Raw genomic sequence first — 144,179 nt, 5'->3', positions numbered from 1 at the left:
TCTATTTGCTAGTAATTTGTTGAGAATCTGTGCATCCATATTCGTCAGGCATATTGGCCTGTAGTTCTCCTTTTTTTTTTTTTTTTTTTTTTTTTGTTGGTCTCTGTCTGCTTTGGGAGTCAAAGTAATGCTGGCTTCATAGAATGAGTCTGGAAGTGTTCCTTCCCTTTCTATTTTTTGGAACAGCTTGAGAAGGATAGGTATTATCTCTGCTTTAAATGTCTGGTAGAATTCCCCAGGGAAGCCATTTGGTCCTGGACTCTTATTTGTTGGGAGATTTTTGATAACTGATTCAAATCCTTCACTAGTTATGTGTCTGTTCAAATTTTCTATTTCTTCCCATTTGAGTTTTGGAAGTGTGTGGGTGCTTAGGAATTTTTCCATTTCTTCCAGGTTGTCCAGTTTGTTGGCATATAATTTTTCATAGTATTCCCTGATAATCGCTTGCGTTTCTGAGGGACTGGTTGTAGTAATTCCGTTTTCATTCATGATTTTATCTGTGTGGGTCATCTCCCTTTCTTTTGGAGAAGTCTGGCTAGAGGTTTATCAATTTTGTTTATTTTTTCAAAAAACAACTCTTGGTTTCATTGTTCTGCTCTACTATTTTTTGTTAGATTCTATAGTGTTTATCTCCTCTGATCTTTATTATTTCTCTTCTTCTGCTAGGTTTGGGGTGTCTTTGCTGTTCTGCTTCTAGTTCCTTTGGGTGTGCTGTTAGATTTTGTATTTGGGGTGTTTCTTGTCTCTTGAGATAGGCCTGGATTGCAATGTATTTCCTCTCAGGACTGCCTAGGCACATCCCAAAGCATTTGGATTGTTGTCTTCATTTTCAGTTGTTTCCATATATTTTTTAATTTCTTCTCTAATTGCCTGGTTGACCCACTCATTCGTTAGTAGGGTGTTCTTTAACCTCCATGCTTTTGAAGGTTTTGCAGACTTTTCCTGTGGTTGATTTCAAGTTTCATTGCATTGTGAATTGAAAGTGTGCATGGTATGATCTCAATTCTCTTATACTTATGAAGGTCTGTTTTGTGACCCAGTATGTGATCTATCTTGGAGAATGTTCCATGTGCACTCAAGAAGAAAGTATATTCTGTTGCTTTGGGATGCAGAGTTCTAAATATATCTGTCAAGTCCATCTGATACAATGTATCATTCAGGCCCTTGCTTCTTATTGATCCTGTGTCTAGATGATCTATCCATTGCTGTAAGTAGGGTATTAAAGTCCCCTGCAATACCACATTCTTATCAATAAGGTTGCTTATGTTTGTGATTAATCTTTTTATATATTTGCCCCCCCCCGGTATTCAGTGCATAGACATTTATAATTGTTAGCTCTTCCTGATGAACAGATCCTTTAATTATTATATAATGCCCTTCTTCATCTCTTGTTACAACCTTTAATTTAAAGTCTAGTTTGTCTGATATAAGTATGGTTACTCCAGCTTTTGACTTCCAGTAGTATGATAGATACTTCTCCATCCCCTCACTTTCAATCTGAAGGTGTCCTCAGGTCTAAAATGAGTCTCGTGTAGACAGCAGATAGATGGATCTTGTGTTTTTTTCTTTTTTTCATCCATTCTGATACTCTATGTCTTTTGGTTGGTGCATTTAGTCCATATACATTCAGTGTTATTATAGAAAGGTATGGGTTTAGAGTCATTGTGATGTCTGTAGGTTTCATGCTTGTAGTGATGTCTCTGGTACTTTGTGGTCCTTGCAACGTTTCGCTCACAGAGTCCCCCTTAGGATCTCTTGTAGGACTGGTTTAGTGGTGATGAATTCCTTCAGTTTTTGTTTGTTTGGGAATACCTTTATCTCTCCTTCTATTCTGAATGACAGACTTGCTGGGTAAAGGATTCTTGACTGCATATTTTTTCTGTTCACCATATTGAAGATTTCCTGCCATTCCCTTCTGGCCTGCCACGTTTCAGTAGATAGGTCTGCTAGTACCCTTATGTGTCTACCTTGTATGTTAGGGCTTGTTTATCCCTAGCTGGTTTCAGAATTTTCTCTTTATCCTTGTACTTTGCCAGTTTCACTATGATATGTCGTGCAGAAGATCGATTCAAGTTATGCCTGAAGGGAGTTCTCTGTGCCTCTTGGATTTCAATGCCTTTTTCGTTCCCCAGATCAGGGAAGTTCTCAGCTATGATTTATCCAAGTACACCTTCAGCCCCTTTCTGTCTCTTCTTCTTCTGGAATTCTTATCATATAGATATTGTTCCATTTGATTGCATCACTTAGTTCTCTAATTCTCCCCTCATACTCCTGATTTTTTTTATCTCTCTTTTTCTCAGCTTCCTCTTTTTCCACAATTTTGTCTTCTAATTCACCTATTCTCCCCTCTGCCTCTTGAATCCATGCTGTGGCGGCCTCCATTTTATTTTGCACCTCATTTGTAGAATTTTTTAATTCCTCATGACTATTTTTTAGTCCCTTGATCTCTGTAGCAATAGATTCTCTGCTGTCCTCTATGCTTTTTTCAAGCCCAGTGATTGATTGTATGACTATCATTCTAAATTCTTGTCCAGTTATGTTGCTTAAATCGGTTTTGATCAATCCGTTTGCTATCTCTACTTCCTAGAGTTTCTTTTGAGGAGAATTCTTCCATTTCATCATTTTGGCTAGTTTTCTGTTCCGTATGCATTTTAAAAGCTTGTGTGCTCTGCACCTGCGAGCACTGCTATATTAAAGGAGAGTAATACACTGTCCAGGGCCTGGCCCTTCAGAAGGTGTTTTTTCAGATTGTTACTTGCTCTGTGTTGTTGTGACTTTGATTATTTTATTACCTAACTCGTAATGGTATTTTGTACCCTCCTCCAGGTGTCCTTTGATTTGTTGCTGGAGTATCCATGTAAAGGAAAACAGATAGATAAATATGAGGAAAAAACACGCAAACATACAAACAAATAACACAAACATACAAATAAACAAAACCAAAAAACTAAGGAGTAAGTACCCAAAAACCCCAAAACACCGACTACAAGTAAAGATGAGGGTGGAAGCAGTGCTGATGGAAGAGCACATACAAAGAGAGAAATGACAGGAGTGGGGGAGAGGGAGAGAAAAAAATAAGCATTGAGTAGGCAGAGAGACTAACAGGCTGAATCCAGAGACAGAGAAGGAAAAATAAAGAAGGATGCAGGGAAACGAAACAAAGATAAAGTTACCCAGATAGAGAAACTATATGGCTTGATTATTCCAGAGAGAAAGAAAAGAGTGTAAAGAAGGGGGTGTAGAACATGTATCAAGACAATGGATTAAATTGTCTGTTTAGACAGACCAGTAACCAGAGTAACCAGCCTAGGGGAGGAAAGAGATAAGGAGGAGAAATGGGGGGTGTGGGGAGAGAATATATCTATTTATCCAGAATTGACCTAGAGTTAATCTAGGCAATGCTGCAGCGTTTGTCAGGAGGAGCTTTCTGCAGAGTCTGTGCTGCTTAGGTGGAAGGGGTGTGTTTTGGTGTAATCTGGACCCACCTCCATTATGGTTCCTGGGAGTGATCCTTCAGGCCCGCCTTGGTGGCGGGGTTGGGGCAGGTCGGGGTGGGATAATGGTGATCCCCCATTCTCTTTTCCTCGGAGCTGGACCCAGTGGACTCCTTTTGAGTTGTCCTCACTGTGCTGTGGGCGCAGACAGGGCAGCCCTTCAGGCTTCACCAACTCCACTGACCCTGCGCTTGGGTAGGATTCAAAGTTCCACTCTGCACTCTGGCACTGGGGAAGTGCCTCTCAGTGTGCCAATATGTGGTCCCAGATGGCTTTGTGCCCTGTATTTCAGGGAGGACCACCTTCTCCTACTTCGGACTGAGAGCTGCCGCCCTCACTGTGAGCCTCAGGGATGGTGGACACAGGCAGGCTTTGTCTTTTCCCATAGAACTCCAGCGAGACGGCCACCTTTTCTTCCTGCAGACTTTCCCCTCGGCCCAGCCACTGTTCCCGGGGGTGGTGGATGCAGGCAGGCTTTGTACTATCACGCAGCCCTCCAGGGAGGGAACCACTATTTCCAACTTTGGACTGAAGCCCTGTTCTACCACTGCACCCAGGCCCCTGGCTCCCCTCCTCCCCAGGTGCACAAACAGGGAGCCAGCCACAGTCTGAATAAAGCCCTGCAGTTAGAGATCGGATCCCTCTCAGTCTCGGTCCGAGGTCTTTCTCTTGTCCACATACAGTTCTACACTTCCCTAGCTGCTCTTTCTCTTTCCTTTGTCTGTCTGCAGAATGGGGCCCCTCCCCTCCATGGCTGCATGGCCTTTTTTTTTAATCTCCCCCACTTGGCAGTTACCCACTTATCTTTTTTCCCGCTTTCCCATTTTCTTCCTAGTAGATTCAGTCTCTTTTTGTCCCAGGCTCTGGTGTTCAAAGTCCTTTAGCTTCTGCACTTCTTTGTTTGAGAGCCACGGGAAGTATGGATATCCCTACTTCTCCACCATGTTGGCCCCTCTGCAGCGAAGTAGGAATTGAGGGGGGCTTTCTTAAGTTGATAAACACATCTATAAAGTATCTACAGCTAGCATCATTTTTAATGTCTTATAATTTAATGTTAATGGTAAAAGACTGAGTGCTTTTCTGTTAAGATTGGGAACAAGTCAATGATATCTAGTTCCACTAGTCTTTACAACATACTACTGAAAGTTCTAGTGACTGCAATAAGACAAAAAAAAAAAAAAAAAAGGAAAGAAAACTCATACAGACTGGAAAGCAATAAATAAAACTGTCCTTATTTGAAAATGACATGATTGTCTACATAGAAAATCCCAAGAATCTATAAAAATCCTACAAGAACTAATAAGTGAGCTTGGAAAGTCACAGGCTACAACATACAGAATCGATCTCATTTCTGTATATTAAAAACATGAAAACCAAAAATAAAATCAGAATGCCATTTGGATTTCATCACTCCCAAGAAAGTGAAATACCTATGCATAACTTAACAGAATACATACAGGATCTGTATGCTAAAAATTTCAAAATGCTGATAAACGAAATCAAAGAAGACCCATATGAATGAAAAGACATACTGTCTTAGTGAATGGGATAACAACATAGTGAGGATGAAAACATGCTTCAAGCTTTTCTATAGGTTTAATGCAATTTCTATCAAAATCACAGCAATGTATTTGTGGACATAGATAAACTTATTCTAAAATGTATATGTAAAGATAAGGCCTGGAATAAGTAAAACAATTTTTGAAAAGAAAATAATGTTTTAGAATGACTTTCCCCAATATTTAGGCCCATCCTACATCCACAATAATCATGAAGGCATGGTATTGGCAATGAAATTGACACAATGAAATTGACATTGGCAATGAAATTCCACATCAATGGAACAGAATAGGGAATCCGGAAATAAAACCACATAAATATGTCAAGCTTTCTTCACAAATGTATAAAATAATTCAATTGAACATACATAAACTAAAAGCAAAAACAAACAAAATTAAAAAAAAAAAACACCTTTACTGCAGTATTTTACCTTACACAAATATTTTACATTTCACATTCACAGAATTAAATATGAAACTTTAAGCTTTTAGAAAAAAACATAGGAGAAAATCACCAAATAAATACTAGACAAAAGTTCCTTTACTGGAAACCAAAGCACAATCCATAAAAGGGAAAAAAAAAAAGGTAAATTGGACCTAATGAAAGTTCAGAATGACTGCTCTATGAAAGACCTTGTGAAGAAGATGAAATTACAAATCATAGATCTAGAAAAAAATATTTGCAATCCAAATATCTAAAATGATTTGTATGTGTGTGTGCTTGTGTGTGTATGTATAATAAAATAATAATAATAATAATCCCATTGGAAAATGGGAAAAAGATATGAACAGGCATTTTACCAAAGGGTATATAAAGGTTGCAAATAAGCACATGAAAAGACATTTAACATTGCTAACCATTAGGGAAAGGCAAATTAAAACCAAAATGAGATATCACTGCAATACTTATCAGAATGACTAAAATGAAAAATAGCTATAATATCAAATGCTAATGAAGATGCAGAGAAAATGAATCACTCATGCATTTCTGGTGGGAATGTAAAATGATATAACCACTCCATAAAATAAGTTTGAAGTTTTTCATAATAAAAACCAACAATATGCACTTACCAATATAGCCCAGCAATTGCATTTTTTTGGTGTTTATCCCAGAAGAATGAGAACTATTCATAGCATCTTTATTCATAATAGAAAAAAGAAAGAAGGAAAGAAAGAAAAAGAAACAACCTAAATGTATTTCAATGAGTGTATAGTTAAATAAACTCTGCAATATCCATACTTTGGAATGCTACTTAGCAATAAGAAGGAGGAAGCAACTGATATGTGTACTACTTGGATGGACATCATGGGAATTATTCTGTGTGAAAGAAATTATCTTAAAGATTATATACTACATAAATATGTTTATGTAATGTTCTGTATATGACACAATTATAGATATGGAAAATAGATGAATGATTGCCAGGGGTCACAGATGGGGGTCGGGGACATTAAGGAGGGGAAAATTATCAAAGGCCTTGATATGAAGTATCCTTGTGTGATGCATGTAAAGTATACTGGAAGTAAAGTAAAGACACTAAAGTAAAGTATCTTGATTGTTTAAATGTCAATACCTTGGTATGAAGCTGTATCATAATTTTGCCAAATATAACCATGATAGGAAGTTGGAGACAGAATACAGGCTGTTTCCATATTATTTTTATAATAGCACATAAATTTAGAAGAATATAAAAATAAACTTAATTAAAAATAGTGATTATATGGGATGCCTGGGTGGCTCAGTCGGTTAAGCGCCCGACTTCAGCTCAGGTTATGATCTCACAGTCTGTGAGTTCGAGCCCCGCGTTGGGCTCTGTGCTGACAGCTTAGAGCCTGGAGCCTGCTTCGGATTCTTTGTCTCCCTCTCTCTCTGCCCCTCCCCTGCTCATGCTCTGTCTCTCTCTGTCTCAAAAATAAATAAAGACATTTAAAAAATTTTTAAAAAATAGTGATTATAACTGTATTCTATATGTTCAAAAGTTTAGTAGGGACATGAAAGATATAAAAAAAAGACCCAATATCTGAAACGAGAAATGCACTGGATGGGATGAATGACAAATTAGAAAGTACACAAGAAAAGGTTAGCACACTTGAAGCCACTATGATAGAATCTATCTAAAATTAAATAATGAAAAGAAAAAGGGCCCGAAGTGTTATAAAGAATATTGGAGAGCAGAAACATCCAACTCTTGATTTCAGCTCAGGTCATGATTTCAAGGTTGGTGAGTTTGAACCCCCACATCAGGCTCTTGCTGACAGTGTGGAACCTGCTTGGGATTCTCTCTCTCTCCCGCTTGCTCTCTCTCTGTCTCTCTCTCTCTCTTTCTCTCTCTCTCTCAAAATAAACAAATGTTAAGAGTATTATAGAGGGCAAAAAGATGAGAGAAGGCAAAAATAAATAAAATAAAGATAGAGTGACCACAGATTTTCCAAGGTTGAGGAAAACTATAATCCTAAATATTCAAGAACCTCAACAAACCTCCAATAAAAGAAGCATGGAGACAACCACACCATAATCAAATTGATCAAAATCAGTAATAAAAAAATATTAAAAGAAGTCAGAAGATAAAAATGTACAGAAGTACAGCATAATGATGTCAATAGATTTTTTGTTGGAAATAATGCAAGTGAGAAGACAGTGGATCAACATTATTAAAGCCACTGAAAGAAAAAAAAACAATAACTATCAATCTAGGATTTATATCCTCTGAAGATATCTTTCACAATCAAAGGCAAAATAAATAATTTTTTAGACATACAAGATTTGAAAGAATGCATTGCCAGCAGAACTGTAATAAAAGAAATGTTGAATGTAGCCCTCAGCAGAAAAATATTACCACAGATGGATATATGGGTCTATAAAAAAGGAATGAAAGCACCAGAAATTATAACTACATGGGTAAATATATAAGATCTTTTTTATTATTTAAATAATTTTAATAGAAATTGAATTTAAACAAAAAAGCAATGATTTATATTGGCATTTATTAAAATATGCATAAATAAAATGTATGAAAATAATAGCATAAAATCTAGAAGTGAAAAAATAGGAGGTAAGATTCTTATATGATATGTGAAGTGGTATAATATCACTTGATATTAAGCTTTGATAATTAGATATACTGTTAATCCTAAAGTAACCACTAAAGTAACACAACACAGAATTAAGACTAATAAGGAAACGAAGGAGATAAAATGAAATCATGAAACATACTCAGTTAATCCAAATGAATGTAGAAAAAGAAAAGATGAGCCAAGAACTAGTGGTAAAAATGGAAAAGAAATAGCAAAATGATAAGCAAAATCATAACAATAATCAAATTAAATGTAAATAGCTTAAATATCTCAATTAAATTGATAGAGCATGATAGATTTTTTAAAAAAAAGAATTAACTATACACTGCCTACAAGAAATTTCCTTTCAACATAAAGGTAAAAATAATTTCAAAAGTAAATTATTTCCTAAATATGACACCAAAAGAAAAAATAACTGAACTTCATCAAAATAAAAATTTTGTTCTTCAAAAACACAGTTAAGTGAATGAAAAGATAAGCCACAGGGGCTGGGAGAAAATATTTGCAAAGTGTATATTTGATAAAGGATGATGGCTATCTAAAATATCTAAAGAACTCTTAAAACTCAAAGTAGCAAAACAAATAAAGCAATTAAAATAATTGATTAGATATTTGGATAGATCCTTCACTAAAGAACATATATAGATGGTCAAATAAGCACATGAAAAATGTTCGATATCATTTCTTGTTAAGGAAATTCAAAGTAAAACTATGCACTTATTAGAATGGGTAAAATTTTTAAAAGATCAATCATATCAACTGTTGATGGGAATGTGGAGGAACTGGAGGTCTCCTGTAGTACTGGTAGGAATGCAAAATGGTACTACCAGTTAGAGAAACAGTTTGTAAGGTTTTAGAAAGTTAGTTATACAGTTGCAATGATCCAGGCATTTTATTCCTAGATATTTAGCCAAAAGTAAAGGAAATACATGTCTTTGCAAACATACACATATATTCATTGCAGCTTTATTCATAATAACAAAAAGTGGAAGACAACCCAAATATTTTTCAACAGGTGGAATAGATAAAAAATATTGTATATCCATATAATAGAATACTACTGAGCAATAAAAGGGAATTAACTATGGATATACACAACATGGATGAATCTCAAAATAAGCTGAGTCAAAGGCAGACCAAAAAGGTTTATACTTCAGTAAAATTCTGTAGAATCATAAAGTCATAGACCTCTTTGTGGACTCAATGCCTCAAGAAAGATTAGAAGGAGGGGATTCAGTAAGACAATTGTAGTTATTAAAGGTAACCTGTCGACATAAAAGTGGAAAGTTTAGATTGTGGCAACTACTTATTTGGGTTGATTGAGGTTGTTTCAAAATTTTGTCAATCAATCTTTTTGTCACCCTTTTCTTGATTTTAACACATTTCATCATCATTTCTCATTTGCCCCTCAGCCCAATATACATCACTTTCCTCTAAAAATATGTTAACTGGAAGTGCTCTCTTTCATCACAAGAACATTCATTAAATGTGAATATTTACATTTTATTTATTTTTCTTCAGGTCTTCCTCTCCTTGTGACCAGTATAAGATGTCATTTGATTTGCTTGCTATATCTGTGTTGGTTTTGAGTTACTATGGCTAATTTGTCACTTGTCTGAATATAATTACGGATAGATCCCTAGCCACATCTTCACACTTAACTTTAAAATAAACTGAGATTGGAGCACCTGGGTGGCTCAGTTGATTAAGTGTCTGATTTTGGCTCAGGTCATGATCCCGCAGTCTGTATGTTCAAGCCCTGCGTCGGGGTCTGTGCTGTCAGCTCACAGCCTGGAGGCTGCTTCAGATTCTGTATCTCCCTCTCTCTCTACCCCACCCCTGCTTGCACTCTGTCTCTCAAAAAAAAAAATAAACATTATTATTTTTTTTTAATAAACTGAGATATTGCCCCTTTTTGCTTTGAGAAAAAAATATGGCCATAGTCCCTTCAGCTCTGCAGATAGATGTTGCAACCATCCAGGCTTCATGAATGTGCAGCATGTTGAAGCAGAAGAGAATGAGTTTTGGAACGGGGCTCATTTCTGGCTCTGGTGGTGATTTACTGGGCCACCCTGAGCAAGCTACGAGACTATCTTAGCTGGTTTTCTCTTCTGCAAAATAGGGAAAATAATAAGGTTTGCCTTGCAGAATGTTATAAAGATTAAAGGTAATATATGTAAATGGCTATAGCTCATAATAAATAAGTGATATCACTATTAGTTTTTTGTGACTGCATTCTGGAAAAAAGTGGGAAAGGGAACTTTAATGAAAAGGAGACTCTATACCATATCCAACTCCATTTCAACTCTTTTCTTTACCAGCTTAGAATTTCTGTGACACTCTATAACCCCTATCTTAGCGCTGCTAGCACTACCAACTCATCATTAACACAGATGCATCAGTCTCTGGGATTGCTGACTTGATTGAGGCAATCTTTTCCCAGCCTTTACACCTCAGGGGCTATGTTGTAATATAATGCTGGAGTGTGTTCCCCCTCTACCTGATCCTTATCTGATGTCAGCCCTCCTGGTGGGTCTCCATTTTGGAGAATGTGATGTGCCTGTCTCTTTGTTGGGCAGGATGAGTTATTTAGTAAAGGTGGCAAACCCTATGTCAAGTGCCAGACACCAAGATGATAGTGTCTGGCACTGTCTGGCAAGTCTGATAGGTGACTTGAAGGCCTATCCTGGAGCTTTTCTGGTGGCATCTGATGATGTAAGATCCTTTCTGATTCATCCTGTGATTACTGACATGACTCAACTAGAGAAAGAAACCACCATCAAAATATGACATGAAAACTGAGGACTGCTTGCCCAATGAATAGAAATTGAGGCCACACACATTACTTGTCTACTGTGCTAAGTACTTCCTGAAAAGATGAATACACAGTTACTTCCTGAAGAGGCTCACAGTTCAAGGATTCCTCAAATAAATAAGTTCAAAGGGATATTCCAAATGCAATAATCAAGATATGCACAGGGTATTCTCAGGTTTCTAGAAAAGGGAATAAGGAAAGAGACTTTTTACCTCAGCCCAGAATTTTGGGAAAACCATGCTAGAGTTGATGATGCTGGGCTGCTTCAGAGCAGTTAGGAGGTAGTCAGGCCAAAGGATACACTGGATGTCAGAGTGGATAGTATGAGCTGTTACGTACTAGCCAGCATGCCTTGTATAATTATTAAATGGGTTGCAAAATGCATGAGCTGCCAGGATATAACAATGGGGTCCTAACTGGGTTGGAGATCTAGGGATGATCTTACAGAGAGTTGGGAGTATGCAGGACAGATGGGATTATCTATACATAGAGTTAAGCCAGGAAGCATTCCTGTAGAAGGCAGAGTACAAGTGAAGGTTTTGAGTTGGAAAAGAAGGTGGGTTTTCAGGAACTTAAAGCAGATACAGTCATAGAGATTCGTTGTGAAGGAATTGTGAAAGGGTTCCAAACAGGCAAAATATGTTCAAATTTTGTTTGTGAGCTACAGTGACATGGTGTAGAAAGTTGATATAGCTTTCAGGCTGAAAACTGGAATGGTCTTGAAGTAGTCTAGGTAAAAATGGCAGGGGTCTGTGCTTAAGAAGTATGGAAAGGAAGGAATCAATTGGATTAAATAAGGGAAGAGAAAACTTATAGGAATTAGCTGTTTGAAACTAGGTTTTCAACTTATATGAATGAGTAGATGCCACTAATTAAAATAGTTAACTCAGGAGAGCAAGCAGGCTTAGGAAGAATGATGGTTTCATTTTTTGATTAGGTTGTGTTTTACCTGTATCTAGGGCATCCAAATATGTGCCTTCTAGAGCCTATTGGGAAAAGGGAATAGGAGGCTTAGCTCTGGGAAGAGGTTGGTGTCAGCTTGTTCTGAGTGTTAATACACTCAAGTATCCTAGGGTGGTGAATGTGTTATCCAACCACAGTATAGGGACCACAATTTATCCAGACAACATCCATCTTTAAAGCACATAGAGGGATGAGGTCTCTAAGAAGAGGTGGAGAAGGGTTGAAGGGAGATCATAGAAACTGAAGAAGAGCAGATAGTGTGGAGTGTGTAGCCAGCAGTTAAACACCTCCAAGGGGACCAAAGACGCAAGCATGGAAATGCAACCTGTGGACTTAGGGTGGTGGAGCTCCCCAGTCTGTATTGAGGAGTGGAGGAGGCCAGAGCAAACCTGCACAGGTGTGAGGAGTTAGGTGAGGAAGGCACTAAGTAAGGCCACTTGGCCAGCACACTAGATGAAGGAACACAGGCCCTAACTGCCATCATTAACTGTGAAGCATGTTCCTTTCCCTCCTACCTTAGTAAACAGGATATTAGCTGAGTGGTGAAGCCACACAGATACACCTTTAACTCCAGATTACTCTTATTCACAGTTGGGCCTGCTACCCCTTTACTCCTATTTTACATCCTCCCTGGGGTGAAGAACTAGGACTGCTGATGCCCTACATTCTCAGGCACTTTGATTTCTACCATCCCACCAGGGAAGTGACTTGCAAGGAAGAAGGCACCCACAGTGCCCCTGCCCTTAGACCTGTTCACAGCCCCAGCATTTTCCCTGATGCCTTTGCGATGAAAGGTCTTTTCACCCAGAGAGGCTATCTTTCCTCTTGGCTGTGCTCTGGGCTTCTTCCCTACAGTCTGTGCATGCTCCTTTCCAGGCCTGGCTCCCCTTTCCTGAGCACTTCTAGTTCCTGGAGTCCTCCTCCAGGCCCTGGGTTTGCTGTGTGAGGGGCTGCGTGGGGTATCCTCAAGGACATCAAAATTAGCCAGGAGATGTTCTGATCAAAAGGAGGCCAGACAGGCTTTGATTCAGGAGTTGGGTCAGACTAACTGGCCCTCAATAACTTTCATGTGGACGTGCTCTGCACCCTGCAGTTTCTCCGCAGACTTGTTTAGGATGAAGGATTTGTTTTCACTGCAGACAGGGGACATGGTGAACTATCAGAAGATCTCTACAGAGTTGTTGAGTGACTATTATTATGAGAACAGCTGCTCAGAGAATAGTGCTTTTTGCCCCGGGAGCCTTACTTCTTCACCGGTATAACAACTAAACTAGCAGATGATAACAGTAACTTCATGCTTGGATCTTTTCAAACCATATATAGATGGCAGAAGTAAGCATCAACCCACCTCTTTAATTACTTCAGCTATGAAAATAAGAAAACCTTCCAAAGCAATTTATAAGATACTTTTTTTAAAAAACTGAGTATGTGCCTAAATATATATTTATTTTATTTATATTATTATAATATATTATCTTAAACATATAAATATATAATACATAAACCTATTGTATAATAAATATATAATGTATATTAAATATTTATATATAAACATATACTTACATATGTATTTGTTATGTATTTATATATACATATATATTTTACATATATTGAATAATAAATAAATTTTAATAGGGCAAAGCAGCCCCTATTTCCAGGCTCCATAGGGAGATATATTAGTTAGTTAGTGTCACAATTATGCTGCCTCACAACCTGCCTAAAATACAGTGCCTAAAAACCACAATCATTTTTTCAACTTCACATGTCTACAGGTTGGCTGAGGGCTGAGTAATCTAGACTGCATTCAAGTGGACTTAGTTCCAAGCTGCAAATTGGGTTCAGATTTAAACCATGTATCTTTCATCCTCTGGGCAATACCCTTCGCTGGGGCATGTGAAGACAGGAGTGCAAGAGACTAAGCCCCAGCATGCAAGTACATTTCAAGTTTTTGCTTAAGCCAATCCCCTCAAGCACAATGGCCAACAAGCCATGGCGAAGTCTGTCATCAGTTGGCAGGTGAGCATCCCTGGTGAAAGTCTCTGCAGAGTCATATGACAAAGGATATAGTTGCAGGAAAGAGTGAAAATCGGCAACAACAGCTCAATCTACCAGAGGATATCATTTTGCTTATTATTTAAGCCAGTGGAGACAGTCTTTAATGTGGCTTACAGCTGAAAGCATCCATATAGAGGTAGATGTTTCAAGTTTCCTAACTTACAGGTGAGAAAACACAACGTGCAATCTAATCCCAGAGCCTGTGCTCTTGTAGCTGTGCTGAGTAAATACAAGATTATCATTTCTAGGACAGTTGCTAAGAGTTCTTTAGGATTATGTATTAAGTACATTTGCATAGATTTCCTCCCCAAATTGACTTCTTGAATATCATATTGGACAATAAAGGAAAAGACATAATTTAAGGAAGAGAGGAAATGGAGAAGAGAAAGTAGCAGTGAGTGTAAAAGAAACACACACATACATTGGGTAATGATGTAAGACAGTGTATGAGCCACACAAAATTGGTGGTTCAGGTATTACTGTGGGATTAAGAGGTCAATAAAACAATCATTTTTTTTTTTCCTATCAGAACCAGTTCAGAAAGAAGTAAAGTCAACTGAGTGGAAATCAAAATATGAGGTTTATTACTGGTGAGATCTGGAGTGGAGAATATGTCTTTGATAGGCAGGGACTCATGAATTCCTCACAGTACTTCCAGTCACAGCAGCACTGGGAAGCTGTAGGCTTCAGAAGCTAGCTTCAAAGGAGAGAGAGCAAGGGGCCCTGTTCAGAGCACCCACATTTATTCTGCTCTGATTGACAGATGAGTTACTCTAGTTCCAATGAGAGGAATGATAGCCTAGCATCAGTCTCTTCCCACCCTGGAGAAGCTCTGGCTGATATCAGTCCCAAGGGAGAAAATTCTCAGCTAGAATTAAATGAAGAACTAAGTCAACCAGAGAAAGGCAAATACCATATGATTTCACTCATATGTAGAATTTAAGAAACAAAACAAAGGAACATAGGGAAAAGGGATGTGGGAGAGGGGGAGGGAGGAGGGAGAGAGAGAAAGAGAGGGAGAGATCAGGAAACAGACTCTTAACTATAGAAAACAAACTGATGGTTACCAGAGCGGAGGTGGGGAGGGAAGGAATGGGTGAAAGAGGTGATGGGGATTAAGGAGTGAACTTGTCATGATGAGCACCAGGTGTTGTATGGAAGCGTTGAATCACAGTATTATATGCCTGAAACTAATATTATACTGTGTTAACTGGAATTTAAATAAAAGCTTTAAAAAGATTTAAAAAACTAACTAAAGAGTCAACTTAAATATGAATATGTCTTAAAAGAAATAAGAACCAATTTGAATGTGATAAACAATAGAGGTGATTTTAGGAAGTCTTGTAATAATGATAGTATTTTAAGAAAACTGAGCAGGAATATAACATGAATGTATTACCTGGCTTGAAATGTAGGTAAAGGCTTTGTATATACCTCATTTTGAACCATGACAATAATCAAATATGCCAGAAATATACCATCCGGCTCTGAAGTTTTGAATTGGGGATTCCAGCTTCTCTGTGTTCTGCACTCTTTCATTCTTCTCTCTCTTCAGATCCCACTGTATCTTCAGGCCTGACCTCTTCGTCCTTCCAGGTTCAGCCCATCCCTCAACAATGTTCCCTTTAGCCCCTTTCACAAGTCTCAGAGCTTCCTTCTCTCTTCTGTTTAAAAGGGCTCCAGGGCATGGGGTTGGGGTTGGACGTATGTGGCTCCTCCTTTTAATTGCTTAGGATTAAGCAAATTCATTAACCCAGGCCTCAGTTTTCTTGCCTGAGAGTTGACATGACAGCACTGTGAGCCTTGGGAAGTGGCTGAGATGATGAGTGCTTCAGAAATGTGTGGGCTTGGTAGTGTTATCATTCCAAGTGTATCGTTGTTGGGCTGTTGAAAGTACTCGAAAAGAGCTAAAGAAACCTGCTGACTGGCTCCACTATAAATGTACAGTTTCGGTCTCTGTTGTATCCTACAAATGGCCCAGCATTTTGTTTTGGTTTTGTGTCCAATTTTCTTTACACACAGAATTGGACTGTTTTATCTGGCTAATAAAACCTCCCCCTTATAGAAATTTGGAAATTAGAAAACATTGTTAAAAAAACATGATCCCGCCCCCTAAAGATAGCTTTACTCCACTATTTCCACATGTTGGGATATTTTTAAAGTGTATTAGACATCTCTGTCTAGCTGAAATCCATCCATAATCACAACTTTGTGTCTTTCTTTCTCCTATGGACTCAGCAAATTTTCCTTTGTCCCTATCAGCTTTGTTTCCCTATTGCGGCTGTTGGGGAACCTGACTTGTCTCTTTAAACTACCTCAATTCATGCTATTTATCTTTCCAAATGGCCATACAGAAGATGCAGAGAGGGAAGCCAACAGCTCTGCTACCTCTTTTTCCCCAGACTCCTATGTGGTCTTCTGCTCTTCTGCTCTATTTCCATGGCTGCTCTCTGCTTATTTTCTCCAAGACTCAGCTCTTCTCACTGCCCTCTCCCCAACATCACTAGCTCTGGTCTCACTCAGGTATCCCCCATCAATAACCTTTATTCTAAATCCTCCCTCCCCCTTTGTCTCCACCCTCCAGCCACTGTTCTTCCTTTTCCCACCAGACAGGCACTGTGGCCTCTCTCCCTCAACCTGCCAACGTGCCCTTGGACTTCTGCCTAATGGTTTTTCAGAAACTGATTTCATATAAGTTGCTCACATCCTCTGAACTCCTTGCACCCATTGCCTATTTCCAAACTGCCTTTCCTCCAGTTCTCAGCTGCTACATAAACTCTTGACTACCTGTGAGTTCCAATTTCTGGTTTTCATGCTACTTGCTCACTCCTCCTCCTCAGTATTTTTTAATTGATTGATCACCTCTGCCTCTTTCTTAGGGATCATAAGGTTCCTACTCCACACCCACTTCTTGGTTATGTCATCCATTTAAAAATCTTCACCTATTTTAATCTTTAAGCTTTAGACTCTTCCTTTCACATCACACTTATGGCTCCTCACTGCCTTGCCCCACTGCACTTCCAAATTTCTATGAACATCTTTACAGTGAACTATTATTCAGTCTCAAAAGAGAAGGAAATTCTGATACTTGCTACAACATGGATGAACCTGGAGGACATAATGCTGAGTAAAATAAGCCAATCACAAAAGGACAAATAATGTATGATTCCACTTATATGAGGTACCTAGAGTAGTCAAGTTCATAGAGACAGAAAGTAGAATGGTGGCTGCCAGGGTTTGGAAGGAGGGAGGAATGAAGAATTAGTGTTTAATGGGTACAGAGTTTCAGTCCTGCAAGATGAAAGGAGTTCTGGAAATGGATGGTGGTGATGGTTGCACAGCAGTGTGGATATACTTAATACCACTGAAGTGTACACTTAGAAACTGTTAATCTGGAAATGTTTTCCAGCTTTATTGAGACATATTGATATACAGTATTGTGTAAGTTTAATATGTACAATGTGATGATTTGATACACATATATATTGTGAAAATAAGCTGGTAATTTTTTTGTGTGTTATATGTCTTTTATGTGTTATGTGTTTTTACCACAATTAAAAAAAATATTTTTCTCCTTTTCTGATTTATCTACTTCCTGACATAGCCACCCTTAGTCTCATTTTGGATAAGTGGTTTCTCAGGGTTCCCTAACTAGAACCATGAAAGGCAGCTGTATTCCTGGGTTTCTTTGCACAGCCCTGGTGCTGACCAAACATGCACAGTTTTGGGATCCTGCCTTTCCTTGCAGCCTCTGCTCCCGGCTTGGTCTGGGTTTCATCTCTTGAGAATGGCTGCCTCTTTAGTTTACCCTATAGATTGCATTCCCGAATTCAAATTATACTCTTCTGTAGAATGCCCAGCCTTTGTACTGCACTTCTCTTTACCAGGAATGAGTGACCTTTTTTCCTTTCTTTGACAAACAAATTTATACATACATGATCTGCACACAAAAACAGACTCAAAGTGAGTTTCAGTGTAACAGATACATTTATAAAACAGAGAAGTTAAAGTGGGACTAACAGTCCTGATCTTAGATTCAGTAAAAATTTTTTAGATGTGACATCGAAAGTCCAAATGATAAAAAAAAAAGACAAAATATATTAATCATTTGGATTTTGTCAAAATTTAAAATTTTAGCTCTTCAAAATCTTGCTAACTCTTCAAAATATTGTTAAGAGAATGGAAAACAATCCACAGCCATGGAGACAATATTTGCAAAGCATATAACTGACATAGGACTTATATTTAGACCACATAAAGAACTCTTGAAACATAATAAGAAAAACACAAAGATTGGCAAAGATTCTTAACAGATATTTCTCTCAAAAATGTTAAATGAATGACAAAAAAGCAAAATAAAAGGGAAAGACAAATTAAAACCAAAATGAGATACCATTTCATAAGTACTAGGATGACCATAGTAACAAAGAAAATAGCAAGTCTTTTCAAGGATGTGGAAAACTCAGAACGCTCATATTGCTGGGGTGACTTTAAACTGATACAATTACTTTGGAAAAACAATTGGACAGTTTCTTAGGGTAGTTACCATATGACCCAGCAATTCCACTCCTAGGTATATATCTAACAGAAGTGAAAATGTTTGCCCACAAAAGACGTGTATATGAATAACAGCATTATTCATAATTTTCAAAAAGTGAGTACTCAAGTACCCAAATGTTCACTAATTGATAAATGCATGAACAAACTGGTTTAGATTCATACTATGTAATAAATATTTGGTACTGGAAAGAAATGAAGCCCTAACATATGCTCCAACATAAATGTGTATCAAGAATATCATGTTAAGTGAAGGAAGCCAGGTACAAAATGATACTCACTATATGGTTCCATTTATATGAAATGTCTGGGAGAGTCAAATCTATACAGCAGAAAGTAGATTAGTGGTTGCTTAGGGTTATAATAGTGTAATGGAGAGTCACTACAAATAGACACATAGTTTATTTTTGGAATGATGGATATGCTCTACATTTAAACTGTGGTGAACTCTGAAAATTTAATAAAAATTATTTAATTGCACCCTTAAAACAGGTGAATTTCTTGGTATATAAATTATATCTCACTATTAAAAATAGATCTCATTATTTGATAGGGTAATATTGAAGTGTGGAAATAAATTTTAAATGTCTTCTTAATTAAAATATCAGGCATGAATATATATATATATATATATATATATATATATATCAGGCATATAAAGGAAAGTTTAATTTCTGTTAACAAGTAATTATGTCTAGGTACACACACACACACACACACACACACACCCCAGACCAGAACAACTTAAAGCCTATGTATCAGAACAGGAACAAGGGTGACTTTTAATTGGAGATATTAGAGGTGTTTTTAATTTTCTCTTTATATCTTATTGTCTAATTTTAGTACAGATCTATAAATTAAAATTTTCATTGAGACTCTGTCACATACTGATGAGATAGAATTACTCTAGCTATCAGCCTGCCTCTTACTTAGTGCTTCCTTTCCTCACCATGTACACACCATCATGGGGACATTGTTGTCTCATTGCCTAAATTTCTTCCAAACATATTCATGTCTTTCTTTTTCAGGGGAACAGACATTTCATCTATTTAAAAATGTGAATTTTTTTTTCTTTTTTTACCAATATAACATTATATAAGTTTAAGTTGTATAACGTGATTATTTGATAAATGTGTATATTGGAAAATGTTTGCTATAGTAAGGTTAGTTAACACATCCTTCACCTCACATAATCACAGTTTTGTTGTTTATTGTTGTTATGGTGAGAACGTTAAAGTTCTACTCTCATAACTTTCAAGTATATACTACAATATCATTAACTATTAATTATCCTCATCATGCTACACTTCTTTTTTTTTAATGTTTTTATTTATTTTTGAGACAGAGAGAGACAGAGCATGAGTCGGGGAGGGGCAGAGAGAGAGGGAGACACAGAATCCGAAGCAGGCTCCAGGCTCTGAGCTGTCAGCACAGAACCTGACCCGGGGCTTGAACCCAAAGACTGTGAGATCGTGACCTGAGCTGAAGTCGGACGCTTAACCGACTGAGCCACCCTGGCGCCCCGATCATGCTACACTTCTGATGCCCAGAACTTATTCATCTTATAAGTGGAAATTTGTACTTTGTCCAACATCTCCCCATTTTCTCTACCCTTCAACCACACCACCAATCTACTCTCTATGAGTTCAGCTTTTCTAGATTCCATATATAAGTGGAAAATAGAGTATTTGTTTTTCTCTGTCTTGGCATAATGCATTATATGCTCTCAAAGTCCATTCATGTGGCCTGAAATGGCAGAATATCTTTCTTTTTATAGATTAGTAATATTCCAGTATGTGTGTGTGTGTATGTGTGTGTATCATACATATATATGTGATATGAGATTGAGATATATATATATATATATATATATGCATTTTCTTTATTCACTCATCTTTTTTTATTTTTTTTACGTTTATTTATTATTGAAAAACAGAGAGAGACATAGCATGAGCATGGAAGGGGCAGAGAGAAGGGGAGACACAGAATCTGAAGCAGGATCCAGGATCTGAGCTGTCAGCATAGAGCCCGAGGACGCGGGGTTCAAACTCACAAATCGCGAGACCATGACCTGAGCAGAAGTCGGACACTTAACTCACTGAGCCACCCAGGCGCCCCCATTCATCTTTTGATGACAACAACTTAAGTTGTTTCTATGTCTTGGCTATTATAAATAATGCTTCAATGAACATAATGTCATCCTCTCTGGATGTATTTTCAGAAGTGGAACTGCTGGATCATATGGTTTTATTTTTAATTTTTGGAGGAACCCCCTTTCATTTTCAGTGGCTGTACCAATTTACATTCCCACTAACAGAACATGAAGGTTCCCTTTTCTGCACATCGTCACCAGCATTCTTTATCTTTTTTTTTTTTTTTTTTTTTTGTATAATAGCTATTAACAGAATTCATGACTTTCTGTTGCCATCACCACCACCCATCATGGCTGTGGCAGTATGTTAGTTTGCTAGGGTTGCCATTATAAAGTACCACAGACCAGGTGGCTTAAACAACAGAAGTTTATTTTCTCACAGTTCTGGAGTCTAGAAGTTCAAGATTAAGATGTCAGTAGGGTTGGGTCCCTCTGAGGGCTGTGAGAGAGTCTGTTCCAGGCCTTTCTCTTAGTTTGTGGTAGTTTACTGGTCATCTTTGGGTTTCCTGGTTTGTAGATGCATGACCCCAATTTCTGCCTTCATGTGCACAGCTGTGCTCCCTGTGTGGTATCTATGCCCAAATTTCCCCCCCTTTTTAAGGACCTACTCATATTGAATACTGACAATATCTTATTTCACTTTGAATTCCCTCTTCTGTGGATTGGCAATGCATATAGATGGTCATCAGTAATGTTTATTAGATAAATACATGAAAAAGTAACAAAGGCTTAAAAAGGTCACCCATAGGGCTAATCCCAGGTAAAAACCTGTGGAGTTAATCTCCACAACACACACACACACACACACACACACACACACGGCCATCCTTAAACCTAGGGGATTTATTTTGAGTTGCATATTGGTTCTGTCATGTACTCATGCTCAGAGGGAATGCAAATGCTAATGACATTGACCTCAGTGTACGGTGAGGGAGTCTGAAGACACCACAAGAAGAAAGTTGCTCCTACCTACAGATGAAGATTGCATTTTGTTTTTTTGTTTTTTTTAAATTTTTTTAATGTTTATTTTTGAGACAGAGAGAGACAGAGTGCGAGTGGGGGAGGGGCAGAGAGAGAGGGAGACACAGAATCTGAAACAGGCTCCAGGCTCTGAGCTGTCAGCACAGAGCCCAATGCGGGGCTGGAAGCCACGAACCGTGAGATCATGACCTGAGCCGAAGAAGTCGGATGCTTAACCGACTGAGCCACCCAGGTGCCTGAAGACTGCATTTTGGCTAATGCCCATGGCTGTTATTTTTAGTTTGCTCTAATAAGTGACTGTCCCTGAAGATTTCAGTTTACTTAGTGGATGTGCTCCAAATGGATTGTCCATTTCTGATTGCTCCTTGTCCTTTGCATTGTTTGCTTTTCTGTTTTCCCTGTGGCTATATTTTAGCAATCATATATTGCTTTTCTCCCAAAACCCAGAATGGATGCATGGAGTTTTCATGAAGCAAGTAGATAGCAAGTACTTGGTAAACTTTTATATATGGCCTTCAGAGAATTGTGAAATCTTAGTAAAGTTGGTAGTCATCAGGGACAACCTCCTTATTTAGGTGAGGATCTGACTGAGTCTACAGTGGAGGAGAGTCCAAGAAGTTTCCATGGTGGATGTGTCACTTTAGTGTTCTTTGCAGAAAGATGAGATGGAGTAGGAAAATCTTATAAGATGGTGAAAATATGAAGAGCCAACTGTGGAGAGGACCAGTGCAATACAGAGGGAATCAGACAATCTGGCCATATTGGTACAGTTGGGAAATCAACTGCAAATCTAGTGTGGACCAGCCAAAGTTTATAGCTCATGTGTTGTGCAGGAAGAACACTTAGCTGCTTGAGAAGAGCAGGGTTTTGGCTCAAGCAATGATGATCCCAGTATCAGGTTTATTTTCAGTTGCAGGAGATGTCACCCTTTCAAGATCCACCTGTTGGAGCCCTAGAAACACAGACTGAGGGATACAAGGAAGTGAGGGCATGAAGGCCTGGAGTCTCGGGTCCTGGCCAGGACCAGAGCATGCATGGAACTTCTCAGGAAAGGAGAGTCTGCGGCTAGGCTGCAGATACATTCCTCTGTGCTGCCACAGATGCAAACACAGAGTGAGGTAGGTTTGACCACAAGGACTGGAGACTATTTTAACAAGTGGGCAAGAGGACCTAGCTTGAAGCAGGGAGAAATGGTACACTGCTCTGCCTAGAGGTGATGATGAGGGTGGGGGGAAGAAAGAAAGGAAAAGATGGACCTTTAAAAGACTTTGATGGGAGAAAAGATGGGGCTTGAACAGAGGGTCTAAATAAAAGTGTTACACATCTTGTAGAGTGAACCCATAACAAGTATTCCTCTTATAAGCTTAGTTAGGCAAATGTAATAAATAAATGAATAGAAAGAGTTGAATGACTGAATGAATACAAAGACTGAATGACTAAGTCCATGAATAAATGAATTGAATTAATAAGTACCTGGCCATTGACTAACTGATAATCTTTTTTGCAGCAACCCACAATATTTAAAAATTATATATTGATACAACTATCTATTACCGCCTTAATGTGTGTGTATGCACATATATATGCAAATACATATATTCAGAGAGATAGGTAAATAGATATAGATATAGGATATCAGCTAGACTCTATTTAGAGTGAGCACAATAATTCAAAGTGTTCTTTATGTTTCTCATTCCTTTACAGTCTTTCTCAGCTTTCTCGGCTGCACAGCTAGGATTCAGCCTCTGTGCTGCTTATAGATAAATTCTTTAGCTGAATAATCATGGCTTATAGACACATTTTCCTTCCCATGATTTTTGAATTGCCTATTTGTGTGTATTTATATTTACATACATACCCACACATATATTAGTGTGTTTTTGTGGGTGCATGTGCATGTGTGCATTCCTTGTTCTTTATTCTTAGTGCTACTTCATTACTTCAGAACACCACAACTGTGTATGTATCTTGCTGTCACCTCTCCTTTGTCATCCAGGGAAGCCCAGCTGCACCTGGCACTGGCCCAGCCATAAACTGGTAGATAGACTGGTGTGACTGGGAAATCATCATCCACCCCTTGACATGTCAAGTGTGACTTACCTGTGTTAATTAAACTGACCAGAGCAGATGTAAGCTCCCTCTCAGGTCCAGGGAGTTAATCATGGATAGCTGAGGGGCAAAGTACAATGCTGGGAACCTTAATTCTGACCCTGAGTTTGTATTCCATAGGACATGCTGACCCTGTATTCCAGTGTTCTGTTCCCTGGCATAATCTTTGAATCTCAGCTACACCAGTCAATCCACTATTCTCCTTCCTTACTCTCTCACCTTCATCCAGCCTGTCCCAGAGAGAGGGCATCCCTGAGAAGTAAGGTGCCTGGAGCAGCTCTGTCAAGCTGTTCTACAGAACCTCCTAACATTTGCCTCAGGTCTGAAAAGTCAACATGTTCCGTCATCATGGAACAGTGATGAAGTTCCAGACATTATTTCTCTGGCTCGTGTCCTGCACTGTTGTCGAATCACTACAGATCATCACAGGTTGTCATGCATAAAAGTAAATTTGATAATGGCTATAAAGGCTGTAAGTAAGTCTAAAGATCATTGCAGGTTTTGTCACTCACAGTAACGTTTCATTTAACCTCACACAAATGGCCTTTTTAGGATGTGGGGTTACATTTTCAGTAGGCTCATAGCAGTAGACAACAAAAAATATTGCAGCTTTTGTGACATCCCACCCTATACGTTTTAAGTGCCAACAGTTTCACAGTGTTAAAGGTGAATATAAAGCAAGTGAATCATGACTGATTAAATTACCAGCTGTTAATTATATTGCTGGTTATAAATTATAAGCTCTAATTCTAATTAACACAGCAGTTAATTAATTGACAACTTTGGTTGTGTTAAAACTGAGTCTGGCATGCACAATTCCAAATTCATGGGAAGGGAAAAAAAATGTGTCTACAAGCTGTGTAATCAGTGGCACTGTGACTAAATCCTAGCTGTGCAGATTCTGAGACAGCCTGCAAGAGATAGAGAAACACAAAGGACACTTGAAATTATTATTGTTCTCATACTAAAAATAGTCTCTAGCTGCTATCCAACATGAGGCAAGTCACATATGGAAAACCTGTATTTTAATATCCAACATTACTCACAAAATCAGGAAAATGTACAATTAACTTGATAGTTGATGTTCTAAACAGCGCCTTGGTGAATAGAGACATTTTGCTACTTTAAATCACCATCTGGATGCTCTGTAAAAGTTTGTTTTCAATGGCTAGAGCTCTCTTGGCTGGTCCACAGCGCTGCTTGATGACTCTTTTGAACTCATTTGCATATGAATAGTGTCAGATACTATGTTGAAGTTTACCAGGACCACAACTGCCAGCTGAGGGAGTGTGCTTGCTTTCTTACAACAATGCTCTGTTTTTCAATAATTGAATAGTTCTTGCTTATTTACCAACTTCCAAAGCAAAATATGGGCATTTTAACAATCAAAATCATCCTTTGCCGACTTCTGTTGGCACCATATATTTCACCTTCTCTTCATGAATCCTAAATCTTCCCTGTGTATTCATGATTTGCAGGCATAAGTACTGAAAGGGAATAATTAGAAACATCTGTTTACATTTACCAAAAGCAGATATTAGAAGAATTAAAATAAGCACAACCAGCACACAATGGCTTAAAGAAATAGATTATACGAGAATGTCTGAATATTACGAAAATGCTGGATTTCTGTGTAAATACACTATATGAATACACCACTGTATGAATACACTGTATAATATAAAAAGACCCTTTATGAAATGATATAAACAGCAAGCAAAGTTAACATGTACTAAGTATTCTGAAATATTCATTTCTTTTCTTCATTTACTGAACAGCTCATCAGTGTGATGTTGAAGGTAACAATGTCTATTGGGTTGATGGCCACAGTTATTTATAGCATCAGAACCTGGAAGAAGGCAGGGCATCCATGTTCTGAGACAGTTCTCGGACACCTGTGCTGAAGCACCACCAGAAAGCTGTGATCCTAGAGCCCTGACCCATGTCTTCATATTGTCATGTTAGCTACTGACAGAGAGTTGGTGGTTTTTGTTGAGACTGCTGGAAGCGGTTTGCAGCAGGATGTATTGGCATCCACTAGAATCTCAGAAGCAAGTGGGAAGATTGTGTTCTTGCAACTCACCCAGCACAGACTCAACTCTCCATGGCAGCACAGGGTGGGAGCCGTCCATATGCCTGCATTTCAGTACACATGTGCATGCTTTCTAAATTTAGACTGTTGATGTTAGGAAACAGAGTTTACTGATTTTAATGAAGTGAAAGGATTCTGTGTAATTATAAGTCAAAATAGTGATCAGAATATGAACTCATGGTGTAAAGACTAATTACATACAAAAATAAGAATCACAAATGGAACTTTTAAAATTACCAGTGCTGGGCCTTGCCTCCTACAATTCTGATCCAAGGCAGTTAGGTTGAGCCCTGGAATTAAACTAGGAATAAGGAAAGAGAAAGAGTAAAGATGACAAGGTACTACCGATAAAGCTGTCAAAAGAATCGTTGGATAAGGAATCAGTGCTCAAAGGAAATCAGTGCTCAATCTGCTGGTTTGCAGATAAAAACAGGGAGTCATTAGCTAAAGCTTTTGTTAAATATCTTAGGGATGGATGAGGTCACCACAGAAGAGAGGAAGACGCAAGGAGCGAACAGGGACATATCTGAGGCAGTCGAACATTGAAATATACATGGCCCAGGGAAGTACAGGAGCCCTGAGCTGAATAGCCAATTGCAGCCATTCTATAAGCTCCCCAAGTATTGAGTCAGATGAGGACAAAAGATGTGCCCTTTGGAGGTCATTGGGCATCCTTTCTGGGATCAGGCTGGAGATTGGAAGCAAGCCTCAAGAGGATTGATGATGGGATGGGGGCTCTGTGGTCAGCAATTTGGTTGACTTGAAATTCTAAAGAAATCTCAGTATAAAACCATTAGAAATGGTGAACATGGGGCACCTGGGTGGCTCAATCGGTTAAGTGTTTGACTCTTGGTTTTTTGCTCAGGTCATGGTCTCGTAGTTCGTGGGTTGGAGCTCTGCCTCATGCTCTGTGCTGGCATCGCAGAGCCTGTTTGGGATTCTCTCTCTCTCCCCCCACCCCCTTCTCATGCTCTCTCTCTCTCTCAAAATAAATAAACTTAGGGGTGCCTGGTGGCTCAGCAGGTTAAGTGTCTGACTTTGGCTCAGGTCATGATCTCACAGTTCATTAGTTCAATCCCTGCATCAGGCTCTGTGCTGATAGGTTGGAGCTTGGAGCCAGTTTCAAATTCTGTGTCTCCCTCTTTCTCTCTGCCCCTCCCCCACTCATGCTCTGTCTCTCTCTCTCTCTCTCTCTCTCAAGAATAAATATGAAAAAAAAATAAAAAATAAAAGTAAATAAACTTAAAAAATTTAGAAAACAAAATCATATTTAAAAAAAAAATAAAATCGGGACGCCTGGGTGGCTCAGTCGGTTAAGCGTCCGACTTCGGCTCAGGTCATGATCTCACGGTCTGTGAGTTCGAGCCTAGCGTCGGGCTCTGTGCTGACAGCTCAGAGCCTGGAGCCCGTTTCAGATTCTGTGTCTCCCTCTCTCTCTGCCCCTCCCTCCCCTGTTCATGCTCTGTCTCTCTCTGTCTCAAAAATAAATAAACATTTAAAAAAATTAAAAAAAAATAAAATCATGTTAAAAAAATAAATGGTGAACAAATCAAAATAAACATAATTGGAAGGTATCACTGTATCACTTAATTAAAAGGAAAATAAGAGAAAACACCAGAAACCACAAAAATAGCCAGATTTGGAAAGAAAGCTGAGGAAGAAAGTGTTGGAAACTGTTCTTAGAACCCTGGAAGCCCTGGAGTCATTTTCTGTATGTGACCGGTTGGGTTGGTGTTAATGACCAGGCAGCAGAGGGTTAAAATTGAGTCTTCATAGAGCTGGCACACTCAAGGGCCACACACTCATTGAAAGAATATCGTAAGAAAAATTTCCCCAAAGGGAATTCCATCAAAGGGAGATAATAAAGAAATGTGTCTGTCTCATCTGGGCTTTAAGTGACATGAGAGATACCTTCCCTGAGAATTTGTATCACATGGCTATACTAATCTGGATTTAGGGTTTGCCTTTAAACTGCCAAGAAATTTTCACTGCAAGTGATCCAAGGTTATCAACCAATGTGGAATGCCAGGTGAAAGCACATCCACAACTTTTATGAAGGGACATGTTGGCAATCCAGGTCACATAGAAGTTCTGCTCACTTGTTCAGCAAATGTTTATGAAGCCTCTATCATATGCCAAGCACTGTCCTGGCACTGTGCTGGGAATACACCAGTGAGCAAAACCGACAAAGTTTCTGTACTCAGGCAGCTTACATTCTAGCATGGAAGAAAGAAAATAAACATAATAAAAAATAAATAAATAGATCACTAGAATATGAGCAGGGTTAATAGGACGGAAGATTGCAGGGGATGAAGGTTGCCATTATTAGGAACAGCTTATTCAAAAGGTGAATTTGAGTAAAGACTAAGGTAAGGAAGTCAGACTAGGTGAGGAAGGTTATTTGGAGAAACAGAGATCCAGGCAGAAGACATAGTTAATATAAAAGGACTAAGATAGGAGAATGTCTGTATTGTTTGAGGAACAACAAAGAGGGTATTGGTGCTGAAATGAAGTTAGCATAGGAGAAGAGGCCAGAGCATGTCCACCTGGGCTCTATTTTCAGTGGACTAAGGTGCCATTGTATATTTCTAAACACAGGAGCAAATGATCTGACATAAATTGTTAAAAATCATTCTGGATGCTGTGTTGGGAAGAAGACCATGGGAGAATAGAGGTTTAAGAAACCAGTTAGGAGGCTTTGATAGTGTGGAGGGGAGAAAGATGGTTTTTGACCAGGCTGGTAGCTATAGCAGTGATAAGTGGCTGAACCATAGTCCCCTTTTAATGTGGAGTCAACAGATAGATTGATGTAGAATGTGAGGGAAGAGATGAACAGAAGATGAATGGAGATTCTGATTTGAGTAACTGCAAGGATGGGATACCTTCAAGTGAATTGGGAAGACTATAAGTGGTTCTGTTCTTAGGGTAAAATCAGCAGTTCTATCTGGATGTGTAGATTTTGATTTATAAATCAGGCTGGAGATAAAATTTGGGAATACTAAGCATACAGATGGAATGTAAAACCATGAACTTAGCAGAGATCACTAAGGAAGTGAGTGCAGATAGAGAAAAAAAGTGATGGAGGTTTGGTTGATTGGGTAGATGGTGGTTCAGAATAAGGAGCCTTGGGGCACCCTGGCATTAAGAAGAAAAGAAAGAATTGGAGTAAGAGACAAAGAAGATGGGCCAGTTGAGCGAAGGAAAAGCAAAAGACAGTGTGTCAAGGACAGTGATTGGTCTGGGATTTCACCCACAGTTTCATGGATGCTGGAAGAAGGTATGAATCTCATGGGTGAGACAAAGAATAGTTTACTACTCTTATCTAAGGCCAACTACATAATTTGTGGGATCCAGTGCAAAATGAGAGTAAAAAGCAGGAAAATGTCATTACTCTCCTATCTGAAAGTTAGCACTTGTGTTTTTCCTTCCTTACGCACTGTGCTTGATTGAGTGTATGAAAATCTACATCACAGTTTCTTTTTGGCTACCTATACCTTGATTATAATGTCCGAGAAGATAGGATTACTTCATGTAATTACATTCAGTAATGTTCATCCAAATATTTATGCTGAAATTAATAACAATTCAGAAAAAGAATGATTATCAAGCCAATATTTTCTTAGTTATAGAGTATAATATTTTTAATATTGTTGATTTATCTAATAACAATAACCTAACAAGTTCTGGGTAGAAACCAGAAATAGACATGATCTCATAAATGAATGGGCTTGCTGTCTAAAAATAGCATATCTTCTTAGAATCTGAAAGTACTTTAAAATATGTATCATCACTAATCTACATGATTTGTCTCTGAGGAGACGAATTCCATTGTTAAATCCTGATATAGAGGCCCATATATAAAAGCAAAGGGCATTGAACTCTCATAGCATAAGTATCTGGGAGGGGTTTTTCATTTAAAATGGGAATATTCTTCCTTTATTTTATGACAAATAAACACCTTTCTTTCTGTTGTAGCATATTTTTCCTTGTTTTCTGTCTTGAAGGGATTCAAACAGAAGTGATTTTAAGTGATACTCAGTTCAGCAAATCTAATAATATGAACTCTAGAAACCATGCAACCCAAAAGATGACCATCACTATTTAAAGACACACAATCTTTAACCTCATAGTCATCTGCAGGCACCATGCTCAAGCAAGGGAAGAGCACAGCCTTGATAAATGCCACAGAGTCAGAATATGGACAAATCACTCACAAGTCTCCAGATGTAACATTCTTCCAGTTGTTTGAATATCCCTCAAATATAGAGATGTTAAGAGTTCTTTGCACAAGCAATATGTCTGTTTCTCATATCTAATGCTTGGAGCATCTTTGGACGAGTGACATATTTAAGAGACATCACATCCCCTTTTGGGAGCCTATTAATTAAAGATCGTTGCTGGAAAATAAAGATATGTATCTGATTATATATACATAATAATAATTGTATATATAATAACTTTATATAAATGTATAACACATGTATAACATGTATAACATGTATACATGTATAACATGTATAACACATGTTGCAGACTATAATTTGTAAACAGTCTGGTGTCTTAGTGAGTATTATTCAGATAAATACTTTTTAGAATAAAGGAGAATATGCAGTGACTCTCCAGTTTATAAGCACATTCCAAAATTTCATTTATATGGCGTTTGTGCTGAGTGGAACATCTGTTCCCATACAGAGTGTGAGACATCTGATCATATTATATATTCTTCTATTTAACCTCCTATGTATCTGAGATCTGTTGTTGGACTCAGTCTTCTCTAGACATGAGTAAGTGTTCTTCTGGAATGCAATTTGAGAGTTCAGGAGCTTATTGCTAATCATGGGGACATCAGTGGAAACACTCCCAACCCTCTGTACTGTTGTTGCCAACTCATGGACCAGTTCTAGATATGGAAGGCATTTAGGAAATAGGATTAACATAACCCAGTAACTGAGTAAATGTTGGATGTAGGATGAGAAAGAAGGAAGAGATTGGTATACAGCCTCTGGTTTTGGTTTAGTTGAGAATGAGTGAGTGGGTACAGAATGGTGGTATGAAATGAGAATAGATTTGGGATAGAAAGATAAGGTAAGAAAGAAAGATGAGTTAATTTTGGAAATATTGGCTTGGGTGTCTGTGGGGCATTTGGAAAGTTTCAAAAGGCAGCTGGATCCATCCATGCAAATCTCAGGAAAATACAATGGGTCAGAGAAACTGATGGAGGAACCTAGGAATGGGAAAGAACAGTGGAGATACTTCTTTCTTCTGGTGCCTTGGTGCCCAGTTTGGGAGAATAAGTAACGTCCCCTAGGGGTAAAAAAAGTATATAGAGCCATCAATTTAAAATTAAAGGGGGCTATGGAGAGAACACTTAGTGAAAATATTTTGCATACAGATGGGTCAATTGACTATAAAATAGAGTTTTTCCCATTTTGAAATGGGAAGGGATGTTGAGAATTCTATATTAAAGTATTAGGCTGAGTCTTTTTTACCTGCACCTCTAAATAATAAAGCACATTTTCCTTGGCAGTTTGGCATGCACTTGCATGGAATAATGGGCTAAGGGTCCAACTGTTAAAAAGGATCATTTTTCATCATGTGCTGGGGAGGTTTCATTGAGGAATGACTAGCCCTACTCTAGGATGAGGGAAGAGAATGTAGAATTTTCCAAATGCCTATTATGAGTCAAGCATTGTTAGCTCAATTAATTGCTAGAGCACTTTTGTAAAATGACCATTTTTAGTTTCTTTTTTCCACAAGAGATTTCTGAGACTCAGAGTGATTAGGTAACTTTCCCAGGTAAAGTACCAGGCAAAGAAGGTGACCCAGTGTGTCAGTGGCATCCTGCTCCACCACCTCCTGCAAATCACCCCCTGCCAGAGTCTCATTTAGCCTAGGCATTCTCTTACATCTTCCTGGTTCTCATTGGCTTATGTTGAATTCTTGATTTCTTTGAATACTATCTTTTTTTTTTGTCCTTTGAATGTAGGTCAGTATAATCATTTTCCTTTTCTAACTTAATAGATTCAAAAAAATACCTATGATATCTATTCATATGGAAAGAAAAACATATGTCTAGAGTAATTTATATCCTATGTAAGTTTTTCAGATGGCTATAGAGGCTCGGGAACTTGTAACTATTTTCATCAGCCATTTTACATTTCATACAGAGATGACTGGTTAATCTTTTGAATACATTTAACATTTAGATGGATGAATAAAAAATACAAACTATGAACCTTTGGGCAGGTATAACAATTATAAGAAGACCAGACCATTCTCATAGGCACACCAGCTTCCTTCCCTGCCATCCCCAGACTTAGTAGATATCCCTTAAATATACACTTCTTTTGCATTATTGTAAATTTCTTGACTCTTGATGGGTGCTTTTCACTATGCTAAGCCTTTAAGAGTGTGTGGCAGGCAGTTTTTCCAGACAGAGTAAGTGGGCTTAAGTGAAATGATTCACATACATTTGCCCAGCCAGCAGGAGGCTGACTTGAGACTTGGGCATGTTTGATTCCAAAGCTCCTTCTCTTAATCACTTCCATTTTCTTTGGTTCAATTTTATGTCTACCTCCTAAATTGTGAGCTACTTACAGTTACAAATTATGTCTTTCTTGTCTCTGGGTCCCTAGCACTCTGCATGGTTCCTGGCTTGCAGAGATACTCAGTGAATGCTTAAAGGGGATCAGGAAGAAGAGAGGGTAAAAGAGAGATAAGGGTCATACTTTCTTAGGAAAGATCACATATGGATTCAACAAATGGGGACTGAAGTCTGTTGTCGGAGGAGAGAGGTATGTAATGTTGGATACTCATTTTTAGGTCATTAAAAAAATGGATTAGAATTTTCTAAATATATCTTGTTAATAGAAGTGCCAAGAGTCCCCCAACCTGATCTCAGAAGGAAGTTGCCACCACCTAGGTCTTATGTAAACTTTCAGAACAATTTTCCTTAACCTGAGAACAACTTACCTGTAAGGTTTTGTATCATAAACTTGCTGAACCAGATGCAAATGCAGGTGTCCTGTGGCTTTCACAGCTGCAGCTAGATATTTAAATGTAGTTTAGAGATTGCATTTCTTTCTCAGGGTTAGCAAATTTTGTCTTCATTTCCTGTGCTGAGGAAATCTTGTCAATTTCTTAATTGCAGAATAATGAGCAGTATTTCCACTTTTGAATATGTATTCTTGTTTTTAATGTGATAAATGTGGAGAGATTTCCTCAAGCAGAAGGAAATTTGCAATTTATTTGAGTTGCTTGAGTGCCCAAAAGATGGGCTGAGGTTTTATTTTGTTATTTTTGTTGTTGTTGCTGCTGCTATTTGTATATTCTCAGGAGATTTTTCAAAGGATTGCCACCTATGTGTAAATGCTTGGCAGGTGAATGACTCATACTTAAGAATGCCTATTCCCTGCCCCTAGCCACTGGGGATTCTGGAGCTATGAGTACCAGCAATCCTTTCCTAGCAGCCTCAGACTGCGTATCTCCTCCTGCCCACTCCCCTCCCCACTGCTATCTCAGCCCACTGGCTCCAAACCATAGGACCCTGGGCTGGGCTGGTGTCTTACCCAGGAACTCTGGCTTCTGACTTTTGCATGAAGTGGATTTTTGTAATCTGGGGTAAAACCTGACAACTGTGTCATATTTTTTCAAGGACAGAAATTATACAAATTCTAAATGTGTTAAAAATTTGAAAACTTCACTTACTATTTTATTTGTTCTCACTTTGTGAGGCAATAGGAATGCACCTCAGTGGACTTTAGTATGCTGACTGAATTGATACACAAACACATGCACACATCCACACACAAACACACAGTTAGAGAAGAGAGAGGGACCATGACTTCATTAGATTATCAGAGGGCTTAATGATTCCCCCCACAAAAGACCCAAGGAATAAACAATCTCTTAATTGAATTATTTTGTTTGTAAGATTCTTTTAAAGAAAGACTGTTTTGAATACAATTCTTCAATATTTCTTCATGCTGATCTAAAGTTTGTTATAGGCCTTTTATAGGACACATAAAAATTCAAGACATAGAATCTTATCTAATGATTTTGATGAGTTACCATAGTTCAAACCAACTATAATTAAATAATTCACATTTATACATTATATCCCAGAGAATTCTGAGTCCTAGGGGACTAGAGAATTCTGGATGAGGAAACCCCTGGGTTTTCCTCCTTATTGCTTGATGTCTCTCCACTGAATCCCATATCCCAGGGCTACAGTCCCCACTGGAATCTATCACAGTATAAATCAGAGAGCTGGATGTTTTCCTTGTATGGACAACCATCTCAGATATAGATGAACCTGGAAGGTTAGAGGCCCAGAAGGTCTCAGCAGGGGTCCTGGGTCCAGGTCCCCCCACCCCCCACCACACACACATCTCAGTCCATTTGTGACTAGATATGGGACACAACTGAGTCTCCACTAGTGAAGAAGTGGCTAAGCTAACCTGGGAGGCCAAGGACTGTTGCTCTACAAGGGCTTCCAGCTACCTTCCCTGGCAAGGATTTGGGGCTGGACTACTGAGGGAATGGAGAAGCAGAGGTGGTAGGAGGTGCTGGCAGCTGAAGGGGCTAAGGTCCAGGAAATCAGTGCCTTTCCTTACAGCCTCCCAACTAAACATTCCAGGGTTGTAACTGCATCTAAACCAGAAACCCAATGTTCTCAGAGTACCCAGGGCTGTTGAATGGCCTGCTAACACAATAAATGGTGTTACTATCCATGCACACACACCCAATGTGTCCATAAATTACTTTATAGGAGGAATGTTTTATAAATGTTTTAAGTACTACAAGTCTCAACCACCACCCAAAGCACAGTCTTCTAAAATAAAGTGATACCATATTATATCCAGAAGGAACTTTGTGAGCCTAGGTCTGAAGAATTTGGGACAGGGCTAGGAGTGAAGGTTATCCCTCTCAATCCATGAAGGCCTCACAGATGAAGGGATTCTGTGTCTTCTCAACACAGGCCTCTGTCATGTGGCTCACTCCATTGGCAGCTATTTCCATAAATCTTGATCTCTCTTGGCCATTACCCCTCCTCCTTCTGCCAGCATGCTCTGTCTAAATGTGCTGATATGGCTGGTTGTGCCATAGCCAAGGGTCAGTGCCAGGAAACAGACTGTCTCTTCCTACTGTGTGCTAATCTATTTAAGCCCACCCTCCCAGGGTGAGATTTCTAGAGGCTGTTCCCATTGCACTGCATGGTGAAGGAACTTACTTGATGGTCCCCTGTGTCCCACCCCTCCTGGATACCCACTATTCTCGTGAGCCTGTTTCTCCTAGACTCCTGCTTCTCCCCGTGTCCCACCCCTTTTTGCACCTTGTTCCTCTGCATTCCTTGCTGAGCCTGGCTGCTCCCTGCTGCCCTTTCTTCCCAGAAGTCCACTATTCCATTGAGCCTCTGTCCTCCAGACTCTTGATTTTCCTCACCCTGGGCCCACCTCTCACTCTGACCTGCTCTGACCCCCATACCTTCTAATGCCAGCTTCTCCCCACAGTCCACTCCTCCCTAATCCCCTCCCCTCCTCACACCCACTCCTCCCTAATGTCTCTCTACAGGAGGTTTAGTTTCCCCTGCAAACGGCAGAGGTGGGAAAGGAAGAGACCATTACAATTTTCTCTCACCCTAGCAGAAGCTTTTGGTGTCTGAGATTTCTTGTCAGTGTGACTGGAGACGCCTCCCTGTGCCCAAGTGGATCATGTGCTCAGAGCAGGAAAGATGAAAGCCAAGGACACAGTGAGCTCTGCAGAGGCCCAGGACATTGGCATCCGCCACTGGTATCAGACTCACCAGTTCCTACTCCCCATGAACCTTGGAGCCCCTGAAAGCCCTGCACTTGAGAAATGCCATTTCAAGGCCTCTGCCCTGTTCTCTTTGATCTCCCTCAAACCCCACCCCCCCAGGCTGCCCCACATTTGGTGGTGACCACTCCAGGAAGAAGGTGAGGAGGGCTTATGAAGACCCTGGGGACCTCTGAATGTGGAAAACATAAACTTGTCTGGGATTCCCTAAAGAAAAGAAACTTTCACAAGGCATTTGCCTACATAGCAGCTGTACTAAATATTTGCAATGATGGGGGCTTTAGTGGTGCCACAATTCTTACTCCTCTCAAAAGCTGAATTATCTTACATGCCTTGATTCTCTAGTAACCAAGATATCTTTGCAGACTATCCTCCCACCAAGCTCATTTCAGTGTATTATGCAGAACTATTTAGCTTCTGTCCTTAGGAGCTTTGTTTTGAGGTTGAGAGTCACACCCTCCAGGGAGGGAGCCCCAAATTCAAATCCCACTTCCCCAAGTTACTCCTATTTATTGGGGCATGGGGGAAAGGAAGCAAATTACTTGAGGTTTCTAAAACATTTTTCTTCATTGATGGGGGATGATAGTGAGAATACTGATAATCCCTGTTTTACATTTAAATGACTCTAGCATAAGGCCTAGCACATACCAAGAGATCAGAGCATGTTAATTGCTGCTAACATTATCATGCATGGTGCTCACCACTGCACAGAACAGGAGTCAGTACTGTGGCCCACTTAACACTAAAATCTCCCATTAACTGCCCCAACTGCACAAGAGAGCAAAGGGAGGATTGGACTTGTCTGCTGTCACCTTTCCTTTGTCTGCCAGTCTTTACAGGAGAAAGAAGTGGGATACTGACTAGTGTCCCCACTGGTGTAATGATGTCATTGCTTTAGAAAGCACAGCTGATACAGCAGGTTTGAATTTAAATACTAGTTTTCTCCCTGTACGACATAAGCTCTCCCCAACTCTAATCCATTCAACTCACCTCAGCAAACACCCAAGACCAAAATTGAGAGGTGCTGCTGCTTGTGTGGAGAACAGCACAAGACCCAGAGTCCAAGTTTGATGACAACTGAGTTCCCAGGGCAAAATGACACATTCCCTACAACCTCACAGCAACCCATATGAATGCAAGTTGGAAGGAAACTCAGAGAAGTGCTAGACTTCATGACTCAGGCGTAGGATGTAGGCTTAGAAACCAAAGAGAGAAGCAAGTGAAATGCTTCTATTTCAATAAGAATGTAATTTGGAGCATTACATTCAAATTGAAAATCCTTTAGCTGCTACTGCTGATTTCCAACTTATCATGCCACCAAAACTTTGCATGTTTTAAAGATGCACCACCTACATTAACCATCGTTTCTGCTAATGCAGGGTATGTGATTGCACTCTTTGTGGGTCCATTCACATCAAGCCTAATATCTGTGAAATTTTAGGATTTCCTTAACCTGTACCCCCTTTCCACCTGTTCTCCCTATCACCTACCAGCAAGTACTCTCCACCCATTTGATCACACCTGATTTTCCTGATCCACGATTTTGTGTTTAAAATAGATTGTATTATTATTTAGGTATGGCAGACACAACAGATCAGGAGGCAGCTGACATTGAAAAGATAGTTTGTTAAACACAGACCCCAAGAGAAGGGGACACACAATCCATTGCAGGGGATGTGATAAGGCACACAGGGAAGCACCAGGGTCAGTCACAGGAAAGAAGGGCAGCTGTGGGCAAGAGCCTTTATGGTGGTTTCCATGGGAAGGAGTGGGCATGGGGGAGGCTGGATAAACAGGCTTAGGATTGGCTAGTTTCAGTAATTAAAGTGGGCCCTATGGTCTAGACTGTCTGTAGTTGCCTGGTACTTGGATATAGATGATGTATTGGCCTTGAGTGTGAAAGCCCAATACAGAAAGCACTTGGGATGTGAGCTCTGGCACTTGGGGTGTGAGCTCTGGATTGGTTGGTTTGAATTTGGAGTTTAGAGCTTAATGGGATTGTTTGTTATGTATAGGAATTAGCTAGCCCTTGGAGGAGGGAGAGAAGTCTCTCCAAGGTCAACCAGGGTCCAGATGTTAAAGCATGGGAAAACATAAAATAAAAGACAAGATTAATACACTTGGTTGCGTCAGTTGCTACTTGAAACCTTCAATGACTTTCATTGGCTATGGAGCTGACATTCAAGTTTTTCCACCTTCTTGGTCACTGCCACAGAATCCAGCCTTGCTGACCACTTTGTCTTTTTCCCCTCTTGAACTCTAAGTTCCAGCAAAACTGAACTCTTCAAAGATTCTCATCAATGCAATAAAAGCAGCATCCTCATATGATTTTTTTCATGCTCCCTATCTAGTATCTGGCTAACCAAGGTCTTTCTTTAATGCTACCTGCTCTGTGAGGATGGGAGGTGGGCTGGGGGAGAGTTCACACAGGTAATGTCAGGCACAGAGCTCTGCCCATAAGTGCCTGTGGGGGGGGGGGAGGGAAACTCCTCTCTGTGTCTTCTCATCTACTCAAATAGTATCTCTCCTTCAAGCTGCAGATGAAACCTCTATAAAGACTCCTCAGGCCATTTGAATTTTCTTGATTCCCCCCTCCTCTGATTTTTTATGGCCCTTATAGTTTAAAACTTATTCTATTTATAGTTATTTAGAATGCATTGGGTTTTGTCACCTCCTTGCCTGTGAGCACCTGGAGAAAAACATCCAGGTGTGTTCTTTGACATTTCAGAGGCTTCTATGTTCTAACACTCTTGAGGTCAGTGATAAATAGGCATTGTTAGATTAGCAAGCACTGAGAACTGCCCTGTGAGTCAGTAAAATGAGTATTGCATAGGATGTCATAAGACCTGTGTCTAGGATAGATTCTTCAATTGATTTGCAATCCCCTCTCTCACTGTGCACAAAGCCAGGATGTTTTCAGATACCTGTAAGTGTGTGAATTCGGAAGTTCCTATATGTAACAGTGTTTTTGCCTTCCCTGGTTGGAGAGTTTAGATACTTATATAGTGGGGTTTTCAGTTTGGATTCTTATATAGTGGGGTTCAGGATGTCCCATGAATATTACCAAATTTTCAGACTTGACTGTTGTAGACTTGAATATTGATTGCCAAAAAGAATAGAAATTTAAAAATAGAATTTTCATGCTCAGCTTGATTTCTTTCTTTCTTACTACATTAATGACTTTGCAAAAGAAACCCCAAAACAAACAAACAAACAAACAAACCAAAACAGTAGGATCATCTGCCTAGATATGTGCTTATTTTGTTGGCAAGCCTGTGAGGGTATATACCATGGTCCATTTCTCTTCTCCTACATCCAGTGTTAGCTATAGGCTCCCATTTTTCCCAGACAAATGTATCATCATCTCAAGGTGATGATATGGCCTAGTTAGTATAGAAATGGTGTTCTGGAAGAAAAAGAGAATAAGGCATAGAGACCTCCCACAGGTCATTGGGTCGCCAAAGTATGTTTACAGAGTTTGTGTTTACAGCTTTCCCAGAGGATAGGAGAGGAAAGAGGCTTATGTCGCAGAGAGAATTTGTAAATAGAGGTCCTCTGCCATAGGTGGTGAAGACACATGTGTGTCTGGTGGGAGATGGAGGACATAGGAGAGGGCTCAGGGTACTGCCAGCAACCTGATATTATGATGACTTTTTAAAAATTATTTTTTGTCCCTTATGTCTGTGTGGCTATTGCTTAAATACCAATTTGTCTAGTCTGGTTCTTGTCTAAATAAAACAGAGGATTTTTTTTCTAAAACAGAGGATTTATTAGCATGATTTATACCTATTAAACCTAGTATTTATTTGCATTTACAAGAAAGCAACCAAGCTTCCAACCCTGCCTGAAAATAATACCCACTTCTTCTGGATTCCAACCTGAATTTGACCAGTCATGGAGGAAATACGCCTGTGGCTGAGCACAAACTAACTTTTTCCTTTTCTTTCCCCCCCCCAGGATTACACCTTAACCATGTATTTTCAACAATATTGGAGAGATAAAAGGCTTGCCTATTCTGGGATCCCTCTCAACCTCACGCTTGACAATCGAGTGGCTGACCAGCTATGGGTGCCTGACACATATTTCTTAAATGACAAAAAGTCATTTGTGCATGGAGTGACAGTGAAAAACCGCATGATCCGCCTTCACCCTGATGGGACGGTGCTGTACGGGCTCAGGTCTGTCTGCCTTTTCAGGGCTAATTTCGCAGTTGCATGATACATTGACATTGAATTTCTCACTTGAGATGATTATAGGAAGTGAGGCCATGTCCTCAGATTAATTAGGAGACATCCACGGAACACTGAGATTTGCGAGCGCGCGCGCGCGCACACACACACACACACACACACACACACACATCTTATAAGATTTGGTGTATTACTGTTACTATAAATAGTCATCACACAAGGGAAAAACCATCTCCTTGGACTGATTTTAAATAATTGCATTGCCGTATCTGAGAGCACAGATTCTCTGAGGACGGATTTCCTATATTATAGCCACAAAGGCTGTAATGAATATTGCTCTGGCACTGCAGAGGCTTTCAATAAAGTTGTCCCAAAGCTGTTTGCTGAGGTGAAAAAACTGTCTAGTTTTGCCATTATATGGGATAGTCTCCTCAGAGCTTTATGAGGTAGTGTCACCAATATTTATGGGAATGACTAAATGCAAGGCTTCCTGATGAGAATCATCTCACCAGGTCTCATAATGAAATCACTTGAATCAGGAAACCAGACTGCTGCCTGGAACCCTGAAGAGGCTCTGGGCTTTCCTGGTTGCCCTGGAAACCACCAGACCTTCCCATAATGCTCCACCACTGTTGGTGGCTAATTATTATGAATATCAACCTTGCTAAATGGTGACCTTAAAAATCTTTTGTCTCTTGTGCTGATTTTGTAATGATTTTTATTTTGTTTTGTTTTAGAGTAATTGTGTGTGGGTGTGGATGCGTGCACATGTGTCTTTCCTGATCTCCTGGTCTAAAAGTGCTTTTGAGATCTTCTAGGAGTTACCACAGTTTTGAGAGGATGATGGTGGATATCTTGAACAAAATATGTATCATAAAATATTGTGAGACCATAGGCCTTTTACTAAGATTCCAATAGATCTTAGTGAAATCATAGCAACAGTTAAATTTAAATCATAGCAACATTTAAATCCACACCACTGACTTTTCATGCTTCAAATTAGGGAAGGGTTTATTTAACATTGCCTTAAGTAGAAAATGTTGAGTGACTTTCTCAAAACAGCAATATATAGAACAGGAGTCAGATTTTAGTGAAAATCAGACTTTTTTTTAACTTTAAGGAGGAAAAAAAGTGGTACATGTCAACCAACCTATGGTATTGCTATAATAATTGATGTTTCAGGTTGATGTTTCTCTGGGGCATTTTAAGCCTCTTTCATTTTTGCCTGGAAATTAAAAAAATGGATGCAAAACTCCAGAGGTTCTGAGAAGTACATCAGTTTTACGAAAGGTTACCCAGAAACCATGTGAGCATAAAATGAAGAGTCATGTCCCGCATTTACCTGCCCCACCTCCCGCCAAAATGCATAGAAAAACTATATGTGTGTGTGGTGGGGGGAAGAGCAAAAAGAAGCAATACCAATAAAAATTAAGCCTAGGCTTGCCTTTTTAAACAAAATTTGCTATTTGGGTTCTCTCCATTTTTATTTTTGTGTTCTTTATTTTCTTACCAGAGGTAGAAAATTTAGTATGCCTCCTTTGAAACTTTAACTGTTAGGAGAATGCCTATCTGGCTGCTATAACAAAATACCATAAGCTGGATGGCTTATAAACAACAGGTATTTATTTCTCACATTTCTGGACACTGGATCCAAGATCAAGGTGCCAGTGGCTGGGGAAGGCCCACTTCCTTATTGATAGTAGGCACATTCCCACTGTGTCCTCACCTGGTGAAAAAGGGAAAGGAGCTCTGTGGGATCTCTTTTATAAGAACACTAACCCCATTCATGAAGGATCCACCCTCATGACCTCAGCCCCCACTTCCTAATACCACCACCTTTGGGGATAGGATTTCAACATATGAATTTTGGGGGGACTTAAGCATTCAGATCATAGCAGACAGAATGATATGATATGAATGAAAGAACTGTAATAAATTTTCAAGCTCCATTTGAAAGTGCTGGATTTAACAACACAAAACACAAGAATAAGAAAAGCCAAGAGAATAAAACTATATCTTTAGCTAATACCCTGCCTGTATAAATATAAATATATATATTTATAGTATATTAATATTTATATATTATTTAATATAATAATATTAATATATATAAAGTAATTATATAATAAGCCCATGGAAAGTTTTCAATAATAAACTTGGTACAATAACTTTAACTACTCTCCAGTCAAATTACATCCATTATACATCTCAAGCAACCTCTTAAATCAGTAAATGGATTTCTAAATAAATAGCTGTTTTTATTCAAATGCAGTCTCAATATACTCCTTAGATCTTTATTTAGAACCTCATATTTTTGAAACAATTCTTTAGATCTTTATGGACCTGGACAAGCTGTCAGAAAGAAAATCTCTAAACAACAGACTGCCACATTCTGCATATGCTTAACAGCTACACTGTGCCATCTGATTCCTTTTGAAATTGACTAATCCAGAAATTTCTGCCTTTCGATTTAAAAATCACAAATAGCTATAGAAATTAATTTGAATTTGAAGTTGAAGTTTGACTTGAATTTTTGGACAAAAAGCACATTAGTATTTCAAAATAATGTTATTGAATTCACGTATATACATATTCCATGTTATTCTTTGTAAACTGAAGTAACATTTTTATATATTCTATTTCACACACACACACACACACACACACACTCACACTATAAGTATTGTGTTTTGGGTTAAAAACACTGTGAGTGTTTACATTGATAGGAAACCCTCTATCCTCCTCTTGGTCCCAAGTCCTACATTCTCTTTGCTGTCTTTCTACTTTTGTGATCACTGAATCATGTTGGTGACATGGCAAACCCAGGATGTGCCAGTGTATAAAACCCCAATGACACATTATATCTTTTTGGTACTATGTACCATGGCATGAGCCTGAGTGAGGTCTGGTGCAGCTGAGGACTTTAGTGAGTTAAATTCCCATTAAGGGTTATGGGGCACTAGGATTATTATTTATCTCCTGCTTAAAAGCAGGTGCTGCTGATGAAGGTCCAGCCCAATAGGGATCGCATCCTTACTGGCTATATCCCTGAGATACTAATTGTCCTGGCTATATCCCTGAGACATTAAAGTTGAATTTATCTCCCCACTGGAGACTGGGATTGGCCTATACCCAGCTATACCACAGTAGCTTACGCTGGTAGGTCAGTCACCATTTAACTCCTCTAGGCTCCTATTGCTATTCATATTCAGCCATTGCAGTACAGGATCAATAAGAGCTTTTGCTTTATCGAGCGTAGATGAAGATCTCTGGCTGTGGATGAGCTGTCCATGACATGGGCTTGTACGTCATCTCAGTCTTATTCTGGGAAATCATTAATCCATTACTCTGATGACTCTACAAAAGTGGTCGATGACTGCTCACACAGATACTTGAGAGTGATCATATTCTTGTAATGACAAAAGGTCATTATAAATCATGAGCTATTTTTTCAATGACTCTTACAGCCCCTTGAATTTGAAACTTGGGCTATCACTAGCTTGAGCTTGTTGGTTTGAGCTCATCTGAATAAAACAATGAACTGAGCTTTGTGAACATGTCTCAGTCACCATGTGATGCGACACAATGCTCTTGATAGGGCATTCATACCATCCTAAAATAAAACTGGGGCTCTTTGAAATTTCCTTTGTGCAGCCGAACCTTTTCAGGAACTAGGAAGATCTTGGCTAAGATGCTTATAGATCTTGGTCCTGTTCCTGTCACAGTTTTTGTGTTTTCTTTGGTGCTGGGCTCAAGATTTTTGCTGCCTGTAAGAAGGCAGAGTCATTATCCCTCTACAATATTCCCATCTTTCTTTTCCAGTCAACTGATCATCTGATATCATTGAATATCTCACCCTGCACCAGTGAGTAAACTTTGTAACATGATCTTTTCTTCAGGCCATGCATTTTGTCTTTGGAACATTTTTCTTATGTTAGGAACTGGTAATAGGTTCACAAAATAGTAATTGATTTGCTTCAAAAAGCATCTGAGAATCTAAGGCTGAGTCATCTTCATCAAAAAAGCATAGCAATATTCTACATGAAAATCTTATTGCAAAGTATATTGGAAAATACATTGTAACATTCCCACTTGCTATTAAAAATACTTAAAATTGTTAAAGTTGCCATTTTTATAATTAAGAGGTTTAATGCAATGCCAAGATGAAGCTACAACTTATTTCACAAGATTCAAATTAAGTCACCTAATTGGTTTGGCTGCCATCTTATTCCGAAACTGTATTTCCTATGGTGGTTCTGATCAGAAATCTTTTTCCCCCAGAAAACACCTAAGCTTACAGAACTAATTAGACTGATGTGATTTGAGCATAGGTGTGCTTAATTCCCAAACTCCCATTTTGTCTCTGGTTCCCAGTTACTTTTATGTAAGTAAATAACATATTGATGAATTACTTTCTAAAAAGGATTATGCCATTTTTTTTACTCTTATCAGCAATAAATTACATATTTAGGGTTGTGACATATGCTTCAGACTTTATCATTTGGCTACTGTAAATAACCTATTTACTTCATTCCTCAAACCTGTTTAAAATCACTTGTTCCATTTTAAATTCAAGCTCATAAAATTGTATCCTTCTTACGCTCCTGTTTTTAAGGACACTTTCACACCTTCACTTCAACCACTCCCACCACTCTCATTTGATGACATTACCTCATACTTTAATTAAAAACACAGAAACCTCGGGGTGCCTGGGTGGCTCATTCAGTTAAGTGTCTGACTTCAGCTCAGGTCATGATCTTATGGTTCATGAATTTTAGCCCCACATCGGGCTCTCTGCTGTAAGTGCAGAGCCCACTACTCATCCACTGTCTCCCTTTCTGTCCCTCCTTCTTCCACCAACCCTCTCAAAAATAAATAAAATAAAAACAAACAAAAAACCATGAAACCTCTTCATCTTCTGATTTGCAAAAAGACCATCTGACATGGCTGTTACTCTTTGACTCTTGCACTCACTCTTTATCATGCTTCTAGTATGCAGACCTTCCTTCTACTCTTCATAAATATCAAAGATGAGGATGTTCCTGTCTTAAGGCCTTTGCACATGCTCTTTGCTGGATGTAATACTTCACTTGTAGATACTCGTGTTTTAGCATCATAGAGTACTTACATAATTGAAGACACTTCAACTGTCACCTCCACAAGGAGGATCCTATTCTGATTGTGTATTCCCTTGTTTTATTTGTATTATAGCACTTAGTCAGATCTAACATTATCTTGTCAATATCTTATTTATTGACTTTTGTAATTACCCATGATGGTGGGGAACATGAGAATATAAATTCTCTGAGAAAAGAACTGTCTCTGTCTTATTTATTGTTCCATCCCAAAAATCTACTATTGTCTTGGGTGGAAAAAAAAATATTGTATGAGAATTAAATTTAAATTCTAATTCTTCTTTCTGTAGTACTTTTATTTTTATATTTTCCATTTAGATTCTTAATCCATCAGAATTTACCTTGGTGTATATAAGGCAGCTTTTCAAATTTTTTCTTCTCAAACAGTCAGCTATTTGTTTCTATACTTACCAGTTTATCTTTCCACATGAACAATCATTTGTTTTAGCAAATTCTAAAAAATACAGTTTGAAATGTTGGCTGGAATTATGCTCGATAAACATTGAACAAATGCTATACTATATTCAATCTTTCCTACATAACTGTGACTTTTCTGCATTCATTCATGTCTTCATTCATGACTTGTAGCAGTTTTATCATTTTCTTCAGACAGCCGTCTCATATATTGGTAAGGATATTCCTGTTTTTTATGTGTGATACTGTTAGGAGTGGGATCATTTTTGTGTTATTTTTAAACTGTCTTCTACTGATATGTGGGAAAGCTATAACCTATTTGTTTATAGCTCTTTGTTTAGGCATTTATCCAATATCATATCCATCCAGGCTTACAGTTTAGTTAGTAATCTTCAGAATTTTAGTCTAATAATCATAATGCTTATAATGATGGGTTTTTTGTGTTCATTTTCATTAGTTTTACTCTTATTTCTATTTCCTGTTTTATTGCATTGATTTCTGCTTTCAGAAAACGAAACACAGTAGGGATAATAATGTACAGTATTTCCTAGTTCTTTATTAAAAGAAGAGTGCTTCTTGCATCCCACTATGAGACATGATTTGCATTTTCAGTTTACGGTAATTATGACTCATTCTTTTACTTCCATTAAAACAATATATTTATGGGAGCATCTGGATGGCTCAGTTGGTTGGGCATCCAACTTCGGCTCAGGTCATGATCTCACGGGTCATGAGTTCGAGCCCCACGTTGGGCTCTGTACTGACAACTCAGAGCCTGGAGCATGCTTCAGATTCTGTGTCTCTGTCTCTCTAGCCCCCTCCTCCACTTGAGCTCTGACTCTCTCTTTCAAAAAAATATAAATACACTATAAATTAGTTTCTGGGAACTATCTCATGAGTTGAATAACACAGATAACACAAAATTATGGAGTTTATATTCAACAACTAATTATAAATCAGATAACTGACCCTAGATTACTTTTTCTTTACATATCAGAAGTAAAAGTAGATTTATTAATTAACTCTCTGTTTGCTCATTTTCCTAACTTAACCTGTAATTGAGATGTAATAATTCCCTACCTTGATTCATCCTTGAATTCCTTATATAAATCCTATTTTATCATGGTGGGCAATACTCTTTAAAAACCATTACATTTGTTTTGTCCATGGCTAATTTACAATTTTTTTAAAATTCATATATAATTGACATACAATGTTCTCTTAGTTTCAGCTATGCAACATATTGATTCAACAATTCTATATATTACTCAAACCTACCATGATATGTGTAGTCATCATCTTCACCATGCAATATTATATGATTGGCTATACTCCCTGTGCTGTACTTTCATTCTGTGACTTATTTATTTTATGACTAGAGGTTTGTACTTCTTGATTCTCTTTATGTATTTCACCCATCCCCCCACCCTCTCCCTTCTGGCAGCCACCAGTTTCTTCTCTGTATTTAAGAGTCTGTTATTTATTGTTTGCTTGCTTGTTTGGTTGTATTCTACATAGAAATGAAAGCTTACAGTATTTGTCTTTTTCTGTCTGACTTACTTCTCTTAGCAAAATACCCTGTAATTTCATCCATATTGTTGCAAATCGCAAGAATTCATTTCTTTTTATGGCTGAGTAATATTCTATTGTATGTGTATGTATCACATTTTCTTTATCTAGTCATCTGTCAATGAATGCAGGTTGCTTCCATATCTTGGGTGTTGTAAATAATGCTGTAATAAATATAGGGGTGCATATATCTTTCTGAATAAGGGTCTTCATTTGGGATGTCAGGTAAATGTCCATAGTGTAATTACTGAAATATATGGGATTTCTATTTTTATTTTTTTGAGTAACCTCCATACTGTTTTCCATAGTGGTTGCACTAATTTATGTTCCTACAAATAGTGCTTGGGGGTCCCTTTTCTCCACATCCTTGCCAACGGTTGTTATTTCTTATCTTTTTTTAATACTTGCCATTGCCTGGTGCGAGGTGATAGCTCATTGTGGTTTTGATGATTGATGGATGATGGATTGATGTTTTTCTTGATAATTAACGATGTTTAACTTTTTTTTTTTTTTGTATTTCTATTGGCTATCTGTATGTCTTTGGAAAAATGTCTATTCAGGTTCTCTACAAATGTTTTAATCAGATTTTTTTTTCTGATGTTGTGTTCTTCACATAGTTTCAATATTAATCCCTTATCAGATATATCATTTGCAAATATCCTTTCTAACTCACTAGGTTGTCTTTCTGTTTTGTTGCTGGTTTCCTTTGCTGTGCAAAAGCTTTATATTTTGGTGTAGTCCCATTAGTTTATTTTTGTTTTTCTTTCCCTCCCCTGAGGAGAGATATCAATAAATATGTTGTTATAATTGTTCTTTTATAATTGCTTAAACAAACAGTTTATTGTTTTTAGGCATACCTTGTGATCTAGTCATAATGAAATTTTGTTTGTTACCCACTATCCCCTTATACACTGTTCATTGGGGTATGAAATTTCTTCACCATGGGTAAAAATTTTGGCAGATATCATGGTTTTCTGCCAATGTTTTAGTATTAGTTCTTTTCCATCATTATATTACACAACAATTCTGAAGTCAGTGTTTAATACTAAATTCAGATTTAGCATTATTATTTTCCCTTTCCACAGCCCAGCCTTATTACAGACTAGAAGCCTGTAATGGCAAAGGAAGGGTAGTTGACTTTTCAGCCTTTCTGATTCTATTTCTCTTCTATAACCCACCCCCACCCCACAACCGAGGTTGATAATAATGTGACTCCTCCCATTGTGAAAATTTAGGAGTTGGAGGGAAAATAAGAAAAGTTTTACTTGAACTAGTACCATTTTCTTGTGACTTCATACTCTTTGGACTTAGAAGATACTGAAAATTGACACTTCTCAGAGTTTCCCACCATGAGGCACCTTTCTCCAGCTGGTCCCTTGACCAGCACTGAGGGTTAGGGGAGTAGGAGGGTAGGATATGTTTTTATTTCATGAAATCTCTTGGAACTCTTTTCTCAGCTCTAGGAATCCATCTTTCATGGTCAGCTTCTCTCTCTCTGCCATCTTGGCATGCCTCTTGTAGAGAATCCAAGATGACTTTGGATCTTCCTATTTTTACACATAGCTCATGTGTGATCCACAGGAAATATGCCTGCATTGCTATTATGATGATCCATTCCCCATTCAGTTTCCTCTATTCTGCTGCCTCAAAACTACTCAATTTGTCCCAAGTGTGAAACAGGCACCATTGCTCCTGGAGTCCCAACTGAAGGTGTTAATCTCCTAGAAGGATGCCTGGAAACTGTCTCAAGAAATCTATTCCCAGATTAATTCTTTCTCTCTTATTACTGTGACTCTTATTAAGATCTATGTCTTAGCTGAAACTTCTAAGAACCATGAGCCAATTCACTGAAATTCCTTAGTAAATTGTCCAATGGTGAGGTGGTAATGTGGGGCACTTTCACACATTTGTGATATATACCATATAGGTTCTGTTAAATATATCAATGGATTATATCTGTCTTTGTATTTCATGGTATGTTTTGACATTATATGAATCAAGAAGATTTCTTTTAATATTTTCTGTAATAGATTATAGTATACAAGTAAATATTCCTAAAAGATTAGTATTCCTGTAAGTACTCTAAAAAATTAGTTATAAATATGCACATCATATGAAATGTTTTCTATAGATGCATGGTATGTTGAATAGGTTCTTGAATGACATTTTTCTACCCTGGCACACATGGCTTCAATTTCCGCTATACTTTTATGTCTCTCTAGGTTTTCTTCTTGCATCAATCTTGAAAATTCATGTTTTTCAGGAAAATTCTGTCTATTTTAAAGATGTTTTTATTGAGTGACAGCAAAATAGCAGACTAAGAAACTTCAAGCTCTTGTTTCTTTATAGAAATATCAAAAATAGGCAGAAGCTGTCTGAAACAACTTTGTAGGAGCTCTGAAAAATATTCTAAAGTTTGCAGAAACCAACCAAATGCCAAATAAAGGAAAAAACAACTATTTTAAAAAGAGTTTGAAAGTTTTGTGATATTTTTACCTGCCATTTCCCATCCCCTCCCTGATGCAAGGGCAGGTAGGAGCCCAGTTGCCAGTTTCCTCCCTTACACTGGTGGCACAGAAGAGACCTTGTTTGTAAATTATGTTGTACATATGTTCTAAACTGTCTGGAGGATACCTGAAGGACTGAAACAAGATGCTCATATCTATTTTGCATAACTCAAAATGCAGGCAGGAAAAAAAGTCAGGTTATGGTCATAAAGGCTATAATATGTCTATAACTCATGGATGTCTAGGTCAAGAGACTCGGGGTAGAAATATAAAATAGATCATGTAAGGCTCAAAGAAGAAACTGAAGTAAGACTCTGAGAAATCATGTTATTCAAAAGCAGTTAGGGGTGCCTGGTGGCTCAGTTGGTTAAGTATCCAACTTCGGCTAAGGTCGTTATCTCATGGTTCATGAGTTTGAGCCCCGCATTGGGCTCTGTGCTGACAGCTCAGAGCCTGAAACCTGCTTCAGATTCTGTGTTTCCCTCTCTCTCTACCACTCCCCTGTTCACATTCTGTCTCTCTCTCTATTAAAAATAAACAAACATTAAAAAAAACACTTAGGTATACAGAATTAAGAAAGTTATGCATATACGCAGGCAAAACATATCCTCAGAAAAAGTCCTGAGAAGACCTTAAGTTTTTACCCTGGCTGATCCCTAAACTCAGAGCCATCCTAGCTATGTGGTGAAGAATGTGCCAGGACAGAGCCAGTCTACAAAGACAGAAGAGGTGGCTGTTCTCTCTTTTTATTTATTTGTTTGCTTGAGTTTTTGTTTGTTTATTTTAGCTCCTCTCATTCAAAAACATCTTTGTTGAAACATTAGCTGAACATGAACTAATAGAACAAAGATTTTGCTGATTATACTGACAAGGGAAAGTCTTTTTAAAACATGATTAGAAATACTTCAAAATAAGTGGATAAAGCCTTCTTAAAAATGAACAATAGAAAGAAGAAAAACTTGATTGTCAGGGTTGTAACATTATAATAGTCAAATGCCCAATTTTCAAGAAAAAAATATTGCAAGACATACAAAGAAAAAATAAAACATGACTCATTCAAAGGAAAAAAAATAAATTGACAAAACCATTCTTGAATATACAAAAACATTGGATTTACTAGATGAAAACTAAATTGTCTGCCTTAACTATGCTCAAAGAGCTGAAGGGAAACATGAACAAAGAAACTGAAAGAAATTGAGAAAACGATGTATGAATAAAATGAACAGAATGCAATAAAGAGATAGAAGTTATAAAAGGAACCAAACAAATCCTGAAGCTGAATGACACAGCAATTGAAGTATTCACTAGAGGGAATTTCAGCCAGATTTCAGTAACCAGAAGAAACAATAAGCAAATTTGAAGACAGAACAATTAAAATCAAGTAGGATAACAGAAAGAAAAATGATCAAAGAAAAATGAATGAAGCCTAAGGGACTTGTAAGAAACCATCAGGTCCACCAAGAGATGGGAGTGAGAAAGGTGTTCAAAAATTATTTGAAGAAATATTGGCTAAAAAATTCCTGAAGTTGATGAAAAATATGAATCTATAAATCTAAAAGGCTCAAAAAGCTCCAAGTAGGACAAAACCAAAGAGACCAACACAAAGACACATACAATTGAACATGAAAAGTCACATATACAGGGAGAATCTTTAAATCATCAAGACTGAAGTGACTCATCCTATATAGGGGAGCCTCAAAAAAGATTATGGGCCATTTTTTTCCATCAGAAGCCTTGGAGGCTAGAAGGCAGGGGAATGATTAAATATTTGAATTGTTGAAAGATAAAACTTATGAATAGCAAATTCTAAATCTGACAAAACTGTCCTTCAGGAGTAGGGATTAATAAATTCCCAGGTAAACAAAAGCTGAGGGATTTTTATTACCACTAGACCTGTGCCTCAAAAAGGCTACTTTCATTTCAGTTTGAAATGAAAGGATGCTAGACAGTAACTTGAAGGTATATATAGATTTTTTAAAAATCTCCAGTAAAAGTAAATGAAATGAGTATTACTTTAATTTTTTTGTAACTGCATTTTTTCTGTTATTGAAAAGACACAAGCTTAAAAATAATTATAAAGCTTTGTCATTAGCTACATAAGGTATGAAGATGCAACTTGTAACATCAATAACATAGGGTAGTGCAAAGCAAATTGAGTAGAGAATTTATATGTGGTTAAAGTAAAGCTTATGTTAATTAATATTAGATTATTATGTCAGGATGTCCTATATAATCTCCAGGGTAACCAAAATGAAATTGTCTATAGAATATATGTAAAGGAGGAGTGCCTGTGTGGCTCAGTCAGTTAAGTGCATCTGACTCTTGATTTCAGCTCAGGTCATGATCTCACAGTTCATGAGATTAAGCACTGTGTCTGGCTCTGCACTGACAGCATGGAGCCTGCTTGGGATTCTCTCTCACTTTCTCTCTCTCTGTACACCCCCTGATCATGGGTGCTTTCTCTCTCAAAATAAATAAATAAATAAACTTAAAAATAAAGAATATACATAAAGGAAATGAGAAGAGAATCAAAATATCTCACAAAAAAGTCAGCTAAACAGAAAAGAAAAAGATAGGGTAAATGAAGGAACAAAAGGCTATAGGACATACAGAAAACAGCAAAAAGAAAGAAGCCTTTCCTTATTCATGACCACTTTAAATATAAATAGATTTGGTGTGCCTGGATGGCTCAGTTGGTTAAGCACCCAACTCTTGATTTCGACTCAGGTCATGATCCCAGGATCATGAGATCATGCCTTGCATTGGGCTCTGTGCTGGATATGGAACCTGCTTAAGACTCTCTTGCTCTCTCTCTCTCTCTCTCTCTCTCTATATATATATATATATATTTATTTCTCTCTCTTTCTCTCCCCCTCCCTCACTCTCTCTACAATAAATAAATAAATAAATAGATCATACATGATAGATAGATAGATAGATAGATGATAGATAAATAGATAAAGAATACAAATAGATTAAACTCTTCACACAAGAGCTAAAGATTGGAAAAATGGATAAAAAACAAAACAGGATCCATCTATATGCTATTTATGAAATACTTTAGTTCTAAAGACATAATAAATTTAAAGTGAAAGGATATAAAAATGTATATTCTATACATATAGTAATGAAAAGAGAGCTGAGGTGACTATACTAATATGAGATTAAATAGACTTTAGGTCAAAGACTACACTAAGACAAAAAAAATACTGTATATTGATGATAAAAGTCAATTGTCCAAGATTTGATGGTTATAAACATATATACATGAGACATCAGAATTTCAAATATACACAGAATTGAAATGAGAATTATAAAGTTCTACAATAATAAAAAAAAATATGAGATGCTGGGAAGCAATGTTAAGAGGGAAATTTATACCTGTAGACATATACATTGAAAAGAAGAATCGAATTATCCTAGTTTCCTATCGTAGGGGACTAAAAAAAGAAAAGTAAATAAAAATGAAAGCTAGCACAAAGAAGCAAATAATAAAGAGTAGAGTAGAGATAGAAAAAATATAGAGTACTAATGCTATGTAGAAAAATCAATGAAATGAAAATTTGGTCCTTTGAAAAGATCAACTAAGTGGACAAATCTTTAGTTAGACCAAGAAAAAATAAAGAAGACTCAAATAACAAAAATCAGGAATGAAAAGGAGAACATTAGTACCAATTTTACAAAATATAAAGATTTTCAAGTGAATACTATGAAAAATTATATGCCAATAAATGAGATAACCTGGATGAAATGGACGAATTTATAGAAACATGCAAAACTGATATATAAACAAAGAAAATATGAACAGACTTACAATTACTGTAGCAATTGAATCAGTAACTTAAAACAAAACAAAACAAAACAGAAACAAACCAGCCTTGGACCAAATGGCTTCACTGGTGCATTTTACCAAATATGCAAAGAAGAATTACCCCCAGTTAAATCAAGTGAAGAATTAACCCACAAAAAGTCAAACTCTTCCCAAAAACTGATGAGGACAAAATGCTTCCTTATTCATTCTATGAAGCCAACATTACCCTGACACCAAAGCCAGAAAAAACACTATAAGAAAACCACAGATCAATAACCCTTATTAATATTAATGCAGAAATCCCCCCCAAAATTACTAGCAAGCTGGATTCAGCAACACATGCCTTGATAAAGTGGTACTTATTCCTGGAATGCAAGTATGGGTCAACATAGGAAAATAACATTAAAAAAAATGAAAAGAAAAAAAAAACATATTTCAATTGATGCAGAAAAGTATTTAACAAAATTGAACACCCTTTTATGATAAAAATGTGCAAAGAAGTAGAAATTGATGGCAACTCCCTCACATGATAAGGAACATACATTAAAAACTTCCAATTAAATTCCTATTCATTTGTGAAAAGCTGAAATCTTTTCCCTTAATATCAGTAACAAGGATGTTTACTTATGCTATATCTGTTTTAATTGGAAAAGGGGTAAATTTGTCTTCAGAAAATATGATTTTATGTAGAAACCTAGAGATTTCATGCAACACCTCCCCCTAACCTGTTCTTCTAAAAAATGAATTCAACAAGACTACACATTTCAAAATCAACATATAAAAAACCAGTTGCAGAGAGACCTGGGAAGATGGCAGTGTAGGAGGACACTGGGCTCACCTCGTCCTGCTGATTGCTTAGATCCCACCCACATCTGCTTAATAACCCAGAAAACTGCCAAAAGACTACCACAAAGGACTCTCCAGAGCCAAGCTTAGATAAGAGGCCCACAGAAGAGGGTAGGAAGGGTGGAGAGGTGGTGCACGCTACATGGACTGGCAGGAGGGAGCCAGGGTGGTTGAGGCATAGCCCACCTGGCAAGGCAGAGCCCCTGAAAGTCTGGCTTGCAAAAGCAGAGGCGCTGAACTCTGTGAGTTCTGACAACCAGCGGGACTTAATATCTGGAATTTTAAAAGTCAACAGCTCTGCTCTTGGAGAGCGTGGAGGCTAAGAGGATGCCAGGAGGGAGAGTTGTTGAGCCCCAGAAAACAGAGCTCAGCTTGGCTGGGGAACAAGGCATGGCAAGCGCCATCTCTCTCTCCCATTCCCCAGCCGAAATTCCAAAGGGAACCAGTTCCAGTCACAAAACTTGCTTGCACCAAGCAAATGCCCACAACAGTGCTTCTGTGGATCCATCCCTCGGACAGGCCTGCCTCCCTCCCGGTGCTGCAGGGCCCCTCCTTCAGGGGACCACCAACTGCAAAGCTAGCTAAGCCTTCCTCTCCCACCCCTGTGCACCTTGGGGATCCACCCCGTCTAATACACCCTTGGCCAGATCCCATCGAGACAGCACCACAAGCCTGGCAGTGTGCAAGCAGCCGAGACAGGGGCCACACCACTCCGCAGTGAGTCCTGCCCCTGGGACAGAGGAAGATAAGGTACACACCAGTCTTACTGTGTCCCCAGCAGTGGGCTGGGGGCAGACATTGGGTCTGAATATGGCCCCACCCACTGACACAAGTTTCTCCTGACAGAGCAGGGGAAGTGCCCTGAGTTTAGGGCTACTAAGGGAATACCCAAAATGATGAAATGGAAGAATTCTCCTCAAAAGAAACTCCAGGAAGTAGCAACAGCTAATGAATTGATCAAAAACTATTTAAGCAATATAATGGAATAAGAATTTAGAATAATAGTCATACAGTTAATTGCTGGGCTTGAAAAAAGCATACAGGACAGCAGAGAATCTATTGCTACAGAGATCAAGGGACTAAAAAATAGTCATGAGGAACTATAAACTGCTATAAATGAGGTACAAAATAAAATAGAGCCAGACATAGGACGGATTGAAGAGGCAAAGGAGAGAATAAGTGAATCAGAAGATAAAATTATGGAAAAAGAGGAAGCTGAGAAGAGAGATGAAAAATCCAGGAGTATGAGAGGAGAATTAGAGAACTAAGTGATGCAATCAAACAGAACAATATCCAAACCATAGGAATTCCAGAAGAAGAAGAGAGAGAGAAAAGAGCTGTAGGGGTACTTGAACAAATCATAGCTGAGAACTTCCCTGAGCTGGGGAACGAAAAAGGCATTGAAATCCAAGAGACACAGAGAACTCCCTTCAGAGGTAACTTGAATCGATCTTCTGCATGACATATCATAGTGAAACTGGCAAAAGAGAAAATTCTGAAAGCAGCTAGGGATAAACAGACTCTTAACTTACAAAGGTAAGCTCATAAGAGTAGGGACAGACCTATCTACTGAAACTTGGCAGGCAAGAAAGGAATGGCAGGAAATCTTCAATGTGATGAACAGAAAAAAATATGCAGCCGAGAATCCTTTATCCAGCAAGTCTGTCATTCAGAATAGAAGGAGAGATAAAGATTTTCCCTAACAAACAAAAATGGAAAGAATTCATCACCACTAAACCAGCCCTACAAGAGATCCTAAGGGGGACTCTGTGAGTGAAATGTTGCAAGGACCACAAAGTACCAAAAACATCACTACATGCATGAAACCTACAGACATCACAATGACTTTAAACCCATATCTTTCAATAATAACACTTAATGTAAATGGACTAAATGTTCCAATAAAAAGACATAGGGTATCATACTGGATAAAAAAAAACAAGACCCATCTATTTGCTGTCTACAAGAGACTCATTTTAGACCTGAGGACACCTTCAGATTTAATGTGAGAGAATGGAGAACTATCTATCATGCTACTGGAAGTCAAAAGAAAGCTGGAGTAGCCATACTTATATCAGACAAACTGACTTTAAATTAAAGGCTGTAACAAGAGATGAAGAAAAGCATTATGTAATAATTACAGGGTCCATCCATCAGGAAGAGCTAACAATTATAAATGTCTATGTGCCGAATATGGGAGCCCCCAAATATATAAAAACAATTAATCACAAACATAAGCAACCTTATTGATTAGAATGTGGTAATTGCAGGGGACTTTAATACCCCACTTACAACAATGGATAGATCATCTAGACACAGCATCAATAAAGAAATAAGGGCCCTGAATGATACATTGTATCAGATGGAATTGACAGATATATTTAGAACTCTGCATCTCAAAGCAACAAAATATACTTTCTTCCTGAGTGCACATGGAACATTCTCCAAGATAGATTACACACTGGGTCACAAAACAGCCCTTCATAAGTATAAAAGAATTGAGATCATACCATGCACACTTTCAGACCACAAGGCTATGAAACTTGAAATCAACAACAGGAAAAGTCTGGAAAACTTCCAAAAGCATGGAGGCTAAAGAACACCCTACTAAAGAATGAATGGGTCAACCAGGCAATTAGAGAAGAAATTAAAAAGTATATGGAAACAAACGAAAGTGAAAATACAACAATCCAAACGCTTTGGGATGCAGCTAAGGCAGTCCTGAGAGGAAAATACATTGCAATCCAGGCCAATCTCAAGAAACAGGAAAAACCCCAAATACAAAATCTAGCAGGACACCTAAAGGAACTAGAAGCAGAACAGCCCAGACACCCCAAACCCAGCAGAAGAAGAGAAATAATAAAGTCAGAGCAGAAATAAGCAATATAGAATCTAAAAAAACCTGTAGAGCAGATCAATGTAACCAAGAGTTGGTTTTTTGAAAAAATAAACAAAAAAACCTTAGTCAGTCTTCTCAAAAAGAAAAGGGAGATGACCCAAATAGATAAAATCATGAATTAAAATGGAATCATTACAACCAATCCCTCAGAAATACAAGCAATTATCAAGGAATACTATGAAAAATTATATGCCAACAAACTGGACAACCTGGAAGAAATGGACAAATTCCTAAACACCCACACACTCCAAAACTCAAACAGCAATAAATAGAAAACCTGAACAGACCCACAACTAGCGAAGATATTGAATCAGTTATCAAAAATCTCCCAACAAATAAGAGTCCAGGACCAGATGGCTTCCCAGGGGAATTCTACCAGACATTTAAAGCAGAGATAATACCTATCCTTCTCAAGCCCTTCCAAAAAAATAGAAAGGGAAGGAACACTTCCAGACTCATTCTATGAAGCCAGCATTAATTTGACTCCCAAAGCAGACGGAGACCAGCAAAAAAAAAAAAAAAAAAAAAAAAAAAAAAAGGAGAAATACAGGCCAATATCCCTGATGAATATGGATGCACAAATTCTCAGCAAGATACTAGCAAATCTAATTCAACAGAATATAAAAAGAATTATTCACCAAGATCAAGTGGGATTCATTCCTGAGCTGCAGAGCTGGTTCAACATTTGCAAATCAATCAATGTGACACATCACATTAATTAAAAGAAAAGATAAATCCATATGATCCTGTCAATTCATGCAGAAAAAGTATTTGACAAAATTCAGCATCCTTTCTTAATAAAAATCCTCGAGAGAGTCGGGATAGTAGGAACATGGATAAACATCATAAAAGCCATTTATGAAAAGCCCACAGCTAATCTCATCCTCAATGGGGGAAAATTGAGAGCTTTCCCCCTGAGATCAGGAACACGACAGGGATGTCCACTCTCACACTGTCGTTTAGCATAGTGTTGGAAGTTCTAACATCAGCAATCAGACAACAAAAGGAAATCAAATGCATCAAAGTTGGGAAAAATGAAGCAAGCTTTCACTTTTTTGCAAATGGCATGATATTATGCATGGAAAACCCAATAGATTCCACCAAAAGTCTGCTAGAACTGATACCTGAATTCAGCAAATTTTCAGGATACAAAATTAATGTAAAGAAATCAGTTGCATTCTTATACACCAATAGTGAAGCAACAGAAAGATAAATAAATAAACTGATCCCATTCACAGTTGCACCAGGAATCATAAAATACCTAGGAATAAATCTAACCAAAGATGTAAAAGATGTTTATGCTAAAACTATAGAAAGCTTATGAAGGAAATTGAAGAAGATACAAAGAAATGGAAAAACATTTCGTGCTCATGGATTGGAAGGGTAGATATTGTTAAAATGTCAATACTCCCCAACGCTATCTACACATTCAATGCAATCCCAATCAAAATTACACCAGCATTCTTCTTGAAGCTAGAACAAGCAATCCTGAAATTTGTATGGAACCACAAAAGACGATGAATAGCCATTGTAATATTGAAGAAGAAGATCAAAGCAGGAGGCATCACAATCCCAGACTTCAGCCTCATTACAAAGCTGTAATGATCAAGACAGCATGGTATTGGCACAAAAAGACACAGAAACCAATGGAACAGAATACAGACCCCAGAATTGGACCCACAAATGTATGCCCAACTAATCTTTGACAAAACAGGAAATACTATCCAATGGAAAAAAGACAGTCTCTTTAACAAATGGTGCTGGGAGAACTGGACAGCAATATGGAGAAGAATGAAACTAGACCGCTTTCTTATACCATTCTCAAAAATAAACTCAAAATGGATGAAGGACCTGAATGTGAGATAGGAAACCATCAAAACCCTAGAGGAGAAAGCAGGAAAAACCCTCTCTGACCTCAGCCACAGCAATTTCTTACTTGACACATCTCCAAACGCAAGGGGATTAAAAGCAAAAATGAACTATTGGGACCTCATGAAGATGAAAAGCTTCTTCACTACAAAGGAAACAATCAACAAAACTAAAAGGCAAATGACTGAATGGGAAAAGATATTTGCAAATGACATATTGGACAAAGGTCTAGTACACAAAGTCTATAAAGAACTCACCAAACTCCACACCCGAAAACAAGTAATCCAGTGAAGAAATGAGCAGAAAACATGAATGGACACTTCTCTAAAGAAGACATCTAGATGGCCAACAGGCACATGAAAAGATGCTCAATGTCGCTCCTCATCAGGGAAATACAAATCAAAACCACACTCAGATATCACCTCATGCCAGTCAGAGTGGCTACATTCCAGCCACTCTGGAAAACAATGTGGAGGTTCCTCAAAAAATTAAAAATAGATCTACCCTATGACCCACCAATAGCACTGCTAGCAATTTCCCCAAGGGACACAGGAGTGCTGATGCATAGGGGCACTTGTACCCCAATGTTTATAGCAGCATTTTCAACAATAGCCAAATTATTGACAGAGTCTAAATGTCCATCAAATGATGAATGGATAAAGAAATGGTGGTTTATATACAATGGAATACTACTTGGCAGTGAGAAAGAATGAAATATGGCCTTTTGTAGCAACATGGATGGAACTGGAAAGTGTTATGCTAAGTGAAATAAGTCACACAGAGAAAGACAAATACCATATGTTTTCACTCTTATGTGTATCCTGAGAAACTTACCAGAAGACCATGGGGAAGGGAAAGGAGAAAAAAAAAGTTACAGAGAAGGAAGGAGGCAGACCATAAGAGAGCTTAAAAACTGAGAATAAACTGAGGGTTGATGGGGGGGTGGGAGTGGAGGGGAAAGTGAGTGATGGGCATTGAGCAGGGCACCTGTTGGGATGAGCACTGGGTGTTGTATGGAAACCAAGTTGACAATAAATTTCACATAAAAATAGTAAATAAATACCAGTTGCATTTCTATATGTTAAAAATGAGCAATCGAAACACGAAATTAAGAAAACAATTCCATTTAAATTAGCATCTGAAAGAATGAAATACTTAGGGATAAATTTAATGATGGAGGCAAAAGACTCATACACTAAAACTATAAAACATTGCTGAAGGAATTTAAAGAAGACATAATTAAATGGAAGATATCTTGTATTCATTGATTGGAAGACTTGGTATTGTTAAGATGAAAATACAACCTAAAGTGATCTACAGATTAAGTGCAATCCCCATCAAAATCCCAATTCCTTTTTTCTGTAACATGGAAAACCCCATTCTAAAATTCATGCAGAATTATGGAACCCCAGATATCCAAAACAATCTTGAGAAAGAAGATCAGAAATGGACGTCTCGCATTTACTGATTCAAAACTTACTACAAAGCCCTGGTAATCAAAACAGTGTAATACTGGCATAATAATATATACACTGGCCAGTAGAATAAAATACAGTTCAAAATAAACTTTTACGTATATGATCAAATGATTTTTGACATGGGTGGCAAGAGAATTCAATGGATAAAAGACAGGATACTTAATAAATAGTGCTGGAAAAGCTAAATATCCACATGTAAGAGTGAAGTTGCATGCTTATACCAGAGACAAAAATGAGCTCAGAATGGATCATAGATGTAAATGTGAGAGATAAAGGAAAAGGAAAAGATGGGAAAAGCTTCATGACATTAGATTTGGCAATGATTTCTTGGATACGGCATCGAAGTGCAGGCAACAAGAACAACAACACAATATAAATTGGACTATAGCAGAGAATTCTGTGCATCAAAGAACACAGTCAACAGGCTGAGAAGACAACCAGTGGAATGGGAGAAAATATTTGCAAACTGTATATCTGATATGGGTACTTAATATTCAGATTATGTACAGAACTCCTGCAAGTCAACAACAACAAAAAAAAATCAAGCAGTTTAAAAATAGCCAAAGGACTTGAACACACTATTTATCCAAAGAAGATATACAAATGGCCACTTAGCATGTGAAAAGATACCTAACATTACTAGTCACGAAGGGAATGGATATCAAAACCACATTGAGATACCATTTCACACCCATTAGGATGGCTATTACTTAAAAAAAGAAAAAGAAAAGAAGTGTTGGCAAACTTACAGAGTAATTGGAATCCTTATGCATTGTTGGTGGAATATAAAACAGTTCAGACTCTGTGGAAAGCAATGTGACTATTTTTTTGAAAAATTAAACATAGAATTATTATACAGTCCAGTAATTCCAATTCTAGGTATATACCAAAAGAAACAAAAGCAGTGACTCAAACAGATAGTTGTACACCAACATTCACAGCAGCATTATTCACAATAGCTAAAAGTTTGAAACAAACCAAATGTGCATTAACATATGAATAAACAAAATGCAGTATATCATACAATTGAATATTATTTAGCTTTAAAAAGATGTGAAATGCTGATATATGCTACAACAAAGATGAACTTTGAAAACATCGTAAATTAACTAAGCCTGGCACAAAAGGACAAATATTAAATAATTCTACTTATGAGAGATACCTAGACTAAGTAAATTTATAGAGAAAGTAGAATAGAGGTTACCAGGTCCCAAGGGAAGGGGAGAATAGGGAGTTAGTGTTTGATGGGTACAGAGTTTTCTGTTTGAGATGATGAAAAACTTCTGGAGATGGATGGTGGTAATGGTTGCACAGCAATATGAATGTACTTTCCAGTAAACTGTCACTTAAAAATGGTGCAAATGGCAATGGAATACTACGTGGCAATGAGAAAAAATGAAATATGGCCTTTTGTAGCAACATGGATGGAACTGGAGAGTGTGATGCTAAGTGAAATAAGCCATACAGAGAAAGACAGATACCATATGGTTTCACTCTTATGTGGATCCTGAGAAACATAACAGAAACCCATGGGGGAGGGGAAGGAAAGAAAAGAAAAAAAAAAAAAAAAAGAGGTTAGAGTGGGAGAGAGCCAAAGCATAAGAGACTGTTAAAAACTGAGAACAAACTGAGGGTTGATGGGGGGTGGGAGGGAGGGCAGGGTGGGTGATGGGTATTGAGGAGGGCACCTTTTGAGATGAGCACTGGGTGTTGTATGGAAACCAATTTGACAGTAAATTTCATATATTAAAAAATAAAAAAAAATAAAAAAAAATGGTGCAAATGGTAAGTTTTACATATATTTTAAAAATAATTCTTTATTGTTTCATGTTTAATTCTACTAACTGTTGACTTGTATGCTATTTGTTTTTGCTCTGTTTGTATAATAAAGCTGTTTCATACCCATTTTCTGTCCTTTACCTATCATCTTCTTTTTTCAAAGCTTTGTCTTCTTCCTCTGCCCTTAGGAAGGTTCTACAAGTTTGCCTTCTCCCTTCCATTTTATTGTCCCCAGACCAGCAGCAGCACCATCATCTAGGAAATTCAGAACTGCAGACCTTCTGTTCAGAATCTGCATTTTAACAAAACCCCTCTGTGATTTGTATGCCCATTAAAGTTTTAGAAGTCATCTACATCATTAAATTATTTTCAGCTATGTCAAGCCTACTGTCTCTGTCTTCAGTATAAATATCAATTCAGTGCCTATGGCTGGGAATCCTAACCTTCTTTTCTTAGCTTTACAGAATCTATCTATGCCTTTATCTCAGGCTCTTCTTTCCCTGCCTCCCTGTTTTTGTTCTAAAGAGAGCACATATGCATTCATGCCTTTTGACTACTAGACATACATCTTCCAAATATTCCAAGTTTCATTTTCAATGCTTCCACACTTTTCATATAACACCTCTTTGTTTTATTCACGGTTATGCTTATGTAGGCTATATCCTAGACACAAATTGATTTTCTAGTGAGACTATGGATATGGTGACCCTCATGTCCTTCAGCCTCATTCTCACCTTGGAAGCCTTAACCTCTTAGGGTATAAATCTGAAAAATTGGTTAATGTGCTCCATTTGTTATGCCTAATTGCATTCATTCAGAGTAGGACCTCCCTTCCGACTGCTGGGTTAACTGACTAAGCCTTGAAGTCAGGTGTAATGTATGGTAATTTGAATAGAGTCTAGAATGATATCTTGTACTCTAGCATGCATGGTTTCCAAGCCCTGTGGATATCTGCCTTTAGCACCAATGACTTTTCTTTGAGCTCATGGGCTATATGTATTTGTCTGTGTTCCCCAACCACTTTCAACCAGAGAGTTGTATCTTTTAAAGCTATATAGAAAGACAGAGGGAAAGAGGGACTGGATGTTTAGGTTATGGGGCAAGGCCAGACCACTCATTCTGTCTGGCTAATGCTATTCTTCTAGCCCTTTCCAGGGGAACTCACTGTAGTCATGAAGATGTTCTAAAATCTGTACTGTCTGATATAGTAGTCTCCAGGCATATGTGACTGCTGAGCACTTCAAATGTGACTAGTGCATCAGAGGAACTGAATTTTCAACTTTTATTTAATTTTAATTAATTTAAAGTTTAAATGTAAAATAATCACATGTATTAGTGCCTACCATTTTTGAACAACATACTTCTAGATGTGAAGCTCTGCCAAGTGACATAACCACATCCAGATAATTAGGGAGTACTTTCCTGGTTCTTTCAAATTGGTTCCTCCCTTCCTCTTCAGAGGGTTGAGCTTGTAGTATTCTCCTCAAGAACTTCCTCAATCATCCATTTTGACAGTTCTGTTCTTGGCAGATGATTAAGGATCTGGCATAGACTTTTCTGTTCATTTTGGTTTTCAATTCAGCACTATTACCAGTTTTGGCCTTCGTGTTGCTTTATCACCATATGGTTTGAAAATCAAGAAGAGATACATAAGGACCTGTCTCATTTTCCTGATATGATTACTCATTTCAACAAAATTGATATTTTTAAAATGATAGTGGTTTTATACTGAAACATAGAGATAAATAATCCTGTTTTAGAAAAATGCTGTCTACTAAGGGCTTTGCTATCCTATCTCACTCTTGAGAAGTATCAGGTTGTGATTTCCATTTTGTATAAGAGAATTTATGCTTTTCTATGTATGTTATTATCTTGGTTGATTGTTATATCTCTTATCTATTGCTACAATGCTGCTGTGTAACAAACAGCTAGAAAGTCTCAATGCCAGATGATAATAAGTGCTCATTGCCTGTGTGTCTGTGTGATTAATGAACATCTCTGCTCATCCTGGCTGGCTTATTCACAGACCTGGGGGTGGGTGGTCTCTACAAGGGATTAATGGGCACCTCCATACTTCTCCACTTGGCCATTCTCCATCTAAGACCAGTGGACTCATTTGGGCATGGTTTTCTCACAACAAAGGCAGAATCACAAAAGGAGACTGGAAACAGAGTGCCTCTTGGGAGCTAAGCTTGAGACTGGCACATTGTCACTTCCACATATTCTGGCAGACAAAGTGAGTCACAATTTGGCCCTCATTCAGGAGGTGGGCAGACAGCTTCTTTTTAGTGAGGAGAATTTCAAATGACATGGCTAAGAGCATGGATATTTGGAAGCAAGGAAAGAATGGGACTGCCAACATCAATTTAACCCAAAAACTTTCCCAGCAACATGCTAAGGAGTCTGCATAGCAAAGGCTTTTGGGCAGTGCTATGTACTTTATTAAATTTTTTGTAAAACAAAAATTGGAATAACTTAAATGTTGGTTTATTCCTTGTGTTTTCTCCACATTGAATAGTAAGCACTTGCTTTAGAATAATACATAGTCAGTTTGAGTTATTTGACTTAGGCCCTTAACCCTAGCATCTGAGTTCCTATTCCTGGAAAAATGCCTGATGAACTTGGTATATGGAGAACCAGGAAGAAGAAGACTATGAGTTACCATAGAGCTGTTGTAAATGGCTAAATGGCTACCTGTAAAGCACTAGTCCAGATGGGCTGCTATCCCATGACCATAGACACAGCAATTGCCCAGAGTTCACAGGCATTTAGGCATCCCAAGTGCAAGCCAGAGGTTACACAGGAGGTGATTCTAACTTGCTCCTAGGTCCTGTTAGTTTAACAAGATTGTGATCAGAGAGCCAGGATTCCACTGATGGCTTCATTTTGCTGTGATCATCACTTCAGTGGAGGCCATAAAACTCATGCACATCAACATTGGCCTGCTAAGAATTCATTCTACAGCAGAAAGATTCACAGATACCACTTGGCTATTAACACAGGGGGTGTCCCCCAGGCATCTTGACAAATGAGCCCATGGAGCTCTCAGTGAGTCAGTAATTGTGCAGGGCCAGGGCTCTTGCTTGGAGTGCTTGAGAGACGGCAGGTTGCCTCTTACACTTAGATTTGGGGGATTAAATCCAAGAAAGGTTAAGATATTTCTTTCTCTTTCCACTTCTTAAGTTCCATGCTGTGTGCTTATGCCTGGTCCCCATATCTTCAAAGTCATTTTTTTGTTCAATGAGTATTTATGGGACACCTACTGTGTGCATGCAAGGAACTATTTTAGGCATTGAGGAGATGGTCACCAACAGGAGAGACAAGGCCCTGCTCTCAGACTCGCCTGAGGAAGTAAAAGCGACCTGCAAATCAACGAATAGATGGGTGCTCCAATTGTAATGAAAACATTAAAATGGGAGTAATGAGAGGAGAGGTAGCTGGGGCTGAGGTACTTTAGTTCTGGTAGGGCTCTGAGAATGCCAGTCAAGGACATTTTCATCTCTGTCCTGTCTGGTATATACCATGAACCTAAAAGATTAGTACAAGTTGATAAAGAGATTGTGTGCATTACCTAAATGATTCACTATATGTAACGATCCCAGACTCTGCCTATAGTCCACCTTTCCCAGCAGCATTGGCAAGGAGGGCTTTTGTACCTTGGCTGACAAGTGAATATTTCAAGTAAATGTTTGTGGTATTTAGTGTCATGATCAACAAACAAAAACATTTCCACAGCAGCTTCTCCACGTGGTCTGCGGAGAATTCTGCATTTGTGCAATGACATGAAGAGTTTGCATCTGCCCTTATTATTTTCAATTGGTGAAAATTTAAAAATGGAAGTGCTGACACCAAAGTACAGCTCATAATCTTAATGTAATTGAGACAAAGTGAAAACCTTGCAACATGCTAAAAGCCATGGGTCTCTTGACTCAGGCTTCCTCACTCAGCTGTGCAGGCAAACGACACACAGGGATAGTTTATAGATGGTGTTCAAAGATGACACTTATCACATAATAGAATTTTAAATTTACTGGGGATAATGCTCCTCATATAAACTTTGAGTTTATTCCTTGGATTTTCATACTCTTGACTATGAAACACATCTTTAGGAATATATCACTTATAAAAGCAGGACTACCTACTAAATTCTACCCTATTCCACAATGGGTTAAATATCACTATTGTTACTGCACGTCTAGCATGTAGAATATTTACTATCTTCCTTTACATATTGTATTTACAACTTGCCATATATATGATAAGAATATTACATGTATATATATGATCTCTCTCTGTGTATATATTATATATGTATACTTTCTGTGTATATATTTTAGATATGTATATGTGTATTTATATATATAATTACAAATTTCTCTACCTCCTTTGATCTTCAACAAGAACCACACACCATGAGTAGCCTTTTAAAATGTTGAATATACAGTATGTCATACTTTAGGGCAGAAGAGATGTTAAAGAGGTAGTATAGGATTCTGTCTGCTTGGATCTGAATTCTGTATCTGTCTTCCAGCAGCATTGTTAATGTGGTCAAGTTATTTAATGTTTCCTAGCCTTGGTTTGTTTATCTTTCAAATGAAAATGGTAATAACACCTTCATAATATGGTTATTAATTAAATGCATGAGTGTTCAAGGGCTGAGCATAGAGATGGGTACAAAGTAAACTCTCGACCAATGTTACATAAAGTACAGATACGACAGCATGCTGTTCTGAGCCCCGAGATAATAAATCAAAATCCTTTTCTGTAGCATTTCCTAGTCTTCTATCCATCACTTCTCAACTTCTCCATCTTTTTTTTTTTTAATTTCTGTTTTCAGCACGCTCGAAGTGTGACTATTTGTAAAGAAAGTACATATTGAATGGTAGACACTTTTTCTGTCACTTGGCTACCATCTTTCTCTCTCTCTCTTTTTTTTTTATCAAAAGCATAAATTGCAGCCTTAGACACTCTAAGCACTGTTCTCTCTCAATTAGAAAACAAAAAAGAAACAATGACATTTCCAAAAGAGTATCTACTGAAGAGTAATAATGCAAAACTCCTTAGCCAGTCATGTTTCTCACTGACCCTACCACTATTCCTTAGAAATGGTAGTGGAATTCTCAGATTACAGAGGGTTGTGGAAATGGAGCTAGATATTGGTTAAATTCTCCTCTCAGGACAAATAAAGTTTATTGAGGAAAATATGAAAAGTTGTGGGTAGAGGTTGGGGGTTATGCAAATGGAATTCAGTAACTGTGGCTTTCCTGCCTTTGTTCTATTCTCATTAATTAGGCTTGAGGCCTCAGTTCTGAGTATTCAAATTCCCTTCCATAGTTTCTGCAAAGCCTCAGGCCTCAAAATTTGGCCAATTCATGCAAAAAGTTCACTCCCCTAGCAGTCATGAATTTAGCCCAGCTTGGAAGAAGGTTTTGTGGCTCAGGGAGAGGTTTTGAAGTGTTGCACTCTTCTTGATTCCTCTTCCCACCCCTCCTTTCCCTTTTTTTACCTTTCTGTCCCAGTAGCACACAGACCTCTTTCCTTCATGTGTCATCCCTATGCTTACTTTTTGTACCATGAGTAGGCGCTCATGTCATACTTTTCATCATAAAAGGGTTTTCTCTGTTATTTGTTCCATAAGGAGAAGAGTAGTAATACATATTTTTACCTTATTCTTCAAGTAAATTAGGAAAAGGGCTCCATTTTATAGGCAGTATTATACCAGAATGATAAGACGAGACAACAGGTATACTGGATACTGAATACCCTTTTATAGATTCTTCCAGCATCATGTTCCCCTTCCAGTAATGCCCATGAAACACACTACATAATGTCACAATAAGTGTGAGTCTCTAAACAATCTGGATATGTTTGTGTTCCTGTTTGTATCGGTGACACTGAGAATAAGAAAAACAAAATTGTAATCTCAATTATTGGCCCTTTCAAGTGAATAGGTACCAAAATATGTAGGAACTTAAAAACTTGAATATTTCCAGTAGAGATGTTTTTCCTTTCATCATAAAATTCATAATTTTAACAGAAATTTATTCTAATTTTGCCTTATAGACATCTTGTATGGATGTTGGGTTGTCAATACGCCATAAAACATGCCAGAATTTAAGTGTGAGGCTGGTTCTTCAGTTGTCTAGAAAGTCAGATGCTATGGAAAAATATACCAAAGAGCTAGGTGTTGACTTTGGATTATAGAATGTTATCCACTCCTTAGAATGATAATTGAAAGTGTTATGACATTTGGAAAGGACACACTTTCACCATTGGTATGGGCTTTATAGCATATGTCTCCATAGCACTTGCATACTATTTGTAGAGAATAATTTAGTATTTATCCATAATTGCCAAATATGTTGACATTTTCCCTCACTGTTCTTTTTGGCCATTGAAGAGTAGAACTTTTCTCAACCTGCTTCTTATCCATATGCTAATAGAAGGACATATTTTACTACTTCACTTATGTTAAATGAGACTAGCCCAACAGAATTGGCACATGCCTGGTGTTTTACTGGTGTTTTGATTAAGATCTGCTGATAGGAACAGAACTTTATCATGTAGCCCAAAATAGAACATTCATATGGAAGGCTATCTAGAGAAAGCTTAGTACTGGGCTTCAAGAAAGGTGGAACATGGAAGGTGGTTGGGAATTCAAGGTAACTCTAGGAATCTCAGGAAGAGACATTCTTACTTCTTCATTCTTCTGATCCACCATCTAATGGCTATAATGAAGGCTGGAAGTTACACATTCCACATAATTTATAAAAATGCTCTTCCTTCAAATATGTAGTACATGCCCTGCACGGCCATGTTCTGTGATCCAGCCATAGTGACCACTATTTCCTCAACCATCTACTCTCTGCATTTTCTCTACCTCTATTATTCTTTCTCATGCCTCACTCTCCAATTTCAAAATGACATCAAAATCCTCTAATTCATGAACTTGCAAGGTCAGCTCTGTTCTTGCCCTGTCTTTAATTTACTTCCATGTAAGAGAATTCCTTTAGCTCCATTCTGCCTTTTAACTCAAGGCCACATCATAGATTCTTGATCAAGTAATGGTTCAGTCATCTGTAACTGTGGTGAAGAAGGGGTGGGATTCTAGAGAAAAAGAGTATAAAATATAGTGGCTGAATTGCATTTCAACTGAGGCTTTGTGTAGGTTGGTTTTCCTAAAATGAAGCTGTAGACAGAGTTGGAAAATAACCTGACATTTCTAGAAGTGTTGTCTCTTATGTACAGTTGATTTAACCATTGCATGGTGGAAGTTTAACTGTCCCTGGACAGTTAATGATATAAATTCTTTCCATGGCTGCAGATGACCTTAAGGAAAGCTAACCAACTCAATTTTCATTCATAATTAATAACCAAATATTTTCTTTGAAAAGATATATGATCTCATGGTGAGAAACTCTGAATCATTAGGATCCAGCCCAAAAGACAACTATAATAAAATAGGATCAAGCAGAAGCTTGGCTGAGAGTTCCAAAGTGCAGCCTATGAATCTGTAGCTACATAGACATTCACATGGAAAATCAAAGAATTCAATCTTGATCTAATCAGTGATGTTCCTGCACATACGTTTTTTCTGTGCTATAAAACTGTGCTATAAAAATTGAAGACCAAAGTTTCCTTAGAAACACCTTCCTCTGCTGTTGATTATCCAAAGTCAACATGAGTAGTTTTAAGAGATTTAAAGTTTTTATATTGCTTTTCTTGATAAAGCTGGACTATAGGATACTGAAAAGTTATTCATTCAGTGCACATTATGAAATATGTTCAATCAGGTGTACTTTGAGGAAAGGATGCCCTACATGGGCATTACTCATTGTTTAGCTGGAAGCAGTTTCTCTGCTACATTTTCTCATACCATCTTTAATATATGCCTTCATCTGTGTATTTCAGAATCACCACAACCGCAGCATGCATGATGGACTTGAGAAGATACCCCTTGGATGAGCAGAACTGCACGCTGGAAATTGAAAGCTGTGGGTATCTGTACTTCTTTTTCATTCACTGTATTTTAGGTGTTGTCATTATTTGGCATCTTTTCCAAGGCATATATAATTTTCTTGCCATAGTTTTTAACTATCTTAAATACAGGAGGGTTAATCCTCCACTCCACAAATTTAACTGTCATGAGAGAGACAGAAACAGAGACAGAGAGACAGAGACAGAAACAGAGACAGAGACTCAGTATAAAAAAGTTATCCTGTCTAATCTGATTAAGAGAGTCTGCTTGGTGTGCTGAAATATAAGAAAGCAAGCTCTCCTCACCTTGATCCATTCAGTGAGAAGAGAAAAAACACTGAGATGCAATTTTCTCACAATATGCTTCATCACACATGAGTGGCTCTACTCCTGGGAACCTGGGCAGTTGGAGTAAAACTCATTTCCCATCAGGAACTCAGCTTTACAAGCAAGCTATTCCTGCATTTTGGCAATTTTCTCAATTTTAAGAGATTCAGATGCCTTATTGGTATTTCAGTGTTGAATACGTTTTTTTGTGAGGGATGAAAACTGCATCTTTATTATCTAATAAACAAGTGTCCCTCCTGCTACCTGAACTACATCTCCTGGCATATCCAGATGTTGCTGTTGCTGTTGTTACTTATCCTGGTCTATCATAGATTGGTTTATAATTAGTCTCAGTTAGGTTTAGTCTTGTCAGATTTCTTTAGGGGGAAGGCAAATGACTGCAGTGTTACTGATGCATTTGTGGTGAGAAGTGAGTGTCATTGTGAGCAACCATACTGGGAAGTTGCGCTGGGTGTACGCATGTTTTCATCCTGTATAGAACTGACCCCACTGTGCACCTCATTTCGACAGTATATCACTGTCAACTTTTCTGAGAGCCATGCTTTCAGAAAGTGGGGGACATGAAATCATGTCAAGTGATGCATAATGGAATCATCTGGGGAGATTTAGCATGGAGGACAGAAAGCTCAGTGGAAAAATGATGATTTCCCAGTAATTGAAGGTTTATCTTAGAAGTCAAGTGGATTCTGTATGGCCGGAAGGCATAACTCCCAGTGAGGTGATGGAAATTTCAGGAAGGCAAATTTGGGACCTAAGTAAGGAAGCAGCTCCTACTCCAAATCTCTGAACACATACTGAGTAGCCTCAGAGGGTGCAGCTTCTGTTACTGTGATGTTTGAACTGAGGGGGAGAATGGGTAGGACGGTCTGTTATCAACTTCCTCAGAAAGTGAGGAATAATCTTTCACTTCGGAGCCATTAGAGAAAATCCATAGTTAAAGCATTTGAGTGGAAGAAAGGATTTTCTGGTGACCTGACTACACACATATACAAATGTTTTTATTTAAGTCAAGATGGAAATGTGGGGAAGTGTGAGCCCCTACACAAGGGGAAGGGACACACTACTGGGCACAGTATGTAGTCTGAGCTGCAGCCAGAAGACCAGTGGTGCCAGGCTGGGTGAGCAAGAGAAAGAGAGTGGATGTACTCACAATACATACAGGGTCCAGTTCTGTAGTTTCTTCACATCCTTGTAAGGACTTTGGATTTATTTCACTAATTGTATTGGGAAACATTTGAGAGATTTAAGCAGAAGAGTGGCTTGATAAGATGTGTGTATTATGAACTGTTGTCATGATTGCCAGATGTGAATGGAATGTAAGGAAGTCAGAAAGAAGGGAGGAGACAAAAGTTGTAACCCCCAGATCCAAGGAGAGAAGGCAGCAGATGGGACAAGGGAGATGACATTTGCCATGGAGAGCAGTCATGCCCATAGCTTTGGCCTATTGTCAAATATTGAGTGTCTGCCTTACATTGTATTACACATTCAAATTGAAAAAAAGTCTGTTATACTGATAGGATATTTTTCTCTAGGTCTAAGTTTTAATCAACCTTACTAACAAAGTTAACTTAATTCTGTAGAAGACTCTTGGGTGGTGCCAGAAACATCAGATTTGATTGTCCTATTGCCTCATTCTGAAGAAGCATTGATTGATTTATTACAAGGTGAACAATGTACACTATGCTAAGAGCTGGGCTTGGAGCTATAATCTGGGTAATAAATACTACCCTTTCTAAAGTCCAATAGTATCCCAACCAAATGCATTTCTAAAGATGGCAGACCTCATAGCCAGAAACGTCTGATGAAGCCATATAAAAATACCAAGGAGGACCCTACTTTGCCCTGAAATTTTCTAATGCTATCAAACTTCAACATGTTAAATTCACCCTCAGTGTTTTAACTTTATCATAGTTTTTGAGAGGAGTTGCTTTTCCAGAATTCCTTATACTTGAGTTTTAATTTTTTTCTTACAACCATCTTCTGCAGTGCTGTTAATATATATTTTAAATTCATTTCTATGCAACATCCAGTCCAACTCTATGATTAGGCTTTGCAAACAGAATTCTGGTGAGAGCATTCAGTCTCCCCAGCTCCTCTACTTCTCAGTGCTAGTGTGGTCTGAATGAAACAGCAGAGGTAGTAACCAAAAATATTCGAAAGTTAGTTCCTTGATGATGCTTTTTCTCATAGTTAAGCACATGAAACAAATCTACTTCAAATATGGGAAAGCTGTTATTTCATTTTATTAATTACAGTTTCTTTAGGCTTGTATGTAAACAAAATTAAGATTCTTCATTTCTGTCATGTCCCCACTTCTCTCTCATGGCAGATGGCTATACCACAGATGACATTGAATTTTACTGGCGTGGAGGTGATAAGGCTGTCACTGGAGTGGAGAGGATTGAGCTCCCTCAGTTCTCTATTGTGGAGCATCGTCTGGTCTCAAGGAATGTCGTCTTTGCCACAGGTGAGTCCTGTATTCACTCACTGGAAGCCTAGGCAGTGATGGTCTCGTAATGAAACCATGCAGCTTACTCACAGAACTTGGTCATTCAAAGATGTACTGTCATCAGTAATTCATCATCTTAGGTACTCCTTTACTCTGTGTCTAAAGGGATTGGTAAACTTTGATGGGAAGGAAAGATCACCTCACAAGGAGATGCATTCAGGGGACAGTTACTGAGAAGTTAAAAAGCTAGGGTGAATTTAACCAACCCACATATGGTAACATAAGAAACTCTCATTTCTGGGCAGACACAAATCCACTGATAGCCTTGGAGGCAGACAGGAAGGGAGGAAGGAGAAGGAGGAAGATCTGAGGAAGTAGTGCTACTCCCCTCCCAGAAGTAAGAGAACTTCACCCCACTTCTGGGGTGCAGCCTTGGTGGTCCAAGAAATTGGGCCACCCTCAGTGAGTGAGGCTTCTTGAAATATGATCATATTCTCCTTACACTATCTGGTAAAGGTTGCCCCAGCCTGGGTTTCATTGTCATCTTTGTTTCAACCATCTAAAGATTGAGAAGGTAATTTCTGCTATCCTGTCTGTCCTTGTTGAGGTTTCATTAAATTACAACTATGTATATTTTAACGTTGTGCAGTGTTTTCTTGTTACCCCTGCATTCCTTCTAAGGCCCATATATTGTAATTGAGGTAATAAACAAAAGTCCTTTTTAGTCAGTAAGGTTTTATAAAGACCACAAACTCTGGGTTGAAAATGCTAAATAAAGACAGAGCTGGAACCTTCCACCTCAGCTTTCTCCTGTCAGTATAGCTTGAACAATGACAAGTGGGTGCCAATCAGCTCCAGTTCTGTGAGGGCATTCATAAAACCCAAGGAAGCCCCTGTTCTTTCTGCCTGTTGCCTCTGGCTGGAATGCCTGTGACCAACAGCCACCTGCCTCTCCTTTGCCTGGTCACCTCTGACTCATTCTTTAGCTTAGTCTAGATGCCACTTCCTCTGGGAAGACTTTTTGACTCTGCTCTGCTTACACACTTACACACTGCCTCCCCAAGCTAGATTAAGTGGCTGCTTTGTGTTGCCACAATATTGCTCTGCTGTGCCTCTCACCTCAAGGATACATCTCCATTAGGAGGGGCCTGTCCTGGTTATGGTTTACCCCTAATCCCATCCCCATCTTGTATAATGCCTGACATGTCCTAGGCATGCAACAATAGTCCCTGGATAAATGAACAATGAGTCAAGCACAAACTTCTCTCCTCTCTACCCCAGCTTCTAAGAACCAATGAGACATGCTAAGTATAGACAAAAGCCCGAATGCTTAAGACACCAATCTGGCTCATTTTTATGCAGTGCCACTTTATCCTCTGTTGCAAGAGGTGCTACAGATATCCCTGTAGTCTCTAGAGGCACTCACCTCAGATGGACAGTAAGAGCCAGCAAGTACACTGGCTTATTGTTAAGCAATGGTTTCTACAACCAAGAAATCTGCCCTGTGATGCATTGGATAAAATGCTTTACTGATTTTAGAACCAGGATTCAAATTGTTCCATGCTACAAGTGATATGTGCAGATGTTCCGCTCAGAACATAAGAGTAGTGTTCTCTCAGTGGAATAATCTTCCCAAGCTTGCCTTGGTCTTGAAAATTGCCATTGTGGCCATTAGTATGTTGCCTTGAGGATCTCTTACTGCATTTTCATGCAGCCTCATCAAAAAGATGGATGAGGTCTGTGTGCAGTGCTTCCATAGGAAAATGCAACCATTTAGAATGGCCTTCCTGAATCCTCTACCTCAAAACCACTAAGGGGCCTTTTTTTTTTTTTTCTAGATGCACTCTTTGTCTTTCTTTGAAGTATTTATATGGTAGAAAGTCTCCCAAATAGACACTACAGATGTGGGGGATAATATTTAAACTATGCATAGAGCAATCAGCCCATCAGAATGAAGTACAATGTCTTCTTTCTAGCACTTACCAAGTTCTGGCATTTGCAAGATATAAGCCAGGGACTCCATATCAGTCAGTTACAAACCTCCCAACTTTCAAAGAGCTTGCACTTTATATTGTGTATCAATTATACTTCAATAATAATGTTTTTTTAAAGAGCTTGCAGTTTAAAATTAGTCTAATTGGTCAATTCATAAGGAAGTAGCATAAGCTACATTGTTAAAAAAATATTTTAAAATTAAATGTTACACTGATTTGTTTTCCTTTCCACAAGTGTTCTTAATTAAAGAGATTTTGATCAGTCAACAGGATTGATCAGTCAATCAGGCTATATATAGGATTGAAGAATTCTGTAGCCTGATAGAATTCTCAAAAAAGGATTAGTTAAGAACAAACACTCTGGAAGTTTATTTGGACCAGCCTGAGTCCATGATGAGGATTAAATGTAATGCTCTCCACCTCTACTTCCACCTGGAGGTAAAACACAGAGCAGCCACATGAATCTGCAGGACAATGGGTGGAGGCAAGCTAGACTCAGGGGAGGCAAACAAAACATATAAGGTGCAAAATTTCAGATATTTATTCTCAGTATCATGCAAGTGAAATTTTGTTTTACCCTCCTAGCCTTTGTCCTGCCAATTTGGGGATCTTACAGAAGGTCCTTTGCTGTGATTGCCTACAGGAAACTGTCCTAGTCCATCTCCAGGGTAACATGAGGTTTAGGCTACAGGGAAGAGAACATCCAAAAGCAAGTTATGAATATTCACTCAACAATTGACATGAACTGGTTGTGGGACTGGGCCTGGCATCAAAGAGAGAAACAAGGAGTGTCTGGTCTCCTGGGATTTCTCATTAGGCCTTCATGTTTCAGCAATATTCCCCTGATGATTTCACACAGTCCACTGTGTAAAGTAATGTTTAGTGAGAATTAAGCCACAGTAATAGAGCTGACTTAAATATGTTCAAGAGACACTATGTCTGGGGTTTTAAAACACAGATGCTGGAGAAGTCCTAACTGAAACTTGCTAGCAGTGTGACCCAGGTCAATTTATTTAACCACTTTGAAAAATAGGGATATTAATAATATCTATTGGTAGGGTTGTTGGGAGGAATACATGAGTTAGTATAAACAAAAAGCCTAGAATAGTGCCTATAGTAAGCATTTATTAGCTCTCACTAAAATGTGGGATCAGGAAGGAGGCATATTCTGAGGAGTCTGAGAATAGATACTGTAGCGGCTGACCAGATCTTTGTATATATTGGAAAATTTATGACATTCTTCTCCTGAATGATTGGGCTTCTAATTACTTATCAGAGGATTTTAAGAGTAGGGATTGTCTTGGGTTCATATTTGTATCCATAAAACATTCCAGTACCTAGCCCACTCAATAGTTTGAAACCTAAGGGGTTATTGAATTTAGGAGAGGAAATCTGACCATCACTAAGTATGTGAACTCTTATTGAATGAATTGTTTCTGCAAAAGAGATATTATAAAAATTTATGATATTATATATTCAAATATTTAATGTACTAAAATATTATGTATTTTTTTAAAAATACATATAAAACTTCTTTGCACCTGGGGAGGAAATTAAGTACCCCTTTGCTTAGGAAAAGGGAGTCGTGTTCCATAGGTGTGTTTTTTTTTTTTTTGAGAGGTAGATAGAGGGGCAGAAGGAGAGGGAGAGAGAGAATCTTAAGCAGGTTCCACACTCAGCATGGAGCCCAACACAGGGCTCTATCTCACTGACTTGAGCCAAAACCAAGAGTCGGACACTAAACGACTGAGCCACTCAAGCGTCCCTCCCCCCCGCAGGTGTATTTTAAAGACAACAAAGAAATGACTGAGTTAGTTCATATTAACAAATAATTATTCAGTTACTACCATTATTCAAGAAATAGTTTTGTTTTGTTTTGTTTGGAAAAAAATCAACCCTTTTAAACTCGAAAGAAAATGAAGCAAGCCTACATTACTCTAACTTCTAACCATAATGGCATGCTGTATTATAATTTATAGCACCTTGTTTTAAGCATTTTTCACTAATGTTCCTTGAAGACTGGTAATAGACAAATAAACTAGCCCAAGTTAAAGTTTAGGAAAACTGAAGTTCAAGAATGATAACAATTTGGGGCCCCTGAGTGGTTCAGTCAGTTAAGCATCCAACTTTGGCTTAGGTCATGATCTTGAGGTTTGGTTCCTGAGTTTGAGTGCCACATCAGGCTCTGCGCTATTAGCAGAGATCCTATGTCTCCCTCTCTCTCTGCCCCTACCCTGCTCTCTCTCTCTCCCTCCCTCAAAAATAAATAAACATAAATAAAGAATGATAATAATTTGATCAAAGTTGCATAGTAAAGCTAGAAAGGATGACGATTCTCATGTTTCTTAAGGAATAAGTACCTCTAATGCATTTTGACAAAGATTTTAAAAACTAGCCTTTTTATACTTTATTTTAAATGATCGTTTTCATCAATTTTACATATTAATGTTATAAGGGTTCTTACAAAACAGGTGAATATGTAGTTGGGATAACAAACAATGAACACAGTGCCTGTTTTTAGAGTCTGTGCCACTCTCTCCTTCACATGCCTATGTTAATAGGCCATGTGTTCTTGATGAACAGTGCTTCATGCAGGTTTCCAAAAACTGATATTGGGATTGGAGGCCTCCACAATCCCAATCCAGGGCCCTACAATTGCTTCATCCAACACCCAGAAATACTTGGTGGCAAGAAATGTGCCTCTGCCTTCCTATTCATCCTGCACTTTGCTGCCAGATTAGTAGCTGAGGAACACTGTTTGCATGAAGCCATTACCCAGCTCCAAATGCTTTGATGACTACCCTTTGTGTGCAGAGTATGATTAATACTCGTTGACCTTGAATCCATATGTTGCACCAACCTGTCTCTTCAGTTTAGCTCACAAATGTCCCCAGTATGAAGCCATCCTGATAGCTGTTGCATCTAACTCTTTTACTCTCCTCGAAGCATATGCTCCTGCATTCTGCCTAAAGACTTTCACTTCTGTTATAGCCTCCACTTGATATATTTTCTTCCTGTTTTTCTTATCCAAATCTTGTATGTTTATCAATGGACAGTTCAACCACCAACACCTCCAATTAGCTTTCCTTGAGCGTACCTGTCATTTATCTTTCCTTTGGAAAACTTGGTATCACACTCTACCTGTATCATTCCTTTATCAACTGTCAAATATTATTAATTTCTGTCAAATATTATTACTGTCACTCTCATATATGTCAGGCATGCAATAAATATATTTTCAATTATTTTTTTGGTTCATAAATTGGTGCTCAGTATTTTCACAAAATGCCCAAGTCCCAAATATAGATTCTTCTTGAAAGTCAGAGAGGATGGGGGCACCTGGGTGGTTCAGTTGGTTAAGCATCCGACTCTTGATCTCAGATCAGGTCAGGTTATAATCCCACAGTTTGTGAGTTGGAGTGGGGCATCGGGCTGCTCTCTGACAGCGTGGAGCCTGCTTGGGATTCTGTCTCTCCTTCTCTCTGCCCCTCTCCTTCTCTCTCTCTCTCAAAATAAATAAATAAACTTAAAAAAAAAGTCAGAGAAGAGAAAAAAGAAAGTAAATTATTTTAATTAGGCTTATTGTGTGTCATTCGTTGTTCCAATCTACTGGATTTCCTGGGAAGTCCTAGATCTATTACAAGTATTCCTTATTGATCCAGAATTATATTTATTTTTTTAATAATTAAAGCATAGTTGACACACATTTTTACATTAGTTTCAGGTGTACAACATAATGATTTGACAACTCTCTATACGTTATGCTATACTTACCACAAGTGTAACTACCATGTCACCATACGACACTATTACAATACCATTGACTATATTCCCTGTGCTGTACATATTCATCCCTGTGACATATTCATTCCGTACAGGCTTCATCCCTGTGACATATTCATTCCGTAACTGGAAGTTTGTTTCTTTTCATCCCCTTCACCCATTTTGTCCATCTCCTTCCCCTTCCCCCCCTGGCAACTATTAGTTTCTTCTCTATATTTATATGTCTGTTTCTGCACTGTTCATTTGTTTGTTCATTTGTTTTGTTTTTAGATTCCACATATAAGGGAAATCATATGGTATTTGTCTCTGTCTTTGTTATTGCATATGCAAGATCACGTACTTTTTTAAATTTTTTAATGTTTATTTATTTTTGAGAGACACAGAGACAGAGTGTGAGCAGAGGAGGGGCAGAGAGAAAGGGAGACAGAATCTGGAACAGGCTCCAGGCTCTGAGCTTGATCTCATACTTTTTAATGAAAGGGTATATGAAGTGAGTTCTCAGATTATTCCTTGGCACCTACAATCTATAGGATTAAGCCAAATCTGAAAACATGCCTGAGTAAGGCTTTCTAAGAAAAAGGAAGCCAGATTAAAAGGGAGATAGAAGAAAAAAGAGAAACAATACAAGGGTGGGGGATCCTCTCCCTCCTGCAACTTGATACCTAGATGTGAGCTACATGGCATTCTCTTTCTCCTTTAACCATTAAAATAAATTTATTTACTATAGTCAATGTATTTCTATTTACTCTGTCATCTACTTCTGTGAGATCCATTAGGGATCTATGGTAGAATATCAGAAAATACTGAAAAGTATTTTTAAAATAAGTGGAAACAAATTAGTCTTAGAAATTCTTTGGATTGAAATCTGAAAAAAAGATTGGCCTTCTATATAAGCCTTTAGGAGTAATGTAAGAAATCTTTGCTGAACCTAACTTTTAAACCTCTTCTAGATTGACAATTCTTAATCATTTAAAAGTTGAGGTCTGAAATATTCTCTTAAAAATGTTTAACAAAGCATTCTTCCTAAAAATGGTTAGAATTTTTCCATGCTTTATAATTTTATACAAAGACATAGATTGTTAGATTTTTTTTTACTTTAATGATAACTTTTATAACTTTTCTGTATGAGCACATATAGAAAAATACTTACAATATAAATGCAGAGCTAACTGAATTACCAGAAAGTGAGCAATCCTATAACTGCAATTAGGTGAAAAAGTAGAATGTTATCAGAACCCCAAAATCCTCACTATGACTCCACCTAATGTCCTTACCTCCCTCCTTCTCAAAGAAAACTATTATCTTGTCACAATATAATGAAATTTGTGTTTTTGTTTTGTTTTGTTTTGGTTTTGTTTTGTTTTGTTTTGTTTTTTGAATTTTGTGTTTTTGAACCTTATTTGATGGGATAATAGAGTTTGAATTTAACTGAACATTATGTTTATGAAATCCATCCATGTCACTGTATTTCATTTATTTTCTTTGCTATATTACTATGCAATTACACCACATTTTATTTATCCACTCTATTGTGGGTACAGATTTATGAATAATGCTACTGTGAACACTCTTGTATTTGTTTTTGTGTGTGTATGTGAATATATGCACAGGCAAACATTGACTGTATACCTGGAAGTGTAATTGTGAATGTTGAAGTTTAATGATCATGCCAAACTGTTTTCCAAAGTGATTCTGACAATTTATGTTCATACGAGTAATGCATGAGTGTTCCTTTTGCCCACACCCTTGCCAACATTTCACATGGAAGTTACTGGCTGGGCGTTGGGTGGTTTTTTGTGGTTTAACTTCCATTTCTCTGAGTACTAGTGAGATTGAGCATCTGTCCTTATTGGTTATTTGGAGATCCTCCTTTGTGAATTACTTGTGCAATTCTTTTTTGTGAATTATCTGTCATTAATTTGAGTTATTTATAGATTTTAGATGCAAGCTGGTTATAGGTCACAGTGTGTTACAAAAATGTACTTTTTTACATTGAAACCTACAGTCCACATGCAATTGATTTTTGTGAATGGTGTGAAGTATGGGTCAGGTTTTATTATTTTCCACAGCACCATTTGTTTTACAGCAACACATTTGTCATAAATTTAATGTGCATAGATCTGCTTTTGAACTTTATATTCTGTATCATAGGTTTATTTATCTATCTTGTACCCTTAACTCACAGTGTTAATTACTGTAGCTTTAAGTAGAGCAGATCCTTTATTTACTGTTTACAATCGACTTTACTATTTACTCGTTATTTATTATTAACTTGATTATTTTGGTCCCTTATATTTCCATGTCACTTTTATAATCAGATCATTAATTTTCACCGAAAAAGTGCTTTGGCTTTTTATTAGGAATACATTAATTTGGTGAAAGGCATGTCATTATAATTTTTTCCAATCTGTAGTATATTTTATCTCCATTTACTTAGGTCTTCTTTAATTTGAGGTAATAACATTTTAGGATTTTCTGTATAAAAATCTTGTACATATTTGCTAAATTTTTCTAGATGTTTGATATTTTCTGATGCAAGTATACATGCTAAAAATTTTTAGCATTATTTTTTGTTGTGATATATATAAGAACACAATGATTTTATATTGAATGGCCTTGCTAAAGTATTTATTACTTCTGATAATGTATCTGAGATGGTCTTTTTACCTCTTCCCAAACACTGTAGAGACCTTTGTGCATTTTAATTATTTCCTCATTTGACCTACATATGCTATTGTCATTATATATTATAACTTTATATATATATTTAAAACCCTATATGATATTATTATTGTTAAATGCAGTATATGTTCACTTAGATATAATTATAAATGTCCTGTTTTCTTTGTTATTTATTTTATCTCTAAGTCACTATCTGTGAATGTTTCCTTCTGCCTATAAAATATTTTTGGTTTTTGTTTTGTTCTGATTTGTTTTGGTTTTTGCCTAAAGAACATTTGAAAAATATTTTCTTTAGTCTGAGTCTCCTGGTCACAAATTTCTTCTAGGTTTTTTTTCAAAACCATATATGACCTATATATTCTTGTAGGATTGTTCCAGAAATTTAAGTTGACAATTTTTTTTTCTTTTCCATTTGAAGATATTATTTCATTGTCTCTGGCTTCCACTGTTTATATTGAGAGGATACTTGTTGGTCTAATTGGTGCTCTCAAATTAATTTGTTTTTCTTCCCCTTCTAGGATTTTTTTTTATTTTTTTTCTCTTTGATTTTGATTTCATTGGTATTTATGATGTACCAAGATATGGTTTTGTCTGTAATTATTTTCTTGGAATTTATAGATCTTCTTGAATCTTTGGTCTTTCAGCACTTTTGGAGCATTCTTAGTCATCACTGCTTTTGCTCTATTCTCTCCCTGTGGTTTTCTTCTAGGATTCCAGTCTCAATTCCAGTTTTATAACTCCAGCACAAATCTTCTCACTGTATCTTCTGTATATCTCAGCCTCCTTTTTGGAATTTTCATTTTATTTTCTCTTCATGCTTCACTCTGGAAATTTTCTTCTGACTCATCTTTCAGTCCAACAATTTCCTCCTCATTTGTGTTTAATCTGTTATTATCCATGGGAAAATTGTGGATATAATTCAAAATTTATGATGATGTTTTCTTTCCTCAAAGTGAATGTATGTTACCTCTGTCAGACACTAGAGGCATTAGCAATCCCGGACAGGTGATATTGAGTTCAGATTCAGTCCTTGTATATGGGTTAATCCTTCTGGTTTATCCTGACTTCTTGGACAAAGCTCTTTGGAATCCCTACTTGTTTTCTGTCCCTAGTTTCTGCTCATTTAGTCCATGATCTGTCAGATGTCCTAATTAGCTTCTCATCTTTCTCTTCTAGAAAGTATGTGTTTCAGCTACCTGAAATGTGGCTCACCTCTCTATTTCTTTTTCTCCCAGAACTTGCCCCACATTTTTACTAGCTTGCTATTTCTCCAGTGCCTTCAAGGAGATATATTTAAATTTTGTCCATTTTCCTCTAGTTGTTTCCAGTGGAAGTGCTACCTATCTACAATACTCAAACACCATGTTTTTTTTTTCCCCACTCCTCTTTATTTTTTCAGAAAAATTTACAGTTGTTTTAATATTTAATTCTCACTTAGTTTAGACTATTAATACATGAGAGTAAAAAAGAAAAAAATAGTATACATTTTGTAATCACATTTTGGAAAATATAATTTTGGATTTTTCCAATAATGTTATGTAGAGGAAACACTTATATTGAACAGTGTACAATAGAGGAAAGTGCTGTAAAGCTCAAAGGAGATCTGACTCTGGTTGTAACAATAAAAAGTTGTGGAAATGTTAGGGAAGCACTTGAATAGCAGTAAGGGAATCAGGTTAAAAGAAATATTACATTACATTTATTTTAATAAATATATTCAACTAGTTAATAATCTAAGAGCTCCTTAAATATCACTCTGGACTCAAGATCACCAGATTAAGACTTCATCTTTTGCATTGGTCTTGAATGTATATTCTGCTAACCAGCAAAGTTTGGGATGTACAGTTTTTGCCAAATCTGAAATTTACTCCTAACTTTTTAGTTTTGTTTCAGCTAAAAGACGGAAATTTTTGCTAGATACATGAAAAACATGTTTTTTAATATGCTTTTTTAATTGTGTCATGTTTTTATTTCTCTTCCTTTTTTCTGGGGTACATTTGGACTGATATCTTCGGGGTTTATTTCAAAATACCTCTGCCAAGATTAGAAGAAAGAAAAAGAGAAGAATTCCAAAATGAATGATAATGAACATTTCTGTTAAGATATGTGAATTTTCTATTCTTCAAAAATCAATTTTCAAAATGCAATTGTGCTTTTCATTAATGTTTATGACAGATTACAAATATTTTTAAAGTCTGCATGTCACATTGTTAATACATTCACTTAATTTTCTCTAAAGTCCATTGTGAGATCCATGCTTTAGTAAACTAAAGCCCTGTGATCAACTTATTGTCCACTGAGTCTATAAATAACATCTACTAGAGGTCTAGAGAAAGTATTATATGAAATATTAAAAGAAGGAATTATCATCTCTATCTGACTTACAATATAATCTAACCTTAAATTCTAGAGGCAAATTCCCATTCTTTTTTTCCTCCCACTGATTTTTGTTAGAAGGATCCTAAGAGACAATTCATCTCTGCTTCCTAGACAAATACTAATTCTTCAGTCCAAAATGGTGGGACCAAAGCAAGCTTACTCTCAGTGCTAAATGAGAGCTTAGCTATCTCATCTTACTAATATGAAATCATTTTCCTTTAAGGGCTCCTGACCTATCAAACATGTCTCACCACAGAAGCCAGATATCTTCAGAAATTCATTGTCCTGCACTTCCTTTGCAAGAAAAAAATCAAAAATCTTGTCTACCTTTACCTTTTGAACTTAATTTTAAAACTACTGCACATTTTTTTAACGCTCAATGGTAAGAATTCTTAGATTATAGAATCCTGAGCATAGAAGGCACCATAGAGGAAGAAAAGGAAAGGAAGAAGCAGCAACTAGTATTTACGGAATGTGTATTTGGGGCCAGATAGTAAGTTTGTTACTTAATATAAATTAAGTCATTTAATTTCCAGTAAGATACATGTAATAGGCATTCTTTTTTTTTTCTTTTAAGAGATTATCAAAATATAATTTAGATACCATAAAGTTCACCCATTTAAATTATATAGCTCAATGATTTTAATGTATTTACAGAGTTGTAGAATCATGACCGCATTCAATTTTGGAATATTTTCATCAACTCAAGAAGAAACCTTGGGGGTGCCTGGGCGGCTCAGTCAGTTAAGTGTGAGACTTCAGCTCAGGTCATGATCTTGGGGTCCATGAGTTTGAACCCCACAACAGGCTCTGTACTGACAGCTCAGAGCCTGGAACACGCTTTGCATTCTGTGTCTCCTTCTCTCTCTGTCCCTTCCCTGCTCTCTCTCTCTCTCTCTCTCTCTCTCTCAAATAAACATTTAAAAAAATAAACCCTATGCCCATTAGCAGACACTCCCCATTTCCCTCTACCTACCACCCAGCCTTGGGCAACCACTAACTTCATTTCTGTTTCTGTGGATTTGCTTATTCTGTGTATTTTATATAAATTGAGTCATACACTGTATGGTCCTTTTGTGACTGACTTCTTTCACTTAGCGTGATGCTTTGAAGTTTCATCCATGTTATGTCATGTATCAACACTTCATTCCTTTTTATTGCTGAATAACATCCCATTGTATGAATCTATCATATTTTGTTTAACCATTCATCATTGATGAACACTGGGCTATTAAAAATAGGGTTGCTCTGAATATTCATGTACAAGTTTTTCTGTAGATATGTTTCCATTTTTCTTAGGCATGTGCTTAGGATTGGAATTGTTGGATCATAAAGTAACTATATTTAACTCTTTTGAAGGACTATCAAACTGTTTTTCCAAAGTGATGGCACCATTTCATATTCCCAAGAGCAGTACATGAAGGTTTTAATTTCTTCACATCCTTACCAACACTTGCTATTGTCTTTTTTTTTATATTGAAATATAATTGACACACAATTTTACATTAGTTTCAGGTATACAACATAGTGATTCCATAGCTCTATACATTAGACTATGTTCACAATTGTAGTTACCAGCTGTCACCATACAACTGTTACAATACCATTGAATATGTTCCCTATTCTGTACCTTTCATCTTCATTATGTATTCATTCCATAACTGGAAGCCTGTATCTCCCACTCCCCTCACCCATTTTGCCCACCACTCCCCCACACACACCTCTTCCCTCTGGCGACTAATTTTTTCCCTGTATTATGGGTCTGTTTCTGCAGTGTTTGTTTATTTTATTCATTTATTTAGCTTTTTTTAAGATACCACATATAAGTAAAATCATATGGCATTTGTCTTTCTCTGACTTATTTCACTTAGCATAATACCATCTATGTACATCCATGTTGTCATAAATGCCAAGGATCTCATTCTTTCTTATGGTTGAGTAATGTGTGTGTGTGTGTGTGTGTGTGTGTGTGTGTGTGTGTCTGCATGTCTGTGTGTCTGTGTGTGTGTGTATGTCTGTTTTCTTTATCCATTCATCTATGAATGGACATTTAGTTTACTTTCATATCATGGCTATTGTAAATAATCTTGCAATAAATATAGGGATACATATACATTTTCCAATTATTGTTTTTGTATTCTTTGGGTAAGTAGCCATTAGTGGAATGATCAAATCATATATTTCTATGTCTGTCTTTTGATTGTAGTCATCCTAGCAAGTATGAAGTGGTATCTCATTGTGATTTTGATTTGCTTTCCTCTAAAAAGTAATAATCCTGAGCATCTTTTTATGTGCTTATTGGATACTTTCTCCTGTGGAGAAATGTCTATTTAAGTCATTTGCCCATATTTAAATTGGGTTGTGTTTTTTCAAACCTTCTTTATATATTATGGATATAAGATCCTTATCAAATATATGATTTACAAATATTTTTTCGCATTCTGTGCGCTGTGGTTTTATTTTCTTATAGTTCGCTTTGCAGATTAATAGCTTGTAATTTTGATGAAGCATAACTTATCTTTTTTTTTTTTTACTGTGATATTCTTGCCCTATTTCAACACAAGGAAACTGAGGGTTTGATCAGATAATCAGCTTACCAAAGGAATATTCCAAATAAACCATGAGGCTGAACCTAAACTCTTAGACACCACCACCCTTTGCTCCAGAGTCATGTGATACAATATTCTTGTTTTACTGTGGAGAATCAGAATGAGAATCATTGCGTATTAAAACAACCTGAAAACATTTTTCTCAAGTTCCAGTTCTATTTTTCCTCTTTTTTTTTTCTTTCCTCTTTCATATATGTTCTGCCCTTCATGGCTTTTTTTGAACATAAAATAATTAAGGTGACTAGTAATAGGAGGAAGAAAATTAGTAACACTATTTTGAGTTTTAGGTTGTGTTATGAAGTGAAAAAAGTAGATTATAAATGAATGAGACAGTGTGATAAAAAAATAAAAACTCAAGAGCAGCACTGAGAGCTCACAAAACTTTTAGGCAATGGTGGGAGAGCCCCTCACAGTGGCCACCTTAAAGAGGGAGATGCACATGTGTGTAGGTCAGCTCTGCTGCAGTTGCTAAAATATCAGCTTATTATTTTATGGACACATTTGAGTGGCTCTCTCCCTCCACAAAGGTGACATGATACTCTGTGTCGATATTTTTAATGACATCTTCAACAATATTAATGCTTTAGAGCACAATATTAAATTAGGCTAGATTCCGTACCCAGAGCCTTGTTTTTGGCATAACTTTTAGTGCGTCTAAGGAGAAAGGGTTGAGATCAGCATCTTCAATAGGTAGTTTTGCCAAGGAAGCCCTGAATTGGAACAATGCACTTGTGTTCAGGGACTGTTCCTCTCTTTGTTGGCTCAGCATCTACTTGGGAACCTGACCACATCTGCATTGGCACACAGGCTTTAGGGCTTCTGTGCCTTTCTGTTGTAATTTTTAAGCTTCTATTGCTGTTTTGAAGGGTATGTCTTAGTGTAGCTGACTCACTACTTCTCAACTTTATTAACCACTAGCTATGTGGGGAGTTTTCCCATAGATACAGCATACATCATGGCATTCACCCTGAATGTAAGGACTTTGTTTAACAAAGCTACAAAAAGACTTTATGTGCTCTTTAAGATGCATATCCAATGACAAAGGCCTTGACCTAAAACAGGTCTTAATATATCTTAGAACTCATGTTTATTAACATTCTGAGGCCTATTTCTCACGGTGTACTGAAAGGCTTTTCTTCATTTGCCCTAGTGAGTCTTTTACCTTGAACGCTCTCCTGATTCCCTGCCTGAAAAGAATTGTATTCAACCAGGAATAGTATCTTGGTTCAGATGCTATGAAACCTCCCCTGCATCACCAAATCTCATGCTCTAGAATATCTTTCTATCTCCAGCAAGACTCTTACTCTGTTTTACCAGGGCCAAACTGTATGAATCTTTCTCTGACATGGATTAGGACCTAGATGAGAATGTAGAATCCTTTCTTATTCATTTGTTGTCTGCTCCCTTCACCATCCCCACCTCTGGGATTATGAGACTAGAATGTGTGGGGCATATGGTGAATGCCTAAAACTTTTTTTTTTATTTGAAGTATCACTTCGGTTTCAATAAGTAGAATGTATTTACTATACAAACATAAGAAAGTGGAATATTTCTTAAATCTAATTTTTGCATTATGAATTCTGTTATTCTAAATTCTGTGTTATATCTTGGAAAATTTCCAGAGATCAAGTTATTTTAGGAATGAGATTAGTATTCCTTTCCTCAAGGTTATAATGATTTTCCAAATATTTGACTTTGCATTCATTTCATTGACCTCCCTATTACAGGGGGCAAGTATTCCCAATAGTGTTAATCATACTTCATTGCATAAGTATCAACATTTGCTTCTGTTGGGAACAATTTCCCTGAAGAAGGTGTACTTTGGAAAATATTAAGCAAGTTGATGTAGAAAAATGAAAGTTGGGCAATAAGATAGATTACATTATCACTCAAAAAAAAGTTACTCCTCTCCCCTGGGAAAGGACTAAACTCTCTACTCCAATGATATAAAGATTGACAGTAGGACTTGCTCTAGACAAGAAAGTGTAAGGGGGAGTATGTGTGGCACTTCTTCCATGGTGTCCAGCAGTGTTCCAGATACAGAAAGCTAAGTGGATACACAAGAAAATAAAAATCTTTGTTTTAAGCTATAGAGATCTGGGGTTCTTTTTGTTATTGCAACATAAACCAACCTATCTTGACAAATACAGAAACTATTCCAAGTATAGTGGAGAGTGAGACATAACTGAAACAAGAGCAGCAAATGATTAAGTGATAAGTAAAGCCTGAGATTGCCATTAAATTTCAAACTAAGATCCAACAATGAATTTACTTTGGTAAAGATATTAAAGTTGCTATGGGAGTTCAAGCATTCAGTAAAGATGTTGAACGTTTTGAGTATTACACTTGCTAGAGAGTAACATAAATAAACCAAATACTCCCATTTTTATGTATACAGATGTATTTGTTGATAACCTATGATAGTTTAGACATTTACCTAGGCATCATATTATATGAAAAATACATCACTTCACAAACTCTGCTTTAGGGACTGTACAACTTACTAAGGAAGATCCTGTCTTGATAAATAGTAATAATTTTATAAAAAAGAAAAGAAAAAGGTAATCACTTACACTTTGAGGAAAGAAGGATAAAGGATTCATGGAAGATGTGGCATTTGATTAAGACTTTGTAACGTGGGTAAGGAAAAACATTTCGTCAGGAGGGAGGAATGTGGGTGAATCAGCAGAAGCAGGAAATATGGACAATTATTTTTAGGTAGTGAGGACACTCTTTGAGCTAGAAAATGGTATTCTTAATGAAAAGATATAGTGGGAAATAAAACAGGAGTTAATTTGGGAAAATGTTTTAGAGAAACTAAAATTCCCAGATACATATTTGGACCTTTCCAGGAAGCAGTGAGCCATATAAGATTTTGAATATGGGTTGACAGCAAGTGTCCGTGCTGTACTTCAGGAATGTGTGGATGGAACATAGGGCCAGGAATCTGGAAATGGCAAGATGGGACTCTGACCCAGCTCAATGGCACATCATGCCAAGGATCCACATATACATAAAATGTAATGTAAAACAAAAATAGAGTATATCAGACCTATATCAAGGGAAGCTTTATTCCATTGATGGTGTTTGGAGGACTGGTTGATGTTTGTGGAACAAAAAACAGTGTGTATGGATGCTTTATATCAAACACTGAAATAATTATCAACCTTTAAAATAGATTTGTGATTAAATTTCTATTGTGAACTTATCTAAGATTAAAATCAAGTTTTAAAAATAACAAGGAAAAAATGAAATGGATAAACTCAACTATATACAAAAATTTAAGTGTTTATATGTCCCCTACTCAAGCCATTACAAATTTTAAAATAAACAACTGAAGAAATGCTTGCAGAGAATGCACACAAGGATTAATGTCAAAAGAACTGAAATGAATAGGTAAAAAAAAGGAACAAAAAATGAGAAAAATGAATAAATAGTATAATCAGATCATATATGAGTTTATATACAGAAGAAAAACAAACATTTAGGAAGTATGCAGTTAAAGAGAGTAATTGGAAAGGACAAAATTTTCCCAAAGAAATTATCAAAAGTTATTTTTAAGAAATGTTCTGGAACATTGTCATGTTTACAAGGTGAGTAGGGAATTCTATAAAGTGCTCATAGTTACGTGTACACTGGTATGATTTTTTGACAAAGTAATTTGGCAATAGCCATCAAAAGCCTAAACAATTCCTAGCAATTGCCTATGCCTTGCTAGGCAATTGCAATGGCCTAGCAACTCCTCTTTTGGCATTTTCATCCTAAAGAAACAAGTCCAAATACAGTGAAAGGACACTACGCAGTGATATTAAGAATAGTGTTTATAGTTTTGTAAAAATGGAAATAATAAAAATTTATTGCATTCAGGAAAATATTTTTGTAAACTAGAGTACATATGTATATATTTGAAGGAAAATTGGGAAGAATTTTAAATTGTGTTTATGAATAACTTGAAATAAGTATGAAAATGTTTATGCTATGATGACAGTATGATGTATGCGTTTGATCAGAGCTATGTAATAGAAATTATGCACACACACACAAATGACTGGAGGAAATTTCCCACATTCTTATCCTTTAAGTGCTAAGTCCCCTTCTTCTTCTTTTCTCCTTTATATAATTCCAGCTGAAAATGTGGTTGATGCCGAAGTAGGAGCCTGGAGATAAAAATCTTTCATTTTCAACATAGAACTAATAAATAGTCATATGAGTGAGTCAGACTTCTTAGGAAAAGAATATAGAGACAAAAACAGAAAAATACATGGAACAAAGTCTGGAAAATTTGGGTGTGGGAGAATAGGAGCTTGTCAGTCTTAGAGTAGAAGGAGGTCAAGATGAGCGAGGTACTGCAATCTCAGGAAGGGAGCACCATCCATCAGTGATTGTGGAAGGGAAAGAGGCAAGGAAATGGATGATTAGAGAAGGTCATTGGGTTTTCACTGGTTGACCTTCCAGTAGCTTCACTAGAATGTAGATCAGGGAGATTTGGAACTGATAAAGTGGATGGTTGAAGTGGACAGGAGGAAATGGAGCTTACGCTCTCTTTGCTGCAAGAAAAGCAAAATAAAATGGAGAAGGCAAATATAAAACTAAATGTGGCATAATCAGTGGGCAATTTTCTTATTCTGTAATTGTGGATATACTAAAGGTATACTGAGTTGGATGCACACATCAGATTAGCACTGGGACAAGATGCTTCTCTGAGGCTCTCCTTGATGCCTTGTCTGTGGTCAGAGTAGAGCATCGCAGTGTATACTGCCATCTTCTGTAAGACTGGGTCTGCATCTATGCCTCTGCAGCTCTCAGGGTACCCTTGAGATTCCTTAGTTGAGGGTCAGTAATTCAATGTCTGTGCACAGTGTTGCTCCAGATGGGCAGAAGGGACAACCGGTAAAAACCATTTTGGTCAATAAAACCTGAGCCAGATCTCCCTTATTTACAATGGAGAAGAAGGGTACAGCCATTGATGAAATAATAAACAAGATACTTGAGATGATTCTGCATTCTAAGCTAAAAACTTTCCCAAAGTTTTCCTAGGGATGATTCTCAGCTGAACACTTAGCTTTAGAAGAGTATCCTCATCATTCTCTTAGAGACTGAAATAAACTCCCCTCCCAATTCTTCTATAAATACAATTAGGCAAACAGAAGCAAATTTCATGGGTCACCCTTTAGTTCATGGGCTTTTCAAATGCATGCTGTTGACCAATGGAGGTCAAAGCCAACTTTTTTTGTCTGCTATGTCTTTTCTCCTGTGTAATCTTTGTCTGTTTATCATAGGTGCCTATCCTCGGCTCTCATTGAGCTTTCGGTTGAAGAGAAACATTGGATACTTCATTCTCCAGACTTACATGCCCTCTATACTAATTACGATTCTCTCATGGGTGTCCTTCTGGATCAATTATGATGCATCTGCAGCTAGAGTTGCCCTTGGTATGTGCTATTTTTAAATGATATCTAAAATGTAAAGTAACCATGTCATTACAGTATTAAGGAAGTTCAAAAGCTATAGTTCAACTACAATTTTTTGGCATCATGACACTAGTCTTGCCCATAAAGTTACTTTTATCTTGAAATAATAATTTCATGCATGATTCCCTTGATGTGTTAATTTAATTACAAGGCTCAAATGTGAATTTTCATGCCCATGAAAGGGAAAATATGTTTGCTGAATATTTGCATAATAAAACTATTTTTGACACTAATTTTAAATCAAGGATTAACATCTCCTGTTCAAAATTGTTCTGTGGCCTAGAAAGAAGACTTGACTAATGGGCATTCATCTTTTTTAAGTCAGAAAAATAGTCAAATATTATAGCATGTAATTGGAATTACATAATTTAATGAACATTAAAATATGTGATTAGATTCTGAGTGATTATTTGGAGCTCTAGTGATCTGTACTGGCCACTGGTCATTTGGCAATTGGATTGTTAGCTGATATGCAAGGTATTTTACAGGTTCCTATATCATTTGTTATATGTTTAGATTATTAAAAGAATGCTATATATTATTTGTTTGTTTGTTTGTTTGTTTATCATTTAAACATATTTTAGTTGAGTATAGGGCTGAAGAGCAATTATCCAGTCCATCCCTCCTCTGGTAGGATTGAATTCAATTCCTGAAAGCAAAATTATTGCTAATACTTTTACAAATAGATGGAAAATAATTATCAATGCATTTGCTGCTAAATTAGCTTACAGAAAGCCATAATATTTCAGGGTTCCAGTTATCCCTCTTTCTTCCTGATTTTGTTTACCATCTTTTTCCAGGACTTCAAGTTGAATGACATCTTTTTCCCTGGGAAAATGTGTGTACATGTGTGTATGTAGATGTCTAGTTTAGAATGTAACTTGCAGAGTTACATTCATGAATAGATTAATACATAGGAAATTAGGTAGCTATTCCTAAAGGTGTTCATTGAATAACAAATTGCTTTGAGAAGAAGAAACTATCAAAAAACTAAAAGTGCCATATTAATTATTATGTATGTTTAATGGGAATGGTGAGAAAAACATCCCTAAATCCTAAAAATCTGTAGGATTTTTCTACAGCCTGCAGAGGTTACCCTGTAACATAAGTCCTTTATGAAGGTTTTGCCCTTCTTCTTCTTCTTTTTTTTAATGTTACCAGATTACTCTTTGTTAAAGTATTTTCTCTTCATCTCACCTGGAAAAACCAGACCTGCAATGATTTTGGACAGTCAGATCTACATTTTGCAGATCTGTTAGCTTATACATTTTCAGGGTCTCTCTTTAAGAAAAAGAATATAAAATAGACAAATATAAAATATCTAGGATCCTGCCCCAAGCCTGGAGAGGCTTATGCAATTGGAGACCTGAAGCTGAAGCTTCATGAGTTTCACAGTGAATCAGCTTTGGAGAATTTGTCATTATTGAAATAACAAGAGAAATATGAGTACCAAAGAACTGTAATTATCTGACATCAATATGAGTGAGGTGAGCTGAAAATGTGAATTTCTAAATTTTATAGATATATAAATTCTATAGCTCCTTAATTGTAAAATACTGACTTCCACAATATTAAACAGATACTCTATCTGAAGTGAGTTGTAGTCAACCCAACCTTATTACAGTATGTGAAAGTAGATTCCACCTTTTCTAACAACACAGCATTATTATTATAAACCTAAATCATCCTGTTATGGCTTTGCTAAGACAAAGGAATGGTCTGCCAGGAGTTGCTAAGGCTTCACCACTGGAGGAGCTCCAGATTCTGACCAAAGTCACAAGTCTGGGAGGCAGATGTGGGCACAGAGACAGAAATGAATGGGCATTTGCCAGTGTCAAGGTGAACCTGAGGCCTGGGGGTCTTGAAGGCAGCTGTGACCTTAAGGCCACAGCATCTGAGCAGATAAAAGTCCAAGTCCAGATCTCAAAGTAGAATACCAGTGTGTTCACTCCATCTGTCCCACCTTCTGCCTACATAGAACAGGGTCTCTGAGCTTGGATCTGCAGGGATTGGGAAATGTCACCTGGTTACCTTCAATAACTTAAGGAAAAGTATATCATAGGATCATGAACACTGAATGACAACACAATAATCAAGGCTGAACTTTACCAAATACTCAGGTGCCAGGTTCTTTGCAAGGACATTAATGGGGTTGCCTTATCTATTCTGCAGAACATCCATAGCACAGTAAGCAATGTTATTGCTCCCATTTTACAGAGCAGAAAAACTAGGTATGGAGCAGGTACATAACTTGTACAACATCATATAATATTAAATGTGAGAATAAAAATTGTAATGCAGTTAGTCTGACTCCAGTTCTCTCCCTTAACCGCTACAGGTGATCCCTATGGTGTCAGTAGACAGTACACACAGGAGTAATTTTGTCTATTACATTGTAAACACAAGGATTAAAAATAAAAAATAAAGCTAAGCAAAGATTATTATTAATTATTATTATTATTGAGGGATCCCTCAAAATCATTAAAATGCTATGTGCTCTAGTTCCTCTTTAAGAATATATGGCCATGGTATGGGGGCAGGCAGTTAATTGGAGAAATCCTCTTCCCACCCCATTCTACCTGTCTTGTCCTGTACCATACCTTTTGAAATGCCTTGAGTGCTGTTACCAGCATCCTCAATGATTGCACCATGATGAATGTGCCTCATTTCTAAGTGAGGTCTTAGAGGTACAGGTCTGTGCAAAGGGGTTTTGAGCAAAGATATCCATGGCTCTGGCTCAGGATTCTTGGACCTACAGTTGTCTAGGGTTGTCTCTCTACTGAGAAGGGAAATGTTGGTCCTTCAGAAAGCTGTGTTGCACTGCTGCTCTGTATGCTTCAGGATTTTATGCTTCTTCTGACCAGGGGCTGACTGTCTGATCTGTTGAACTGTTAGTGTTACAAGCATTCAGACTGCAAATTTGGGAGTTGTAATTAAATGGTCTTCCTCAAAATCCTGAGGTCCACTTATCACTGAATAATAGTACTTGTCCTTTTAAAAGTAAAAATTTATACTAAAATAATTTAGGCCACTCTATTTTTATCACAAAGAAGAGAAAGAAAATATCTTTTGATTAAATGATGCAAATTATATTTTTATTTCATAGTCATTTTATAAATGCATCTTTTCAAATACAGTATTTTCTTAACATAATCTAAATGAGAAATAATTTGAGGCTAACGATTAGTGTAAAGACTGAACAACTTGATAAATGTAAAAGAATATGGAAAGAATCATTCAGTTATCTCCTGTACTGCAGTTGGATGGGTCCACTCAAGGACAAAGGACAGAAGTTCAAAGCAAGGCTGTGGCTGTGGGTACTTGCCAGGAAACCAGAAGCTACTGAATAATTTCTTTCCCTGTAATGGTAATAATAAATATGGCTATTTGTTATTGTCAGTGTTAACAATGCCAGTTACCATTTATTAACATATCACCAATGATTTTCAGGCATTGTATTTAGACTTCACAACAGTTCTAAACAATGGTGTGGACCCATCAAGGCTCAGGTCATGCTGCTGGGAAGTGGCAGAGCTAGGCTTTTGGGGCCATGTGGCTGTACCATCCAGGTCTGTGAATCCCTACAGTCCACCATCATCCACAATATCTAGATAGGAAGTAAAATGATACAAAGAATTAGTAAACACATTGGCCTTTTAAGCTAAGAGCTAATCAGAGCCCAAACAGAGCACTCACCCCAAAACTGTACAGTTAAGGGACTCCTTGACCCTGAGATAATGGGCCCGAGCCAGGGCCCTCTCCCATTTTTCAGGGGCCACTTTTACCTGGCTGAGTTCCTGTGACATGTGCTGGGTCTTCTTATCCCTGTGTTCTTTCAGCCCATTCCTGGGATGTCCACTAAGGCCAGGGTCATACATGTCCATTCAGAATAGTCAACTGGAGAACCAAAGCAATGACTAAACCAAAGCATTCAAGCTTTCCAAATACATTTGAAAGGAAAAAAATTATGGCAGCAACATTACAAAATTTTTGAATAATGATGAGAACACCTAATTTCAGAGAGTTTGCATGGTGTTTTCACATTTATTTGTAAACTGTAATCATTCCATTGCCATTTTCAAATTTTAAAAGTCCCTAGGTACACATGATGGTACTTTAAAGGGTAATCTTAAAATATTCTGACATATTCAATTTCCATGTATTACATAAGCTATCATGATTTGCAGTTATATATAAAAATAGTTTTCAGTGCCTCAATTCCCTCCTCTACTTTTAATAGCAGTTTAGAGATGGGTGGAAGGAAAGCACATGCTAGTGACAGAAGATCAGGCTTTATTCCCTGCTTTCCAGATGGTCCTGAGCAAGAGGAGATCTGTGGTCAGGAGGTTCTCTGTGTGGGATACACAGGATGAGGATGCCTACCTCCAACAATAGGATGGAAATCTAGAGGGCATCAAACTAAGGTTCTTAACGAATACAAACCCTACACTGGAGAGTTGGGTGAGGATCTGCGGACTCAGATGCCTTTGGGCAGAATCATATGTAGAGGTGGTCTGGGCTCTACCGTGTATCTTAGGAACACTGACCTCTCTGGCCTGCACTGTCCCCTGGCCTCAGTGACATCTGTTTTTCAGGTTACTGTGGCTGAAGGACCATGGCTAAAGCTTTACTTTCAAAAGTCTCCTTTTTGAGGGAAGGCATGACATAGCAATGAGGAAGAAGTGTTTCCATTGGGTCCTAGAAGACACAGGGGGTATCTCATTCAGTGGCACCAGTTAAATAGGTAGATAAGAGCACTTTGGAGATATCTTTCTTCCTTGAGACTTCTTAGTATTGTAAGAGAGAGCAAGTCAGCTGTAATAGTTACTGTCCCACTAAGAAACAAGCAATCCATATCTTTCTTGCATGTGTGGCTTCACTGTGTTCAACAAACTCTGGTTTTGTCACTAACTGACATGTCCCCTCCTCTCCACGGCTTCAAATTATCCATATGAACTCTTTGTAGAGAAAAACATGTCCATTGCTATGGGAGAATTGCAAAATATGGTCCTTATATGTTTTGGAGACTGGACTTGGCTCTGTTGGGCAAAAACTGAGATCATTCACATGCTACTATGTAGAGAAGTCAACATAATGACATAAAAAAGGAGTGATGAGGATCTGTCTTGCTCCAGAGTATGGCAAGATTCAACACTTTGAATACAATCATTATACCTTGATTTCACCAAGAATGTTCTGAGAAGCTTATATAGATTCTTAGTTAAGGAGGAAAATACTGTGAGCTAATCTCCCCTCAGGAGCTTCCCTGAAATACTCCTTTCTTTTTGAGCTCAGGACTGGATCATGTTCATTAACAGTTTTGAAAATCATTGCCCCATCCCCCCCTTTTAAAAAGCATTATAGTAAGAATTGTTTTCTTCTGACAGGTAGGCCCCTGTGACTTCACTAATGGCCATAGATGACCCTCGTCCTTGATTCATCATAGATTCATTCTTCTTGAAAGCTCATTCAGACACTGAGAGAATTTTATGTTAATTTCTGGTTTCATTTTCATTTTTTTTCCATCTTTCATAAAAAGCACATTATCTTTTGCTGTCTACACAACTCTCTGTATACCCTGAATTCCCTCTATCTATGGGCCAAGTACCATGTGGTAGTGCCCTGTGAGGGAATAGAGGTGTCAGCTTCTTGACCTGACCTGCTGCCCACATGACATGTTTCATGCTCTTTTGCTGATTGTCCAATAATATTCAAGCTAATATCTCCAACTATTTCAAGCTGTTTGAGAAAATACAAAAGTGAAAAGTCAGGAATGGAGCAGCAAATTTGCAGCCTCTCACACTTCTGTTTCTTTTGTAGGGATCACTACCGTGCTGACAATGACAACCATCAACACACACCTCCGGGAGACATTGCCCAAAATCCCCTACGTCAAAGCCATTGACATGTACCTCATGGGCTGCTTTGTCTTTGTGTTTCTGGCCCTTCTGGAGTATGCCTTTGTCAACTACATTTTCTTTGGAAGAGGCCCTCAAAGGCAGAAGAAGCTTGCAGAAAAGACAGCCAAGGCGAAGAATGACCGTTCCAAGAGTGAAAGCAACCAGGTAGGCCCTCTGCCAGCTTGACCACTCACCAATCATGCCTATCACAGACCCACCTTGCCCCCTACCGCTCATCTGTCTAACTAGAGTTACTTATATGACCCTTAAATAGGAATTGTGTGGCTTGTTGTTTATGACCTGAAATGTTGCTCCTGCAAGTCACTGAGTTTTATATAAAACCAAAATTAGTAAAAAAGCTAGAGAAGCCATATGCTTCTAGTTCTCTGCAAAAAGAACAGAACATGTGAATACCATGTGGAGTGGTAGCCTGAACCTGACAGGCAATAGCATTTTTCCTAAATGTTGCCTTATTCCTTTAGTGATAAAATTACAAATTTGATTATCCACCATGCCACTGTTCTTTTACAGTGTGGGCAGGCCCCTCTCTCATCTCTGTCTGGCTTAGGTCCTAGTTCAAGGTCCTTAGTGTAAGGTAGGAGCCATGCTCTTCCAAGGGCTCTCCTCCATCTGCACTGGTCCTCCCCTGTCAGTGTGTTCACAAAAGCCAGAGCCTGGCAAACCCAGATAGCAGTAGCCAAGGAGGGCACATTGCTTTAGGAAGCCTTGGGCAGTACACTCCAAGAAAGATCATAAATAATGTCCACCCCCTCCAGCTCAGCTCAGTGTTTACATCCTTCCAGTTACAAAGTAACTTTGTAATTACATGTCATTTCAGTTTATTTTTTTAATAAAAACAGTATGTCATTGCAATTATAAACAGTACTTTGAAGAAAGTACATTATCATTTCTATATAATTTTTGTCTTTATCTTTCTACCTCTTGCATCCCATCAAGTTCTCAAAAATATATTTCTCCTTGTTTACATGCTGGGCTTTCTTCTGCATTTCTTTATTATTTAATTCTTCTTGCTGAACTTAGTCATTTCTCAAGTCTGTGGTGTTTCCTTGCTTTTTACAGGTTCTTAGTGCATAATGGGTCTGTTTCTCAGAGGAATACAGCAGCTCTTTGGAGTATTTGCTGTGTCCATAGCTCACTGGTGGCCCAGAATAGGTTCACAAACATTTATGAATGAATAGAGGCAGTTAAATGAATGTAAATGGCTCCCGTCATTTCAGCAAAACATAAATAAGGTTGGTCAGAGAAACCCAGGATCTGTGAAAAAACTCAGGCTTCCATAAGCAAAATTATCCTGAACTTCTTACTGGAAAATATACTTAGTATCACACTGTTACGTTTCTAAATAAGTCTGCATCTTACTATGAATACACAATATGCTTTGGTCATGCTGTTTCCAAGGAAACTGGGATTCATCACATCATTATTGTTTCCATCACACAGATATACAGACACACATACACATGCAATGCTGTTTTCCAAATTCCCTCATAATTTAAACAGATTATAAATTTGTTTCTTTCTTCTAAATGAGATGGTTTAGAACAAACCAACACGTCAAATTGTTGTGCTACAGAAATACCTTTTTGAGTGTGAAGCTTAAAATTTAAAACAAAAATACCTCTAACATCCACAGAGAGAAATAGCAGAATGTAAAAAATATTATATGTTGGATATGATGATATAAATCAGATGCAGAGGAAAATTTTGTTTTATTCATAAGACCATTTTTATTGTTTTTCTAAAAATTTGTTTTCCCAGAAGCTTTTTTAAAATCTTTACATGTTCATATTTTTAAAAATCTATGATTGTAGATCAGCTGTTAAGGTTTCAAGTTGGCATACAAATGCACGGGTACTAGTTTTAAATGCATATTTCATGTTCTTAAAGGCAAGCATTAAAAATTCTTGCTGACAACACCTAAGAATTTAGTGATAATTTTTAGATGGAAGTGAATATCCCAAAAAGCTTATATCATGTGATGTGGATAACTTAAGGGAAAGTGAGAAAAGAATCATAAACTTCATGCAAAGCAGAAATAGCTCTATGTACTGGCCAACACTTTCAAGAGTTATTTGTAATTATAGTTATTCATTTATTCATTTTCAGTAGTATCTCTCAGGATTGCTTGCTAATGTGGCCATCAACAGCCCAGGGAACCCCCTCTGTGTTATAAATGGGAGCCCTAAGGGTCCAAAGGCTGTACCTTTCCTTGGACTGAAAGAGGACACTGGGCTGACCACAGGAACTTGCACTGGCATTGTCGTTCTGTCTTGTAAGGGATGTCAGGGAAGTACCCTTAGGAATTCTGTAGGTCACCAAGGAGGGATCTGTGCCACCAATGGCTTTCCTTGGGATGATGGTGTTTTTGTCCTTAATATAAACCATGAGTAGATTTTCCTTATATTCAGTGGTTGTACACTATTTTAACTTAGTGGTTGATTCATGAATGCTCAAAATGTTCATGTATTCACTTAGTTTCTCCTCAGATCAGTGGTGCAATGTAAATTGTGAACTTAATTTATTTGTGCTTAACCTCCTTTCTTTCCTGAATTGTTTCTATACTCAAGAGTTAGTCTTTGGTTGTGATGTAGGTATTATGGTTACTAGCCTTGGATATTTTGCAAGTTGACCAATTGGTATTTGAATTTCATGAAGTGGCAGAAAGCCTGAATTCCTGCCAAGTTATCAGAGCTGTAGACTTGACATCATTCCTCTTACTACAGAGCAAGATTTCTTTCCTCAAATGACAAATACTTTTTTTATTTTTCTAAAATTACAGTATTTTACTTATATAGAAGCATGAAGGTAATTAAAGAATGAATATCAATAATATGCCAATTTGGTGACAGATTCTAGAAACAAATGAAAATCCCTCTGTGATATATTCTGCATGAGATGTTTTTCACCTTTGAATATTTGTGCCTGTCAAGGTTATAAACAAGAAGAAAAACTATGTTGAAATCAATGATTCTAATTATCTTATATACCAGACAAACTCTTCAAAATATGGAGTATTCATGAAATGCTTTAAAAAAATGCAAGTCATCATCTGTCATTCTAGATAGGACATTTTAGTCTTGTGTTTCACTCACAACTTACATCTGTTTTGAGATTTAAATTTTAGATGATAGAAAAAGATTAACATCTTTTTGGGACCTATTTGTTTTAAATGCTTGGTTTCCAAGATTTAACACATTTTAATAACTCTTTAATTCTTTTAGAAAAAAAAATCTTCTAGTAATTTTGTTGGAAATGTTCTACACATTGGTTTACTTTAAATATAAATTATGCAAATATAAAACTATAAGTCAAAAACATCCAAACTAATTTACACTAAGCTCTTATTATTCAGTATATGTTCAAGTTACTTTCAACATTATTGTTTCTGTGACAAGTGTTCACCCACTCTGAAAGAGAAATAATGAAAAATAGTATTGATTCTTGAGACCTACCTCATATGAGTTGTGTCTTGAAACAGCTGCAAGTTAGCCATAATTCTTCAAAGCACTCAAGAGCACTCTAATTTTGTAAATTATTGATGATATTGGATTTGGCTTCCTTCAAGGTAGATTTCCTTCACTAGAGTCAAGGGCACAGGCTTAGATCTCTTACCTCATGAAGTCCTTTCACAAATGCACAGGACTGGTCACAAGGGACTTGAAAAGACAGGATATCAATTCATATAAATTTGTCATGAAATCATGAAAAATCAACTCAACATTCAGTTGACCTTATTTCTTGTGTTTTCTCCACTCTCGCTGGGTGCCTTCCAAAATCACTCTGCACATTATTATCTCTTTGCCTTGGATTCCCTCTTCCAGAATCCCTTTCTTCTTCACATCTTTCCCTCCTTCATGACTGACTCTTCTCCATGACATTGTCCCTGATTTTTTTCTACTACTTGTTTCCATCCTGCCTCTGTCACTCCCCTCTTCTAGAAGTTGGTTTTGTCCCTGTTCTCCCAACTTCCATGGCACATGCTCTGTACTTGTGAAATGGCATGTCACATTTCATGTGGCCACCATGTCTTCTCTACTAAACAGCATTTGCTTCTTTGCATCTACCAAAATATTCACACCATGGCTCAGACATAGTAAATGCTCAATGGAATATGTGTTCATAAATGGGTGATATTTGTCATTAATTTGGTTCTGCTGCTGTGGTGTGTTTTTTCACTTTTCTAACGTGAGGAGAAGAGATGTTTCATAAATGTATCTTTTAAAAGCCAGGTGAAGCTGAGTCATTAGAACCATCAACACTCATTAGAATTATCATGTCACAAAATACTCCCCTCCCTTCGTTTAAGAAAATATTCATCTTTATTTGGTATTTCATTCTACAAAGTCATTATTTATAATCTCCTAAATTTTGATAAAAGGAGCTTTTCATATGGCATTTTTTGTAACTAAAAAGAGACTGTATTGTTGGCAATTATTTAAAAATGTGTTTAAAGTTCATTATGTAGTATTCTTTAAAAATGTGCTTGTTGATTATTTGAGACTCTCACCTGGTAGACGCCTTAAGGGTAAGAATATTTTTTGTCCACCTATTAGGGTGTCTCAACTAGCACAGGACATGGTATAGAGCAAATATAGAGTAGATCTTTGCATAAATGATCCCAAGAGTCTGGACTCTTCATGTGCATGTCTCCAGTGAGGCATCCACCTTCCTAAGTAGACCACTGGCCTTTTTATCTCATGGTTTTGTTGTATTTAAAATATTATGTAAAATGGAGAGAACATCTTTTAGAGTTAAATAATGTTTTCTGTTTTCCTACCTTTAGGAAAATAATTTCAGCCCTCTGAAATTCTAGTTAACATATAGTAAATCATATATTATTATCGAAAAGTATAAATTCCACATGAATATTTTAAAAAAGGGAAGCATCTTCCACCTTTGGTTATTCTGTGACTCACCTTTAGATAAATTTTGTTTTAAATACATCAGCTTACTATGTAAGAAGTTGTATTTAAAATGTTGAGTATTTAAACAAACTCTAATTGAGATAATCTGATAAATAATCTCAGTTTGTTAAATCTGTTTAAGTGATAACTTAATATATTTTCTGTCATAATTCAAAGTCAGGTATTTGGTAGGATATCTCACCTATTCAGTTCAGTATTAAAATACACTGAAAAAAAAAAAAAAAACAGGATCACCCTGACTGACTCCCGTTCTAGAAAAATACACCCTGAGTGAGCCAGGCAGTTCATTCATCATCCTGTTCTCTCCTGTGTGGCAAAAAGCACTATGGAAGGTGCTAGAGAGACATAAAGATTACTAAAAGGGTTCCCTCTTCTAGAACCCTTCTTTGAAACCTTCGTATAAAGCCCAGCTCAGCTAACTCTATGCACTTTCCTCTCTGCTGACTTTGGATCTAGCTATCTATAGCTTTCTAAGCAGGTTCAAATCACCCCTTTCTTAGAGTGTGACTACTTGCAGAGAAGACATGCTGCTACCCACTGGGCTTTCCTTTGTTGTCCCTCTTATTTCAGCCACATCTTAATGTGCCTCTTAGGCTTTGCCTACCACATTCTCTTCCTACAATAAGAGACTGTCTCCCAAACCACTGGAGGCTTCACTGATCCTGAAGATAGCCAAACAGATTTTTGTTTTTGTTTTTGTAAGGATTTTACTGCTAACCATTCCAGGGCAAGATAACAAGAACAAATACAGAACACATATCTCAAACTCCTACAAAGGTCTAACATTCCTGGTACTTTCAAGATACAAACCTTATTCAAATTTTTCCCTCTACTAGATTTAAAAAAAACAAAACACAGAACTCTAATGTTCTGTCAGTGCTGTCCCTCCCCCCAATAATGGGTCTAGAAGGGCCTTCTCCCCAGTAGCTCTGGTATTCCTGTGGTCCATTTGCATCTCCAAGCACCCCCAGGCTAGCTGTCTTCCATTCTAAGGAGACCATGGATCTTCATGGTCCCTCCCTACTGTGATACTGCTCCCCCTTCAGTTCAGAGGCATCACTGAGGAAAACAGTGCAGCCTGGGCTAATTTGTGCTCATTGCTGCTGCCCCCTATACCCCGCATGGGCAGTATGAGCATTTCTGCATGGAGCTCAAGAGGGGCCAAGAGGCCAGGTGGGAACAGGATGGCAGGCAACTCTCCACTCCTTTTTCACTTTCTTAACTGAAGAGTTAAAGAAATGAGTTACGATGGCAGAGCACCACTGCTGTGCGGACACAGCATATGTTGGGAGTGCTGGGGTTTGTTTCAGTGGCATGAGGAGAGTATTACTCACAGCTTCTTGGCATTTCTCCTTGAGACTGCTCTAAAGGAAACAGAAAGGAGTGTGGTGCACTCCAACAGTGGTCCGTCTCCTTACCCTCTCCTCTCAAATGTGTATTTTACTTTTTACCTTGAAGCTTGGGTTGTAGTTCAGAAATATGTCATCTTTCCACCTAGAAATCACTGTTACTTTTTATTACCTGGAAGGTAAATTTGAAATTCCATAATGTGACTTGCAGAAACCCTTAATGGCTTGACTCTAGTGTGTATTCCTGTTATCAACAGGTATATTTCTTTATTATATTAGGAAGATGGTAATGACAGCAATGAGAATGACCATTGTCCTGTCAACCATGAGCTTAGCATGTGCCAGGACCAATTCTCACCAAGACTCCAGTCCCACTTAGCTAGTTTGCCTTTCTCAAAACATTTCAGTCACGCTTCAAGCCTTTGCTTGTGATTTTTTTTTTCTGATTTTTGCCTGGAAAATATCTACTCATTCTTGGAGGCCCAACTCAAATGCATTTCTCTTCTGAAATCTTCCCTCTTCCTTCCTGTAGTAGTTTTGATTGCTACCCCAACAAATTACTACAAACATAGCCACTTAAAACAGCACCCAGTTCTGTTGGTTAGAAGTCTGGATTCAGTGGGGCTTAGCTGGGTTCCCTGCTGAGAGTCTCAGGAGGTTGAAATCAAGATATCTGTGGGGCTATATTCTCTTCTCGAGATTCTGGGGATAGATCTCTCCCCAGACTCATACACGTTGTTGATCATAGTTTCTTGTGGTTGTAGGAATGAGGCTGTCAACTGGGGCCAGTCTTTGCTCCTAGAGGCTGCCCCATTTCTTCCTATGCTTTCACTGCAGTGCCTTCTATCAATAGCAAACCCCATTCTTCTCCCACTGCAAATCCCTCTGCTCTCACCTTCTGCTGCATCTTCTTTCCCTTCTGTTTCCAGATGGAGAAAATCCTCTACTTTTTAATTTTTTTTAGTGTTTATTTATTTTTGAGAGACAGAAGCAGAGCATGAGCAGGGGAAGGGCAGAAAAAGAGGGAGACACAGAATCAGAAGCAGGCTCCAGGCTCTGAGCTGTCAGCACAGAGCCCAACATGGGGCTTGAATTCATGAACTGTGAGATCATGACCTGAGCTGAAGTTGATATTTAACTGACTGAGCCACCCAGGTGCCCCAAAAATCCTCTACTCTAAGGGCTCATGTGATTAGATTGTCCCTCCCCCCCGAATAATCCAGGCTAATCTTCCTATTGTAAATTTCATAACCTTAAATAATGTTTGAAATGCCCCTTTTACATGTAAAGTAATATATTCAAAGGTCTGGGGAGTAAGGGGTGATATCCTGATGACCACACTTCTTCTTCCCTAGCCATAATTGAATGGTACTCCCAAACCATGGGATAGGTATCACAGAGTCTATTTTGGCACCTTTGTGCCAGAGCCTGAGTGGCCCCTGGATGTTTGCAGCCCTTCCTGTGTCTGGGTTACCTTGGTGTCTGGGGGTCACCCCACCTGTGGTCTCAGTACTGCTAAAAGTTCTGCACAGGCACAGACTTCATTTAACACTGAGTACCTTTTATTGGGAGTCTTCTCTCCCCACCTCACCTCCTTCACATCTAGCATAATGTCTTTAATGAGATTAAGGAGTATACAGAAGAGAGGAACATGCAAATTAATATGTCAATGAATTATTCCTTCACAAAATGACTAATTTTGTGAAAGCCTCATAGAAGTAGCTATAGATGCATAATCTAGCTCTAGAAGAAATGGTAGGCTTTCCACAAAGATAGGACAAGGAAGATGGACTTCCAGGCAAAGAAATGAAGATAGCTGGGGAAACCTCAAGCATGCTAGAGATCAGTGACACCCAGGGGACTGTGGAATGGGCCATGTGGTCCTGAGAGGGTTTGGCACTACTCAGAGAAGGATTATTGTCACACTCAGAAAGAAAGGACTCCACTGGCAACCCCTAGCCTTAGGCATGTTCCATGAAAATTTCATAGAAACAAACAGACCATTGATATCATCAAGAAAGGTCTAAGCTGTATTTAGTACAGAATAAAATGTTATTTTAAAGTTTGTCTCCAATGTGGGAGGGACTTTCATCTGTCTTAAATACAGCCCTTAAAAAAGAAACCTCCTGTCAGGATCAGGATTGGGCAAAGAGATCATACTAGGTAGCAGTCTGTATCTACACCCATCAAAGTCATCAGGAGTGTCCATTCATCACAGGACTATTTGATTGTTTCTCCACAGTAATGTGAATAGTTTTGTACCATCATAAAAGGGGACAAGGTAATTTCTAAAAAAGAATGGGAGAGTATAGTTTACATCCAGCGTCCAGCTGTGAAAAACAGTTAAAATACCTGAAATAACATATTGAAAGGGAATTTTACTCTAATTTTGTCTTCACTAAGGACATGTATCCATAATATGAAATTTCAATTTAAAAAATCCCCCTTTATTTAACCTTCTCACATAGAGTGAGGATTTTTAAATTCAAGAAAATAAAATCTCTAAACTGTAATTATGCCTCCAAAATGACACTTTCCACAAAAACAGTGCTGGGTTTGACAAATGTGCAATTTCTCATAATGTACGTGACGTGATTGCATGGCATAAGTCTGCACTGTGTTTGTACATGAAAATTAGATTCACTGGTATGCTAGCTAACGATGTGCACTTTCTTCAATTAGGTGGATGCTCATGGAAATATTCTATTAACATCACTGGTGGTTCACAATGAAATGAATGAGGTCACAGGCAGTGTCGGTGATGCCAGGAATTCAGCAAGACCCTTTGACAACTCAGGAATCCAGTACAGGAAACAGAGCATGCCTAGGGAAGGGCATGGGCGACACATGGGGGACAGAAGCATCCCGCACAAGAAGACCCATCTACGGAGGAGGTCTTCACAGCTCAAAATTAAAATTCCTGATCTAACCGATGTGAATGCCATAGACAGATGGTCCAGGATCGTGTTTCCATTCACTTTTTCTCTTTTCAACTTAGTTTACTGGCTGTACTATGTTAACTGAGTGACTGTACTTGATTTTTCAAAGACTTCATTTAACACTGAGTGAAATATTACTCTGCCTGTCAAGTTTTTATACCTGTACACACACACAGACACACACAAGCAGACACACATATATACATACGCAATTGTATATATATGTGAACTTTCTCAGCATATATATAAAATACACGTGTATATGAGGATGTATGTGTATATGTTTATACACACAGGTATAAGTACCCATGTGTATGTAAAACAAATACACATACATATATACATTTTGCAGCTATGGACAATTTAACACAGGATGCATATTAAAGAAAGTCATAGTTTTTTCTTTTTTAATTGAAAGGGACAAGCATCGTCTAAATATTATGCCTTGAGAATGAGGGTGTGAAACACATCATCCCAAAATATGTGTTTTATTATCATAAGTTAGATGTTTTAGTTTGAAAATCAGAATGAAAACTTAGTTAATCTTCAAAAATTCATTCAGTGGTATTGCTAGTTTAAAATGAGTCACATACTTCATATTGTTTCTGTTTACTAAGCGAAGGCTTTTCAGCTTTTTTGGTGATGGGGTTTGCTTTCATCAGGCACACTTTTTCTGTAATGGTTTAGTGGATGAGGTGAGCCACTGGTGTGTGCTCACCTGTTGTCTTAAATATAGATAGATCCCACGTTGATGTCTGAAACATCCATCTTTAGAAAACCCATCAGGAATGGATGGCATCTCATTGTAAGTACTCTTAATGTACAGTGTATTTTTTTGTTGTTGTTCACTTGGAGTGGATTCAGCTTACCTGTCATATGGGAATACAATGGCATGTTTTGGCAATGTTTAGTTGACATTTCAATCACTGAAAATGTGCTCCACATCTTGTATGGATTTCTAGCCCTGATCTAACAGAAAGCATAGACGTCTCAGGTTATTTGTTACTCTAAGGTAAAACCATCTAGGATGATTTTCCCCCTTGTCTTTACGTTATCAATCACTCTTATAACATTGTATGTTAATATGAAGTATATTTGCATAATATGCATATATATGTATATTTACCAATATTTTGTTTCTTAATGCTTGCTATCATGGCAGCATGCGATGTCATAATTTTCCTTTACATGATGTAACTACTTTTTGTTACCTAGAATTAAGATTGAAGCTTAAAACACATTTACTGTTCAATTTCAGAAACCAAGAAACATCTTCATGCCTTCATTTCTGTATCTGACATATTTCATAAGCACATCCAACTACTCCTAGTCTAACTAGGATGCTGCAGGAACATGACCAGTATACACCACGCGTCACCCAGTAATCCATGACCGTTCTCTTGAGGCAAAGGAGAGCAACCCAACAACAAACAGTCATTTTTGGTTCCTTCTGATCCACAGCCTCATCAGTATTTGGACTTTTTAAAGCTCGTAGAAACAAGACAAGGTGCACCGGTTTCATAGACGCAACCTTAACTTACTATTTAGATGAGATCTTTCTAAAGAAAAAAAAGAGATGATATATTTTTTGTAAACAATATTTCTATCACAGGCCTCCATAAATGGAAATGACTACAGTTGTGCAAACAGATGTCACAGTGAGGTTAAGCATTTGGAGAAAAAAAGCAAAATATTCAGGAAAGAACTGCTAAATTAATACTTTATCCCAACATGCCACATATGCCTCACCTTCTCTGTTCTATCCTAAGCCAATGACCAAAATCTTGTCCAATATGCTACTAGCTGGCACCAGTTTGCTCCACATAGATAGAGCCACCACCTTCCCTGAGGATGCATGTGGTGTGAGCTATCACCATAAGCTTACCATTACTTGATTTTTCTTTGGTATAAAGGTAACAATCTTTAATTTGTGGAAGTCTGTCACAGTTCAAGACCCACTGTCAGGTAAAACACAACCCACAAAATCTCATGCTAGAAGCAATGACTAGTTTTTTACCTTAACCCCTCCTTCATTCCGACCTTTCTACAACATCTCCCACCTACTGCTCTCTGGTTTTATTTTGTATCTGGAGATTAGCCAGTGATTTCTGGTCTTGGGCTTTTCTCTGACAATTTTTTTTTCCATGGGTAACAATGAGGGATCCTAAAAGTTAAATAGATTGGGAAAAACCTTGTAAGTGGCCTTATCATTGTTAACATGTTAAAGAAAAAAGACATTTGTGAAGACCTTATCCCTTTCAATACTTCAGGTATCTTTTTCTGTATCCAGTGATTCAAGGAGTAAGCTCCACATGCAGAAGAGGGACCCCAAAATGCAAATGAATATGGACAAAAGCAATCAATGCTCGATTTACTTGTACAATTTATACTATTCAGAACTGTGACATTAATTCTTTCTGTGAGAAAAATGATTCAAAACATTTTTGATGCATAGTTGAGGTACCCAATTATCAAAGGAAGAGACCCTATGGGGCTCAGAAGAGCTGCAGTCTACTTACCAAGGTTTTCTGGTCATAAATTTGCATGGTATAGTCATAATAGCTTTTGAGCTTTTTATATGCATTTGGCACCAAGACTGGGATCCACAACTTTGTAGACACTGCGATGAAGTTAACATAATAGCTATACTATAAATAGTGTTTGTAACTACACACATACACACACACACACACACACACACAAATACATACATATATTCTGTAAAAAAAAAACTTTTTAAGATCCTTGGGTATGTGTTTGCTTTACTCCATTTCAGAAGAAAATTACTTTTCTTCTAATAAAATTATTTTATAGCTTCTCCATTTTTAAAAGTTGTGAGAAATATTGAGAAGCAGAACTCTGTGCTGACAGAAGAGAGTTGAGTTTGGTTCTCTGTTCTGTTTCAATGACCTCTAATTATTCCACAGTAGTTACTGGAGCCAGTGTGCAAGCTGTATTGATGAATTCTGAACCTGGACCTCCGACATTAATGTGAGGTGGCTGTCACCCACGTCCAGACATCTTGAGTAAGGAGAGAAAAGTCGAATTTGGAATATAATGGTATTTCTTTCTCAACAACTGAACATAATAAAAAGTTAATTTTCTATGTAGTCCTGTCTTTCCAAAATGCTTCACAGGGGCTCAAAATGTACTGAAGAATCTTTCTCTGAAAGTTGGTTATTACCCATATTTAGATATACTTGAGACAACTCAAGAGCCCTACTACATAAATCCCTACAGTGAAAGACTGAGAAGACTTGAGTAAATCTTGAAAACAAGCGTTATTCTTGTTCACCTACCCCAGGACTGTAGAGGACTGTCTATATCATGAGACATGCATTTCCCCCCGAATCATAAATGAACTAGGAAGTATGTCATGATAATATTCCTGTTAGGTTTGAAGATTACATGTGCATCTGCAATATCATGTGTTTTTAATGCCAGCATCCAGAACTTTTGACATATTTGGTCAGTTACGTCAAAGGCACTTTTCCCCTGTGCAGCTTTGGAATTAACATTTTCACCCAGGAGGAATCCCAGAGGTGATGCCACACACTTTTGGGACTGGTTTTAAGGGGACAGGCACATTGGCAGCTGTAGGTGTTCATTTTCAGCATCTAGTAGATAACCCCATTGGTGTTAGTCCCACAGTGGTGTGTTTGAAAAGAGAATATGTCCAATTTTGAATCTCCTGGCTTGAAATTATAAACCATCTCATAATCCTTACTTAATGCTCCACCTGAAAACTAGTTCATATTTCTGAACATTTTTATGTAAGCAAAATTGATCAATTAGTGAAATATTTTGTTACTCGTGGAAATGACTTCGGCTCTCATCTTATGTGAGCCATCAGTCAGAGTAACATTGAATCATGGGGCAAAGAGCTGTCCAGGTGGACTAAATTTTCCCAGGACACTAGCTAGTGTGCCTTGGATCAATTACCTCTTCTACTGCATTGAAAGGTGCCATGTTTTCCAAAATACTCAATTCCCGACACCTGGGTAAACAGTGACTTCCCAGAGAGTGGCTACAATAACATGCCTCTCCCTAGGGTGAGCCCCATAAACATGTTTTATCATTCTTGTCTTATATTTCTACTTTCCAAGTCAGTGAGTGTATTCAAGGTAAGTACAGGATTATTCTAGTAGGAATAGGCGATTGCTGTCATGATCAATTCCCATGTGGATTTCATTTCATTGTAAAGATAAACTAAAATCCAATTTTGCTTAAGCACATTGATGTAATTTTTTGGTATTATTTGACATGAAAAAAACAGCAAAATTGAGTGATAGATACAATATGAAACTTGTTGATGAATGAATTCAAATTTATTAAAAAAGAACTAACTGACTTAAATAAGAAGGCTGACTTTTTTTTTTCTTCCTTGGCTATCTTTTGGTGATATGGTGTGGTTATTTTAATTCCAGCTATTTTTAAATGTACATGTCCATTTAGATTATGTGGAAAGTACAAAGAAATAAGCTCAAAGCTGACTGCATTTGAGAACAACTGAATCATGACTTTTTTTGTATTAATCATGATTTATTCTAAACTTCAAAAGACAACTAAATACAGAGATCCAGCTTGTGCCTGTCTTCAAATAAGTGGTTAGAGAGAAAGAAATATTTTTCTATTAAAGGCAAGGGAAGAAACTTACCAATAACCTCTGGGCACAGGTGGTATTTGTCCTTACTCTTTACTTTTTTAGCACTGAAAGGTAATTTCCCTTGTCTCCTCTCCAGTGAGAAAGTAACAAGCAATGTCATGAATGAATGAATGGATGAATGAATGAGTTCACATCCTCAGACACCTCAAACCAGATAGAACTTGTATCAAGAAATTTATCTGTATGTCCCTAGAAAGGCTGCTGGCTCACATGCAAACACCTTAAAAAGAAAGTTCCTCACTGTGGTTGTCAGTCTTTCAAAATGTCTTCAGCCAGCTAGTATTTAATGGAGGTTTATCCTCAAATGTATCTATTCTCAGCAAAATAATACAAATTCTTCAGTAATTCTTTACAAGGCCTGTTTCCATTCTTTCATTTTTTTCACCATATGTTTTTCATCCCTGTTTTACTTTGGGACCCTGTCTTGGACATATTTCACACTAATTCTTCATCTAAGACTATAACATCACTATGAGGACATTTCTCATCTACTCCATTAGGCTATAACATTATTCATTCAGATGAGAAAGTTTAAATTACCAATAACTCCAAAAAAAAGTATTTTCAATTTTTCAGAGTTTATTTTTTTTATTATGAAATTTATTGTCAAATTGATTTCCGTACAACACCCAGTGCTCATCCCAAAAGGTGCCCTCAATACCCATCACCCACCCACCCTTCCTTCCCACCCCCCATAAACCCTCAGTTTGTTCTCAGTTTTTAGGAGTCTCTTATGTTTTGGCTCCCTCCCTCTCTAACCATTTTTTTTTCTTCCCCTCCCCCATGGTCTTCTGTTAAGTTTCTCAGGATCCACATAGGAGTGAAAACATATGGAATCTTTCCTTCTCTGTATGACTTATTTCACTTAGCATAACACTCTCCAGTTCCATCCATGTTGCTACAAAAGGCCATATTTCATTCTTTCTCATTGCCACGTAGTATTCCATTGTATATATAAACAACAATTTCTTTATACATTCATCAGTTGATGGACATTTAGGCTCTTTCCATAATTTGGCTATTCTTGAGAGTGCTGCTATAAACATTGGGGTGAAGTGCCCCTATGCCTCAGCCCTCCTATATCCTGGGTCATAGGGTAGGTCTATTTTTTAATTTTTTGAGGAACCTCCACACTGTTTTCCAGAGTGGCTGCACCAGTTTGCATTCCCACCAACAGTGCAAGAGGGTTCCCATTTCTCCACATCCTCTCCAGCATCTATAGTCTCCTGTTTTGTTCATTTTAGCCACTCTGACTGGTGTGAGGTGATATCTGAGTGTGGTTTTGATTTGTATTTCCCTGATGAGGAGTGACATTGAACACCTTTTCATGTGCCTGTTGGCCATCTGGATGTCTTCTTTAGAGAAGTGTCTATTCATGTTTTCTGCCCATTTCTTCACTGGATTGTTTTTTGGGTGTCTTAAATCTTCTTTCAAAAGCATCCTACTTCCAAATAACCAAAAAAGCCCCACCGAATGTGGAGTGCAATTATGCCCAGAGAGCCTCTACCCAGAATCTACTCACTTCTATGTCCCAGGGCTTTCACAGCCCCTGCACACATTTGGCATCATTTTATAATTCTTGCCTACCTCCTTTTTATCAGCCTCTAAAGGACAGGGATTGCCAATTCTCCTTTTAGTGGGAAAAATTATTCAGGGGAGATTGACTCTTTGGAAGGCAGGGCATTGAGCCCCTTATAAGACTAAGCCAGCAATGGTTATTGATTGGGACACTCCTGGCATTAGAGGCATCTATGGTTTTATTTTCTATCAGTAGGTTCCATTTAAAATACATAGGCAAGCAATGTAGAGGATAATAGTAAGCGAAGTGCAGTTCACAGAAATGGTGTGGAGTGAATGTGAATGCATGTGTGTGCATCTTGAAACCAAATAGGAAACTAGTTAGTAGCTTTGGTAGCTGGATAATTGTAAGAAAATACCTTTACAACTGAAGTCTCCACTTCTGACTTCTCCAGGTTTTTAGGCAATTGTCTCTCGACTCTCCATTTTTTAGATAAATATGTCAATAACCCTATATTTTTATGTGTTTCTCTTTCCTCTGTTTCACCTCCCATCCTCTGTTAACTGTAACTGTACATTTACATTACCAAGGTGTAACACATTTGCATTCTACCTACAGTCATAAAATTATATCTTACTATTTAATATTATGTTTATAGATTGATTTTAAATGAAAACTAATGAAACAGCCCACATTATTGATCTATATTACATGGGTACAGTTCAATGTGTAGTATTTCATTTGAGGGTATAAAGATAAATCTTAGAAGGAAAAAAACAAATACTGTAGTTAATAGTTTTTCCTACTGCAAAGTGAGTTCAACTGATGTGTAAGAAAAGTGATATTCCAGCACCTGCTACTGGGGAGACTGAAAACTTGCACATTCAGCACTGTAGCTATACTTCAACCTTTAGGATTTTACTTATAAATTAATTGTAAAATTTGAAAAAATAATGAAAAATTTTATCAAGTATATAAATATTATTCAAAGCAGAGCTAAGCAGTTTGCTCCAAATTCTCTGTGCAATATCTCAACCTTGGGCTATTTGAGGAAGAATCACTGTAAGATTCAGATAAAATGAATTACTTTTTTCTGCACTACTTAATTTGATCCAGAACACACACCATGTATATTTCATCAAGACTTTATTGGTTTAATCCCCCCCAATCACCCACAAACACCCATTCTGGAGTTTCTAATTTGCATTCTTTTTTCTTAATAAGGAAATAATAGTATGCTTTCTTAACCATGTAGCTAATATTATTTAACACCTTAGTCGTTAAATTTATTGTTTGTTATCCTTTCTATTTTTCTTCACGAAAATATTTTTTCTTGGTGTTAACTGACTACCCATACAAGTTATGACTACTTGCATTTTGGACCTGCTGCAAAACTCTCATCCTATGATTTTTTTCCATCAGACTCTGGAAGTCCTCATTTTAACAAAGATCATCCTCAGTAAATGTCCAAAAAAATGAGTATGGGATAGATGGTTTCTAAGCTTTGCATATCTGAATTCTTTCCTTAGTTTTTTTGTTGTTGCTGTTGTTGTTGTCGTTGTTTACTTGGTAGTTAGGTTGATATTGATGCAGATTCAAAGCAATCTCCCACAAACTTTGAAATCATTGTATAATTATATTTTAGCATCCGGTGATACTAATAACAAGTTTGACGTCAGCTGATACTTACTTACTTATAGAGATTCACCTATAACTTCTCAACCCACCAAGGATTAAGGAAGATTTTGACATCTTTCTAACATTTCATAAAGATGTATTTAGTGTGAACCTTTTTGGCTTAGTATATTTTGGATCCTGAGTGAAACTCTGGATCTAAAGATCTATATATCTTAGTTCTAAACAGTTTTCTTACATCACTTGTTAAGAAAACATCCTCTGCCTTTTTTCATATGCTCTTACTAGTCAAATTTGTACTTAATAGTTCTGTCCTTAACATACAATTTTTCTTATTGTAGTCTTTTGTTTTAGCTATATGTTCTGAGAGATTGACTTTAACAATTCTATTTCATTTTCTAAGTAGCTTTTTTTAAAGAATAAATGATATAAAAAAACTGCACATATTTAAAATATATAACTTGATTAGTTTTTACATATGTGAAGCCATCATCACAATCAACATTTCATAATCAAAAATTTATTTGTGTCACTTTGTAATATCTCCACTCCACTGGACACACTCATTCCTGTGTCAAGCAACAAGTAATATGTTTTCAACAACTCATGCGCTAGAGATTTGTTTGAATTTTTTAAAAATTTATAGAAATGAAATAGTATTCACTTTTTTTCCTCTAATTTCTTTTTCTAATTTAAATTCAAGCTAGTTAAGACATAGTGTAATAATAATTTCAGAAATAGAATTTAATGATTCATCACTTACATATAACACCCAGTGCTCATCCCAACAAGTGTCCTCCTTAATGCCCCTAACCCAGTTAGCCCATCCCCCAACCCAAAACCCCACCAGCAACCCTCTTTGTTCTCTATATTTAATACTCTCTGTCTCCCTCTCTGTTTTTATATTACTTTTGCTTCGCCTCCCTTATGTTCATCTGTTTTGTGTCTTAAATTCCATATATGAATGAAATCATATGATATAGGTCTTTCTCTGACTGACTTATTTCACTTACCATAATACACTCTAGTTCCATCCACATTGTTGCAGATAGCAAGATTTTGATTGCCGAGTAATATTCCATTGTGTATATATATACATATATGTATATATATATACATATATGTATACATATATGGATATATATACATGTGTATATATATATACATGTATATATATACATATATATATGGTATATATGTATATATATACCACATTTTCTTTATCCATTCATCAGTTTAAGGAAATCTGGGCTCTTTCCATAATTTGGCTATTATTGATAGTGCTGCTATAAACATTGGGGTGAATGTGCAGCTTTAAATCAACATTATTGTATCCTTTGGATAAATTCTTAGTAATGCATTTGATGGATTTTAAGGTAGTTCTATTTTTAGTTTTTTGAGGAAACTCCACACTATTTTCCAGAATGGCTGCACTAGATTGCATTCCCACCAGCAGTGCAAAAGGATTCCTCTTTCTCTGCATCCTCACCAACATCTGTTGTTGCCTGAATTGTTAAATTTAGCCATTCTGGCAGGGGTGAGATGATATCTCATTGTAGTTTTGATTTGTATTTCTCTGATGATGAGTGATGCTGAGCATTTTTTCATCTGTCTGTTGGCCATCTGGATGTCTTCTTTGGAAAAATGTCTATTCACATCTTTTGCCTATTTTTTTCCACTGGATTATTTGTTTTTTGGGTGTTGAGTTTGATAAGTTCTTTATAGATTTTGGATACAAATCCTTTATCTGATATCTCATTTGCAAATACCTTTTCCAATTCCATTAGTTGCCTTTTAGTTTTGTTGATTGTCCCCTTTGCTATGCAGAAGCTTTTTATCTTGATAAGATCCCAATAGTTCACTTTTGCATTTGTTTCCCTTGGTTGTGGAGACATGTCAAGTAAGAAATTTCTACGGGCAAGGTCAAAGAGGTTGTTGCCTTTTTTTTTTCCCTCTAGGATTTTGATGGCTTCTGTCTTAAGTTTAGGTCTTTCATCCACTTTGAGTTTATTTTTATGTATGGTGTAAGAAAGTGGTCCAGGTTCATTCTTTTGGATGTTGCTGTCCAGGTTTCCCACACCATTTGCTGAAAAGACTGTCTTTGTTGCATTGAATATTTTTTCCAGCTTTGTCAAAGATTAGTTGGCCATATGTTTGTGAGTCCGTTTCTGGGATATCTATTCTGTTCTAATGATCTGAGTATCTGTTTTTGTGCCAGAACCATACTGTCTTGATGATTACAGTTTTGTAATACAGTTTGAAGTCTGGAATGATGATGCTTCCAGGTTTGGTTTTCTTTTTCAAGATTGTTTTGGCTATTCAGGGTCTTTTATGGTTCCATACAAATTTTAGGATTGTTTGTTTTAGCTCTGAGAAGAAAGCTGGTGTTATTTTGATAGGGATTGCATTGAATATGTAGATTGCTTTGGGTAGTATTGAAATTTTAATATTTTTTCTTCCAATCCATGAGCATGGAATGTTTTTCCATTTTCTTGTGTGTCTTCTTCAATTTCTTTCACAAGGTTTTTATAGATTTCAGTGTACAGATTTTTCACCTCTTTTGTTAGGTTTATTCCTAGGTATTTTATGGGTTTTGGTGCAATTATAAATGGGATCAATTCCTTGATTTCTCTTTCTGTTGCTTTATTATTTGTGTATAGAAATGCAACTGATTTATGTACATTGATTTTTATATCGTGCGACTTGCTGAATCCATGAATCAGTTCTAGCAGTTTTTTGGTGGAGTCTTTTGGGTTTTCCACATAGAGAATCATGTCATCTGTGAAAAGTGAAAGTTTGACTTCCTCCTTGATGATTTGTATGTCTTTATTTCTTTGTGTTGTCTAATAGCTAAGGCTTGGATTTCCAACACAGTGTTGAAATGCCAGTGCTGAGAGTGTACATCCCTGTCGTGTTCCTGAGCTTAGGGGGAAAGCTCTCAATTTTTCCCCATTGAGGATGATATTAGCATTGTGTCTTTCATATATGGCTTTTATGATCTTGAGGTATGATCTTTCTATCCACACTTTCTTGAGGGTTTTTATCAAGAAAGGATGCTGTATTTTGTCAAATGCTTTCTCTGCATCTATTGAGAGAATCATGTGGTTCTTTTCTTTTATTAAGGTGATGTATTCACATTGATTGATTTGCAGATATTGAACCCTCTCTGCATTCCAGGAGTAAATTCCACTTGATCTTTTAATTTATCATTGAATACAGTTTGCTAGGATCTTATTTCAGAATTTTTGCGTCCATGATCATCAGGGAAATTGGTCTATAGTTCTCCTTTTAAGTGGTGTATTTGTCTGATTTTGTAATCAAGGTAAAGCTGCCCTCATAGAATGAGTTTCCTTCCATTTTTGTTTTTTGGAACAGCTTCAAAAGAATAAGTGTTAATTCTTCTTTAAATATTTGGTAGAATTCCCCAGGAAAGCCATTCAGCAATGGACTCTTGTGTTTTGGGAGATTTTTGATAACTGATTCAATTTCTTTACCGGTTATGGATCTGTTCAAGTTTTCTGTTTCTTCCTGTTTCAGTTTTGGCAGTTTATATGTCTCTAGAAATTTGTCCATTTCTTCCAGATTGCCCAATATGTTGGCATACAATTGTTCATAATATTCTGTTATTATTGTTTGTATTTCTGCAGTGTTGGTTTTGATCTCCCCTGTTTCATTTGTGATTTTATTTATTTGGGTCCCTTCCTTTTTCTTTTTGATCAGTCTAACTAGAGGTTTAACAATTATGTTAATTTTTTCAGAGAACAGAGAACCAGGTCCTGATTTCATCGATCTGTTCTACTGTTTGTTTGTTTGTTTGTTTTATTTCAATATCATTGATTTCTGCTCTAGTCTTTATTATTTCCCTTCTTTGCTGTTTTTGGAATTTATTTGCTGTTCTTTTTCAAGCTCTTTTAGGTGTAAGGTAAAGTTGTGTATGTGAGACTTTTCTTCCTTCTTTAGGAAGGCTTGGATTGCTACATACTTTCATCTTATGACCATCTTTGCTGCATCCCAGAAGTTTTAGGCCATCATGTTTTCGTTTTCATTTTCATTGGCTTCCATGTACTTTTTAATTTCTTCTTTAACTTCTTCATTAACCAATTCATTATTTAGGAGGATATTCTTTAATTTCCAAGTAATCATGGTCTTTCCAATTTTTTTCTTGTGGTTGACTTCAAGTTTCATCGTGTAGTGGCCTGAAAATATTCAAGATATGATCTCGATCTTTTTGTACTTGTTGAGGGCTGATTTGTGTCCCAGTATGTGATCTATTCTGGAGAATGTTCCATGTGCACTCGAGAAGAATGTGTATTCTGCTGCTTTAGGATGAAATGTTCTGAATATATCTGTTAAATCCATCCGGTCCAGTGTGTCATTCAATGCCATTGTTTCCTTGTTGATTTTCTGCTTGTATGATCTGTATATTGCTGTAAGTGTGGGGTTGAAATCTACTACAATTATGTATTATTATCAATGGATTTTTTTTTTATTTTTGTGATTAAGTGAGTTATATATTTGGATGTTTCAAAGTTGGGAGAATAATATTTACAATTGTTAGATCCTCTTGGTGGATAGACCCCTTATTTATGATACAATGTCTTCCTTCATCTCTTGTTACTGTATTTTAAAATCTAGTTTGTCTGAAATAAGTATGGATACTCCAGTTTTCTTTTAACCACCATTAACATGATAGATGGTTCTCCATCCCCTTGCTTTCAATCTGCAAATGTTTTTAGGTTAAAATGGGTCTATTGTAAGAAGCATATAGATGTGTCTTGTTTTGTTAGCCTTTCTGATGCCCTGTCTTTTGATCGGAACATTTAGTCCACTGACATTTAGAGTGAGTACTGAAAGATACGAATTTAGTGCAGTTGTAGTGTCTGTAGAGTTGGTGTTTCTCATGATGGTGTCTGGTCCTTTCTCGTCGTCATTGCTTTTGGTCTTTTTTTGTTTTGTTTCATCTTTTCTCCACTGAAAGAGTCCCCCTTAAAATTTCCTGCAAGGCTGCTTTAGTGGTCATGAACTCGTTTAGTTTTTGTTTGTCTGGGAAATTCTCTATCTCTCCTTCTATTTTGAATGACAGCCTTGCTGGATAAAGAATTCTTGGATGCATACTTTTCCCATTCAGCATGTTGAATATATTCTGCCACTCCTTTCTGGACTGCTACGTTTCTGTGGATAGGTCTGCTGCGAATCTGGTCTGTCTTCCCTTATAGGTTAAGGACTTTTTTCCCTTGCTGCTTTCATAATTCTTTCCTTGTCTGTGTATTTTGTAAATTTTACTATGATATGCCTTCGTTATGGTGGGTTTTTGTTGAATCTAATGGGAGTTCTCTGTGATTCTTGGATTTTGATATCTGTGTCCTTCCTCAGATTAGGAAAGTTTTCCACTAAAATTTGCTCACATAAAGTTTCTGCCCCTTTTCTCTCCCTTCACCTTCTGGGACTCCTACAATTAGGATGTTATTCCTTTTTAATAAGTCACTGAGTTTTTTAAGTCTTGTATCATTCTCTTTTGCTTTCTTTCCCTCTTTTTTTCTGCCTCATTATTCTCCATATATTGCAGATTCACTGCTGTGCTTCATTCATCCTTGCCTTCGTGGCAGCCATTTGAGATTGCATCTTGGTTATAGCATTTTTAATTTTGTTCTTGATAGATTTTACTTCTTTTATCTCTGTAGAAAGGCATTTTATACTTCTTTCGACCCCAGCTCGTATTTTTATTACCATGGTTCTAAATTCTAGTTCAGAATCTTTCTTATACCTGCACTGATTAAGTCCCTGGCTGTAATTTTCCTGTTCTTTCTTTTGGGGTAAATTCCTTTGTTTTTTTTCATTTTAGAGGAAGAAAAAAATTAATAAAATTGAAAAATTGAAAAAAAAATCAAATAAAGGAAACTAGATCCTAGGTGTGTTTTGGTGTGCTTGTTGGAAGAAGCTTGATAAAATAGAGAAGAAATGGGAAAGAAAAGCAATAAAAGAAAAAAAAGTAAGAAAAAACTTAAAACTTAATATATATATATATATATAGAGAGAGAGAGAGAGAGAGAGAGAGAAAGAGAGAGAGAATTAAATGAAATAAAGAAAATGATATAGAATAAAAATATAAAAATTAAAAATAAAAACATTTTTCAAAATTAAGAAAAGTAAATTAAAATTTTCTCTTTCTGTATACAAGGAAAAGAAAAGAAAGGGGAAAAAACAACTTAAACAAAAACAGAAGCAAAAAAAATGAACTAATAAGTGAACCAGTAAACAGAATGAAACCTGAATGAAATTACATCCAGAACTATGAAGCACTATATAGTCTGTACACTAATCAGGTGGAGGGACTTGTGTTAGTCTTCTAGGGGATGTACTTGGAAAGAGCAGTTGAGTGGGGCTTGATGTAACAGCTCCATTTTCCACTAGATGGCACTGCTTAGCTTACTGGACTGAATCAGTGTGGCCTACATTTGCTTGTGCAAGTATGTGCATGCACAGGAGAGGTGGTAATTGTTTCACCCAGCTCCCTCGTCTCTGGCACAGAAACTTTCTGATCTCACCAACCAGTGATCAAGCAACCCTCCTTCGTCTCAGGCCTCCATCCACTCCCAGCCTCTACCCTGTCCATGTCTAAGCCATCTGCCTGCCAGGCAGCACCTCTCTTCAAATTTTTATCTTGGGTGGGGTTGTTTCAAAACCCCACACTTCAGAGATCTCTGTGGCTTGAGCCAACACAGACTCTCTGGGGTAAGGTCTCTCTGAGCAATGGCTGGGTGCCAGCTTGCCCCAGAAAACATTCATGCAATTACATAGTAGCGAAGGTTCAGAGATTATGGCAAATCATCACATACAGCCAGTGCCAAGTTTCACTGCACTCTGGCATCTTTGTCCTAATACCAGAATATGTGGCTGCTCTCCAGGGTCCACTGGCACCTTTGCCTGTATGCTGTATGCTGTATGGCCTCTACCAAATGCTTTCCAAACAGGGGAACTTCTTACCCCATGTGGCATGTGGACCCTCCACACCTTGCTGTCTGCTCCTGGGGATTCACCCTACTTCCTTACCAGAGTACTACCAGGCACTGAGCTCTGGAACTTCAGACTCTGCTTGTTTATAGAATCCTGGTGGTGTTGAAACCCTCTCCTTTCTTCTTGTCAGTGGAACGTATTTCTTGTTCAGTCCCCTGTGAGTGTTTTCACTCTTTTTCTTTCTCTCCAACTAGCTTTGGGAGAGTGTTTTTCCTGCACTCTCCTGATGCATCACACTCTCCTCCTTTCTCTGTCCTCTCTCTGGAAAAAAAGTTCCCTACACTCCATGGCTATTCTCTCCCCCAATTCACCTGTCTGCACCGTGTACCTGACAAGCTCTGTGGTTCAATTTATGCAGATTATCAATTTCCTAGGTGTGAAAAATGGTTTGCTGCTGAGTTAGCTGAATTTCAGGGATGAGACAAGCTGACAGTCTCCATGCTGCTCTGCCATATTAACTCCTCCTCTAACTTCTTTTACTCAGCACAATTATTTTGAGGTTCATTCATGTTGTTCCATGTATTAATACTCCACAACTTTTATTGCTGAATGATATCCCATTATTATGGGTATTCACAATTTGTCTATCCATTCACCTCTTGACAGACGTTTGGATTGTATCTACTTTTTGGCTTTTGTACATAAAGCTGCTATGAACATCAATATGCAAGTTTTTGCAAAGGTATATGCTTTCATTTTTCGTGAGTAAATATCTAAGAATGAAATAGCTGGATGGTGGGTATATGCTTAATTTTTTATGCTTATCTATTTATTTTGAGAGAGAAGGTGTGAGTAGGGGAGGGCCAGAGAGAGAGAAAAAGAGAGAATCTCAAACAGGCTCTACACTGTCAGCCCAATGAAGGGCTCAAACTCACAAACCATGAGATCATGACCAGAGCTGAAATCAAGAGTCAGAATCTCAAACAACTGACAACCTAGGTGCCCCAGTGTATGTTCAGTTTTTAACGAAACTGCCAAACTATTTTTCTAAAGTGATTTTATGGTTTACATTTTACCAGTTGTACATGTTGCCAGTTGAGAGTACTAGTTCTCCATGTATTCTCCAATACTTGGTACGGTCAGTTTTTCTGATTTTAGCCATTATAATACTTATGCAGTGATATCTCCTTTTGGTTTTAATTTACATTTCCTTATTGGTTAATGATGTTGAGCATTTTTCCATGTGTTTTGTTGCCATCTGTTTCTTCTCATTAAAAAGTGTCTGTTCAAATATTCTGTCCATTTTTAATTGCCTTGTTTTTTATTGTGTTTTCAGAATTCTTTACATAGTTATATGCTTCAGATACAAATTCTTTATCAGAATATGCTTTATAATTTTTTCCTCCCTGTCCATGGTTTACCTTTTCATTCTCTTAACAGGTTTTCAGAAAGTATGAATTTCAAATTTTGATGAGGTCCAATATAGTTTTTTCTTTTATGGGTTATGTATTTTGTATTATTTCTAAGAGATCTTTGCCTAATAATAAGTCACAATGATTTTTTCTTTATCTTTTCTTTTGTAAGTTTTCTATTTTTAGGTATTGCATTTTTACTATGACACACTTGGAGTTAACTTTTGCAGATGTTGTGAAATATAAATGGAAGTTCATTTTCTCCATCCACCTATATCCAATCGTTCTAGCACCATTTGTTAAAAAGACTATCCTTCTCATTGAATGATTTTACATCCTTGTTGAAAATCCATTGTTCATATGTATATGGCTCCATATCTGGACTCTTTTTTCTGTTCCATTGATCTACTTGGCTATTTTGAGGTAAATACCACACTGTCTTGACTGTTGTAGTTTTATAAGTCTCAAAATCAAATAGTGTTAGTTAACCAAATTCTTTTCCATATTCATTTTGGCTATATTAAGACCTTTCCATAGAAATTTTAGGATCAAATTGTGTGTGTGTGTGTGTGTGTGTGTGTGTATACACAAATTCTGAGAATTTGATTGAAACTACATTGACTCTATACACCAGTGTGTGGAGAACTGGCATCCTAATAGTGTAGGTTTCTTAACCTTACACATTGACATTTTGAATTACATAATTCTTTGTTGTAGAGAGCTGTTCTGAGCATTGTAGAATGTTTAGCAGCAACCCTGGCCTCTACTGACTAGACTTCCGTAGTACAGTCTGCTTCCTCAGTTTGACAACCAAACATGTCTACACATTGCCAAATGTCCCTGGGAGTATAAAATTGGTTAAGAATCACTGCTTTAATTCTTCTTTAATTTCTTTCAGGAATAGTTTTTTTTTTTATTTTAAATGTAAGGACTTTGTAAATCTTTTGTTAGGTTTATCTCTATTATTTTGTTTTTAGATGATAGTATAAATGGTATTTTTTTTATTTCAATGTCTGATTGTTGCCAGTAAGTGGAAATGCAATTGATTTTTGTATATTGATTTTGGTCTCAGTTTATTTTCTTAATTCTGTCTGAGAATAGTAAAAGTTTTCTTGGATCCCCAAAGATTTTTTTATTTAGAACTAATTTTTAAGTTTTCTTTATTGTTGTCTTTCTTTCTTTCTTTCTTTCTTTCTTCTTTCTTTCTTTTTTTCATGCCAGGGGGTTTCTAAGACTGATGGCCTTTTGTGAGGTATTTTGTGAGATAGGTTTTCTCAGGTTTTCTTTGTAACAAAAATCTCATGTGTTCTTTTACAAAAAGTTTTTCCCATAAACATAAAGACTAAATTATAGGTCTGAGTATGTTTCTGGAATGTTAGCAGAAATGTTTTCTTTTAGGGTGAGCAGAGAGATGACCTAAATGTGGGGGACCCCAATGCCAGAACAAAAAGGGCCTTTCTTTTCTGGGCTACTTATCCCCCCTCTAGGAGGCTAGTTCTTCATTATTTTGTAATGTCTACTAAAGATGTTTGTGAAGATTTGTTGTTGTTTATTTGTTTCTTTTATTTTGGTGATAAAATTCACAGTACATGGGGTTAGAAGGAAGATGATAGAGCAGTAGTGAGGGTGGAGTTCCAATGAGACTCGTTGTCCCAAATGGAGATATTCAGGAACCCTTCAGCTTTTTGGACACCTCTTTTCATACTTTTAACATCGTTTATGTTCACTGTATGGCCTGTGACATCTGTTTACTTTCTGACCTTTACAGGAAAAAATTTGCAGACTCTTGCTTTAGATGTTTTAGATGAATGAGAAGCAAATGGTTTGGAACCCAGCTTTTTAGTTAAAATCATTTTCTAGCCTTAGGTCCTGAAAGGCTTCTCTCCTCAAACAATTTTTCTTATCTTCACTATTATGGACTGAACATGTAAAATTTTCCAGTAAACTACACTGAGTTAGCAATGGATTTCTTTTTCCATCAAACCTGTATCTGGCCATAGCTTTAATCATCTATTTCACTGATGATTCCTTAGCTCATTGTTTGAGCAAAGTTTCCTTGAGAATATAAGTTTAACAGTAACACTTAAAATAAAAATTCAAATTTTATATTTAAAAAATTTTTTTAATGTTTATTTATTTTTGAGACAGAGAGAGACACAGCATGAACGGGGGAGGGGCAGAGAGAGAGGGAGACACAGAAACGGAAGCAGGCTCCAGGCTCTGAGCCATCAGCCTAGAGCCCGATGCGGGGCTTGAACTCGCGGACCACGAGATCGTGACCTGAGCTGAAGTCGGACGCTTAACTGACTGAGCCACCCAGGCACCCCAAATTTTATATTTTTAAATAAACCAAGTAAAAATTATTTAGCCTTACTCATTCAAAATTGAAATGATCTTCCTGAGCTAGATGAGGATAAATCACTGCTGGACTCATCACATTAATACTTCTTTACTCTCAAAAGAATAAACCTCTCAATGGAAGGAGGAGAAAACTATTTCTGTAGGATCTACTGTCTTGGGTTATTTACAAGCTTTATGTACATTACCTTCACAGAAAAATATTATTTCTTTAAACAACAAATGAATCTGAGCTAAAGGGAAACAAATTTCAGAGTCTTGAGCCTTTGATAGACAATGCCCCATCCATTAAGAACAAAAATTATTCTTTGTGGAGATTTATCACAAGGCATCAACTTTTACTCTGAGTATGGTTCTTGGGATTGCAAATAATTTAATTAAAGCTGACTATCTCTAATAGTAAGAATTGAATTTGAATACAGAAAAATCAATGAAACCAAAACTAGTTCTTTGATAAGACTGACAAAATTGACAAAATTGTAGGCATATTTACCAAGAAAAATGAGGGAGACTAAAATACTAGAATCAGAAATTTAATAGGGGACACTACTATCAGTCTTATAGAAATAAAAAGGATTAAAAAGAAAAACTATAAAAAAATTATACCAATAAATTAGATAACTTAGATAAAATGGACAAACTTTTAGAAAAATGTAAACTACCAAACTGACTCAAGAAGAAATATACATTCTGAAAAACTCTATAACAAATGAAGTGGTTGACAGTAATTTTAATAATTATCCACAAAGAAAATTCCAAACCCAAATGCTTTCACTGTTGAATTCTACCAAACATTAAAAAAAAATCTTCAAAACTCTTCCAAAATGTAGGACATGAGAGATCACTTTTCAAATTATTTTATGACTCCACTATTACTCTTAGACCAAAACCAGACAAAGATATCACAAGAACAGAATACTATAGACCAATATCCCTTATGGATATAAATGTAAAAATCCTCAACAAAATTCTAGCAAACTAAACCCAGAAACATATAAATAGAATTATAAACCTTGACCAAATGGAATTTATCCCAGAAATCCAAGGTTGGTTTAGCATCCAAAACTAAATTATTCAATACATTATATCAATAGAAGAAAAAATAAAAATAACATGATCATTTCCATAGATGCAGAAAATACACTTGACAAAATCTAACATCAATTCATGACAAAAAACAAGCAGACACTTAAGCTGGAAATAGAAGGGAGCTGCCTCAATCTGATATAAGGCGTCTACAAAAATCCACAGGTAACATCATGGTAAAAGAGCAGGTATTTTCCTACTGAGACCAGGAACACATTTAGAATGTCTTCTTTTATCACTTTTATTCACAATCTAATGAAGATTTTATCCTGGGCAATTAGACAAGAGGAAGAAATAAAAGTGATCCAGATTGGAAAAGCAGAATAAAAGCTAACTCTATTTCTAGATGACAAATATATAGATAGAATCCTAACAAATTTACTAATAACCTGTTATAAATAATAAATGAGTTTAGTAAGGTTGCAGGATACAAGATCAAAAGATAAAAATAAGTTGCACTATTATATATGTGCAATGAACAATCCAAAAATGAATTTTATTTAAAAAATTTTAGATGTTTATTTATTTTTGAGAGAAAGAGAGAGAGAGAGAGAGAGAGAGAGAGAGAGAGAGAGAGAATGTAAGCAGGGAAGGGGCAGAGAGAGAGGGAGACATACAGAATCCAAAGCAGGCTCCAGGCTCTAAGCTGTCAGTACACAGCTGACACAGGGCTCAAACTTGTGAACCATGAGATCATGGCCTGAGCCAAACTCAGATGCTTAACCAACTGAACCACTCAAGTGCCTCCAAAAATAACTTTTTTAAATGCTGTCTATAAGGATATCATAAAGAATAAATCGTTAAAAATAAATTTAACAAAGAAGTGTAAAAGTACACTCATAAAGTATCAAATATTGTCGAAGGAAATTAAAGAAGTCTAAATAAATGGAAAAACATCCCACATTTATAGAGTGGAAGAGTTAACATTGTTAAGATGACAATACTCCCCAAAATAATACACAAATTCAATACAATCTCTATCAGAGAGGTATTGGCAAGATAATTTTAAAACTCATGTGACATTGCAAGAGACCCAGAATGGCCAAATAATCTAGAAAAAGGACAAATTATTATTCACCCTTCCTGATTTCAAGATTTCCTGCAAAACAATAGTAATTAAGACAGTGCACTATTAGCACAAGAATATGCATTTAGATCAATGGAATACAATTGAGAATCCAAAAATAAATGTACACATCAATGGCCAACTGATTTGGACAAGGGTATTTAGAAAATTCTGTGGAGAAAGGGCCGTCTTTTCAACAAATGGTGCCAGGACAATTGGATTACATGCAAAAGACTGAAGTTGGACCCTTACTTCACACCATGTACCAAAATTAACTCAAAATGGATCAAATTTCTAAATGTAAGAGCTAAAGCTGTACAATTCTTAGAAGAAAACAGAGGGATAAATCTTTATGACCGTGGATTTAACAAAATATTCTTAGTTTTGACATGAAAAGCACAAACAAGAAAAGAAAAAAAATAGATAAATTGGACTTTATCAAATTTAAATATTTTTGTACCTGAAAGAACATCATCAAGAAAGTGAACAGACAACCGGCAAAATGCAAGAAAAAATTTGCAAATCATGCATCTAAAAGGACTTATATATGAAATCTGTCAATCATTAAAAAAAAACTAAATAAAAAAACAAGCAAAGGATCTGCAAAGACAGCTAATCAAGGAAAAAATACAAATGACTAATAAGAACATTAGTCATGAGGGAAATGCAAACCAAAATCACTATTCAATACTACTTCACACTCACTAGGATGTATAGGTTAAAAAAGTCAAATAAATAACAAATGTTGGCAAGAATGTGGAGAATTTGGAAATTGTCTCGTATAGTGCTGGTGAAATGGTACATCCATTCAGTCTGAGTCTAACAGTTCCTCAAATAAATAAACATAGAGTTTGATACAGCAATCCACTCTAGGTATATTCTCAAGAGAAATGAAAACATATGTTTACATATAATTTTACATGAATATTTATAGAAGCATTGTGTGTAATATCCAAAAGGTGGAAATAGCCCAAATTCCAACAATGAATGAATGGATAAACAAAATATATGATATCCATACAATAGAATATTATTTGGTAATAAAAGGGAATGAAGTACTGATATGTGCTACAATGTGGATGAATCTTGAAAACATTTTGGTAAATCAAAGGAGCCAGTCACAAAAGACCACATATAGAGAAACTTATTTGTTCTTTAGGGCTAGGGTGAGGTGGGGTGGGTGCATAGCAGGGTAATAACTAAAGAGTATGGGATTTCTTTTTAAGGTAATGAAATGTTATAAATTTGGCTGTGGTGATAGTGGCACACATCTGTGAATACACTCAAAACCATTGAACTGTACACTTTAAAGTGGTGAGTTACTAGATATATTAATTATATAATATTACTCAATAAAGTTGATAAAAAATTGAATTTGGTTGGTAACAAAAAAATAAAGTAAAATAACAGTGGTTTGAATAAGATATGTTTAATTTTTAACACATTCAAAAGATCTGGAAGTACTCATTCTAGAATATATATGGCAGTCCAAAGTTTCAGAGACTCAGGCTTCTTCTGTCTTATTGTGCCCAAGGTTATCTCATGGTCTACTGGCTGCTGGGATGGCAGCTATAACATTCAACTTTTAAACAACAGGAAGGAGGAAAGGGGAACGAAAGTTCAAACTTCTCCCCTTTAAATGACACATCTCACAATTGTACACACCACAATTAGCCATAAGGTAGTCACATAGCTATACCTATATGAAAGTGAGGACAATGTAATTTTTATTCCAGCACTACTATTGCAATCAAATGGAAGAACAGTTGTAAGTGAACATCAGCAATCTCTGTCATGTTACCAGAATAAATCTTTGATCAGTATAGTCATAAAAATATAAAATATTATTTACTAAATTATAAAATAACTTTCTTACTGAGGTGTGAGGTGGGTAGAGAAAGGGGGAGAAAATATTTAATTAAACATATAAAAAATAGTGAAAGTTTATTTCAGAAACTCTGAGTGACACATATTAATTATAATCAACTGTCCAATAAAAGTTTTATGAACTACAGAGAATCAAGTATAAGCTTCAGGAAAGCAGCTAATTTCAAGCAGCTCTGAAGTAATAGGAAGATAGATGAAGTTTGGTATCTCTCCAAAAGACAAGGCAATTAAGGTTGCTGGAGTATAAATATTAAAAAAAAATGAAGAGGTAAAAGTTCATTCAGATCAATTAAAAGTTGACTAAAGATCTATTCCTTTTTTACTCTGTCTCTGCTATCATGAAATAGATACATATACTAAGGAAGTATTTCATAAGTGATGATGTGTGGGAATAAAATCTATTTTATTACAAGATCTTTAGGACAAAATAAAGCATGTGTTGGTGTATCAGAAATTTAATTTAATCTACTGTCCTTGTGTTTGACTGATTTTGGACTGCACAGTCAGAATGTTGGAAAAAATTCAGGAGCCATGGTGTTTACTTTAGCTTGAGTTCATAGTTCCCATTGCAGGGTTGATATTGGCATCACTTTGTCAACTAATATAAATAACCCATGAATAATCATTTAATAACCAGCAAAGGTGTTGAAATTTAAGTGCAGTATCATTTTTAGTCACATACTAAACTAAGTAAAATAATGCATTTGTATCTTCACACATAAATTTTAAAATAACCATTGTTTTGTTTTCTGATTGCTAAGGCTAGGACTTCCAACACTTATGTTAAACAACAGTGGTGAGAGTGGACATCCCAGCCGTATTCCAGATATCAGAGGAAAAGTTCTCAGTTTTTCCCCATTGAGGATGGTATTAGCTGTGGACCTTTCATATGGATTTTATGATGGTAAAGCATGTTCCTTCTATCCTGACTTTTTTTTAATGTTTTTATTTATTTTTGATAGAGAGAGAGAGAGAGAGAAGGCAGGGGAGGGGCATAGAGAGAGGGAGACAAAGAATTCGAAGCAGGCTTCAGGCTCCAAGCTGTCAGCACAAAGCCTGACATGGGGCTCTAACCCACGAAGCCTGAAATCATGACCTGAGCTGAAGTCAGACACTTTACCAACTGAGCCACCCAGATGCCCCTATCCTGTCTTTCTTGAGGGTTTTTGTTAAGAAAACGTGCTGTTTCTCAAATGCTTTTTCTGCATCTATTGACAGGATCATATGGTTCTTATATTTTCTTCTATTAATGTGATGTATCACATTGACTGATCTGTGAATATTGAATCAGCTCTGCAGCCTGGAAATGAATCCCACTTGATCATGGTGAATAATTCTTTTAATATATTGTTGAATTTGACTTGCTAGTATCTTGTTGAGAATTTTTGCATAAAGGATATTGGCCTGTAATTCTCCTTTTTACTGGGGTCTCTGGTTTGGGGATCAGGTAATACTGGCTTCATAGAATGAGTCTGGAAGGTTTCCTTCTGTTTCGATTTTTTGGAAGAGCTTGAAAAGAATAGGTATCAACTCTGCTCTAAATGTCTGGTAGAATTTCCCTGGGAAGTCATCTGGCCCAGAACTCTTAACATTTGGGAGATGTTTGATAACTGATTCAGTTTCTTTGCTGGTTATGGGTCTGTTCAAATTTTCTATTTCTTCCCATTTGAGTTTTGTAGTGAGTGGGTGTCCAGAAATTCGTCTATTTCTTCCAGATTGTCCAGTTTGTTGGCATATGATTTTTCATAGTATTCTCTAATAATTGTTTGTATTTCTATAGTCTTTGTTGTGATCTCTCCTCTTTTCATTCATGATTTTATCTATTTGGGTTCTCTCTCTTTTCTTTTTGGGAAGTCTGGGTTATCAATTTTGTTTATTTCTTCAAAAAAACAGGTCTTAGATTCATTGATGTGTTCTACTGTTGTTTGTATTCTAGAATGTTTATTTCTTCTCTGATCTTTATTATTCCTCTTCTTCTGCTGGCTTTGGGGTTTATTTGCTGTTCTGCTTCTAATTCCTTTAGGAGTGAGGTTAGGTTCTGTATTTGGGGTTTTCCTTGTTTCTTGAGATAAGTGTGGATTGCAATATCTTTTCCTCTTAGGGCTGCGTTTACTGCATCCCAAAACACTGTTGTGTTTTTATTTTAATTTGCTTTCATATATTTTTAAATTTCTTATTTATTTATTTATTTATTTATTATTGTTTTAATTTTTATTTATTTTTGAGAGACAGAGAGAGAGAGAGAACGTGAATGGGGAAGGGGCAGAGAGGGAGACACAGAATCTGAACTAGGCTCCAGGCTCTGAGCTATTAGTGTAGAGCCTGATGCAGGGCTCAAACTCACAAACTATGAGATCATGACCTGAGCTGAAGTCAGATGCTTAACCGACTGAACCACCCAGGTGCCCCTAATTTCTTCTTTAATTGCCTGGTTGACCCCTTCATTCTTTAGTAGGATATTCTTTAATGTCCATGCATTTGGAGGCTTTCCAAGTTTTTTTTTTCTTGTGGTTGATTTTGTTTCATAGCGTTGTTATTTTCATCTGAAAATATGAATGGTGTGATCTCAATCCTTTTATATTTATTGAGGGCTGTTTTGTGACCCAGTAAAAGCATCCAAATTGGCAAAGAAGAAGTCAAACTTTCACTCTTCACAGATGACAACATGATTATGTACGTGGAAAACCCAAAAGACTCCACCCAAAAACTGCTAGAACTGATATGTGAATTCAGGAAAGTCACAGGATATAAAATCAATGTACAGAAATCAGTTGCATTTCTATACACCAGTAATGAAGCAACAGAAAGATAAATTAAGAAATTTATCCCATTTACAATTGCACCAAAAACCATAAAAGACCTAGGAATAAACCTAACCAAAGAGGTAAATATCTATATGCTAAAACTATAGAAAAAATATGAAAGAAATTGAAGAAGACACAAAGAAATGGTAAAACATTCCATGCTCATAGATTGGAAGAACAAATATTGTTAAAATGTCAATACTATCCAAAGCAATCTACACCTTCAAAGCAATCTCAATGAAAATTGAGCCAACATTCTTCTCATAGCTATAACAAAAAAATCCTAACATCTGTGTGGAACCACAAAAGACCCTGGAGAGCCAAAGTAATGTTGAAAAAGAAAACCAAAGCTGGAGGCATCACAATCCCAGACTTTAGCCTCTACTACAAAGCTGTGATCATCAAGACAGTATGGTATTGGCACAAAAACAGACACATAACCAATAGAATAGAAAAGAGAACCCAGAATTAGACCCACAAGTGTATGGCTAACTAATCTTTGACAAAGCAGGAAAGAGTATCCAATGGAAAAAAGACAGTCTCTTTAGCAAATATTGCAGGGAGAACTAGACGGCAACATGCAGAGAAATGAAAATGGAACACTTTCTTACCCCATACACAAAAATAAACTCAAAATGGATGAAAGACCTAAATGTGAGACAGGAAACCATCAGAACCCTAGACTAGAGAACAGGCAACAACCTCTTTGACCTCAGCTGCAGCAATTTCTTGCTTGATACATCTCCAAAAGCAAGGGAATTAAAAACAAAAATGAACTATTGGGACCTCATCAAGATAAAAAGCTTCTGCACTGCAAAGGAAACAATCAACAAAACTAAAAGACAACAAATGGAAGGAGAAAAGATACTTACAAATGACCTATTGGATAAAGGTTTAGTGTCCAAAATCTATAAAGAACTTAACAAACTCAACACCAGGAAAACAAATAATCCAGTGAACAAATGGGCAGAAGACTTGAATCGACTCTTTTCCAAAACAAAGACATCCAGATGACCAACAGACACATGAACAGATGCTCATCACTCATCATCAGGAAAATACAAATCTTAAACCGCAATGAGATACCACCTCACACTGGTCAGAGGTGTGAAAATTAACAATTAGGAAACAGATGTGGAGAAAAGGGAATCTTCTTGCACTGTTGGTGGGAATGCAAACTGGTGTAGTCACTCTAGAAAACAGTGTGGAGGTTCCTCACAAAGTTAAAAATAGAATTATCCTATGACCCAGCAATTGTACTACTAGAGATTTATCCAAAGGATACAGGGGTGCTGATTCATAGGAGTACATGTACCCCAATGTTTATAGCAGTGCTATCAATAATAACTAAATTATCAAAAAATCCCACCTGTGAATGGATAAAGTAGATGTGGTGTATATATATATATATATATATATATATATATATATATATATATATATATACACACACACACAAAATGGTATATATAGCAAATGTAAGGTAGTATATATAAAGTAGATGTGGTATATATATATATATATATATATATGTGGGTATATATACATATATACACAATGGTATACATAGTATACCATATATATGGTGATATACACACACACACACACACACACACACACACACACAATGGGATATTGCTTGGCAATGATAAAGAATGAAATCTTGCCATTTACAACAATGTAATGGAACTGGAGGCTATTATGCTAAGTGAAATAAGTCGGTCAGAGAAAGACAGATGTCATATGTTTTCACTCATATGTTAAACTCATAGTTTCAAGCAGAGAGGGAGGCAAACCATATAAGATTCTTAAATACAGAGAAAAAACTAAGGGTTGATGAGTGGGGAGGGGGAGGGGAAAATGGCTTATGGGCATTAAGGAGGGCACTTGTTGGGATGAACACTGGATGTTGTATGTAACTGATGAATCATAGAAATTTACTCCCAAAGCCAAGAGCAAACCTTATACACTATGGTTAGCCAACTTGACAAAAAATTATATTTAAAAAAATTAAAAAATAAAATAACTATCATAATGAAAACAATCATAAACATTGTAAATGATGGCTTATATTAATAAAATTCCTAAAAATAGAGGGAACTCTTTCATAAAGCTTATTTGCAAAAGTATGGAAAAAGAAGATAAATAATGCACAGATATTAAAAGAAAGAACCAATTTCCTAGCATTTTTTAGCTCTAAAACTAAGATGTTACTAGAATAATGTCAGACCTTTGATGAACACAAAAATACCTGGACTAAATATCATTTTCTAGCTACGTTACCTGGGAGAAGCTAATTAGCTCTTCTGAGCTTCATTTGTCTCTGGTACAGAACAGTAATAATCTCCTTCTTGTAATGAGAGATCACCGAAGTGCTTGAATATAATAGATACTATCTTTCCACACTCCACTCTCCCTCTTTGCTCTTTTATGGAACTACATCAAAATTATCAGTAGAATAAAAGGCACAAGGCAGTGGAAAAAATCAGACAGCCTGTCATGTAGGTCACAGACATTTATCTTTCCCTTAATTGGTTCCCAAATTGGTATTTGGTTTACAATTTGGTTGAGGACAACAGTTGATGGATGATGAAGTGATTGAAGGGGGCTATCTGCTGACATTGGACCTACAGTGTCAGCCTCACCTAACACAGGATATTTGTATTTCATAGCTTTTTGTCCCAGTCCTGGATGCATACAGTCCTGGATGTATAATGGGCTCTAAGAAGACTTGGAGCTGAGCAGCCTGGGTTAAAAGTGGAGAAGCCAGATTTCCTTCCTCTCCTGACCTTTGGCTGGGTAGCTTCTCCAAGACCTTTCTAGCCCTTCTTTTCTCTACATGGTGCTAACTACTGCTATGGGGCTAATAAGCACATTCAGATGGATGACTAATAATTTCTCTACCATCAGCTCTCATTTATCACAGCCAGATTATCTGAATTTCAAATTATCTCCAGAAAGCCTCCCTTTTGAATATTTATTGACATTTCAACAACTCTTCTTAATTAAGTACTTTATTGGAATGAACAAGATCTTTGTTTACTCTAGTCCAGCAGAAGCATGAAGAGTCAAAACAACACCATTACTGCCCTGTGGAAGACATCGAGAAGAACTTTGCCAAGAAATCTTTGTTCTGCTTTAGGTTCGTTATTCATTCATTCAACTGGCAATGAGTAAAGTGTAGGATGCACACACTGCTGGATTCTGGGCATGTGTAAATGAAAAGATATATTTGCTGACCTTAGGAATCTGAGAATCCCCTGGGTAAGACAGACATGAAAACATTGATAATATAGAAAGAAATGTGTCTCATGAAAGGCACAGTGGAGGATGGGAGGAGACATCTAAATCATCCTCACAGAATGAAAGATAGGCCAGAGGAAATGGTACTGGAGTTCAGCCAAGTTTGGGTGGCTGTGAAACTGGAAAAATGCCATGTGTAATGGCACTACAATGTGACAGAGAAAACATCAGTCCTTTGTTTCAAATGTAAGTTTTCTGAGTGGTGATGTAATCCTTTTCCAATAGAAGATGCATGATGGAAGCTGTATGCCCATGATGGTTTCACTCTTTAATGTAATATGTGAATCCTTGGAATATTAGAGGCACCTGTCTTCATACTTTGATGTTAAATAAAACAAAATAATTGTATTCATATATTTATTATTTCAGGCATTTCATGCTCTTAAGGACAGGTTGACTGCCTTCACTTTTGTATCCCATTAACCTCTTATTCCGGGAATTGGAGTTGGCATCTGAACAACCATGAAAATAGAGTATCCAGGTGTTGAATAAAGGGCTGTGTGTATTGACTTTTTACATAAGTCATCTCAGTAAACAATATACACCTATAATTAATTTTAGTTATGTTTGTTTTCAAGTCTCTATAAATGCCATTGCCAGCAAGAGAAAAATATTAAAAATTTGAGTGTTTTTCTTTGTGCAAACTTTGGTTTCCTAACAAGAAAAAAATATTTCTTTTAATCAAACTAATAATTTTATTTGTTTTAGGTGTGCTCTATAAGTATACATTAATAAAAAATTATTTCCTTAGCATTCATTGACCATCATACTATGTACCTTTTGAATTTATTTCATGTTTTCAATGGTCAATGAATACAATTTTTATTCAATTTTTATTATTAATTAAAATGATTGAAGAATAAATGTATATAAGGAGTAAACCATTTCACAAGGCATAAAGACATCATCTAGAAACAATTCTGGGAGTCAGAGCAGCTGTGAGTGATAACAGGATTTAAAGGCCATCTTTCCCTGCACTTACTCGGGGGAAGTCACTTTTTAAAAGTTGTTTTGAACAAAAGAGTAGAAAAAAAGCAACCCCCTGGGAGTAGAAGAAATAGCAGTGTGGACAGTGTTATTATGGAATACGTGAATCAGATGACATCATAACCTGCATGTGGACATTTTCCTTTAACTTTTTCTGGTCTCCTTCCCATTCATTTCTCCAAATGTGGGATTGTAAATGGGAAGAGGATAATCATGTATACCATCATGGCCTGGATACATAAATGGTTCTCACTGCTGTTGGCAACTGGACAATGGATGAATTACTTAAGGTATATCCTTAGAGAAAATATTAACATTGGGATATTTGATGACAAAAATGAAATATTTTAAGCCAGAAAACAAAGATCAAATGAGACTATCTGATTTTGCTGACAACAAATAGAGACAGAATTCCCCTCTGGCTTTAAATGTTTTAAATGTTATTATTTTGTAATTATACTGTGATATGTATATTCTATTTTGATTTGTCTTGCACAGATTAGTGCAAATGCTTTTCTTCAAACAGAAATTCATTTGATCAGTTCTGTGTTAACAAGAAATTACATTAGTGTCTGTTTATCAGTGAATATTAAGTAATAGGAATACAATTTTTGAAACAATGATGCAGGTCTGTGAAAATCACAGCCTTTATTTTCCGGCTGCCTGAATTTAAAAAGAAGGGTCACAAAACAAAATGGAACAAAATCTTATAACAGATTGGGGTTATTTTCCTTTAAATATATTCTTGATCTTATTTAAACCTGAGTGTCCCTAGAAGCAGAGTCTAATATAGGGAGTCAGGTTCAACTGACTTATTGGTAGTGGTCTCAAGTGAAGGGAAGTCTCAGCTCAAACTGGCTTCTGTCCCATTCTAGGAGGGGTGATGTGCAGGACCACACAGGGGAAGGGGCTGGCTTTTGCACCCATGTCAGTCACTGGGCCAGATTTTGGAACCATGGTTCCTCTTTAGAAGAGGGTAGTTCTCCAGAGAATTGTGCACCACGCAGCCAGACCTGTAGCAATGACTCAGAAGCTACCTTCAGACGCTGAAGGTAGGAAGTGAGTGGAATTCATGGGAAGATGTGCAGGGCAACAACTGTAGTTGGCAGCCATCTTCAAACATGGTGCCATGTCAGTACTGGGATATTAGATGCCCTCCCACAGGTGACCTCCAGTTAGCCCTGTGTCTTCTATAAATTGCACAATTAACACCTTGGGAAATGGTGACCTTGTTGGCATGACATTCTGGAAGAAGATTTGCTTAAAGCACTGCCATCTGGGTGGCAAATCACCTACAGTGCCAAAAGCTTCCCACAGTCACTTTAAGCCTTCCAACTTTTTGTATGCAACAGGTGAGAATAAATTAACACTGCTGAGTAAAAGGAAAATGCCCCCCCCAAGAGAGAGAGAGAGAGAAAGAGAGAGAGAGAGAGAGTTATTTAACCAAAGCGACAAAAGTGATTCTCTAGGTCCCTTGAGTCATAAAAAACTCATCTTATTTGCTAGGCAAAGGTCCCATACCCCCTGTGCTGTGATACACCCTAATGCTTAACTGTCTGGGGTGGGGAGGAAGCAGAAGCCTGATGCCCCAGACCCCAGGTCTGGGAGGCCTGGGAGGGTCCATCCCCAATCATGTTGTCCTAGAGGCCATGTCTTCACCAGCTGGAGATACTGCCACACTAATATCCTGGAGAGCAAGCACTCACTCCACTCTTGTGCCAAAATTACCAGGACAGAAACATTTCAAAAGAAGCATCACCAAAAATATGCTTTATAAATTTTACAAAATTTTACACTAGTTAGCTTATATACCATAGCCCCTTTGCCTTTGGGAATGTGCATGCAGTCAGGTAATTATTTCCATTAAGTTTCCTGGCAACTGACTAAGCCCAGCACAATGCAGCTTTCATGAGGTATAAATAGGAAAGCTGATTTAAATCCTGGGGGCCTCCTCAGTTCAACAAATGAGTTTGCTAAGTGTTGGGGACTATTGAAAAGGAAGATATTTCTGTGCACTCTGCAGATTGGAGGGGTGAGAATGAAATGATGAGGCCAGGTAGGAAGTTATTGCAATGGAGCCCTTGAGATGCTTACAGAATGCAGTGGTGGCTACAGGCAGGAGCAGCCAGACAGACATCTCTCACTGATGTGGACCTCACTTAGCATAGATTTGGGTCCATTCCTCCCTGTATCATGTAAGAGGAGCCAACAAGAAGATTCCCCAGTTCTTTGGCCACCATTGATCTAGGGAAGGGTGGGGGGATGTATCTTATTATTCTGAGAAAAGCAGGCATTAAATAAAAGTTGATATCCTAGATAATGTAGCATTTAATATCTCCATGGGATAAATTAGCCTTGAAAAAACAAACAACAACAACAACAACAACAACAACAAGAAAACAGAAAGTGAGCCCAAGGAGATCCTCTCCTGTTTCCCAGCAATCAGAAGAAAAGGGATGACTTTACAAAGGAGTTAATATGGGTGATGACCCAAGCAGTCTCAATATTTTTCCTGGCAATCCCCAACAGTGTGAGAAGAGCCAAAAAGCAAAATACTGTCAGATGCTGCCTCTCCAGGACCTTTCTCAGCTGTCTTCCGCCTCCCATTGCTTTACAAGGTGAAGGTCAGATCCCAGAGTGGGATTTAAGTGTTTCCCAATGGCTCTAGCTTTATTCTCACCTTCCAATATGACAGAAAAACCACTCTGAGTCACAAATGCAATGCCTGATTCAGTTACAAAGAGGTCAAAAAACAATTTAAAAAAATAATCATTAGAAATTCTTCTATAAGCTGGATGCAATGCCCAGAACTTTACATGCATTCGTATTGCTTGTTTTCTCAAACTCTTAAAACAATTATAGAAAATAACGTTACTAGTTTCACTTGACAAATGGAAAACCTGCAGCTGCTATGCCAAAGTTACATAATAAATTGAAAATCTGAGAGAACCTCTGGTCTAAATTGAATTAGATGGTGCTAGTAGGTTCAAGGTGACTAATTTATTAATTAATGTTTTGTTCCTGTGTAGTTAGAAAGAGTTCATGGGAGCAGAGGAGGACATAAGCCCATCTAAAAGAGAAAGGAAGAATTCTTTTCTACACACACACACACACACACACACAATATATATATATATATATATATATATATATATATATAATATTCAGGAGTCTAAGCTTTACGTGTCCATCTGTTTCCCTTGCCCCTGAGTCTCAAGGAATGATGCAGGGTGGTTCAGAAGCTCACTGCACATGCAGTGAGTCTGTATCACAGCTAAGCAACCTTGAATTTAGGAAACCTCAATCTTATAAGGGGCCCCAAAGAGACCTATTTCATCTTATTTACCTGTTCAAGAGAAAAATATGTCTCTGTCCTGAGGGAGATGCAATCTCTGTCTTCCATGGATGGCACAAGACATGCAGAAACACCATGGAAACTTGCCTCCAATGGGCATTATCTGGAACCTGTTAGACATACAAACTCGAGGCCTTTCCCATTCCTGGACCTACTACTGAATGAGATTCTCTGAGGAGAGTTTAACAAGCCATCAGGTGATTCTGTGAGAAGCATGACTATACCTCAGCACTCTTGTTTCTGATTAAGTGTGAAGCTGTATAGGTAAGTGATCAAGGGCTTTCAGGCCAAGGAGTTGAATCATGTATCTGCAAACTGGAGCCATCCTCCAGTTTAACCACATATACTAGATTGAAAGTCCAATTACTTCACTACATAGTCCTTGGGATAATTTTATAAGGGCAATCTCATTGATGTGCAATCTCTCTTTTTCTTTTAATTTCACACAATTATAACATTGAAAATGTAGATGACAGTTTTGATAGTCACAAAAATGTAGTTTCAATTAGCATGTTGATTACTTGATCTAAAAAAACAGATGCCCAAATATTATTAAAGATCACACAGAAGAAATATTTAATTTTCATCTTTCAATATTTGAATTTTATTGAATTAGAAGTGATTTTATTTAGTTGCATTAGAAGGTGATTTTATTTAGCTCCCCACCACCCCCCTTAATTTTTTTTTCTTTTGGATAATTATAGAAATTCAGACTCATAAAAGGAAGAAAAAAATAAGATTACCCAGTCCCTATGTATTAGTTACCTTTCTCTTTTTTTTCCCCCTAGTAGCAAACATTTAAAATAAAGCTAGGTGAAAAGAAGATGTGTAACAATACCAGTATAAGGAACGACTCTGCTTGATATATCATTGAAAGGACAAATTTGAATAAAGTGTCATTTAGAAAGTGTTAACAAAATTATCACTCTATCTTTATTTTTATCATTGTTTCATAGATTCCAGGTGAGATTTTTAACTAAGGTTTTTTAACCATGACCAATTAGGTGAACTTTCTACAATCTAACTTAAAATTAAAATATTATCAATATTCCCTGTACTTCTCATTAATTAGTTTGTCAATAGAATTAAATTAGATGGGTGGGTACTTATTCTTGGTAAATCCAATCTAAGCTATACCCAAACTGAGGTCACTACATGTTTCTTATAGTCCTTATCTCTATCTTACTAAAAAGAATGAAAACTAATGGGGCAATTAATGTGAAAATTGATATTCAACTTAAATTCATACTAGAATAATTTCCAACTTTGTTGTGTCAAGTGACCATGTTTGTATATTAATTATGGAATACTCCATCTCTTTGAATCCTAAGGGTTTGAGCATCTTACAAACGTCTTTATTTGCCTAAAGCTTGCAAGGCTTCAGCAGTGACTTATCTTCCTTCTATTTCATCTTGAATTAACAAGTAAAATGTTAAGTTTTTGTTATTGGATCTTATATCCTTGACATAATATAAGAACAGCCAGCTGAAAAGAAACTTGGATTTTAGACATTTAATAAATTATTATAGCCTTCTGTAAGAAAATAGTCAGCCAAGTTTTTAACATGTGATTTAATTTATTAGATTCCACATATAAGTGAAATCATATAGTTGTCTTTCTCTGTCTTATTTCACTTAGCATAGTTCCCTCTAGTTCCATCCATGTTGCTGCAAATGGCAGCTGGCAGGGTAGAAGATGGGCAAAATGGGTTAAGGAAGGGGTACAGGCTTCCACTTATAGAATAAATAAATCACAGGGATAAAAGGCACAGCAGAGAGAATATAATCAATGGTATTGTAATAGTGTTATACAGTGACAGATAGTAGCTACATTTGCAGTGAACATGGCATAGCCCAAAGAGTTGCTGAATCACTGTGTTGTACAACTGAAACTAAGGTAAGTTTGTGTGTTGACTATACTGCAATAAGAAAAAATGTGATATTATATGTTGATTAATAAGGCAGTTAGACCCACCTTCCTTCCTATTCCTACCTTACAGGCTGTGCTCCACCAAAGCAAAAACTACTCAGTGTTTTTTGTCCAGTATCCTGCACTAGCATAGGCAGGAACTGAGCCACAACTTTTTCATTTTATCTTTATTAACGTAACTTGTCTTCATACAGTTGTTTATAGTATTCCCTTATAATCCTTTATATTTCTGTAAGGTCAGTAGTGATGTCTTCTATCAACTCAAAACTACTATTGAGCCCCTCTAGCAAATTTTTCATTTCAGTTATACTTTTCAACCCCATACTTTACATTTGGTTATCTTTATAGCTTCCATCTCTTTGTTGACATTTGTTATTTGTTTAGTTATTGTTATCATACCTTTATGTAATTCTACAAACACAGTTTTCTTTAATTTCCTTGAATATGTGATAATAATTGTTTAAAAATCTTCATCTGCTAAGGCCAACATCCTGGCTCCCCCACAGGCAGTTTTTAGGGCCTGTTTTATTTCTTGCATGGTCCTGACTCTTATTGCTTTGCCCATCTCATTATAATTTGATATTGAAAACTGAAAATTGCAGATAATATATTGTAGCAACTCTGGATAATGACACATACCCTCCTTATTCTGGGGTTTCTAGTTTGGGATCATTTAGTAGTATGTTTGGTCATTTTGTTTAGTGGTTTTGTTGGACCAAATCTGTGAAATCCATTTTGCCCACATCATATGGTCTCTGATGTCTTTACTCAATACTTCCCCTTATTTTTATCTTGTAGCTTGATTTTCGAGGGGGGCACATCCAGGGTCTGCATTAACTACTTCTTTGGTCAAAGGTTGTGTTTAAACACTTTTAACCAGTTACATTTTCAGCTTGTACTACTGGTTGCATATGTGGCTTAGAGACTGCTCTCACTATTTCAGGAATTTAGAATCTTGCGTCCTCCCTTTCTCTCACATTCCTCCAGATACTAGTAGTTTTTGTTTGTTTGTTTGTTTTGTTTTGTTTTTGTTTTTTTAAGTTTATTTACTTATTGAGAGAGAGAGAGAGAGACAATTCCAAGGAGGCTCCATCCACACTATCAGCTCTACAAAAGCACGAACTGTGAGATCATGACCTGAGCCAAAACCAAGATCCAGATGCTCAACTGAGCCACCCAGGTTCTCCCAGAGACTAGCAGTTTTGAAGTTAAATCTCCAGTTGCTTCTGAAAGGTCCCAGCCTTGGGTGTGTGCATGATCTTCCTGATCACCAGGGATAAGTGTGATTTTTTTAAAGTTTTTATTTAAATTCCAGCTAGTTAACATACACTGTAATATTAGTTTCAGGTGAACAATATGGTGATTCACTACTTCTATACATTTCCCAGTGTTCATCACAAGTTCACTCATAAATCCCTGTCACATATTTAACCCCTCCCCTGACCTACCTCCCTTCTGGTAACCATCAGGTTGTTCAACGATCAGTGTGATTTTATTTTTAGCCCTAGCTTCTATGAGATGCCAGAGGTTGAAGTGGTTTATTCGTCTACCAGTATTAGTCACAGGTTGTTTTTAAGCCCCTAGAGCCTTTAAGAATCAAGGGCCTTTACTGATAGATGTATGGGTGGCTTGGGGAATTTTTTTCAAGTCTGAGCTACATCCTGCTTTGATTTTCCTGTGTAGGTACAGCCTAGGGCATGTGCACATTCTATGATCCCTCATGAGGGTGACCCAAGAGGGCTCCTCTTGGCTATCGCTTTTCTTCAGTCCTTCTGTTAAACCTCAAACTCTGTTTTCCAACAGGGATTTTTGGAATTCCTTAAAATGTTCTTTTTTGCCCACTTGCATATTAGTCAAGTCCACTTCAGATTTACTAGGAGCAAGATAAATTAGACAATATCTAGCCTGATTCCCAGTGGTTAGCAAGCTTTCTTTTGCTACATCTATCCTGAGCTACAGTCTATGGTGAAGGAGACATGGTGCATTGCTGCTAGCCTTATTCTCACCTTTACTCTGCCTAGAAAATCATTATATGTAAAGATTATATTCTCCAGACTATCGTGCACTTCTCCCCAGTACTCTGAATAATAGAGATGAAATGACGAAAATTACTCTCTGGCTATAAAGGAAGAACGATGACGGGGAGGAGGAGAAGAGGAAAATTTTTTTATGATTAGATGGACCACCTTTTTTCTTACTCATATACATTTCTTAGACTTATCAGCTG

At 37.1% G+C, this 144,179-nt stretch overlaps 1 protein-coding gene across 1 annotated transcript; it reads left to right on the top strand.

The window, feature by feature from the left end:
• Positions 1-31,596: 31,596 nt before the first annotated feature.
• On the top strand, positions 31,597-107,091 carry GABRB3 (gamma-aminobutyric acid type A receptor subunit beta3). The gene is made up of 8 exons (XM_015545130.2): positions 31,597-31,648; positions 32,488-32,646; positions 39,626-39,846; positions 70,077-70,159; positions 72,820-72,957; positions 91,666-91,818; positions 97,678-97,922; positions 106,735-107,091. The coding sequence occupies exons 2-8, from the start codon at positions 32,614-32,616 to the stop codon at positions 107,074-107,076; spliced, it is 1,215 nt and encodes a 404-aa protein (XP_015400616.2). The 5' UTR covers positions 31,597-31,648; positions 32,488-32,613; the 3' UTR covers positions 107,077-107,091.
• The last annotated feature ends 37,088 nt before the right edge of the window (positions 107,092-144,179 follow it).

This window comes from Panthera tigris, chromosome B3 (genome assembly GCF_018350195.1).
Source record: "Panthera tigris isolate Pti1 chromosome B3, P.tigris_Pti1_mat1.1, whole genome shotgun sequence".
NCBI classification, from domain to species: domain Eukaryota; kingdom Metazoa; phylum Chordata; class Mammalia; order Carnivora; family Felidae; genus Panthera; species Panthera tigris.
This window is presented reverse-complemented; position numbering and strand designations above follow the sequence as displayed.

What these genes read in the sequence shown, in the direction of transcription:
- GABRB3 (XM_015545130.2), top strand. Translation starts at nt 32,614, where the DNA reads ATGGGGACTGAAGTCTGTTGTCGGAGGAGAGAG. An exon ending in GAATGTCGTCTTTGCCACAG is followed by an intron (nt 72,958 to 91,665) that starts GTGAGTCCTGTA and finishes TGTTTATCATAG; the next exon opens with GTGCCTATCCTCGGCTCTCA. An exon ending in CCAAGAGTGAAAGCAACCAG is followed by an intron (nt 97,923 to 106,734) that starts GTAGGCCCTCTG and finishes TTCTTCAATTAG; the next exon opens with GTGGATGCTCATGGAAATAT.